The sequence below is a fragment of the Haemorhous mexicanus genome, chromosome 29, assembly GCF_027477595.1.
Source record: "Haemorhous mexicanus isolate bHaeMex1 chromosome 29, bHaeMex1.pri, whole genome shotgun sequence".
Classification (NCBI taxonomy): domain Eukaryota; kingdom Metazoa; phylum Chordata; class Aves; order Passeriformes; family Fringillidae; genus Haemorhous; species Haemorhous mexicanus.
Genome location: NC_082369.1, coordinates 422,121 through 545,270, shown reverse-complemented (window position 1 = coordinate 545,270; position 123,150 = coordinate 422,121). Strand labels below are relative to the sequence as shown.

General features: G+C 58.4%; 13 protein-coding genes across 27 annotated transcripts in view; 8 read left to right on the top strand and 5 right to left on the bottom strand.

Moving 5' to 3' along the window:
* Positions 1-1,780: 1,780 nt before the first annotated feature.
* UBXN6 (UBX domain protein 6) lies at positions 1,781-6,210 on the top strand. The gene is made up of 11 exons (XM_059870060.1): positions 1,781-1,960; positions 2,200-2,357; positions 2,584-2,645; positions 2,777-2,899; positions 3,089-3,186; positions 3,514-3,589; positions 3,670-3,754; positions 3,977-4,196; positions 4,292-4,422; positions 5,019-5,164; positions 5,689-6,210. Exons 1-11 carry the CDS (start codon positions 1,878-1,880, stop codon positions 5,812-5,814), a joined length of 1,308 nt encoding a protein of 435 aa, XP_059726043.1. The 5' UTR covers positions 1,781-1,877; the 3' UTR covers positions 5,815-6,210.
* Positions 6,211-6,681: 471 nt separating this feature from the next.
* CHAF1A (chromatin assembly factor 1 subunit A) lies at positions 6,682-23,664 on the bottom strand. The gene is made up of 15 exons (XM_059870038.1): positions 23,591-23,664; positions 22,935-22,985; positions 21,989-22,752; positions 17,686-17,742; positions 15,631-15,872; positions 15,104-15,164; positions 14,687-14,755; positions 14,073-14,296; positions 13,773-13,941; positions 13,525-13,605; positions 13,359-13,448; positions 12,886-13,147; positions 11,320-11,777; positions 8,441-8,528; positions 6,682-7,159 (listed from the first exon to the last, which is right to left on the bottom strand). Exons 2-15 carry the CDS (start codon positions 22,981-22,983, stop codon positions 7,080-7,082), a joined length of 2,694 nt encoding a protein of 897 aa, XP_059726021.1. The 5' UTR covers positions 22,984-22,985; positions 23,591-23,664; the 3' UTR covers positions 6,682-7,079.
* Positions 23,665-24,483: 819 nt separating this feature from the next.
* SH3GL1 (SH3 domain containing GRB2 like 1, endophilin A2) lies at positions 24,484-50,157 on the top strand. Of its 3 annotated transcripts, none has more exons than XM_059870291.1 (10): positions 24,484-24,661; positions 41,610-41,678; positions 41,781-41,853; positions 42,352-42,495; positions 43,926-44,059; positions 45,000-45,158; positions 45,552-45,655; positions 46,309-46,433; positions 46,858-46,911; positions 48,290-50,157. In XM_059870291.1, the coding sequence occupies exons 1-10, from the start codon at positions 24,617-24,619 to the stop codon at positions 48,484-48,486; spliced, it is 1,104 nt and encodes a 367-aa protein (XP_059726274.1). In that variant the 5' UTR covers positions 24,484-24,616; the 3' UTR covers positions 48,487-50,157. The 3 variants fall into 3 exon arrangements, with proteins under 3 accessions (XP_059726274.1, XP_059726273.1, XP_059726275.1); XM_059870290.1 differs by having other exon boundaries at positions 46,855-46,911; XM_059870292.1 differs by lacking the exon at positions 46,858-46,911.
* A 255-nt stretch (positions 50,158-50,412) lies between these two features.
* MPND (MPN domain containing) lies at positions 50,413-54,052 on the bottom strand. Of its 2 annotated transcripts, XM_059870289.1 has the most exons (13): positions 53,909-54,016; positions 53,089-53,306; positions 52,588-52,818; positions 52,350-52,512; positions 52,195-52,279; positions 52,025-52,121; positions 51,834-51,906; positions 51,683-51,759; positions 51,439-51,607; positions 51,289-51,359; positions 51,080-51,169; positions 50,790-50,882; positions 50,504-50,708 (listed from the first exon to the last, which is right to left on the bottom strand). In XM_059870289.1, the coding sequence occupies exons 1-13, from the start codon at positions 53,913-53,915 to the stop codon at positions 50,622-50,624; spliced, it is 1,461 nt and encodes a 486-aa protein (XP_059726272.1). In that variant the 5' UTR covers positions 53,916-54,016; the 3' UTR covers positions 50,504-50,621. The 2 variants fall into 2 exon arrangements, with proteins under 2 accessions (XP_059726271.1, XP_059726272.1); XM_059870288.1 differs by having other exon boundaries at positions 50,413-50,708; positions 52,350-52,818; positions 53,909-54,052.
* A 368-nt stretch (positions 54,053-54,420) lies between these two features.
* STAP2 (signal transducing adaptor family member 2) lies at positions 54,421-55,947 on the top strand. The gene is made up of 2 exons (XM_059870300.1): positions 54,421-54,636; positions 54,968-55,947. The coding sequence occupies exons 1-2, from the start codon at positions 54,544-54,546 to the stop codon at positions 55,367-55,369; spliced, it is 495 nt and encodes a 164-aa protein (XP_059726283.1). The 5' UTR covers positions 54,421-54,543; the 3' UTR covers positions 55,370-55,947.
* FSD1 (fibronectin type III and SPRY domain containing 1) lies at positions 55,551-60,777 on the bottom strand. 6 transcript variants are annotated; one of them, XM_059870286.1, is made up of 13 exons: positions 60,719-60,777; positions 59,996-60,103; positions 59,791-59,922; positions 59,356-59,457; positions 58,650-58,672; positions 58,309-58,430; positions 57,738-57,947; positions 57,528-57,626; positions 57,275-57,434; positions 57,120-57,199; positions 56,418-56,669; positions 55,914-56,002; positions 55,551-55,834 (listed from the first exon to the last, which is right to left on the bottom strand). In XM_059870286.1, the coding sequence occupies exons 1-13, from the start codon at positions 60,728-60,730 to the stop codon at positions 55,730-55,732; spliced, it is 1,494 nt and encodes a 497-aa protein (XP_059726269.1). In that variant the 5' UTR covers positions 60,731-60,777; the 3' UTR covers positions 55,551-55,729. The 6 variants fall into 6 exon arrangements, with proteins under 6 accessions (XP_059726269.1, XP_059726268.1, XP_059726267.1 ...); XM_059870285.1 differs by having other exon boundaries at positions 57,528-57,947; XM_059870284.1 differs by having other exon boundaries at positions 55,914-56,669.
* TMIGD2 (transmembrane and immunoglobulin domain containing 2) lies at positions 60,100-63,513 on the top strand. 5 transcript variants are annotated; one of them, XM_059870297.1, is made up of 6 exons: positions 60,100-60,246; positions 61,396-61,550; positions 62,079-62,447; positions 62,903-62,923; positions 63,013-63,114; positions 63,276-63,513. In XM_059870297.1, exons 2-6 carry the CDS (start codon positions 61,514-61,516, stop codon positions 63,425-63,427), a joined length of 681 nt encoding a protein of 226 aa, XP_059726280.1. In that variant the 5' UTR covers positions 60,100-60,246; positions 61,396-61,513; the 3' UTR covers positions 63,428-63,513. The 5 variants fall into 5 exon arrangements, with proteins under 5 accessions (XP_059726280.1, XP_059726278.1, XP_059726282.1 ...); XM_059870295.1 differs by having other exon boundaries at positions 62,900-62,923; XM_059870296.1 differs by having other exon boundaries at positions 60,243-60,258; positions 62,900-62,923.
* Positions 63,514-63,982: 469 nt separating this feature from the next.
* On the bottom strand, positions 63,983-67,315 carry SHD (Src homology 2 domain containing transforming protein D). Its single transcript, XM_059870293.1, has 6 exons — positions 67,034-67,315; positions 66,344-66,428; positions 66,050-66,262; positions 65,597-65,735; positions 64,780-64,899; positions 63,983-64,224 (listed from the first exon to the last, which is right to left on the bottom strand). Exons 1-6 carry the CDS (start codon positions 67,235-67,237, stop codon positions 64,038-64,040), a joined length of 948 nt encoding a protein of 315 aa, XP_059726276.1. The 5' UTR covers positions 67,238-67,315; the 3' UTR covers positions 63,983-64,037.
* Positions 67,316-68,239: 924 nt separating this feature from the next.
* On the bottom strand, positions 68,240-75,785 carry YJU2 (YJU2 splicing factor homolog). The gene is made up of 8 exons (XM_059869956.1): positions 75,453-75,785; positions 74,841-74,941; positions 74,355-74,499; positions 72,292-72,426; positions 71,932-72,113; positions 71,427-71,547; positions 70,216-70,381; positions 68,240-68,930 (listed from the first exon to the last, which is right to left on the bottom strand). The coding sequence occupies exons 1-8, from the start codon at positions 75,474-75,476 to the stop codon at positions 68,848-68,850; spliced, it is 957 nt and encodes a 318-aa protein (XP_059725939.1). The 5' UTR covers positions 75,477-75,785; the 3' UTR covers positions 68,240-68,847.
* Positions 75,786-76,377: 592 nt separating this feature from the next.
* Positions 76,378-84,457, top strand: LOC132339415 (heterogeneous nuclear ribonucleoprotein M-like). The gene is made up of 3 exons (XM_059869641.1): positions 76,378-76,536; positions 78,590-78,759; positions 83,833-84,457. Exons 1-3 carry the CDS (start codon positions 76,406-76,408, stop codon positions 83,895-83,897), a joined length of 366 nt encoding a protein of 121 aa, XP_059725624.1. The 5' UTR covers positions 76,378-76,405; the 3' UTR covers positions 83,898-84,457.
* A 54-nt stretch (positions 84,458-84,511) lies between these two features.
* LOC132339413 (heterogeneous nuclear ribonucleoprotein M-like) lies at positions 84,512-94,225 on the top strand. 2 transcript variants are annotated; one of them, XM_059869639.1, is made up of 13 exons: positions 84,512-84,648; positions 84,731-84,824; positions 85,584-85,778; positions 86,096-86,249; positions 87,178-87,227; positions 87,515-87,575; positions 89,499-89,600; positions 90,168-90,212; positions 90,645-90,719; positions 91,116-91,214; positions 91,980-92,761; positions 93,077-93,128; positions 93,706-94,225. In XM_059869639.1, the coding sequence occupies exons 2-13, from the start codon at positions 84,747-84,749 to the stop codon at positions 93,867-93,869; spliced, it is 1,857 nt and encodes a 618-aa protein (XP_059725622.1). In that variant the 5' UTR covers positions 84,512-84,648; positions 84,731-84,746; the 3' UTR covers positions 93,870-94,225. The 2 variants fall into 2 exon arrangements, with proteins under 2 accessions (XP_059725622.1, XP_059725623.1); XM_059869640.1 differs by lacking the exon at positions 89,499-89,600.
* A 513-nt stretch (positions 94,226-94,738) lies between these two features.
* TIMM44 (translocase of inner mitochondrial membrane 44) lies at positions 94,739-113,173 on the top strand. Its single transcript, XM_059869918.1, has 13 exons — positions 94,739-94,808; positions 95,605-95,712; positions 96,263-96,433; positions 96,900-96,980; positions 97,398-97,547; positions 99,187-99,326; positions 99,942-100,027; positions 101,007-101,099; positions 103,108-103,232; positions 104,410-104,460; positions 106,090-106,179; positions 109,678-109,788; positions 112,047-113,173. The coding sequence occupies exons 1-13, from the start codon at positions 94,785-94,787 to the stop codon at positions 112,164-112,166; spliced, it is 1,350 nt and encodes a 449-aa protein (XP_059725901.1). The 5' UTR covers positions 94,739-94,784; the 3' UTR covers positions 112,167-113,173.
* Positions 113,174-118,381: 5,208 nt separating this feature from the next.
* Positions 118,382-123,150, top strand: part of CTXN1 (cortexin 1) — an 18,608-nt gene continuing 13,839 nt past the window's right edge. Inside the window, exon 1 of one of the 2 annotated variants that reach the window (XM_059870084.1) lies at positions 118,382-118,461. The gene's annotated coding sequence lies outside the window, so the exon portion shown is untranslated. Of the gene's footprint in view, positions 118,462-119,150; positions 119,312-123,150 lie in introns of those variants that run through there. The other variant, XM_059870083.1, reaches the window with a different exon arrangement.

The following is a 123,150-nucleotide window of genomic DNA, read 5'->3' as shown; positions in this document are numbered from 1 at the left end:
ACGGGGATGGGGACAAGGCCTGAAGGGCTGGGGACTGAGGGGGACAGGGATGGGGACAAGGACTGGGAATTGGGACCTGAGGGGGGACAGGGATGGGGACAAGGATTGCGAATTGAGAGCTGAGGGGGCACGGGGCTGTGGCGGGGTTGGGACTGTGGGGGGTGTCAGGGCTGGGGGACACAAGGGTGTGGGGACGGGGTCAGGACTTTGGTGGGACAAACGCCAATCCTGCCCCATCCACTGCCCCCAGCTCAGCCCCCCAGCCTGGGGATGTGCCTCCCGGCCCTGGGGCCATCCTGGGGCTCCAAATTCCTTCTGAGCTGGGAGGCTGGTGGGTGGCCATGTCTCTGGGCCAGGACGGGGCCACCAGGAGTCACTAGGGCCACATGGGGGTTCCAAACTTGGGCTGAGCTTGGCTAAGCTGGAGCAAACGCCGTGCAGCTGGCCAGGGAGCTGCGTGTGGGTTTAACCCGCTTTTCACCCAAACTGGCTTCTCTGCAAGGTCACGGAAAGGAAAACAGTCCCTGCCCACACCGGGCTGCTCCCAGCGCCCGGCGGGAGCAAAACCCAAACCACAACCCTGATTCTGGGGAGAAACTCCTCATTCCCGGGGGTTTGGGGGAAGGTGTGTGAGGAGGGGGAATCCTGCTGCAGGGAATTCGTGAAGGTGATGTCGGGGTGTTGGGAGTGCCCCCTGTCACACTGTGAGTGAGGCCTCGCTCCTGCTGGGCTGTGCCACGTCCCTGTTGTGCCGTGTCCCTGTCGTGCCGCATCCCTGCTGTGCCACATCCCTGGTGTGCCATGTCCTGGCCTTGCCATATCCCATCCATGCTGCATCCTGACCGTGCCATACCCAGGCTGTGCCATATTCTGGCCTGGCAGTGTCCCAGGCTGTGCCGTGTCCCAGCTGTGCCGTGTCCCAGGCTGTGCCATGTCCCAGCTGTGCCATATTTCGGGCTGTGCCACATCCTGCCCGTGCTGTATCCTAGCTCTGCCACATCCCAGCAGCGTCAGGGCTCTGCACATTGCCCTCAGCCTGTCCTGTGCCATGGCGGTGTCACTGGAGGGCAGATCCGTGTCTCAATCCGTGACTCCCACTGGCGATGCCGGTGCGTGCCCAGCCTTCATCCAGGTGTTCCTGGCTCTCGGTGCCACCGGAGGGGCAGCGCCAGGTGCCGACAGCCCCGTTCGGGGTGGGGTCCGCCCGATGCCGAGAGTCGCAGCCCCTTCCTCGGCTGCGAGTGTCCCGTGTCCCACGAGGAGCGGGAGCAGGAGCTGAGCCGTGGAAATAACCCCGTGAAACCGCAGCACACGCGGGGATGTTCACTGTGTGCATCCTCAGGTTTGGAGCCCTGGGCCGATCTGCCAGGGACGGGAGACAGGAGGCTCCTTGTCCGTGAGCTTTAGACGCCCCAGCCCCGCCTGTGCCCCAGCTCCGGAGCTGCCCAGGGCTCCGTTCAGCCTGCTTTGCTCGCACCGGGGCTGCTCCCGGGGCACGGGGAGCCGAGGCTGTTCCGTGGGGCTGCGGGTGCAGGTTTGGGGGGGGTCAGGGGCGCTCTGGGCTCCGTGGGTGCCGCCGGGGGTCCATGGATGCAACCGGGGCTCTGTGGAGGTCCGTGGGTCCCGCTCTGGGGTCCGTAGGTGCCGCTCACGGGTCCGCGGGTGCCGCAGCCCCCGGTGATCCCAGTGATGCCGGTGCCGGTACCCCTCGCCCCCCGCCGCCCCATCCCCGCCGCCCGAGCGGGGCCGGTCCCGCCCCGTTCCGGTGACGGCGCGGGCGGGCCGGAAGCGCGGGGGGGGGTGTGGCGGCCCCGCTCCCGTCCCGGTGCTCCCGTCCCGGTGCTCCCGTTCCGGCCCGGTCCCAGCCCGGCACCGCCATGCGCAAGTTCTTCCAGGAGATCAAGGCCGACCTGAAGTTCAAGACGGCGGGGCCCGGGCAGAAGCTCTCGGAGCCGTCCCGGTACGGGCTGGGGGGACCCTCCGGTAACATCACCACCGGTAACGCCACCCCCGGGCACCCTCCGCGGCCGGTACCCCCCGCCCTGGGTCCGGTACCTGCCCGGGGCACGAGGGGCACACGGGGCCGGGAGCGGCGGCAGCGCCGGGCCCGAGCGCCCCTTCCCGCGGGGCCGCGTCCCCGCCGTGTCACCGGCGGGTGGGCGCGCACGGGCGGTCCCCGAGCCGTGTCCTCCGTGCCAGGGCCCCCAGGGAGAAGCCGAAAGCCGAGGTGGCCCCGAAGCCCCGCCAGGCCCCGACGGATGAGGCGCAGAGGGCGGCGGCCGCGGCGCTGGCCCGGCTGGAGCTGAAGCCCAAGGGAAAAGCTCCGTCCGCCTCGCAGGAGGCCATCAGGAACCAGGGTAGGAGCTGCCGGCGGAATCGCGGCCCCGGTACCGGCTGGAAAAGCGCCCGGGGACGGCTCTCAAGGGTGTTTTGGGGCAGCTGTCCTGGAAATGGGGTCATGTGCTGCCCTGGGCTGGGACGCCACACCTGGGCAGGTGTTTGCTTCCCAGGGCAGCGCTGAGCTGTCCAAAAGCCTCTGGAATGTGCTGAGCCTCTGCTCCAGCTGGGGTTTGTGTGTTGTAGTGAGGAAAGAGCTGATGGCCGAGGCAGCTGCCGGCGAGAAGGGGCTCTCCATGGAGGAAAAGGTGAGGGAGATGCTGCCATTCCCTGCTCAGCACCCTTTGGAGCTGCTCTCCCTGTCCTGAGGGTATTTATAAACAGAGCCCATCCAAAACCTCCTTGTGCTCAGTTTGGTGCCTGCTTTTATCTCCTTCAGGAGCAGGAGGAGGAAGGGGCAGCTGCTCCCTCTGTCTCAGGGGTTTATTTCATCTGCCCCTTGACCGGTACCGTTGTGAGGAAAGACCAGAAGGAAAAGCAGCTCCGAGAAGCCATCCAGGCAGTGAGTGCTTCCCTTCAAACTCCTTTGTACCAGCAGTGACCTCACCAACCCTCCCCCTCCTTCGTGTAAAATCTCCCCTAGGACAATTTCACTTTACCTTTTAAACCATCTCCAGCCCAGCAAATGGGGAACAATTGAGCTGAGCTGGGGTCAGCTCCTCCCTGAGCAGCTTCTCTCCCTCTCCCTCAGTATTTCTCCGTGGACCCAGTGGCTGCTTCCATCATGGAGATCCACACCTTCAACAAGGACCGGGAGAAGGTCCGGGTGTGCGTGGAGACCATGGCCAAGTGAGTGTCACTGAGGGCACGGGCAGCTCATCCCTTCCCTGCTGGGTTTTCTTGCTCTGCTTCTAGCAAAGTCTTTTTTTGGAAGAAAACTGAACTCTTGAACCACCCAATTTGTCAGTTGACCTGATGTCAGCATCCTGGAGGAGTTGAGTTGGTCCCACTAATCCAAGAGGTTTGGGAGCTGCTGGTTGTTTAGTTTGGCCCCAAAACATTGATGTATTTTATTTTCCTGGGTTTCTCAGCCTTTTTCCTCTGTGAGATCTCTGTTTTCTCTGTGACCTTGGAGTGTCCTGCTCTGACCCAGGCAGTGCATTCCTCTTCCTGCAGGTACCTGGATAACATCTATCTCCATCCAGAGGAGGAGAAATACCGAAAAATAAAACTGCAGAACAAGGTGTTTCAGGTGAGCTCAGACTCCACAGCTGTTCAGCCTTGGAAAGCCCTTGGAACAAACTCCATCTAAATTCTGTCCTTTTCTTCCAGGAAAGGATAAGCTGCTTGGAAGGGACGCACAAATTTTTCCAGGCTGTTGGGTTTGAGACAAAAGCACTGCCTGTTCCAGGACAAGGCAAGAACTCGTGGTGTCAATGGGGAGTCAGGGCTTTGGGGGGTGCTGGGCGCAGCTCTGGTTGCTGACAGCTCCACAGAGGTCATTCCTCCAAGGCTGGAACAAAAACACCCTCTGAGCCTGCACATTCCTCGTCCCAGTGTGACATTTCCCCAGAGATCCTTGTCCCCGTGTCACTGCCCTAAAGACCGAGAGCCTCACGCCCCATCCTTGCGTTTGCAGAGACCACGGAGGAGTTCTTGGTGCTGAAGGAGGAGGTGCTGAGCCGGCTGGAAGATCTGAAGGACCACAAGGAGCAGCTGCTGAGCTCAGAGCCCGTGCGGGCGCAGCTGCACCGGCAGCTCGCCGTGTTCCAGCCGTCGCCCGCGGCCGCGCGCTTCGAGCTGCCCCCCGACTTCTTCAGCCTCACTGCAGAGGAGCTGCGCAGGGAGCAGCGGCTCCGGTGAGGGGCTGCAGCAGCAGCAGCAGGGCCAGGGCACAGCAGCCAGCAGCTGGTGGCTCTCCTCGGGGCCTACAAGGGTCTGTCCCCTTGCGCAGGACAGAGGCGGTGGAGAAGGCGTCGATGCTGAGGACCAGAGCCATGCGCGAGAAGGACGAGCAGAGGGAGGCCAGGAAGTACAGCTACACGCTGCTGCGGGTGCGCTTCCCCGATGGATACATCCTCCAGGGTAAGGGGGGGCTCCTCACCCTTCCTCCGGCCACTCCAGAAGCTTCTGGGGGTACTTAGAGTGTAAGGAGGAGGTGCTGAGTTCAGCTGGAGGAGTAAACCACCCCAGAACCACAGCGGGGTAACGTTTCTCCATGAACTCTTCCCATCTCCAAACCTTCCCCCTGCTCAGGGTTGGGATTTTAAGCCAGGGTTGGACAGAGAGGGAGGAATCTCCAGGCCAATCATTAATTAAAGTCTGCTCTTCCCAGGCCAAGCTGGACTCATTAGATCAGTGTGTGACAGCAGCAGCGTGAGGCTGCCTCTGTGATGTCAGACTGTACAACAGCAAAAATCCTCTTCAAAATTTCCAGTAGAACTCTGGAAATCATTTCAGGCTTCCCCAGCTCTTTGTTACAGGCTGGCAGGGGCTCCCAACAATTGACTATTTTTCTTTGGGGATTTCTGCTTTTATAGTTTTCAGTTAAATCAGGCTGGCAGTGTGGCAGGGAAGTCGTTGATCAAGTCAGCATCAGTAGGTGAAGCCCCACGGAACCGACCACAAAAGGTTAGATTTTGGTAAATGCCAGACTCTCTCACCTTGTTTTCTCATGGCAGGGACTTTTTATGCCCGAGAATCAGTATCTGTGCTCTACAACTTTGTGAGAGAAGCACTCAGAGATGACTGGCTGCCCTTTGAGCTCCTGGGACCTGGAGGTCTCAAACTGACTGATGAGAACTTGGCCTTCAATGAATGTGGGTTGGTGAGTGAAAAAAATTATTGTTGGTACCTTCCAGAGCATCTTGAGGCTGTCAGTCTGCTGCTGCTCAGAGCTGGGGGAGAAGTTTGTGTTCTTTCAGAGCCCCAAGCTGTGCTCTGTCCCCCCATTTTAAGCACAAAGCAGTAACTGCCTGGGGGCTTCCAGGTGTGGAGGGAAGTGCAGGGTCCTCCTCCTGGAGCACAGAGCTGTCAGGGGCTGGGAAAGAGGGAAGGCAGCATGTGTGAGGGAGGGTATGAACAGAAAGCCCAAAGCAGCATCCCCAAAAAGGAGCTGCTAGCAGAATCCAGCCTTGTCCTTCTCAGTTGGAGCAGTCCCAGGTCTGTGAATGCTCACGGGGTGTTCCACACTCACGGGGAACAGAGCAGCCGTGGGAGTGCCCAAGGCCAGGGTGCAGCAAGCTGGGGCAGTGGGAGGTGTCCCTGCCCCAGGCTGGGGTGGGACTGGATGGGTGGCAGGATTCCTGGCACCTTTCCCTGGCTGTGCTCAGAGCTGCCTGTCGTGCCCAGGTGCCCTCGGCCCTGCTGAGCCTGGCCTGGGACGCCGCGGTCATGGCGGACGTGGAGGCGGCGGCGGAGGAGCAGCGCAGCCCCCTCAGGCCCGAGCTGCTGGCCAGGGCCCAGCCCCTGTCCTGAAATAAAGGGCAGTGCCTCCAGTGCTGCTGGCTTTGGACTCGTCCCTCCTTTTGCCAGACTGCTGGAGCTGTGTGAGCTCAGAGGTGGCTTTGGTTCGGCTCTGCACGGGGGCTGGGCCCTGCCGTCCCCTCCCAGCCCCAGACTCACAGGTGGCTCCTCCCTGGGGCTTCCAACACCAAACTGGAGCAGGGACTGCCCGAGGTGATCCCAAAGGCAGTGGTGGAGCAGGGATTAGGGGTTGGTAAGGCTGGATTACCAGCCTGAGCCTGGGGAGGGGGCTGGGTTTAGAGCTCAGCTTCCCGTTCTGCTTCTGTGTGCACTGTAACTCCTACTGGAGAGAAGCTATTTGGATAAAGTTACACTTAGTCTGATTAAATGGAATTATTTAAAGACTCAGTTCTGATCCCAGTTGCTTGAGTTGCACTGTTGTAGGTTTGAGATGCCAAACCAGTCTGTGCTGGGGCTGGCACTGGTGTTACTGGGGCAGCATCACCCCCCTTGTCCCTTCAGAGACCAGAGAGTGACAGCAGGGAACAGCTACTGCTGGTGCCCAGGGGGAGATAACAAACCTGAAATTACAGACAATCTTTTAAAGAAGTAATTGATAACTCACCAGTCGTATAGAGCTGAAAGCCCCAGCAGGTTTGTCCTGTGTGTCACCAAGTTTGATGCCAGCTCAGTCCTTTAATACCTCAAGCAGAGTTTTTCTGTGGGACACAGCCCAGCTCTGATGTAGACAAGAGACTGAGAATCTAGCCCTGACCTGTCCAGCCTGTCCCAAAATAAGAGAAACAATGCATTTTTCCTTTTCCAAAGGCAAAGCCCTGCTGCTGTTCTCTGGAGCAAGTAAGACCACAAACAGGATGGTACAAGAGCATAAATTCATATATAATTGTACATCATTTATACCCAAGGCCACGCTGTACAACATTATGAACAGTCATTCCCCAGTGGCATCACAATAAGCTTATTCCAAAATCCCTCAGCTACTTCTAGAGATAACTTAGATACCTTCCATTACAAAGAAGTATCAAAATTTCAATAATGCTTTATTAAGGACAGATTAATATGCAGTATTTAAAAAAAAAGCTAAAAAGCTAAAGCTAAAAATTTAAGCTTCCATCTGGTCTGAAGCAGAACAAAGTGCTGTCTTCTCTTTACAAGAAATGTGGAATACTTTCAAGTATCTTGGTCAAAGATACACAAGGTTTAAAACTTTCTAGCTCATTCTACATACATACAGAGGAGTTAGTAGCATTTAAGTCTCAAACTGTATTAGATGGGCTGACCATGCTGCTGTCCTGGTGAGCAGCTCTTGTGCCACTGGATTCTGAAGCTGTGGAACCTGCAAAGGAGAGAATGGGTTTGTTTTTAGAAATATCCTCATTAATCCAGTAAAATTTGACTACTTTATGTTTTATCTGTCTTAGCTTCCTGCATCTGTTGTGAGTCTCCTTTTCAACACTATTTAAAAACTGGTTTTAATACTGGCTTCGTATTTAATATCACCAATCCAGAATAAAAAAATCACTTCAACCATAAAAAGGATTTTCATAATCTTTTCAGTGCTTTAGAGTCAGGCAGAGCCAAACAAATAGAGCTGCATGTGTGTCAGCAGAGCCTGAGGGAGGGAAGCTGCTCAGTGGCATCCTCAGAACAAGAGGGGACAAACCTGAGGCGAGGTTTTCATCTCAGAGCCTGGTAATAAGCAAAAGCAGCTTAAGATTAAAGCCAGGCTCCTTGTCAAACAGTCCCAGTGTCTGTTTTGGGAGGTGAGAGGAGCTCAGAGAGGAAGGAGAGCCCAGATAATGCCTGGGATGGGTCAAACACTCCAGAATTTCTGTGCACGAGTCCTTATCTACCAGAGGAGCTGCCCAACACAAACCACTTTGCTTAGAGCAGCCTGGGAGAGCTCCATTGTGAGCAGCAAGAAAGAGCCCAGAGCTTTGGAAACCACAGCACGTGCTTGGAGTCAGCTCACTGATCTGTGTGATCACGTCCAAAAGCTCCTGGAGATGAAAGGAGCTGCTGCACATCCTCATCCCAGCGTGGCCTGAAAGGAGAGGCTGCAGCAGAGGGGCTTTGAAGCCATTTTCCAAGGGATAACTGGGACACAAACACAAGCAAGTGCTCAGATTGTGGAGCAGAGCAGCAGCCAGGCTGCCCCCTGAGGTGACTTCCTTCAGACAACTGGCACCTTTGAGGAGGCACCAGAGGGTGACAACCCAGCCCCTGCCAGGCCTGGAGGGGCTCTGCATGCCCCAGAGGGCAGCAATATTTGCCATAATTTACCAGAGGATGTGCTGGCACTGCCCCAGCGCTCACCTGTGGCCCAGGAACACAGGTAACCCTGGCAGCCAAGTGCTGCTCACAGGGGCTTTGTGCCACTGGGGCAAAAGGGGAGGAGGAGGGCAGAAAAGACAAGAGCAGCTGGGAGAAGGCCATAAATAGCTAAGAAGCATCTTTAAAAAAGGGTAAAAAGCAGCAGTATCTGGAATAAGATCTCTAGAGAGAGAGAAGCTCAAGGAATGGTGAAAAGGGCAGAAAAACCCAAGTTTAGCTCACACAGGTGCTGCTCCCTTGGGGGAGTGTCTGCCAAGAGCCTGGTGCCCATCTCCCTTCCCACCTTTTCCTGGCTGTACATCCACAATCATGCAGTCATCATCTTCCTCATCTTCCTCAGTGTCTGCCTGAAATCCATCCATCTCTGCAGCCTGGAGGGAAAGAGCAGGAACCAGGTGTGAGCCAGGAGGTGCCACGGGCCAGAGCTGGCACAGGCAGTGCTGGGCACCCTCTGGGCAGGTGGGCACATCTGGAGGGAAGGAGATCTGCAATTCCCAGCTCCACGAGCTGAGACCTGTGACAAAAGGCCTCCTCTGCAGTGGCACACACAGTGGGAAGGAGGCCAAGCTCCTGCTCCAGGATCCTTCCCTCTTACACAACGTGCTGAGCAGCCCCCGCAGCACAGGCAGCTCAGGCTCCCTGGAAATCTGACTCTTGCTGCAGTTTTGGAAGGGAAACCTCTCCCCCCTCTGTTTATTATTTTCATAGAATCACAGACTCATAAAGGTCAGCGAGTCCAACTGTTCCCCAGCACTGCCAAGGCCACCCCTGGCCCTGTCCCCAAGTGCCACATCCCCTTGGCTTGTAAATCCCTGCAGGGCTGGGGGCTCCAGCTGTGCCCAGGGCAGCTGTGCCAGGGCTTTACAACCCTTTCCATGGAGGAATTTTCTCAATATCCAACCTAAACCCCCCCTGGCCCAGCCTGACCCCCCAGCTGTCCCCTCCTGGCAGGAGCTGTGCAGAGCCACAGGGTCCCCCCGAGCCTCCTCTGCTCCAGGCTGAGCCCCTTTGGATGTCCCTCTCCCTTCTGAAGATGGAGAATTACTGTTGCTTGTCAAGTCTGGACCTTGTTCTCTCCTGACTCCTCCTCCTCTTTCCCAATCAGTTTTATTCAGGGAGTGGTGCCAGTTCTTCCCTTGCTGCCCAGCTTTCCTGCCACGGGAAAAGCCCAAATTCCCCATTTTGAAAGGAGAACACAGAACCCAGGCAGTGACACAAACCAAAGTCACCCAGCTATGAGGGTCTGTTGAGTTGGTTTTTTTTCTTTCAGCAGGAATTGGAATGAAAATCCTGGTCCCCATCCCCTAAAAACTCTTCCAAGCCAAGAAATTTTCAATTTACATCTTTCAATAAAGTCCCACTTCTCAAATTAAATCCCTCCCACACGTGGGCAGGTACTGCCCACTTCAGCACCAAATTTTTCTCTCCACAGCTTATGTAAGAGCACCTTGACTCACACAGGCCCTGGTGTGAGCTTCCCAGCAGAGAAACACGTGCCAGAGTGGGAATCTGGCAGCTCCCAGCCATTGCCAGGCTCTCCCCACGGCCCAGCCTGGCTCCACAGGTGGGGTGGGATCTCAACACCTGAGCAGGGCTGATTGAGACATCAGGAATGAGAGGCTCCTGGGGCTGTGACACCTCTGCTGGGAGCTGCTCCTCCCCAGCACAGCTCCGAGAAGCTTTGAAGCATTCAGGCTGGTGATGTAATTCTCCTAAAAGCCTTTGTTTTGCTATTTCTGCTCCCTTATAAGCTGAATTTCCAGTGGGTGCCAAGCAGAGACTTTTATCTCTGCCTTTATTTAGTGTACAAGAAAAAACCCAAGCAGATGGAGTTTGGGGGCTGAACAGCTCCTCACAAGTCTCTGATCTCTATCAATACCTGAATGCTGAGCTTTTTCAGTAGAAAAGCCAAAAAAGCCAAGAATAAATTGGGAAGGCAAAGCATAAAAAGCATCAAAAGCCTCATCTGTGGTCCATGGGAGGGGGGTGGAATGAGATCAGCTTTAAGGTCCCTCCCAACCCAAACCATTCTGGGGCTCTTTCCTAAGCTGGTGCACAGGGAGGGAGGAATAAATCCACTGGCAGGGATTTCAAACCCTGCCCTGCCTGGGGGATTGGAAGCCAAAGGTTGGTAACCCCAAATTCCAGCACCTAAAGCCTCAACAGAGCATCCCAAGCTTTGTGGGGACCCAGCTGTGACCCCTCCAGGGTCTGAAGGGGCCAAGAGGAAACATGGAGAGAGACTTTGGACACGGGATGGAGGGACAGGACACAGGGAATGGCTCCCACTGCCAGGGGCAGGGCTGGGTGGGATCTTGGGAAGCAATTCCTCCCTGTGATGGTGGGGAGGGGCTGGGATGCAATTCCCAGAGCAGCTGGGGCTGCCCCTGGATCCCTGGCAGTGCCCAAGGCCAGGCTGGAACAGCCTGGGGCAGTGGGAGGTGTCCCTGCCCTGGCAGGGGTGGCACTGGCTGGGATTTAAGGTCCCTTCCAAGCCAAACCATTCTGGAATTCCATGATCCCATTAGTCAGTCATGATTAGGCTCCAGCACTACCTGTGGTTGCCCTGAAAAGCAGAAACAACAACAGGAAAACCACAACACAGCTCCCAGGCAGCAACCACTGCAATTCCATCTCATTTTGTCCCTATGAATTATTGTATTTTTAAACCAGCTCTTGAAATTCAGCTTTATGTGTGTCAGGATGAGCTGGAGCCCTTACAGACTGCTCTGGGCTGAGTTGCAGCACTTGGGAACCACATTTAATCCGTTCACATGCAACTGCTGTAAGTCATCAGCTCGGGCTGTACATCTGGCAGCCACAGGCACACATAAAACCTGCACACAAATTACACACAGCTGTAAAACCAAGGCCAAGCAGACTCTCAAACTATTCACAGCTTGGATGCAATCACTGCCAAATAGCAGAGAATGGAAGAACAGCAGGAGAGCAACGTTTCAAATGGAACAGAGAGTCCAAGCTGCAGACACACAAAAGAAATCCATCTCTTTAGTCCCATCATTTCACTTCTTCCCCCATAAAAAGGGTCTTCTGGTGTGCAGGACAGTGGCTGGAGTTAACAGGCTGAGCTGGGGGGTGCAAAAACCCCCAGCCCCATTCCCAGCACTCCTTACTGGGGCACAACACCCACCAGGAACTCACCTGCTCAGCACCCCGAGGCCTCTTCATGAACTTGGTGATGGACATGCTTCCCATGGCCTTCCTCTTGGCTGCCAGGGGGGTGGGCTGGGGGACAGCCACTCCTGGCACGCTGCCCCCCTCCTCCTTGCCCGTGCAGGGCACCTGGGTGACGTAGTTCCACTGGCAGGGCACGGGGAGCTGCTCCTGCCCGAAGCTGCGCAGCACCTCGGCGTGCACGTACCAGCACATCCTGAACTCGGGCCTCTTCTCGTACACAGAGCTCTCTGAAATGATCCTCTTCAGCCTGGCCTTGGAGGGCACCCCGCTGTCCTCCCCACCTGTGGGCTCTGGGGGGCTCCTGGAGCTGTCCTCGGGCACGTGGCTGAAGCGTCCCTGGCGGCAGCACTCCTGGAACTCCTGGATGATCACCCTGCTCCCGTGCACGTTCCCGTGCAGCAGCGGCAGGAGCTGGCCCAGGACTGCGGGGGAAAGTGGCACAGAATGGGTTAAAGGCTGGGAAACCACAGGGATAGCAATCAGCACAGGTACTCCAGAGCTGGCCCAGGACTGCGGGGGGAAAGTGGCACAGAATGGGTTAAAGGCTGGGAAACCACGGGGATAGCAATCAGCACAGGTACTCCAGAGCTGGCTCAGGACTGTGGGGGAAAGTGGCACAGAATGGGTTAAAGGCTGGGAAACCACGGGGGTAGCAATCAGCACAGGTACTCCAGAGCTGGCCCAGGATTGTGGGGGAAAGTGGCACAGAATGGGTTAAAGGCTGGGAAACCATGGGGATAGCAATCAGCACAGGTACTCCAGAGCTGGCCCAGGATTGTGGGGGAAAGTGGCACAGAATGGGTTAAAGGCTGGGAAACCACGGGGATAGCAATCAGCACAGGTACTCCAGAGCTGGCCCAGGATTGTGGGGGGGAAAGTGGCACAGAATGGGTTAAAGGCTGGGAAACCACAGGAATAGAAATCAGCAGGGGCTCTCCAGAGGGGGAAAACAGCAGGACTGGTTTTAGAGATGGGATTGCCCAGAGAGGCTCCAAGGGAAGGCTGGATGGGGCTTGGAGCAAGTGGAAGGTGTCCCTGCCCATGGCAGAAACTGGATGGCCTTTAAGGTGCCTCCCAACCCAAACCACTCTGGGAGTCCATGACTGTAACAGCAGATCTGATGTAGGAAACTCACCCCCAACAATAACAGCAGCCTGGAGTGAAACCCCCACCCCCTGCTTGGCCTTTGTGTGAGCTCTTCATGGCCCTGTGTTAATCAGGTGCAGGAAAAGCTCAGCACTGGAAGCCAACACAGAAACCAAACCATTCCCCCCAAACAATAAACAGGCTCAGGCCCATCCTAAATCCAAGCTTGCTCAAGTCTGGTTGGCTTCAGTTCCTAGATTGCCCAGAGCAAGACTTTTGGGAGAGGCACTGCCAGAAAACTCCTTTCCAAGAGCTCTCAGAGATTCCTTGGATTCCAGCCTTGTCAGAAACAGGTCATTCTGAATGCAACACTCACTAATCCCCTACTCCCTCCAAAGCAGAGCACAACACTGTGGAAGTACTGTTTAGCCCTTCAGGCCTTACTTTGCTGATCTTTTGCTCTTTTTTTGCTACATTTCTGTGTCTGCTGCTCTTCCTCTGGCACAGGTGGATCCAGGACACAGGCTGTGAACTGCTGGAGCACCTTCAGGTCCGGGTTGGTGCCTTTGTCCTCTGCTGCCCTTTCCCAGACACAGCCAATCTTCACAGGCTGTAGGACATGGAACCTCTTGCCCTTGGCTATCAGCTCATCCCACTCCTTTGCTTTCAGTTTCTGACGAACCTTCTGGTTCTCTGGGTCACACTCCTGCAGCCACAGGGGACAAAGGACTCGTTACAGCCACGCCAGGAATAAAGCAGAGCTTTTCAAAGCCAGCTTTGCCTCGTGCTCCCTGAGCCACACAGGGCTCCTGAAGCGTGCAGGCACAGGAGCACGGGCTCTCCTCCCCTGCCAGTATTGACACGGCACAGTCCACTGGAAACAGAGATGGAAACTCAGGGACACCCAGCTCCCTTACCTCTGTCACACCTTCATCTTCAGATAGGTACCCATGGGGTACAAAAAACCCATCGTCCTCATCTTCATCCTCTCCCTCCTCTTCATCATCCTGCAAATAAATGGGTTAGAAGTTACACTGCCAAGTGCAAGTGGGTCCTGATTTTTTCAGCATGCAGGATCCTCACCTCTTCACTATGGGAGAGACTTTCCCCTGGCTCCTCCTCTTCCCACTCTTCATCACTGTCTACTTCATAGTCCAGCAGTTTCTGCAAGAAATGCCAACATTTCTGTCCATCACTGGAGAGCACAGCACCAGACCCAGGCTGGGGTTTCAAAGGGAACAAAATGGCTCAGAAATGCCAGGGAAGCAGAGGACTTGGCCAAGCACATTCAGTTCTAGAGCATAAAGGATGCAGCAGGCTGAGGTGCTTACAGTGTCCTTGGACCATGGATTCCTGGCACGGATCAGGGAGGTTCTCTTGTTCCAGGTGCCCCAGTAGGCAGGGCGGTGATTCTCGCTGAACTGCAGGAGCTTCATCCTGCCAAACTTCTCCCTCTCAGGAACAGCATCTGCCTGGCAGCTATCCACCACCACCACGTCACTGGGAACACAGGGGAAGGTGGCTGAGCCCCACAGAGCAGCTCCAGCCTTCCCTCCTCTCCAATCCTCAATCCCTCTCTGCAGCTCATTTCATACACCAGAAGCAAAGCAAACCCTCGAGTGCAGACTGACCTGTTGACACTGTCACTGCTGTCACTGACCAAAGTGGGCCCAGTTTTTCGTGGTTTACGACATTTTAGATCCTTCAAGAAAGAATCTTCACCATTCTGGGCGTGCAGGAGCTTATCCAGCTGTTCCAGGTCATCTGGATCCAGGGCAACACGGCTGAGGGGGGCCAAGACCATGTTCTCCTTAATTTCAAAAGGAGCAAACTTCCCACAGGAGCCAGCAAGAGTCTGAAACATCAAGTGAGGAACGTCAGGGTTTGGACACTGAGAAGCTGCAGCACCAACACATCAAGAAACACCTGCTGTTGAGGTGTTGTCTGAGGTGAAGATTTAGGTTAAGTGAAGATTTAGGTTAAGCCCTTCCTATCCAAGACTCCAGATCTTCCAGGCAATGCAGAAGACAGAGCTGAGATTCACTAAACCAACCACAAATGTCTTCTGTAGTCTCTGCTCTGACCCTTTTCTTAAAATCCTTTGCACTTTTGAGACCAGAAAATTAAGAAAAACCAATGTTTTGACCACCTAAGAAGCTGTAAGGGGCAGCTGAGAAGGAAATCAGGGTATTTTGTTAGGAACAACTGTGAGAGACCAACACACAGAGGCACAGCAATCCCTCACCTTGGGGGCTTGTGGAGTCTTTGGTTTCTGGAAGAACCTGGTGATCTCTGCCTTCTGTGCATTGATGCGCTGAAATGAAACCCAAATGCAAACGTGAGACAGGACAAAGCTCTGGAGTGCCAGGTGAGCTCATGCATGGCTCAACTTCAAACGAGGCACAAAGCAAAGGTCAGGCAGTGTCACAGAAACACTCAGTGTCCTCCCTGCCCCAAGCAGGGCCCCAGTGCCATTGCCAGGGGAGAGTTCACCTGTGGGCACTCAGAAACACACAGAGAAAACACCTGAGAGGGGGAAAGCAAAGGGTCCAACAGGTAAAATCTGCATGGAGCAGCCCCTGCAGGTCAGGAGGGACCTGCTCCACCAACAGCATTTCACCCCAGAAAGAATTTAGAGACAAGCCAGAGAAAGCCTTTTTACCTTTTCTTCCTCCTTTAACCGTTTCTCCTCTTCTTTCTTTCTCTTCTCCTCAAGTTTTGCCCTTGAAAACAAAGATCATGTGAATTGTCACCCTCCAGGAAGGGTTTCTTTGCACTGAGGAAGAGGTGGGAAGCCCCAGACCCCACCACGAGGATCATCTGTCAACCCAGCCAAGAACCACACTTGGTTAAGTGCAGAGGAGACTTTGTTCATTCCTTCTAGAGCAAATATTGACCCATTTCAAGTTAATGGGCTGCCTCAAGTTTCTCCCAACACCAGGGAGTTCCAGGGCTTGCCAAGCCCCAGGTAACTTCCTCCACAAACAGCACGAGTGAGCCAGGTCAGGAGGGGAAGCTCAGGGCAGCAGGACAGCAGAGGCACTGCTGGCATGGGGGCACAGAGTCCTTCAAGCACTTCAGAGCCACCCCCTGACCCCAGCCCCGTGCTGCTGGAGCAGGAGGGCAGGGAAAGTGGGGATGGAAATCAGCACAGGGACCCCCAGGAGCTGCACAAGCCCAGGCACTCACTCCAAAGCCTCCTGCCTCTCCTTGCGCTTCTCCTCCTTCACTCGCAGCTTCTCAGCTTTCTCCTTCTCCTCCTTTTCTTTCTTTTCCCTCCTTTCTCTCTCTTTCAACTCCTTCTCTTCCTCTTTCCTCTTCTTTGCCTCCTCCTTGGCTCGTTCCTTCGCAGCTTTTGCCTCTTCCTTCAGCCTCCCCTTCTCCTCCCTCTCTGCCTGCAGCTTCTGGAGCTTGTCCGCACGCTCCTGGTCCTGGGGCACAAAGGGGACACTCAGAACTGCAGCTCTGTGCTCCCAAAGCCCTGGTGAAAAGCAGCATTTCACTGTCAAAGAGGAAGCTGGACCCCCCCAGGCCTGACCTGCAGCATCACAAAATATCCTGGAATGGGAGGGAGCCTCATCCTCCCCAGGAATGCAGGTGGGAGCACATCCACAGCCCCCCTGCCTCAGGCAGCAGCCAGCTGAGCTTCCTTGGGCTGCCTCCCTGAAAGCTTTAATTATTCTTTTCCCTCAGCAAAAAAAAGGTATTTTCATTTCTCTAAGCATCAAAGAAAGCTTTGTATTGAGTCATCTTCATTACTGCTGTAGCATTATGGAAAATTAGATGGGAATTAAAAAATTGTAATTATTCCCTTATTTAATAGATTTCAGATTCTTTCCAAAATATTTCCTCCTGAGCAAAGCTTTTCATGCTTTGGTGTCATCACAGGGCTACAGTGGTGTCACTTCCACAAGTGAATTTGAGCTGATTTGACATCATAAACCCACAAGGATTTTCTGATGGTTCCACAACCACAGAAATCACTTGGATGATCCTCAAACCCCCCAGCTGGGATATTCCATGGTCCCAGGGAATAAAGTGAGTCTCCAAACCCCAGATTGTGGAGCTTGTCCCTTGTTTTCTTCCATTTTAGATCATCAGACATCACCAGTGCCCTGAGACTGTTCAAGGGGCACTGTGGGAACAGTGGGGGGAAGTTTTTATTGGAAGTGTTGCCTTTTATGGTGTTTCCTCCCAAAACAACTGCAATTCCCACCATGGCCCTGCTGACACAAAGGAGGAAAATGTCAAATTAAAGAGAAAAAGCTTTTCTGTGCTGCAGGCACTGGTGATGTCACCAGTGGAAAGGAGGATCTGCCTGTGCCCAGACACTCCAACTCCTCCCTGGGTATTTTCAGTTTTCTTTTATTGATTTCACATCTCTCCTTGTCAACATCAAGGCTTCCTCGAGCAGTGTCACAACACAAATAACTGCAGAAAGCCACCAACAGCCAAATGGTGCCAATGGCAAGGAAACAACACTGTCAGCCTGAGTCATGGAATGTGCTGGGTGCTGGGAAGCTGGTGTGAAGCTGACAGCTCACTGGTGGCTCTGGTTCATTCCCAGCCTCATTTTTAGCTTCCATTCTCCTCTCTCCCTCCCATCCCTGCTATTTTTAACACAGCTATAGAAGGGAAGAAAACAACAGATTGGAATTCTATATGGGGCACTGGGAAAAGCTGAAAAGCTTTGCAGCTACAACTTACATAAAACACACAAGTTTATAAACAAGCCCCTGAGAGACACAGAATTCCTGAGCACAAACCTCCCCAGGTGCAGCTAAAACAAGCCCCCAAAGCCCATTCCTGCAGCACTGACTGCTGGGAACTGCAGTGACCCTTCAGCCTCCTCTGCACCCAGCAGAATGAGGGAGCAGAGTTTGCTGAGGAGCTGCACCCAAGCAAACAGAACCTGGAGCTTGAGCATTCCCAGTGGTGGCATCCAGTGGTGACATCCTCTGGGAAGCCACACAGTGCCCCTGCTTGCCTCGTGTATTAATAAAAACAGAACCTGAATCTTGGGGCTTCAACGTTTCCAATCTCCTCCCAAAGAGCCCCAAATGCACCCAGGGCTGCACTCAGGAGCTTTGGGAAGAGCCAAGCCCTTTAACTGCATTAAAGGTTCTTCCATGCTCCTCAGGGTGAGGAAAAATGGCCAAAGAGATGTTCCAGCTGGGCTGAGATAAAAGGCAAAGCCTTTGCTGGCTCCTCAAGGGAGGTTTGGGTGTCAGGGAAATGCCTTACTCTTTGCAATCTCAGCTTCTCCTTCTCTGCTGAACTTCTGTGGAATTTCTGAGGTACCTGGAATTACAAAATGCAAGTTTTAGAGGAGATCCTGAGTGACAGGATTTTCCAGCCTGAGTGACACCAGGTGGCTCCTGCAGATCACATCCAGTCACTCCAAATGCCCCCAGAGCAGGGGATGGGGACACACTCAGGAACATCCAATCCCCCCAAACAGGGATGAGGACACACTCAGGAACATCCAATCCCCCAAACAGGGATTGGGGACACACTCAGGAACATCCAATCCCCCAAACAGGGGATGAGGACACACTCAGGAACATCCAATCCCCCAAACAGGGATTGGGGACACACTCAGGAACATCCAATCCCCCCAGAGCAGGGGATGGGGACACACTCAGGAACATCCAATCCCCCCAGAGCAGGGATGAGGACACACTCAGGAACATCCAATCCCCCAAACAGGGAATGGGGACACACTCAGGAACATCCAATCCCCCCAGAGCAGGGGATGGGGACACACTCAGGAACATCCAATCCCCCCAAAACAGGGGATGGGGACACACTCAGGAACATCCAATCCCCCCAAACAGGGATGAGGACACACTCAGGAACATCCAATCCCCCCAAAACAGGGAGTGAGGACACACTCAGGAACATCCAATCCCCCCAAACAGGGAATGAGGACACATTCAGGAACATCCAATCCCCCCAAACAGGGAATGGGGACACACTCAGGAACATCCAATCCCCCCAGAGCAGGGGATGGGGACACACTCAGGAACATCCAATCCCCCCAAACAGGGATGGGGACACACTCAGGAACATCCAATCCCCCCAAACAGGGAATGGGGACACACTCAGGAACATCCAATCCCCCCAGAGCAGGGAGTGAGGACACACTCAGGAACATCCAATCCCCCAAACAGGGGATGGGGACACACTCAGGAACATCCAATCCCCCCAAACAGGGATGGGGACACATTCAGGAACATCCAATCGCCCCAAACAGGGAATGGGGACACACTCAGGAACATCCAATCCCCCCAGAGCAGGGGATGGGGACACACTCAGGAACATCCAATCCCCCCAGGGATGAGGACACACTCAGGAACATCCAATCCCCCAAACAGGGAATGGGGACACACTCAGGAACATCCAATCCCCCCAAACAGGGGATGGGGACACACTCAGGAACATCCAATCCCCCAAAACAGGGAATGGGGACACACTCAGGAACATCCAATCCCCCCAGAGCAGGGGATGGGGACACACTCAGGAACATCCAATCCCCCCAGAGCAGGGGATGAGGACACACTCAGGAACATCCAATCCCCCAAAACAGGGAATGGGGACACACTCAGGAACATCCAATCCCCCCAGAGCAGGGGATGGGGACACACTCAGGAACATCCAATCCCCCAAAACAGGGAATGGGGACACACTCAGGAACATCCAATCCCCCCAGAGCAGGGGATGGGGACACACTCAGGAACATCCAATCCCCCAAAACAGGGATGGGGACACATTCAGGAACATCCAATCCCCCCAAACAGGGAATGGGGACACACTCAGGAACATCCAATCCCCCCAGAGCAGGGATGGGGACACACTCAGGAACATCCAATCCCCCAAACAGGGAGTGAGGACACACTCAGGAACATCCAATCCCCCCAAACAGGGGATGGGGACACACTCAGGAACATCCAATCCCCCCAAACAGGGAATGAGGACACACTCAGGAAGATCCAATCTCCCCAGAGCAGGGAATGGGGACACACTCAGGAAGATCCAATCCCCAAACAGGGAATGGGGACACACTCAGGAACATCCAATCCCCCAAACAGGGAATGGGGACACACTCAGGAACATCCAATCCCCCAAACAGGGGATGAGGACACACTCAGGAACATCCAATCCCCCCAAACAGGGGATGGGGACACACTCAGGAACATCCAATCCCCCAAAACAGGGAATGGGGACACACTCAGGAACATCCAATCCCCCCAGAGCAGGGGATGGGGACACACTCAGGAACATCCAATCCCCCAAAACAGGGAATGGGGACACACTCAGGAACATCCAATCCCCCCAGAGCAGGGGATGGGGACACACTCAGGAACATCCAATCCCCCAAAACAGGGAATGGGGACACACTCAGGAACATCCAATCCCCCCAGAGCAGGGGATGGGGACACACTCAGGAACATCCAATCCCCCCAGAGCAGGGATGGGGACACACTCAGGAACATCCAATCCCCCAAACAGGGAGTGAGGACACACTCAGGAACATCCAATCCCCCCAAACAGGGGATGGGGACACACTCAGGAACATCCAATCCCCCCAAACAGGGAATGAGGACACACTCAGGAAGATCCAATCTCCCCAGAGCAGGGAATGGGGACACACTCAGGAAGATCCAATCCCCAAACAGGGAATGGGGACACACTCAGGAACATCCAATCCCCCCAAACAGGGGATGGGGACACACTCAGGAACATCCAATCCCCCCAAACAGGGAATGGGGACACACTCAGGAACATCCAATCCCCCCAAAACAGGGAGTGAGGACACACTCAGGAACATCCAATCCCCCAAACAGGGGATGAGGACATACTCAGAAACATCCAATCCCCCCCTCCCACCCCAGCCTGGAGCCATCCCAGGGCTCCTGTCCCCCTGAACAAACCCCTCTGGTCCCCTCAGCCCTACAGGACCCTTTGCAAGGGAGCACCACACCAGGGGAGCTGCTCTGAGCCACAGGGGACATCTCAATCGGGCAAACTCACTTCCTTCCAGCTAAACTTAGGTTTGTTTGGCTTTTTGTTTTGTTTTTTTGGCATCCACCTATCTTGCTGTGATATTTAGCTGTAACTTTATGAATACAAGGACTGTTTTCCACATTTTAACACTTTCTTCTTGTCATCACAGTCCACTTGATCTTCCACAAGAGCAACAGCTCGCTGACCCTAAATTCCAAACAGGGCAGATTTCTCATTTATCTTTTATTTATGGGGGAACAAAAAGGTGTTTTATGCATAAGACCATCATTCATAGACTGGTTAAAGGCCTAATTTGTCAATATTTCAGCACACTGTGGCTTGATTTACTGGATCCCCCCTCCTCCTCCTGCCATTCACAGCATCACATTTAAATTGTGATTAACAGGCTAACACAGCCCAACTGCTTTATTTTCTATATTTATCTGATATAAAACAGGACTTCTGCCAAGTGGGGGCTTCAGCTCCTCAGAGCTGTTTCCTCCCAGGAAAACAAAGCTGCCAGGACTCCCAGCTGCACAGCCTGGGGAGCAGACCCCCATTGTGGGGAGCAGACCCCCACTGTGGGGAGCAGACCCCCACTGTGGGGAGCAGACCCCCATTGTGGGGAGCAGACCCCCATTGTGGGGAGCAGCACAGGAGCAAATCCAGCCCCACAGGCAGTACTGGATTACACCTGGAGTGCTTTCTGCTGTTCTGCTGCACTGGAAATACTGCATGCCTGCTTGAGTGTGTCTGTTTATTTTAGAGGTGGAAGATTGGGAGTTTTCACAGAGGAGGAATTAATCACTTGACTTGATAAACACAACAAAAGGACTGGGAGAACCATGCCTGTGGTGTCTGAGCCACCTGAGCTGATGCTGCTGCCCTTGGAAGTTTCTCTGTCCAAACGGCCCCAAAAATCAGGGTGGCTGAAACTCAGGTGACCCAAAACCCCCTCAGCCAGAGCTTCTTCATGGAATCCCAGAACGATTTGGGTTGGGAGGGACCTTAGAGCCCACCCAGTGCCACCCCTGCCAGGGGGCACGTTCCACTGTGCCAGGCTGCTCCAATCCCCACCCAGCCTGGCCTTGGGCACTGCCAGGGACGAGGCAGGAGAGCTGCTCTGGGCACCCTGTGCCAGAGCTTGTCCATGGCAGCTGCAGAAATTCAGAGCTGGAAAAGCATCTGCACTGGCTGTCCTGGGGGAACATCCTCACAGGAATCCCAGCAGCTCCAAGGAGGGTAAAACAGAGCTTGGGGAAAACCACCTAAACACAGAACTGCTCTTGGATGCTGCTCCCAAAACACCAAGCCCCAAGTGGGCCTTTCACTAAAGAAAGGTAAACACAGCAGCAGCCAGAACCAGGGAGGATCAAAACCTTGAGCTGCAGGATTCAGAGACCCCAAAGGGCACCAATCCAGTCATTAATCCCCACCACCTTCCCTACACTCCTCACTGCCCCACTCACCCTCTTCCCCACAACCCAGGAACCCAAACGCTCCAGCACAGCACATCCACCCCAAAGCAGAGCAGACCCACCTTCCTGGCAGGTGTGGAGGCAGCCAGGGGGCTGCTGCTGCTGCCCTTGCTCTGTGCCAGGAGCTCGGGGGAGCTCCCGGAGCTCAGCGAGGAGTTGGTCAGTCCCGAGTCCCCCTCGTGGGACGACTCCAGGGCCTCGCTCTCCGACACGTCCAGAGAGGCCACCTGGGGGCATTTCAGGGTCATGATGTCCTCCAGCAGCACCACGGGCACCTTCCCCTCAAAGAGCACATCCTTCAGTTCTCCCTGAGTGCCCTTCCTGCCCGCCCCGTCCTGGCAGGCCCTGAGGCCCGAGCGTGGCAGGGTCCCAGCTCCTGCAGCTGCACAGGGCCCCTCAGTCCCCACGGAGTCACCTGCTGGGCTGCTCTGCGAGGGGCTCAGGCAGCCCAGCTCCTTTCCTACGGTGCCATTGCTCACAGCAGCTGTAGAATCCACGGCCCCCCGCTCTGCGCCGTCCCCGAGTCCGTGGGCAGAGCCCCTGGAGGGGTCAGGAGCACCCCCAGGGTCACTCGTGTCACCTCCTGGGGTTTTCTGGATAAAATGGTCCAAAGGACCCTTCCCGTTCACGAGTTTTGGAGTCAAATTCCCGTCGGAGCCCAGCTGGCAGTCGTTCTCCACATTGTCCAGGGAGGCACCTGAGGCATCCAGGGAGGGATCCTTGCTGGCAGCAAAAGCACTCGGGGAGCTCTTGACTTTTTTGACTTCTGAACTGACATCGAGATTCTCCTTTGGCACGGGATTGAGGCGCTTGAAGGGCAGCCGAGCTGCAACAACAACACCAGGTTAGAGACAGGAAACACCAAAGGCCTTCATTCATTCTGAAGCATAAGATTGATATGAGCTTAGAGATCATTTAATCACAACCAAGCCAATTTTATTTCATAAAATCAGGTCTGAGATGTTCTTAATGTGCTAAAACTGTGCTGGATGAGAGACACTCCCTTACCTTGGACGAGCTTCCGTGGAGGAACAGCAGCTTTGTCTCTGCACTCCATGGCTACGGGAGAAAACAACAAATCAGCACTTGTGGTAGCTCCCAGCGAGCTGCTGCTTCCCCGGGACGGCTGAGGCAGAGCCCAACAGCTCTCCCAGGGGCTCTGAGGGAGGACAAAGGGGTCCCAGTGTCACCCCCAAGCCAAAGGAACCCCCGACCCAAGGGGGCCCGGCAGCCACACTGTCCCCCTCACACTGTCCTGGGGCAGGAACGTCCCTAGGAGCCTGTGCCTGCACCCAAGGAGATGAGAGGGGGAAACTCCTGGCTGTGAGGGTGGGCAGGCCCTGGCACAGGTGCCCAGCCCAGCTCTGGCTGCCCCTGGATCCCTGGCAGTGCCCAAGGCCAGGCTGGAGCACCCGGGGACAGCGCGAGGTGTCCCTGCCCATGGCAGAGGTGGGGCGGGATGGGCTTTCAGATCCCTCCCCACCCAAACCGATCTGTGACTCCGCGAGTGCGGCTGCAGGGCGGGCCCGGGCCCAGCGGCGGGGCGCGGCGGCAGCTCCGGCACCTCCTTTGTTACCCCGGGCAGGCCCCGCGCACCCCGCGGCCCAACCGCCGCCTGAAACACCGCGCGCCCCGGCCGCGCCGCACCCCCAGCTCGGCCCTACCTGTGGCGGCGGCGGGCGCGGCTGGCGGCGGTGCCGGGCGGCGGCGGCCGACCCCGAGGCGGCCCGGCCCGCGCAGCCCCCGCCGCTCCGGGCCCGGTCCCGCCCGGCCCGTCCCGCTCGTACTTGGCGGGAGCCGGGGCGACCCCGCGTCCCGCGCCGCTGATTGGCCGACCGCGCCCCACGTGACCCGCACAGCCACACTCCCCGCTGCGTCTCGCCTTTCGATTGGCCGCCGCCGCGAGTGCCGCTGATTGGCAGAGGGGGCTGTCGGTCTGGCGCGCTGCAGGCGCTGATTGGGTGGCTTTGTAGAGGGCCGGCAGGGCGCCGCTGGGTCCCTGTGTCTGGGCCCGAGGCCTACCCGGTCACCGGGAGGGACCGATGCCGTGGCGGGCCGGAGCGGCCTGTCCACAGCAGAGGACGGAGGGGGCGGAGCCAACCCTGCCGCCCGCCGCGCCGCTACGGGCATTGAGCCAACGCGCGAAATGGCGGCGGCGGCGGCGGCCAATCAGCGCCCGCCGCTCTGAGGCGCAAGCGCAGGCGCTGTAGCGAGGGATGCTGGGAGTCGTAGTTTTTCATTTGGAGTGTTTGTCGCCCCATTTTCCCCCTGGGCCTATGGCGGGAGTCCCGGCCCGGTTGTCCCCGTGTCGCACCCGCTTTCCTCTCCCCGCGGGCGGCGCTGGGCCCCTCAGGAGAAAGACACGGCTGCGCCACAGTCATCTCCCGATATGACCGCCCGTCCCGCGCGTCGCGACAGAACGACTCTATTCGCCGCTCCGTCGCGACGCTCGGCGGTTCCGCCTGGCCGGCAGGGGGCGCGCTGGCAGCGCGCGGCGCTCCGGCCGGGCCGCTCTGTGGTGGCGGCCGGGGGCGGGGCCGGGCGGCGGCGGAAGCGGCGGCGGGGACGGGCCGGGCTGGGACGGGCGGAGCGTCCTGAGGCTCCCGAGGCTCCCGCCGCCCCCGCTCCAGGTCCCGCCGCCCGCAGACCGGCTCCCCGCCGCCACCGGGCCAGGCACCGGCACCGGCACCATGTCGGTGGCGGGGCTGAAGAAGCAGTTCTACAAAGCGACCCAGGTGAGACACCGGCACCCCGCGCCCGTTCCCGCCGCCGTTGGGCTCCGGGGAGGCCGCTCTTCCCTTAGCCGTTCGGAGAACCCGTCCCGGCCGCTGCTGTCCCGGCGGTGCCCGATCCCCGCCGTTATCCCGTCCCGTCATCCCGGTGCTGGGCCCACCGGGCATCCCCCGGTACCCCCGGTGTCCAGGCTGGCACCCCCCGCTATCTCCCGGTTCTCAGTGTGGCTCCCGGTGATCCCGGGGTCGGTGCGGGCCGTGAGCGGAGCTGGGACCCCTCGGCAGCCGGGGGGCCCGGTGTGGGGGAGCCGTTCTCCCGGTGGGACCGGGGAGGGGACCCGGGCAGGGAAACTCCTCCGGCGGGGAGCGGCGGGTGCGGGGCCGGTGACACCGCGGGGGTCCCGGGAGTGCTTCCCCCTCCCCAAAACCCGGACGGATCCAGCCCTAAACCGGCCGGGAGAGCCGGAGGAAGCCCCGGTAGCCAGGCTCGGGAAGCTCCCGCTTGGTGCGGAGCGGCTGGAGCGGGGCTTGGGGAGCCCCGGGCTGGGAACCGCTCCAGAGGTTCGGGAATTGCAGCCAGGATCGAGGAGTTCGTCCTTGGAGCTCTTCCCCCGAGATCCCCGCCCTGGAGGTGCCCAAGGCCGGGCCGGGAGCAGCCTGGCCCGGTGCAAGGGGATGTTCCAGGAGCCGTTCCACGATTCCCTGTGGGAATGGGCCTCAAAGGGGGCTCACAAACACCTTCCCCTCTCCCTCAAACGGGGCTCACAAACACCTTCCCCTCTCCCTCAGATGGGGCTCACAAACACCTTCCCCTCTCCCTCAAACGGGCTCACAAACACCTTCCCCTCTCCCTCAGATGGGGCTCACAAACACCTTCCCCTCTCCCTCAAACAGGGCTCACAAACACCTTCCCTTCTCCCTCAAACGGGGCTCACAAACACCTTCCCCTCTCCTCCAAACAGGGCTCACAAACACCTTCCCCTCTCCCTCAAACGGGGCTCACAAACACCTTCCCCTCTCCCCCAAACAAGGCTCACAAACACCTTCCCCTCTCCCCCAAATGGGGCTCACAAACACCTTCCCCTCTCCCTCAAACGGGCTCACAAACACCTTCCCCTCTCCCTCAGATGGGCTCACAAACACCTTCCCCTCTCCCTCAGATGGGCTCACAAACACCTTCCCCTCTCCCCCAAACAGGGCTCACAAACACCTTCCCCTCTCCCTCAGATGGGCTCACAAACACCTTCCCCTCTCCCTCAAACGGGCTCACAAACACCTTCCCCTCTCCCTCAAACGGGGCTCACAAACACCTTCCCCTCTCCCTCAGATGGGGCTCACAAACACCTTCCCCTCTCCCCCAAACAGGGCTCACAAACACCTTCCCCTCTCCCTCAGATGGGGCTCACAAACACCTTCCCCTCTCCCCCAAACAAGGCTCACAAACACCTTCCCCTCTCCCTCAAACAGGGCTCACAAACACCTTCCCCTCTCCCCCAAACAGGGCTCACAAACACCTTCCCCTCTCCCTCAAACGGGCTCACAAACACCTTCCCCTCTCCCTCAAACGGGGCTCACAAACACCTTCTCTTCTCCCTCAAACAGGGCTCACAAACACCTTCCCCTCTCCCCCAAACAAGGCTCACAAACACCTTCCCCTCTCCCTCAGATGGGCTCACAAACACCTTCCCCTCTCCCTCAGATGGGCTCACAAACACCTTCCCCTCTCCCTCAGATGGGGCTCACAAACACCTTCCCCTCTCCCTCAAACGGGCTCACAAACACCTTCCCCTCTCCCCCAAACAGGGCTCACAAACACCTTCCCCTCTCCCTCAAACAGGGCTCACAAACACCTTCCCCTCTCCCCCAAACAGGGCTCACAAACACCTTCCCCTCTCCCTCAAACGGGCTCACAAACACCTTCCCCTCTCCCTCAGATGGGCTCACAAACACCTTCCCCTCTCCCTCAGATGGGCTCACAAACACCTTCCCTCTCCCTCAGATGAGGGGAGGCCATTCCCAATCCCCCCGAGCGGAATTCTCCTTCCCAGCGCTTCCTGTTCACAGTCGTGAGCTTTTGTTAATGCATTTTGGGAACGGTTCAGGAATCACAAATCCCCCTCTGCTGCTGCTTTCCTGCCCCTGGTTTGAATTCCAGATAAATTTGGCACGGATGGTGTTTTCCATCCCTGAGTTTAAACCCTCTCAGCTCATCCCACCCCTGTGTGCGACGTGTGTCGCCTTCTTCCTCGGCTCTGTTTCCTCAAATCCATTTTATTTACCCTGCAAAGCAAAAGAACAAATTCCTGAAGTCATCCTCCACCCCTTCCCACTAAACCCATCGTGGGGTGGTGTTTTTGGTGCTTTTTCACAGCTTCCATGGGGAAAGGTTCTGGGGACTCGGTGTGGGAGGATTTTGCTGGCCTGGATGTGCTGTGCTGGGGTCAGGAGGTGAAAACCCCTCAGTGACTCAGGACCAACGTGTTCCTAAGCCCAAAAATATCATTTTAAACCCCAGATGAAGCTGTTTTTAGGAGGAATTGCAAGTTGCCAGCCCTTGCAGTGCTCCAGGGACAGGGACAGAGGTGTCCATGACTTGGAGATGCTCTGACTGGGAACTGGGACTCACTGGTTCCAGTCTGGCCATTTATTCTGTCTCCTCCTCCCTTCCTTCCCTTTCCCCCCTTTCTCCCCTTTCCCCCCTCTGGTCCCACTCAGCCCTTGGCTGAAGGAGAGGAGGATTAGTTAGTTTTTGGCTCCCTTCAAACCATCAGAAGCTGCCAAAGCCCAACATGTGGAAGATCTTTCCTAAAACGTTACGTTTTGTTCCACGTCTGTGCTTAATTGAGGGCAAACAGAGCCAGGAGTGGGGTCTGCAGGGACCCCAGAGGGTTTGGGATCCCTCTCCAGGATCCAGGGGGAGCAGGGCTTGGCTCCTGGGGCTCATCCATGTGATTCCTCCAAGCCCACGTCTCCCCTGGGTGAGGCAGCCGGGCGCCCACACGCAGGAGAGAGCCTGGAGTATCCTGGAAAAAAAAAAAAAAATTATAAATCTGAGTCGTGCTGGCAAATGCTGCAGATGGGGAGCAGCTCTGAGTGTGTCCAGAACAGGTTCTGCCTGTTCACAGCAAACTGTTCTCTAAAAAAATAAAGAAATCTGGAGAAAACATCCTGAGGAAGGGGGAGAAACAGCAGCAGCAGCTTGGAGCTGGGAACAGGGTGGGAAGTCCCTGCCTGCCTGGTCCAAGGTTTCATCCAGCCTGGGATTCACAGGGACCTTCTGGTGTAGAAACAGCTTCCTTTGCACAGTTTGGGTTTTGTACAAACTGCTGGGAATCCTAAAATCCTGCAAATCTCCCCAGGCAGTGGGCAGGACAGGCTGCTGTTCCTGGGGAATCCTGAGGGAATGCTGGGGGTGTCAGCAGGGATGGGAGCAGCAGCAGGGCTGGAGGGATCCCAGTCCTGCCTCTCCTGGAGCAGGAGCAGCTCTCTGGGGACAGGGAATGCAGGGCTGGCTCTGTGCTGCTCACCTGGAGCAGGAGCAGCTCCCTGGGGACAGGGAATGCAGGGCTGGCTCTGTGCTGCTCACCTGGAGCAGGAGGAGCTCTCTGGGGCTGGCTCTGTGCTGCTCACCTGGAGCAGGAAGCTCTCTGGGACAGGGAATGCAGGGCTGGCTCTGTGCTGCTCACCTGGAGCAGGAGCAGCTCTCTGGGGACAGGGAATGCAGAGCTGGCTCTGTGCTGCTCACCTGGAGCAGGAGCAGCTCTCTGGGGACAGGGAATGCAGGGCTGGCTCTGTGCTGCTCACCTGGAGCAGGAGCAGCTCTCTGGGACAGGGAATGCAGGGCTGGCTCTGTGCTGCTCACCTGGAGCAGGAGCAGCTCTCTGGGGACAGGGAATGCAGGGCTGGCTCTGTGCTGCCCTTCCCAGAGCCCAGCTGTGGGTGGGGGCTCTGGGGTTCCCAGCACAGCTGCTGGGGGTGCTGCCCCTGGAGCACAGCAGGGTTTGGGATGGAGGAGCTCATCTCCTTGCAGCCCCTGGCAGTGCCCAAGGCCAGGTGGGGCAGGGCTTGGAGCAGCCTGGGACAGTGGCAGGGCTGGGACAGGATGGGATTAAGGTCCCTTCCAAGCCCAGCCAGTCTGGGGTTCAGCCCTGGGCGCTGCTGCCACGCCAGACTGGATTAACGTGCTCCCAAGGCCTGTGTGAGCTGAGCCTGAACCCTGCCAGGCCTGCCTGGGCTCAGGAGCTCGTGCTGGCCCAAGCCACAGCCCAGCCTCCTCCTCTTCCTCATCCAGAGCCATTTTCCAGAAGGGGAAAAGGCAAGTGCTAATTAAATCTCACAGCCCTTGACACACACACGTTTCCCTGTGTTTGATGGCAGCTCCCAAAGCCTCCAGGGGTATTTTTGGCCATGAATAGCCCCTTGCTCCCTGCCTGGCTGGGATGTGCTCCAGAGCCTGGGACAGGCAGCTCAGCCCTTCCCCAGCTCCCCGGGCCAGCAGGGAAAGCTTTCCCTGCCCTGGGAGCTTCCTCCAGGTGCTGCTGTGAGCTGAGGATGTGCTCCCAGAGCGTGTGTGACACTGAGGGGACAGGGTGCAGCTGCCAGGGAGGGCATTTCCCCTTTTTTTTGGCCTTTGTGGTCGTGGCTCTTGGTGCTGCTGAACTGGGATTTCCTTCACTTCTCCCTGGGTTTCCTTTCTTCCCTCCTCAGCTGGGGTTCCCTCTGTGCTGATTTTGTGCTCTGCTTTCATGTGGGATTTTTCTTCCCTTTCCCAGGTGAACCTTTCAAAAGCTCTTTTATTTTTTTTTTTTTTTTTTTTGGTTCATTTTGGGTTTTTTGATATGAACTCAGCCCTGCTCCCATTGGCCTCTCCAGGCTTTCTCTTGCAGGTGTCTTTGGGTTGGAAGGGACCTTAAAGCTCATCCCATTCCATGGGCAGGGACACTTCCACTGCCTCAGACTGCTGCCAGCCTTGGCCACTTGCAGGGATGGGGCAGCCACAGCATCTTTGGGAAGCTGTGCCAGGGCCTCAGCACAGGGAGGGAGCAGGGAGTTCCCGGGGGAGGGAATTGGCAGCACCAGCCTCTAAGCTCCTTATCTGTACATGGGAGTTTGGACTGGGAAGTGGAGGGATTTTGCTGATTCCTGCCAGCCTGGAGCCTCCTGCCAACCTCTGTCCCACAGCACCTGATGTTTCTGTATTAACATTAACCTGGGCTGGATCCCCCTGCAGCTCCTGGGTTTATCTTTCCACATTAATCTGCTCCTGAGGCCAGGGCAAAGCTGGATTTTCTGGGGAACATCCTCCAGCTCTGCTTCCAGCCCAGAGCATCCTCCCCTGGCTCCTGCAGCCGTGCTGGCACTGGGGAGGGCTGTTCTGGTGTTGTGTTTGCAGATCCACAGGGAAAAAGAGGCCCAGGGGAGACCTCACTCCTCTGCACAGCTCCCTGGAAGGGGACAGGGCTCAGTCTGCCAGGGAACGAGTGACAGCAGGGAGGAAACGGCCTCAGTGAGCCTGAAATTTGATACTAATGCAAATTTTTTCCATGGAAAAGGTTGTCAGGCGTTGGAGCAGGCTGCCCAGGGCAGTGGTGGAGTCCCCATCCCTGAAATGTTGAAAAGCCACGTGGATGTGGCACCTGGGACACCGTGGTGAGCCTGGGGCTGGGCTGGACTCGGTGCTCTTAAAGCTCCTCTCCAACCTTACCCATTCCGTGATCCCACATGTGGCAGGTGGAAAGCAGAGGCTGAGTGTCCCCAAACCTCTTGGAGACAGGGATGAGGTGCCAGTGCATCCCTGCAGGGCTGCCTGGTGCTGCCTGGACACTCCCAGAGGTGCCTCTGCCACATCCAGGGCAAAGCCTGCAGCCAGGACGTTTTCCTGTGGATTCTCTCTCCTTTTCCTGGGTGATTTGCATCAAAACCCTGTCCCTGCATTGGCTGCTCAATCATTGTTGGAGCTGGGCAGGCCCAGAACCAAGCAGGTTTCATTATTCCAGGATTGTTTCTCTCCAGAGTTTCCTATAAATTGTCCTTCCCCCCCCTTTTAAGGTTGTTTTTGCAGCCGTTGGGCTCTGACAGTAACGGGAGCTCCGATTCCTGGAAGGCAGAGGCAGAAACCAGAGCTGGGAAAGTCCAGCTCTCCATATCCTGCTCTGTTTGCTCCCCTTCCCGTGGCTGATGTCAGCCAGGGAAAGTGTTATCCTGTGCTTGCAGCTGGGGGAGCCTGGGATCGGGGCAGGATCTGTGACTCAGGGGGGTCATGTGGTGCTGGGATGCTGAATCCACGTCATGAAATCATGGATTTATCCAGCTGGTTGCACAGGGGATGGTTCCTGCGTGAGCAAAAGGAAATCCTTCCTCCCCCTTTTCCCTGCCACTGCTTTCCTCCTGGGAAAGAGCAAAATGGGGATGAGCTCAGGCAGCCTGCCTTGTAAAAGCTGATTCATTTTTTTAGCACTTTTTTTTTCCTCCTTCTTCCTCGTCTCCCCCATCCCTGCACATGCCAGTGCCTTTTGCCAGGGCTCCCAGCCCCATCCCTGTGGGAACACCGGGGATGGGGAGGGAGCAGGGCAGCTCCTCCTGCCTGACACTGCAGAAATCCCAGTGCCAAAATCCAGCTGGTGTCTGCTGGGAGGTGAGGGGCTGATCCTGCTGGGTCCCTGCTGCTGTCCCTCCCAGGCAGGATGGAGGACTCCTGAAAAGCCCAGAAATGAAAGAAATCCCTAATCCAGATGGTTTTGGCTGTGTAATTCCAGCTGAACTCATTCACATGGAAGCTCAGGCTGCACCCCAGCCCTGGGTGTTTCATAATACTCTGAGACTGCTGTCCCTGCTCCTTCCCATCCTTAACTGCACGGATTCACCCAGCCTGGGGTGTGATGCCTGCAGTGGGAGCAGGCAGGAGGCTGATCCTGACTTTCCCTGTGGATCTGCTCCCTCTGAGCTGTGCCATGGCCGTGTCCCAGCCTTCCTCCCTGGGTCAGATGGGAAAGATCCAGCTCATGGCCCTGGGAGAGCCCCACAGCATCCCAGAGCTTCCCTTTTCCCAAGCTGCTCCATGACAGGACCTGGTGCAGGATCCAGCCCATCTTGGCCTCTCCCTGGGATCGTAAAAGTGATAATTAATATTTTTTTACAGATTTCAATTTCCTGTTCCCCTCAGCCCCATCCCTGCAGTCAGTGACCCCGTGGCTTTCAGAAAGGCTCCTCTGGCAGGAAAGGGCCTGGCCCAGACTCAGAGCTGGGGCTTCCTCTCCTGCTTTTGGAGTGCCTGGAGGTGCCCAAGGTCCTGGAGAATCCATCAGGAGAGCCTGGATTGCTCCTGCCTCCAAGAAAAGCCTTGTAAGGCCCCCCTCCCAACATTGCCACCAGTAGCTAATTAATAGAACCAGTCCTTTTAAAGCCATTGGGAATTTTAGGATCTCCTAATGCCTGGCTATTAATAAAGTTCATGGTACTGTCACTAATTAAATTGCTTTTCTGCTCCAAAGGAAAAAAAAAAGATGACTTAAACATCCCCATAATGAAATTCTGTCTTTGAGACAGAAGGTTAAATTTGCATGATTAAAGCTTTAAAGGGCTTTTCCTAATTGAGAAAATGCTTCATAATTCATCCTAGAGCCTGAAAACCCGGCTGTACCCCCTGGCTGGGCCAGACTTTATTCTCCAGTGATAATTTATTAACCACTCTCCTGACCAAATCTGGTTTGACATCCCAGGATTAGCTGCATTTAAACTTGATTTTCCCACTTTCATGATGAAAAAGGCAGAAGAAGGATAAACAGTTATCCACACCCGAAGCAAACACAAAGTGCAGGAGAAGGTGCTGGGCTGTTTTGGGCTTTTTTCCTGGTTTTCTTCCCTGGATTAGGAACCATCTATTTGCTGCTGACGTGTGTCTGAGGGAGCAGGGGCAGCACAAATCCAGAGTGCCAGATGTTGGAGGAGCTCCTGTCCCAGGAAAGCTCCTCCTGATTGTACTGGGGGAGTTATAAAGGGCAAAGGCTCTGGCCTTTTGTGCCTGCCTGGGATAAAACATCATCCAAATGTCATCTCCCAGGATTTCTGGGCCACCTCTGGCTCTGCCTGCAGGGCAGGAAGGCCACAGTGATGCCAGGTGCTGGGGGGCATTTTATCCCAATTAAACCATCCCAAAATGAGTCTCAGTGTGCAATCAGGGAGAAAACAGATTCAGCAGCATCTTGGAAGGGCTGGAAGCTGACAGAAGCCCTGGGATGTGGGGGAGGCCCTGGTGCAGCTCTGGAGGAGCTGATGCAGGAGTTTAATCCAGCCCTGGCAGCCTTAGGGATGCTGGGGTCGCTCCTTCCCACTCTCCCTTTCCTTAGGATGCTGTGCTCTGCTCTGATAGCCACAGAGCTTTTCCTAGAATTCAAAGGAGCAAGGAAAACGAGTGTTTACAGTGTCCTCAGCCACTTCTGTCCCCTTTGATGTGTGAGCCCTGCTCCCCGTGTGAAACGTGCTCTGCGCGGGGCTCTCCCACCCAGCCCACAACAGGAGCAGCACTTTGCCTTCCTCTGGGGGGGCTTGGATCCTTTTTCATCTCCCTGGTGGCTGTAGAGCTGTGTCACCAGCTCTCTGTGTCCCAGCAGCCTGGCTTGCTCCCAGCATCTGCCAATCCAGAGGTTTTCTGGCTCTTTCCCAGCTCCTGACAGTCCCTTGCCTCCTGCTGTATCCTCACTTTGGGTCATCCCAGCACCTCAGGGAGGTTTTTATTCCTGGTTTTCACAGGGAGCAGAAATCCCTTCTGCTGCTTGGTGTTCTTTCCAGGGATTTACAGGTGTCTCACACCCTCCTCTCCCTCCTTTTCCCCTTGTTTTTTGTGAAATCCCTCAGAGCACCGTGTGGGTGACCCTCCAGCTGCTGACTCAGCAGGACAAGGCTGCTGCGTGCTCTTCCTGAAGCTTTGCAGCTGGGAAAACCAAGGACTGCAATTCCTAGGAGGCACTTGTAGTGCTCTGCACTTTTCTAGCCCATCTCAGGAGCAGCTCCAAGGCTCCAGGGCAAGGAGCCTGTGCTGCCCCAGCTCCTGGGGCCGGGTGGAGCTGCCCAGGAGTGATGGCTCAGCAGCTTTGGAAAAGCCAGGCTGTGATTCACTGGGGTAGGACACGGGGAGGCTGTGCAGGAAGTCTGGAGGCAAGGCCAGTGTTCCATGTTTCCCCTCAGTTTGGTGAACTTCCTCTCAATTGCTGAAGTCCCTGGAAGCCTGTGAGGGGAGATGATTGCTGGGAGAGAGGAGCTGCTGCTGCTCCTTATGTGTTTGTGTTTTCCATGGAACTTGACCCAACTACATGGGTTTTTTCCCAGCTGAGTAGAAATTGTGTCTGGTTTGGTTCAGAGCATGTGAGAAGTAATAACAGGAGAAAGCAGGATGCAAATGGCAGCTGGGAGGTGCCCCCATCCCTCCAGCACGGGCATTCCAAGACTCCTATGGAAGCCTTCACCCATCCTTTGGGATGGGCCTGCTCTGGGGGCAGGATTGTGCCCTTCTCTGTCTCCTGCTGGAAAAAGGAGCTGGGAGATCACCCCGGAGAGCAGGGAGCCTGGTAAGCAGGGTTTGAGCTCTGCCCTGCAGCCCAGGAGAGCAGGAATTCCCAAGGCCAGGAAGGAGCAGCTGCATTGCAGAGCATCCTCCCGGTGCCCTTGGCTGGCCCCGTGGCTGCTGCTGCAATCCCGGGTTTGCCTTTAATTCCCGCTGTCCTCGTTCCTGCAGCCCATCTGCTGGATGGAGATGAGTCACCCGAGCCCGAGGAGGAGGAGGAGGGCTGGCAGGTGGCTCCTGGAAAGCCGCCTGTGCAGCTCTTCCCTGCCCTTCCCATAGGATAAGATTACGACCCGAGGTCACTGGGAAGCCTTTCCTCCTCGGCAGAGGGAAGGGAAGGAGCTGTTCATTGTTCCAGCCTGACCTTCCTGCTCCAGATCAAGGAATTCCTGTGGCGCTGCGGGGAGGGGAGAGATCCCAGCCTCAGCTGCTGAGGGGGTGGGAAGCTCGGGGTGTTCCGAGACACGTTTTCCCTGGGCACGTGTCTGGAGGCAGCCGAGCACCTCAGGTGCCTTGGCACGAGTCTGTTCCCAGGCAGAGACTCCGTGGTTCCATCCTGGGGCTCGTCCCCAGCACTTGGGTGCAAGGCTCAGCCAGGACTGGCCTCTTGTGGATGATGGGAATGGGAAAAACGCAGGGAAGGAACTGCAGCAGAGGGCTGAGAGTTGGGTAACGGAGGGGAGACGTCCCTGGGAGCTGTCTGTCTGGAAGATCAGACAGTGGAGGGGCTGCTGGAGGGTCCAGGTGCCCCAGGCAGGTCAGATCCAGAGGGATGACATTTGGAGCCAGCAGCAGGGTGTGCTCAGAGGGGCTGGGGCCTGCGAGCAGCTGCTGTTCCTCCTCCTCCTCTGCTTTGCCAGGAGGGGATGTGAGAGATCCCAGGGCCACAGAGTGGTTTGGGTTGGAAGGGATCCTGAAGGTCACAGAGTTCCATCCTGCCATGGGCAGGGACATCTTGGACTGTCCCAGGCTGCTCCAAGCTCCGGCCAACCTGGCCTTGGGCAGTGCCAGGGATGGGGCAGCCACTGGGAGCTCGGGAACGTGCCTCCTCTTCCAAGGCTGGAGGTAATTGTTCCTCCTCTGCTCTGCACAATAAACACTGGGATCTGTTTTCTTTGCTCAAAGTAGGTCAGGAGTTGCTCAGATCAGTATGAGCTGTGCTGTGGGTGTGCCCAGCTCGCCCCAACCCTGGGCTGCCTGCTGCTCTGGGGCAGGCACAGGGCTGGGATCCTGGGATGGGCTGAGCCCCCCAGGGCTGGGATCCCAGGATGGGCTGGAATCCTGGGATAGGCTGAGCCCCCCAGGGCTGGGATCCCAGGATGGGCTGGAATCCTGGGATAGGCTGAGCCCCCCAGGGCTGGGATCCCAGGATGGGCTGGTATCCTGGGATAGGCTGAGCCCAGCAAGACTGGGATCCCGAGATGGGCTGGAATCCTGGAATAGGCTGGGATCCCAGGATAGGCTGAGCCCACCAGGGCTGGGATCCCAGGATGGGCTGGTATCCTGGGATGGGCTGAGCCCACCAGGGCTTTGATCCTGGACTGGGCTGAGCCCAGCAGGGCTGGGGTCTCAGGATGGCCCAGGACACCTCCCAGGACCAGCTGGTTCTGCAGGGAGCCTCCATGGCAGCAGAGCCGTGTGGGGCACTCCAGGAGAACCCCCAGGCTTTTCCAGGTGCTGCAGCTGGGCTGGTGTGTTTTTCCAGGAGGTTTTGGGAGCTTTCCAGCCCTGCATTGCCAGGTCCCACTGGCTGAGTGGCTGAAGGCCTTTGCTGTGTTCCCAAGCTCACACACACACGGAGCTGGGCAGGGTCCCCTTGGCTCTGCAGGGTGATGGGGATGACCCAAAGTGAAGCTGAATGCCAGGGAGTCACACCCTGCTGAGCTGGGGAGGTGCTGGTGCCTCTGTTTAGGTTTTATGGAGCATCCCACAAATCTGTGCCATTGGGCACAATTAAACTGGGCACCAGCAATGCCAGTTAACCCTGGCTTTCCTTCTCTCCTTCTCCTGTGCTGAGATTTGGGGGTTCAAAACATTCCCACCCCTTTTCCCCTGGGTTTGTGGGCTGGCTTTTTGCCCTGGGCTGGGATGAAGGGAGCCAGGGTAGAGCTGCTTCTGTGTTTGCTCTTCTGTGGGTTTGTTTTTGTATTTCTTGAGGGGAACTTGCTGCTGGGAGGATGGAGGGGAGGAAGAGGAAGGCTTTGATACCCCAGAGTCTGCAGGAATAAGGTTTTCAGTCAGCTGTAGGGAACTGTTTTGATTGCAAGGATGGCAAATGTTTGATGTGTTATAAATAGGGCTGACTGCGATGGAAAAAAAGAAAGCGAGTTTAAAAAAACCTGATTTTTGGGTTTCTCTTGGTGTGTTTTGCTTGTTTGAGGCTGAGGGAATTAGGGATAATTTTCTGTTTTAAAATATTTAAAGGCTGGAGAGCAAAATATCAAAATGAGGTCTGTGAAATCCCGTGGGGGAGCTGGTGATTAGCAGAGAATAACGTGGACTTGTGCTCCCTCATCCATGAGCTGGGCAGATGAGACCTTCAGGGTGGATGTGCTGGAATCTGCCCTTCTCCAGCTTTCGAGGAGCTCCTCAGCTGGGGAACTTTGGCTGCTGGCACCTTCCCAGGTTTATCAGGGATTTTCCTGATGGTGCAGCCCAAAAATCACCTTTTATTCTCCACGTCTGTCCCACCTCTCCACCCGGAATGATGCAGGAATTCCTCAGCTGGGACTGCCCAGCTCTGCTCCCAAAATCTCTCCTAATCCTCCCTGCTCCTGAATTTACCCAGGCACATCCCAGCCAGACTGGGGGCTGGGAGCAGCAGTCCCGTGTTCCTTCCCCAGCCCAGCTGCCAGGAGAATCCCTGTGCATCCCTCCTTGCCCCTCTCCATGCACACACACCATTCCTGCCTCTCCCTGGCCACCCTGGCTCTTTCCAACAATGGTTCTTTCATTCCTGAGATCTTCCCCCACACAGGGAGGTCGGGATTGTTCCCATTCCCACGCCCTTGCCAAGGAATCTGCAGGAATCCCCCGTGAGCTCCAAACCAAAGCTGTGGAGTGTGGCTGGAGCAGCCTTGGCTGGAGAGGGGCTGTGTCCAATCCCTGGGGATGAGCCCAGCCAAGGAATCTGCCAAGGGATCTGCAGGAATCCCCCGTGGGCTCCAAACCAGAGCTGTGGAGCGAGGCTGGAGCAGCCTTGGCTGGAGAGGGGCTGTGTCCAATCCCTGGGGATGAGCTCTCCTGAGGATGAGCCTGGCTGGGTGCTGAGCTCCCAGGAATGCTCCCTGCACCCTGAGGCACCTCCCTGTGCTCCCATCTCAGGCTGGAGCTCTCTGGGCACTCTGGAGCTGTGACCTTTTACTGAAGCATGGCTGGAAGAGAGGGGTGAGAGCTCCTGGCTCTCAGCTGCCCTCCACGGGCTGCCTCAGCCCTCACCTCCCTCGCAGGACCTGTGGGTGGAATTCCAGGTGAAATACCTGCCAGGAGCAGCCAAGTGGGAGCAGATTGTATCTGCCCAGTGCCAGCTGCAGCGCCCTGGGCCAATATTTGCTCTGGGAGGTGTTTGGCCAAAGGCTCCAGCTCTCGCTGCTCCCAGGGTGAGCCCCTTGGATGTTTCCCATCCACAAACCAGGGAGGCCAGACTTGTTCTGCTCCTCCACTCCCAGGGAATGCTTGGTTTGGTTTTTAACCATTTCCATGTCTGCTCGTGCCATCCTTTCCCAGCCTGGCTTCAGGAGAGGTGAGATCCCAGCTGGGGAGCAGGGATGTATCCCAAGCCTTCTCCTGGCTGCTCAGGAAATAAAAAAGCAGAAAAATTGTCAGCACATCCTCCAGAAAGTGCCATAGCTGCTTCCTGGGGGAAGGGCCGCTGCAATCTGCAGCACCAGCACTCCTCCAACTGCCTTCCAGCTCCCTTGGCCAAGCAATGGATGGATAAACCCTTCCTTCCTTCCTTCCTTCCTTCCTTCCTTCCTTCCTTCCTTCCTTCCTTCCTTCCTTCCTTCCTTCCTTCCTTCCTTCCTTCCTTCCTTCCTTCCTTCCTTCCTTCCTTCCTGCCTTCCTTCCTTCCTTCCTTCCTTCCTTCCTTCCTTCCTTCCTTCCTTCCTTCCATGGGTCCTGGAGAGGTCAGTGCTGCCCAGGGGAAGGCAGGCACCCCTTCCCTCCTTCCCTTTGGGGCAGCACCGTGGCATGCACCATGGGCACTTTGGAAATTCTGCTCCCTGAGCGTGCTGAGGCTCCAGGGTAAACAAGGAGCTGGTGACAGCTCCTCTAGGCTCGTGTCTGAGGGATCTGTGCTGGTTTGTCTCCCTTCCTGACGGGTTTGGGGGTGTGGGGTGGGGTCCCTCCTCCTTTCCTCCCGTGCTGACGCCTCCCAGTTTAATTAGAGCCAGCAGGGAGAGAACCTCAATCTTATTATTCCCTCCCAGCAGGGCAGCAGCAGCATTTCTTGGACGTCAAAAGGAGGATTAAATTAGTCTGGAAATGAGGGGGTTTTGCTTCCTTCACTTCTCTGGGCTCTCCAGAGGGTGTGGAGCCTCCGGAATCGCTGTGGGGATGGGTTCTGCCAACCTGGCACGCGGGCCCCTCGGAGCAGAGTCCTGCCAGGGGTCATTTACAGCTTCCCAGGCCACAAATCCAGGGAGGAAAGTGGGATTGGAACTGCTTGGGATGGCTGCACCCCTCCCAGGTGTGTTAGGGAGCAGTGCAGGCTGCCAGGGGTGCCACCTCCATTCAAGGGATCCCATTCTGGCTGTGGGATTCTTGGCAGGGGACAGGGGTGGCAGCTGGGGCAGAGCTGTGCCCTGCTGAGCTTGTCCTGGCAGGCCTGGCAGCTGCTCCTGGCACGTTTCCAGGCTCGAGAGAAAAGCGTGCCTGCCCAGCTCGGGGCTGGGGTGTGGAGCAGGCATCCAAGGAAAGCAGGAAATCACACTCAGATGGGTTCTGGGGCAGCTGGGGGTGATGGGATCCCCTGGAGCTGCTTCTGAGGGCTGGCTGGGCTGGGCATGGCAGGGAGCAGGGACTGGGGAGCAGGGATTGAGAGCAGGGAATAGGGAACAGGGAATGGGGAGCGGGGAATGGGGAGCAGGGATTGAGAGCAGGGAATGGGGAGCAGGGATTGAGAGCAGGGACTGGGGAGCAGGGAATGGGGAGCAGGGATTGGGGAGCAGGGATTGGGGAGCAGGGATTGGGGAGCAGGGATTGGGGAGCAGGGATTGAGAGCAGGGAATGGGGAGCAGGGATTGAGAGCAGGGACTGGGGAGCAGGGATTGAGAGCAGGGATTGAGAGCAGGGAATGGGGAACAGGGAATGGGGAGCAGGGAATGGGGAACAGGGAATGGGGAGCAGGGATTGAGAGCAGGGAATGGGGAACAGGGATTGAGAGCAGGGATTGGGGAACAGGGAATGGGGAGCAGGGATTGAGAGCAGGGAATGGGGAGCAGGGATTGGGGAGCAGGGATTGAGAGCGGGGATTGGGGAGCAGGGAATGGGGAGCAGGGAATGGGGAACAGGGAATGGGGAGCACGGATTGAGAGCAGGGAATGGGGAGCACGGATTGAGAGCAGGGAATGGGGAGCAGGGAGCAGGGATTGGGGAGCAGGGATTGAGAGCAGGGAATGGGGAGCAGGGATTGAGAGCAGGGAATGGGGAGCAGGGATTGAGAGCAGGGATTGGGGAGCAGGGAGCAGGGATTGGGGAGCAGGGATTGAGAGCGGGGATTGGGGAGCAGGGAATGGGGAACAGGGATTGAGAGCAGGGAATGGGGAGCACGGATTGAGAGCAGGGATTGGGGAGCAGGGATTGAGAGCAGGGAATGGGGAGCAGGGAGCAGGGATTGGGGAGCAGGGATTGAGAGCAGGGAATGGGGAGCAGGGAGCAGAGATTGCCCAGCCTGGTCCACTCTGGCTGTGTCCTGTGTCCCTTATCAGAGGGTTAAAGTAGAGAGTGAAATCCAGAGCTGGGTGAACCAAGAGAGCTTTCCTTCCTTTCTCTTTTTCCTTTCTTGTCTCTTTCTTCCCTTCCCTGTGGCCGGTTTGGTGTCTCCAGGTGCTTCTGAACCTGGATAATTCCCTAAAGGGATCCCTCCCCCTCTTCCTCAGAAAACATCCAGCCCCATTTTGTATCCTCACGGGAGCAGGAGTGTTCCAGAGGAAGAAAGCCTCGATAAAAATCAAATATTTGATGTTGGAGTAAACAAACCCGATTGTTCCTTCAGATCTGGAGTTTTCAGCACAAACAGGAGGAATCCTGGCAATGCCCCGGGGCAGGCCTGGCACCCTGGGAGCCAGTGCCAGGTTTCCCAGACCACTTTGGATGTCTGGGTGGGGAATTTGCTGTTGTTTGGAGCAAAATAATCGCTAATTGCTCCCCACAGCTCCCTGACAGGAGAGTGGAGCCAGGTGGGGGTCAGGCTCTGCTCCCAGGGAACAACAGGACAAGAGGAAACAGCCTCACATTGCACCAGGGAAGGTTTAGATTGGAAATCAGGGAAAACTTGTTCATGGAAAGGGTGGCCAGGCATTGGCAGAGCTGCCCAGAGCAGTGCTGGAGTCCCCATCCCTGGAGGTGCCCAAAAATCACACAGATGTGGCACTTGGGGACACGGGTTAGACTCTGATCCTGGAGGTCTTTCCAGCCTCACCCATTCCATGGTTCCAGTTTTGGCCAGTTCCCATGTCCTGCATCCCCAGGCAGTGCAGGGGCTGGGAAGGGAACATTTTCCTGCCTGGGCTGAAGGGAAGGACACTTTGGGGGGGTCACTGGTGGCATTGGTCACCCCTTGGCAGGGAATGCTGCAGGTCAGGGACTGGGGCGGTTCTTGGACTGAGGGATCCCCTCAAGAGGCTGCTGATCCTTCCCAAGAAATGAGCCCTGACTTCCCAGCTTGTCAAACATCTCTGACAAAGAATTCCAGCCCCTTGTCCCAGCTGCTGAGCTGCCCCAGCAGTTGCAGAGTGGTGGCTGTGCTCTCCCCCTGCGCTCCCCAGGCCCTTCTGTGCTGCCTGCTGCGAGCTGAGTGTGTTCATTCCCTGTTTTCTTGGATTTTGCTGTGTGTGAAACTGAGTCCTTGGCTCCAAATGGAGCTGAGAGACGTTTGTGCTGCTTGTTTTTTCCAGCAGGCGTTGGAGTTGGAGCCGTGGGCTGGGATTTAGGGAGCTGTGGAGCTCCTGGTGGGTGAGGAACATCCTGACTGCGCCAAGTTTTGGGTGCTCGGGGATGTTTGGGGGTTTGGTGGGGTCTTTTTGAGGGGCTTGGGGTGTTCCTGCTGCCTCCTTTCTCTTGCAGGTGCTGTGTGGACCCTCCCTGTTCCCATTCTGTCCCAGGGAATTCCTCCTTGAGCTGGGAAGGTTCAGGCAGTGCCTGATCCTCCTCCCTTTCCTGTCTCCACAGCTGGTCAGTGAGAAGGTCGGAGGGGCCGAAGGGACCAAGTTAGATGATGACTTCAAGGAGATGGAAAAGGTGAGTGGGGAACCAGAGGAATCCCCAGAATGCCCCCATGGCTCCTGTGGGATTGGCTGAATCTCTGAGCTGATCCTCACTGGGCTCTTGTCCCTCCTGCAGAAAGTGGACGTGACCAGCAAGGCTGTCACAGAAGTACTGACCAGAACCATAGAGTACCTCCAGCCCAACCCAGGTGAGGGCCTGCACCTCCCCTGGCCCCTTCCCAGGGAAACTGGGAGATCAGGGAGATCCTTTTGCTCCAGGTTTGGGTCAGGGGGAGATCTGGGTGCCCCTCTTGCCCTGGATCCAGGCTGCTGAGCAGGGACAGAACAGATGCAGCTTTTGCCTCAGAGAGGCCCTAAGGGGACCCGATTTTCTCAGAATGTCCAGGAAAAGTGGTGTTTCTGGGCTGGGAAGGGGTGGCTGGCTCTGTCAGCCCTGCATCCTTCCAGCCAGCTGCTCCAGAGAGCACTCCAGGGACCTTGGCAGGGCTGGGGAAACTCCTTTGGCCTTCCCTGGCCAAGCAGTGGGGAGCTATTTTTGCTCTGTGTCTTGGAAAAGAACCGAGGGATATTCCTGGGGGATGGAGACAACGGAGCCTCTTGGCTTTGGGTGTAGCAGGGGGGGAAAAAACCTGCTGGGGGGTGCAGGGAACGCAGAGGTGGCAGAGGCTGAGGTGTTTGTGTGGCAGCTTCCAGAGCCAAGCTCAGCATGCTGAACACGATGTCCAAGATCCGCGGGCAGGTGAAGAACCCCGGCTACCCCCAGTCCGAGGGGCTGCTGGGGGAGTGCATGATCCGCTATGGGAAGGAGCTGGGAGAGGATTCCAACTTTGGTGAGTGCTCCTGGGCCTGGGGGGGAGTGGGGCAGGCTCCTGCTCCATTTCTGAGGCGGCACTCTGAATTCTGGAAGGGTTTGGGTGAACTTTGTGGCACTGAACAGTGCGTGGGGCTTAAAAGGGGTTCAGAAACTTCCAGAGTGAGCAGATTTCAAAGGAAAGACAGCAGGTTTAGATGGGGTATTGGAAAAAATTCCTGCCTGTGAGGAGGGTGAGGCCCTGGCACAGGGTGCCCAGAGCAGCGGGAGCTGCCCCTGGATCCCTGGAGGTGTCCAAGGCCAGGCTGGAGCAGCCTGGGATAGTGGAAGGTGGGACTGGATGGGCTTTAAGCTCCTTCCATCCCAAACCATTCTGTTATTCTGTGATCCCAGGTATCTTGGATCTCAGTCCACTTTCTTTATTAAACACTGAGATAAATTTGCACATAAAATAAAAACTTCCCTCTGAACTGAGCAGCAAAGCAGGAACGGGACGGAGCAAAACTGGGAGTTTCACAGAGCTCTGGAGGATCCCTTCCAACCCAAACCTTGCTGTGATTCCAGAGGGAGGTGAAGCCAAGAAATCTTCTGGCTGTTCCTTGGGTCCACGTGTGACTGGCAGGGAGGAGGGGGTGAAGCCTTTTGGTGACATCAGTTTTAATCCCCTGGAACCTCAGCCAGCGCACGTGATGGCCCCCTGGCAGCACAGCTGGCTCTGCCAGGGCAGGGAGGAGCTGCCTTGCCTCAGGAAAATTAAAAACCTCTGGCTGCTCTTGGAACTGACAGAGGATTTTGGAGATCCTCCCTGGCCAGCTCAGAGCTCTGCATCAATCCTGGCTCACAGGGACTGGGGAGAGCAAGGGAAGGAAGCTTTTAGGAGAGCACACCGAACTCTATTTCCTTAATGACCTCCTTAAAGCAGCATTGAGGACTCCATCCCTCCCTTCCAGGTGATTCAGAGTTATTACAATTGAAATAACACTTCTGGTCTATTGATTTTTCCAGCTGGACAGTGGAGAGATGTTTTCCCTTGATCCTCTCTCTCACTCATGTATTTTCCTGTGTTCATGCTCTGCTGAAATTGTTGTTTTGCCAAAGCTGCACAGGAATAATTTCATCTCTAAATGTTTCCTCTGCCCTAAAAAGCCAGCACTGAATATTCTTTGCTGCAAGTCTGCCTGGCTTAAGTGTCAGAGTGGCCAGAGCCTTAGGAAAGGATGGAGCTGAACAGGTTCCAGTGAGTGACTTTGAGCTCTGGGACAGTCCAAGGCCAGCTTGGAGCAGCCTGGGACGGTGGAAGGCACTGGATGGGCTTTAGGGTCCTTCCAACCCAAACCTCTCCAGGACTGTGGGACACACAAGGGCTGCCTGCTGAGAAGGAAGGGATCTGAGGCAGGTCCCTGGGCCTCAGGCTCTGTTTGAGTCCTGTCCCTGCTGCCCTCCCTGCAGGGGACGCGCTCCTGGACGCCGGCGAGTCCATGAAGCGCCTGGCGGAGGTGAAGGACTCGCTGGACATTGAGGTCAAACAAAACTTCATTGATCCCCTGCAGAACCTGTGTGACAAGGACCTGAAGGAGATCCAGGTAACCCCCTGTGCTTTGCTCTCCTCCCATCTCCCTGCTCTCTGGGCTCTTTGGCTGTTGGGGCACGGAGCTGCCTGCTCTGCAGGGCTGGGAACCAGGGGCTGGCAGGAATTGCCTGCACTCTGTGTGTTTTCTCCCTCCAGACTCTCTGGTATTTCCTCCCTGCTCAGTGCTGCTCCTGCTGCTCCTGAGCAGCCCAAAAGGCTGCATGCAGGTTGGAATGGTTCTCCATTTGCCGTGTTTGATGGAGGGTGCCATGGGAATACATCCCAACTCCCCTCCTGGGCTTGCTGAATTGGGTTCTTAGTGCTGGGAGCTCCCAGATGGGATCAATTTGGGCTCCAAGCTCTGAGCAAGCTCCCCTCAGGTCTCTACTCAGCATCACAAGGAGCCCTCTGGCGTCTCCCTGGGAGAACAGGGAGCTCAGCAGCTCCCAGTGCTGCACACAGACAAGTGCAGGCCTTGTAACAGGATCCATCCCAGCCTCCAGTTCCCCAGGCCAGTCTCCTGAGGGAGTTTTCACTGTCACTGCTGTCCTGGGTGAAATAACCACCAAGTTTCCTCAGTGCCTGTCTGTCCCCAGTTCCATGGGGCTACTTTGAACATCCCTGCCCTAAGATCCAGGAGTGCAGTGCCCAGAACCCACACTCCTGCTGTCCAGAGATCCCTGCAGCTCCTGGGGAGCTGAGAGGAGCAGCACAGCTCTTCACCTTCTCAAAAAACTGCTGTGGGGAGCAGACCTGCTCTGCAGCCTTTTCCTCAGTGGAAAGGGTCTGGAATCATTCCCCCATCACACCCCGGGGCCTCTCTCCCACCTGGAGCAAAGGTGGGAGCCACAGGAGATTGGGTTTCTGACACCAGTGAGCTCAGCCTGTAACTGGAGCTGCCCTCCCAAGCCTCTGGCTTCTCCCTCTTCCCTGTTGTCTCCATCCTCCCCCAGCACCACCTGAAGAAGCTGGAAGGGAGGCGCCTGGACTTCGACTACAAGAAGAAGAGACAGGGCAAGATCCCCGACGAGGAGCTGCGGCAGGCCATGGAGAAGTTTGAGGAGTCCAAGGAAGTGGCAGAGACCAGCATGCACAACCTCCTGGAGACAGATGTGAGTGTGGGAGAGCAGAGCTGGGGGCTTCTGTGTCCCTGGGCTGGGACATGCTGAGGGAGGCACTGGTTACACACCATTGCCACTCCTCCTGAGTGTGGCTCTGATGGGACTGGCCTTTGCTCAGCCCCTGACCCAGCTCTTGGCCAGAGAGAGCCCGTGCCTGGCACCAAACAGGCTCCTCTCGGGGTGGTGGGGGATCAGTTTGGGAGGTAACCCAGCTGGGAAGGGTTTGGGAGGGATTTCCCAGCTGGCACACCCTGAGTGGCAGGAATGGGCTCTGTCCTGTGCAGTCTCAGCCCGAGCTCCTCCTGGGCTCCCCACGGCTGCCCCAGGGCAGTGCAGGAGTGTCCAGCCAGGAGCAGGTGCTGATGCCAGCCTGGTGTTGCCCAGATTGAGCAGGTGAGCCAGCTGTCAGCCCTGGTGGATGCCCAGCTGGATTACCACAGGCAGGCTGTGCAGATCCTGGACGAGCTGGCCGAGAAGCTCAAGCGCAGGTGAGTCCCTGTGGTTCCTCTGGAAACACCTGAGCCCCCCTTGGGGTCCCACAAGGGATGGGGTTGGAAGGGACCTTGGGGCTCACAGAGCAGGGACACCTCCCACTACCCCGGGTTGCTCTGAGCCCTGTCCAACCTGGCCTTGGGAAAGCCAATGCCTTTGGCTGCTCCAGGTGGGACTTGAGTTTAGTTGGGTGTCTGATCCAGCCCAAATCCTGGCTGAGGAAGGCTCGTCCCACCTCTCCTTCCTCAGCCTCCCCACTCTGGGGGGGATCTGGCAGTGCTGCCCTGCTGCTCTTCCCTCCTGGGAGAATCTGCAGAGTGGATCCCGTGCCTGCTCTGAATTGGGAGGAGCTGGGAGGACCCTGCCAAGTCTGAGCTTTCAGACTACAGCACGAGTGTCCTCTGCTGGCCTGAATTCCTGAGCATTCCATAGCAAAACCTGGGATGTGTGGGCTCTCTCGAAGGGCAGCTCCCAAACCCTGGGCAAGTGCCACCTTCCAAAGGCTCCAGCACAGGCACTTGTGCAAATAAATCCCTGTCTCCAAACCCCTTCCTGCCCTGTGCAGCCCCCCAGGAGGATAAGCACTGTCTTGATCCCCTCCTGTCCCACTCCTCATTGCACTGAGCCACGTTTCTTTTCCCTGTCCCAGGATGAGGGAGGCCTCCTCGCGTCCCAAGCGGGAATACAAACCCAAGCCCAGGGAGACGTACGACTTCAGGGAGCCTGACCAGTCCAACGGGGGCTTCTCCTGCAACCCCACCCCCAAAGTCTCAGGTAAGCTTGTCCCAGGTGTTCACTGGTGCCTCTGGAGCAGCCTCCCGGGGAAGGAGGGCAGCTGCTCTGCCTGCACAGGATGTTCCTGCTGTGCTGGATGCTCCTGGCTCTGGAAAACGTCAGGAATGCCTCTAGATCGGGCTCCTTTCTCCTGGGACCCAGGAGCCTTTGCTGTGTTGGCTTTGGGGATGTGCCAGAGGGGTCTCCAGCCTGGGCCTCTCGCTGTCAGTGCCAGACAGGAAAACTGAAGCCTCTCTCCCTCCCTCCCTCCTTGTCTTCCATCCCGCTGCATCCCCCCCTCCCTCCCTGATGCTGGCGGGTTCCTAACAGCATGGGGGCCCTGCTGTTCCTCCTGACAGACCCCTCTGGGCCCTGCCTGTCCCTGTCTCCCGTTTAAGCATGTCTCTCTTTTGTTTGGAAGCAGCTTCAGCCTCTTTCCGGTCGGACAAGCCGTCCCGGGCCTCCGTCAGGAGTATCCGTGAGTTTCCTCCCTCTGCACTGCTCCCTGTGTGGCCTCCTCTCCCCGCCCCTCCTGCCTGCTCCTCCCTGCTGCTGCTGCTCCTTGGAGCTGCTCATCCCTCCGTGCTGAGCCTGAGCTGAGCCCTGAATTAACCCAGCCACGCTCCAGTGGGATTTTTTGGGGATTTTCCTCCCCCAGAGGTGGGGCCTGGCTCGCCCGGAGGAGCTGCAGCAGCTCCCAGCACCCAGGCATGTCCTGATCCCCAGGGAGCAGGTGCTGTCCCACGAGACATCAGACACCTCAAGGATTTCCTGTTCTTACAAGCACCCAGCCTGCATCTCTCCCACTCCTGCTCCCCTGTCCCTGTGGGAGGCTGGAGGGAGGAGGCAGAGCCTCAGCTCATGGAGTGTGTGGGGTGATGTGGGGTGATGTGGGGTCCGTGGTTCCTCCTGCAGGACCTCGGGATCCTGGGGCTGGGGCTTGGAGCTGTTGTGCTGGGAAGGAGCCTGGAGCAGGGCAGTGGTGGTGGGGCCAGCCTGGTGGTTTGGGGAGTTCTCTCGAGCCCATCAATGTCTGGCTGCTGCTTGTGGTGATTTCTGAGTGCTCTTCCCATGCTGGGCCCTCCCTTGTGTGGGTCCTGGAGTCGTGGAATGGTTTGGGTTGGGAGGGACCTTCAAGACCATCTCATTCCACCCTCTGCCATGGGCAGGGACACCCTCCACTGTCCCAGGCTGCCCCAAGCCTTGTCCATCCTGGCCTTGGACACTTCCAGGGATGTGCCCTTGCTGCCATTCCCTTGCCCTGGCTGGGAGAGCCCCAGCACAGTGGGGAGGGCTGGGGGGTCCTGCAGGCCCTGGAGGTCTCTCTTAGCTCTGTCCCTTCCCACTGGGATTCTCCCAGCTCCAAAGCTGAGTCCCAAAATGTCAGTGCACAGAGTGAGCAGCAGGAAATGCCACAGAAAATCCCTTTGCAGCCAAAAGGTGATGCTTAAATCCTGGAGCTGAGCTGGGGGAATGAGATTTCGGGCTCCTCCTGAGTTTTGAGGGGCTGCTCATGGATGTGAAGCCCCGTGGCCAGGGAGGCAGCTGCTGTCCTGTCCCTCCTGTCACCCTCAGGTGTGGGGTGACCCCTCCAGAGTCCCCCTCCATGTCCAGCCCCACCCCGAGCTCCAGGGCAGGTTCTGAGCTCTCCGGAGGGATAACGTGGCTTGTCTGCCATCCCGCCGGGGAGGGTGCAGGAGGTGCAGGCAGGAGCAGCACTCGGCTCTGGGCGGCAGTGCTGGGACCTGCAGGGAGCAGCGAAGGGCCGGGGGAGCCGCCCTGCCGGTCCGGCCGGGATGAGAGCCCGGTGCCAGGGCCCCGCGGCTCCTGCTGACGTGTCCCCGCTGTCCCCGCAGCCCCCCTGGACCAGCCCTGCTGCAAAGCCCTCTACGACTTCGAGCCCGAGAACGACGGCGAGCTGGGCTTCAAGGAGGGCGACATCATCACCCTGACGAACCAGATCGACGAGAACTGGTACGAGGGGATGATCCACGGCCAGTCCGGCTTCTTCCCGCTCAACTACGTGGAAGTGCTGGTCCCGCTACCTCAGTGAAACGGCGCCGCTCCGCCCCGAGTGCCCCGAGCTCCATTCCAGCTCCAGCCCCGCCCTCCCCGCCTCCCCTCGGGGCCAGGCGCTACCAGGGAACAAACCAGAAGGGTCCCACGGCCCCTTCCCCCCGTGAATTTGGTTCTTTTCTTTTTATTTTATTTTTTTCTTTTTTTTTGTCCTTCTGGTGCTTGAACTTCGGTACTTTGTGCGCCCCCAGCCCCGGCCGTGCCACTGGCACTGCCCTGTCCCTGTCCTTGTCCTTGTCCCTGTCCCTGTCCCTGTCCCTGTCCCTCCCCACTTCCCGTCTTTCCTTTGGGTCCAGCGCCTGGATGAGGCAGGTGGGAGAGCCAGGATGTGTCCTGGGCACAGGGGTGACCCCGGTGGCACAGCCAGGATGTGTCCTGGGCACAGGTGGCACAGCCAGGATGTGTCCTGGCACACAGAGGGCCCCGGGGCAGGGCGGCCCCAGCCCCACCCTCCCACCCCTGCCAACCCTGCCCCTGTCCCCGCTGTCCCCATGGATCCCAGAGGGATCAGGGGAGGGGAGCTGGGGCACAGCAACACTAAAACACCCAGAGAACACTAAGGCAGCCCTGCAGGGCAGGAGCTGAGCCGTGCCTGGGGCTCAGAGCCATCCCTGCCCATCCTGGAGGGACAGCAGGGATGTCCCCTGCCCGCCTGGCCCCCTCCCCACAGAGCTCAGCCCCGCGAGGGGGGCTGCTCCTTCTGCCCGTGGTTTTTTCCTGGGCCTCAGGCTTTTCCTGCTACAAACTCTCCCAAGTCGGTCACACCTGGAGGATCATCTGGAAGGGGAGGAACTGGGCCACAGCCCAGGCTGTCTCTGTGGTGGGGCAGAGGTCGTGGCTCCTCTGCCCAGGGCTCTGCCCGTTCCCCCTTCCCAGGATTCCTCCCGTGGCTGGAGCTCACCTGGCCCTCAGGTGCCTTCCCTGCACCCCACCCTGCCACAGCCACCCTCCCTGGGGGCCAGGCACCCCTGTGCCCCTGCACTGCTGGGAGAAGGGCTGGTTCATCTCGGTGGCACCTCTGCCAGCCCTTCTCCCTCAGCTGTGCTTTTCCTGGCCGGGAGGTGGGCAGGGGGTTGGCATGGGGCTGCAGGGCAGCACAAGTGGGTCCTTCCCCTCGTGGGGCTGGGGTGGGCCCTGCTGTGTGAGCACAGCTGTGCAGGGCTGTGCTGCAGCTCCCTGTCCCTGCAGCTCCCTGTCCCTGCAGCTCCCTGTCCCTGCAGGGTCCCTGTCCCTGCAGCTCCCTGTCCCTGCAGGGTCCCTGCAGCTCCTGCTCCCGTTCTCTGTAAGGATTTGGTCCGTGCATGTCCACGTGTGTCTGACCCCCAGGCAGGGACCCCAGCCCCGGGGGGGCACAGAGCAGCCCCCCCTGCTCCCAGCAGGGCAGGGAGCCCAGGGGACCGGAGTCCTGGGGGCCCTTCCCGCTGTCCCCTCCCCGGTGGGGGACACTGGTTCCCGCTCAGGTGGATTGAAATGCGTTCTGTCAGCTGGGACACCTCGCTAGATCTTTTTTTTGGTTTTTGTTTGGTTTTTTGTTTTGTTGTTTTTTTTTTTTAATGGTTTCTCCTGGTTTTTAGGGGAAAAAAATGATGACCCACAATTCTTGACTTGTATCTCTGAATGAAAGTATTAAATGTTTTCTTCTTTCTAATGGCTGCCTTGTGGAATCAGGGAATGGCTGAGATTGGATGGGACCTGGAAAGTCATGGGCAGGGACACCTCCCACTGCCCCAGGCTGCTCCAAGCCCCATCCAACCTGGCCTTGGGCACTGCCAGGGACCCAGGGGCAGCCACAGCTGCTCTGGGCACCTGTGCCAGGGCCTCCCACCCTCCTAGGGAGGAATTCCCTCACACATCCCCTTAGTCCAGGCCATGGCAGGATGTCCCCAGCCAGCAGAGCCACCTCTCAGGAACTGCTCTTTAATCAAACTACCACTTCCACAAACCACTGACCCACAGAGTCCCCACCGGCACGGCCGCCCCGGGGCAGGGCGGCTCCGGCGGGGTCGGGGAGCTCCGGGAGCTGCCCCGCGCCGGGCCCGGGAGAGCCCCGGGGCTGCGAGCCCCGCCCGGGCTGCGGGAGGCGCCTGGTCCGAGTCGAGGGGCCCCGGGCCCTCACCCGCTGAGCTTGAGCAGGCTGAAGATCTGCTCCAGGACGTGGGTGAAGCTCTGGTCTTTGGGGGTGCGGGAGGCCAGGGAGCCCTGAGTGGGGGAACCCCACTTCATTCCAGCACGGGGAATGGCTGCCCCACCAAAGCCCCCTCCCCTGCCAGCCCTTCCCACCTTCAGCTTGTCCAGGTAGGTCTGATCCTGACTCCACAGCTCCTGGAACTTCACCAGGTCGGGGGCTCCCTTATAGAACTCCACCAGCAGCGTCTGGGGGGGGACAGAGGGGCTGCAGCCCTGGGGGTGCCCCAAAGCCAGGCAGGGGGACCCCAAACCTGCGGCACCAGGGGCTGGAGAAGGGGCTGTCACCATCACCAGGGCTAAGGGCAGGATGGGGACAAGTGGTGGGGCCCCAGCCTGCCCCCAGTGGGCTCGGGGGATTTTGGGGGCCCCCACCCCTCTCTCACCATCTCCTGCACGACGTCGTTGGTGAGGAATCCGTCCTGGATGTAGGTGACCTCCACATCCATGGGGATCCCGTAGTCGTTGGGCCGTTGCTGGGGGATGGGGGAGCCAGGCAGGGGTCACTCCACAGCTCTGGGACCTGACACCACCCTGGGGGGCACCCGAGGGCCCCGGGGACAGGGACCCCACCCCAAATTCTCCCCCACTCTACCTCTGGCGGCGGCATCACCCAGAAGGGCGCGATTTTGGACTCCACGCCGGGGTTGCCGTGGTAGAAGGGCCCTGTGGGGACAGAGGGGGCTGGCACAGGGGGGTGGCAGCAGCCCCAGCCCCCTGGCAGCCCCGGGCCATGGGCACGTACCGCAGATGAGCCCCAGGCAGGGCTGGAAGCCGTTGCCGCTGCCCTGCAGCTTGAGCTGGTAATCCATCTGCGCGTCGATGTCGTGCAGGGAGGGCAGCGCGGGCCCGAAGGGGTGGCTGTGGTACCACCCCACCAGCGACAGCCCCCGCAGGAACAGGCTCTGGCAGATCTGGGGGAGCACAAACCGTGGCTCCAGAGCCTCCAGAGCCCCCTGCCCACTCCCCAGGCTGTTTCAGCCCCTCACCTCCTCCTCCACAGCGCCCGCGGCTTCGGCGTCACCCAGGCGGGTCCGGCACGGGAAGGCTCGAAGCACCGTCAGCACTGCGGGGACACGGGGCTGGGTGACACCCCCGGCCCACGGCCGAGCCACCCCCACCCCCCCAAACCCCACCTACGCTGGGTGTTGGTGTCCCACCGCCCCCCCAGGTACCCCACCACTTCGCTCCGTGTCAGGTGGCTGTGGAAATCCTAAAGGAAAAGGTTAAAATCAACGGTTTAGCACTAAAACGATGACACGAGGGACACCCCGCTGCTGCAGGTGTCCCCAGTGCCATCAGCGATGTCCCGGCCTGGGGAGGGGACGCACCAGGAGCAGGAGGACGTTGCTGGAGATGGCCACGTTGAAGGGCTGGAATTTGTTGATGGCGGCAAAGGACGTCACCTCCACCAGGGTCTGGGGGTTCCTGGAAGAGCCGCGGCCGCGCTGTCACCGCCGTCCCCGCCCCTGCTGCACCCCGGGGTCCCGGTGTCCCCTACCTGGCCGAGTCGCGGGTGCCCAGGGTGCAGTAGCGGACGGGCACCCGGGGTTTCACCTCCAGCCTTTTCCCTGCGCTGCCGCCATCTGCCAAGGACACGGTCCCGTCACCGCGGCCGGGCTGCCCGGGACCCCCGGCACCCCCACGGCAGCTCACCCGTCCCCGCCGGCTCCGCCAGGCCCTTGCCCTGCTGCTTCTTGCTCCTCTCCTCCGGCTTTCTGGGAGCCGCCGGCTCCGGCACCGCCACCCGACCCTCCCTCGCCGCCTCCTCCTCCTCCTCCTCGGGCAGCTCCTCCTCCTCGCCCTCGCTGGCCAAGCTCTGCGGGCACACGGGGCTGGCACCCAGCTCGCCCCCCGCCCTGGGGGTGCCAGGGGGAGGCGACCCCGGTCCCACCTCCTCGGGGGGTGGCACGTTGGGCTGGTGCTTGCGCAGCCAGGCCGCCTTGTACTGGTCCAGCTTCTGGCCCTTGTAGCGCACGGACGCCCAGCCGCAGCCCGACTTCTTGGCGGGGTTCACCAGGCGCTTGCAGTGCGTGGCCCAGGCGCTCGGCGAGTTGAACACCTGCCCCGTCTCCTGCCACGTGATCGTCCCGTCCGAGCCCAGGTCCCCCACGAACTTCTTGCCCTGGGGACAATGGCGGGAGTCACGTCCCCTCGTCCCCATCACTTCTCCCTCAGCCCCATCACTGTCCCACGTCTGCCATCTGTGTCCCTTGTCCTCCTCCCACATCTCCTGTCTTCATCCTGTGTCCCATTTCCCATCCTTTCCCCTGTGCCATGTCTCCTGCCCCATCTCTGTCTCCTGTCCCATCTCTGTTTCTTGTCCCCCTCCTTATTCCCCATCCCTGTCCCCTGTCCCCATCCCTGTCCCCTGTCCCCTTGTCCCCAGGCTCACCAGGTAGTAGATGGACAGGACGCCTCTGCCCGGCTCCAGGAGCCCGTCTCGGAGCAGGACCCTCAGGGTGATGCCCCTGCGGGTCAGGACCGCCCCCCGGGCCGCCCCCGCCGCCTTCGCCACCTCCGGCTCGGGCTCGGCCTCGTCCAGCCCCGGCTCCAGCTCATCCTCATCCTCCTCCAGACACTCGTCCCCGCCGGGGGAGGCGGCCGCCAGTGCTGCGGGGGGGACACCGTGTGACAGCACCCCGGGTGTCCCCCCAGAGCACCCTCGGGTCCCCCCCTTGGCTTCTGCCTGCGGATGGGGACAAGGGGACAGGGACGCACAGGGACGTGGGGACGGGGAGAGGTGGACATGGGGACACAAGCACGGAGGGGGCAGGGGGACATGGAGGGGCTGGACACGGGGACAGGAGGACAGGATGGGGACACTGACGTGGGGACATGGGGGGTGAGGACACAGAAGCGTGACAATAAAGGACTGCGGGCACGGGGACACGGCTGGTGGGGACAGGAACGGGCTGAGGGACACGGGGGCGGAATGTCCCCACCGAGGTCCCGCGGGCGCGCGCTCGGGCAGGTGCACGCGCGTGCCCCGGGTGTGCGCGAGGTGGGGGGGGCGAGTGACCGGTGCGTGTCCCCGGCCGGGGCGCGTGTCCGGTTCCCGGTGCGCTCCCGGTGCGTGTCCGGTACCGGGTGCCCGGTGCGTGCCCGGTGTGCGCGTGCTCGGTAGGTGTTCGGTGCCTGGCGCGTGTCCGATTCCCAGTTCCCGGTTCCGGGTTCCCGGAGCCGGTGCCCCGTGCGCCCCCGCCCCCCGGTACCTGCCATGCTCCGCTCCCGCCGCTCCCGCCGCTCCCGCCTCCCCCCGGTGCGCGCGGCGGCGGCGGCGGCGACACGTGATGGGGCGGCCCCGGGCGCCCCGCCCCGCCCGGGGGGGTGAGGGGACACCGGCACCGGGGGGGGGGGGACAGCCCCGCACCTGCAGCACCGGCGGGGGGGACGCGGGAACTCAGCCCCGCACTGAGACACGGACGCCCCCCTCCCGGCGGGACCCCCGCCCGCCGCCCCTCGCCCCGGCCCCGGGGAGGCGGGGACACCGGCACCGGAACCGGGCGAGGGGACGGGCAGGAACCTGCTGGGTTCGCCCCCGCACCTGCCGCACCGGGCGGGGGACAGGGGGGGCTCAGCCCCGCGCCGGTCTCGGACCCCCAGCCCGGCGGGGACCCCCGCCCGCCGCCGTTCGTCCCGGGAGGGGCACGGGGGACACCGGGAGTGGGAACGGGAGCCTGTTGGGGGGCGCAGCCCCGCACCTGCTGCGTCCGAAGGGAGGGACACGGGGGCTCAGCCCCTCACCGGGGATGCCCCGGCCCGGCCGGGACACCCTCCCGCCGCCCTTCGCCCGGGCCCGGGCGGGGCCGGTACCGGGAACTGCGGCGGCTCCTGCGCGGTGGCGGAGATGGCGCTGCCGGTGCCGCTGCCCCGGGGGACCCGGCCCCGGGCCCGGCACTACTACCAGGGTTTCGTGGACAAGCGGGGGCCAGGTGATCAGGTGGGCGACACCTTCGGAACCGACCCCGACACCCCGGACCGGTCACCGGCACGTCCCAGCACCGACACCCGGGACTCCCCGGGACCGAGCGCCAAGAGCGACCCTCGGGTACCCAGGGACCCTGGGACTGCTCCCGGCACTCCCGGGCACTGTCCCCCCCGGGACCGACTCCCCAGGTCCCCTCAGCCGCCCGGGGCCACCGCTGAGTTCCCTGCCGAGCCCGGTGCCGGTTCCCTGTTCCTGGTGCCCATGCCAGTGCCGGCTCCCGGTGCCGGTTCTCAGTTCCCGGTTCCCGGTGCCAGAGCGGAGCTGAGCCCGTCCCTCCCCGCAGGGCTACCGGAGGGTCTGGGCGGGGCTGCGGGGGCTCAAACTCGCCTTCCACAGGGGGCCCCAGGACCACGAGGTACCGGGGCTCCTCCGGGCGGGATCCCCGGGACTGGGAGCCCCGCACGGGCTGTCCCGGCCGGACCCGCGGGGTTTCTCCGGGCCGGGACCCCCACGGGACCCCCCGAGGCTGGAGACATCCCCGGGCTGGGACCCCTCAGGGTGGGACCCCCAGGACAAGAACCTTTGGGTGGGTCTGGGGGGGCTCACCCAGGCCAGGACCTCTGGGATCTGCTGGGGCTGGGACTCCCAAGATTGGGACCCCCCCCATCCTGTCCGGGCCCCAGAGGTGCCCCTCCCCCAGGGTGGGACCCCTGTGCCCCCTCCCCAAGCTGGGACTGTTTGGTGAAACCCCCCAGGATGGCGGACCCCATCCCCATAAACCCCCGTGGGCAGGGCCCTCCAAGGATGGCACCTTCAGGTGACACTGGGGGGACCCTGGCTGAGGGTGGGGGTGTCCCTGGGCCGGGGGTCCCACCCTTGGGTGCCCCCAGCCCCTGAGTCCCCCCTGTGCCCCATCCACGGCCACGTCACACCTACATCCCAATTTATTCTCCAGGCCAGAAGCAGCTCTCGGTGCTGGGGGGGCAACGAGCCCCGGCGACACGGGGGGCACGGAGTGGGGGGCCGTGGGCAGCCCCGGGGGTGGCAGAGCCCTGCGGGCAGCGCTGGGGGTGGCAGGGGGGGTACATTCAGTGCTGTGCCCAGCTCAGGGCAGGCTGGAGCTGCTGGCCGTGCTGTTGCGCTTCTGCAGGCACCGCACGGCGCTGGGCACCTGCAAGCCTGATGTCACCTGGAAGCTGCCACACCACACCTGGGGACACAGCGGGGGCTCAGGGGGCTGAGGGCAGCGCTGGCAGCCCCCTGGGACCCCCAGACCTGCCCCCCCTTACCATGAAGGCCGGCAGCACCGGCTGTGAGAACTTGGCCTTGAAGGTGTGGAGCAGCTGCTTGGTGCGGGCGTTGTAGAAGGACAGGAAACCTGTGGGGATGGGGGCACAGGTGGGCACGGGGCGGGCACAGCCCTGGCACAGCTCCCGGGGTGGTGGCAATGGCCACGTTGTGACAATGGCCACGTTGTGACAATGGTGGTGGCGATGCCCATGGTGGACACTGGGATCTATGCTGGAGTATGGACATGATGGTGCCCATGGAGGTGACAATGCCCATGGTGGTGCCAATGCTTATGGTGGTGGCCATGGCGGTGGCAATGCCCATGTTGGTGGCAATGTCCACACTGGTGCCCATGGTAGTGACAGTTGCCTTGGTGATGCCAATCCCCAGGGAGGTGCCAGCCCAGCCCCAGGGAGGTGCCAATCCCCAGGGAGGTGCCAGCCAATCCCCAGGGAGGTGCCAATCCCCAGGGAGGTGCCAGCCCAGCCCCAGCCCAGCCCCACCTTCGTGGAAGTTGCAGTAGACGCCGATGCAGTCGGGCACGGGCACGTCGAGCGCCTTGGCCTTGTTGTTGTGCTTGGCGCTGAAGCTGACCTGCAGCCAGTTGTTGAGGTGCAGGCACCAGGACGCCGGGGTCTTGCCCAGCTGGTCGAACTTGCCCAGGCTGCGATAGGCCACGCCCACGCCGAAGGCTTTGCTGTCGCGGTCGTAGCGCACCTCCCAGTAGTGCTCGTCACCGTCGATCAGGGTGTCCCCTGGGGCACGGCCACCGCTCTGCCCGGGCCACCCGCGGCCTGCCCCGCCCGTGCCCGCCCCGCCAGGGGTGTCCCCTGCCCCCCTGGGTGCCCTGTTCCCTCCATGCCCCCTCCTCACCCACACCCCTGGGTGCTCCAGTGCCCCACACCCCTGGGTGCCCAAACCCCCACACCCCTGGGTGCCTAAACCCCCCCACCCCTGGGTGCCCAAACCCCCCACCACAGGTACCCAAACCCCCCACCACGGGTGCCCAAACCCCCACCACGGGTGCCCAAACCCCCACCACGGGTACCCAAACCCCCCACCATGGATACCCAAACCCCCACCACAGGCACCCAAACCCCCACCACGGGTGCCCAAACCACCACCACGGGTACCCAAACCCCCACCACGGGTGCCCAAACCCCCACCACGGGTGCCCAAACCCCCACCACGGGTGCCCCTCTCACCCAGCACCGTGTAGGACTCTGCGGTGAAGCGGTCGCGGCCCCCGCGGCCCAGGGACATCCTCTTGGGGGACTGCACCGCCCTGGCACACAGGGACAGGGCAGGGTTGGCACTGCCAGGCCCAGGGGCCGTGCCAGGGGCTGGGGGGTGGTGTTACCTGGCAGGGGAGTTGGCAGGGGAGGCCGTCCTGCCCTTGCCATCCTTCTCGCGGGCCTTGACGTCCTGCAGCTTCCCTCCCGTGGCGTCCCACTCCACGCTCAGCTCCTCCACCCGCAGGTTCTGGTGGCATGTGCTGGCATCCAGCCGGAACATGAACGCTGGGGACAGCCCCTGTCAGCAGCGCCTCGGGTCCCCACCACCCCGCAGGGCTGGCACAGGGGGACACGGGCACCTGGCACCCCCTGACCCACCTCTGGTCTCCAAAGTGACCGGCTCGGAGAACTCGCCCGCCACCGCCTTGTTACACGCCCGCACCCGAAAATTCATGTACTTCATGTCAAACTTCAGCCCTGTGGGCACGGCGGGGTCACACCGGGAGGGCACTGCCACCCCCGTGTCCCCTGCAGAGCCTGGGACAGCCCCAGCGCCCGCCTGGGGCCGGCTGCACCCCGTGCCCTCACCAGTGAGGGTGTACTCAGTGCCCTTGATGCCCTCGATGACCATCCAGGGCTGGTCCTCCTTGGCACGGGGCGGCCCCTCGAAGTTGGTCCTGCGGTACTCCAGCACGTAGTGGTCGATCTTGCTGTCCTCGTCGGGCATCCTCCAGGCCAGGGTCACACAGTTATCGGCCACCAGCGACTCGGCCAGGTCGATCTCGGGGGCGCTGGGCACTGCCCGCAGGAGCAGCCGTGCCAGTGTCCCCCCTCCCTGCCACACAGGGGTTCCCCAGCACTCCCGGGCACCCCCAGGGCTCCCCCAGACCCCGGTGAGCTCGGCAAGTCACAGACCTCAGGCACGGGACCCGTGGGACCCCACCCCTGGCACCCAGAGCCCCCCAGCACAGCCCCCACCGCCCCCCTGGGCACAGCACCCAAACCCCTCATCTCTCCCCCCATCCCTGGCACCTTCCTGCCCCTCTGGGAAAGCACCCCAGGCCTGGCACTGCCCCATGCCGTGCCAGCCTCCCCCAGGCTGGTGCCGGGCTGGCCGTGCCCTGCCCTGTCCCCCCATGTCCCCCTGCCCTGGCAGTACCTGGCAGGAAGGCCAGGGCCTGCAGCAGGCGCCGCTCCTGGGCGAAATCCACCATCAGGTGGCTCATGTTGTCACTGACCTTGGCCTTGAGCGACAGGCGGAAGGCCGGAGCCATCGTCACACTGTGCCAGGACAGGGACAGGGCTCAGCGGGGCCGGCCACCCCCTGCCCTGTGTGGCCCCAGGGAGGGTGGGCACAGCCCCCCCAGCAGCCACAGGGCCACCCCAGCAGCCACAGGGCCACCTCAGCACCTCGGGACCACCCCCTGTGGGGCCCTGGCTGGCAAGAGGAGGAGGAGGAGGAGGAGGGGGTTAGTGGGTGGGGGGCTCGGGGGGCCGTACCTATCCTTGATCTGTTTGGCCGCCTTGTGAGCGCAGAGGGAAAGAGGAGGAGAAAAGCAGCAGTGAGGCAGCAGAGCCGGGCACAGGGGGCACATGCGGGACCTGTACCAGCTGTGGCACCCAGCGGGACAGCATCCCTGCATCCCACAGCATCCCTGCATCCCTGCATCCCTGCATCCCTGCATCCCTGCATCCCACAGCATCCCTGCATCCCACAGCATCCCTGCATCCCTGCATCCCACAGCATCCCTGCATCCCTGCATCCCACAGCATCCCTGCATCCCACAGCATCCCTGCATCCCTGCATCCCACAGCATCCCTGCATCCCAGAGCATCCCACAGCATCCCTGCATCCCACAGCATCCCTGCATCCCACAGCATCCCTGCATCCCACAGCATCCCTGCATCCCACAGTGGCTCCCCTGGCACAGCACCCCTGCACCCCCCTGGCACAGCATCCCGTGTGCCCCCAGTGCCCCTGCCATGGTCCCCTCTGTGTCAGGGGAAAGGGAGGCCCTGGGGTCACCCCGGGTGTCCCCTCTCCCACCCAGTCCCCCCAGGCACAGCCAGCCCAGCGTGGCCCCAGCTCAGAGAGAAAAGGCATGCCCGGCCCAGGGTGGCATCAAGCAGGTGGCAAAGGGGGGTGAGGACACCCCCAGCGTGGGGACAGCAGGGCAGGGCCGCCCCTGGCACCGCGGGGACCCACCTGGGAGAAGTCTTGGTGGTTGGCCGTGCCCAGGGCCTGGTTGGCCGCCTCCAGCAGCTCCTCGGAGCTCTCCAGGGCCTTGGAGCACGCCACGAGCTGGGCCTGCCAGGGAGGGAGGGCAGAGGGCCCAGCTGGGGGGGCTGCAGGCCAGGGGGCTCCAGGCTGGGGGGCTCCGGGCTAGGGGGGACTCTGGGCCAGGCAGGTCCAGGGCCAGGGGGGACTCTGGGCTGGGGGGGCTCCAGGCCGGGGCTGGCTCTGGGCTGGGGGGGCTCCGGGCCGGGGCTGGCTCTGGGCTGGGGGGACTCTGGGCTGGGGGGGCTCCAGGCCGGGGCTGGCTCTGGGCTGGGGGGGCTCCAGGCCGGGGCTGGCTCTGGGCTGGGGGGGCTCCAGGCCGGGGCTGGCTCTGGGCTGGGGGGACTCTGGCCCGGGGCTCACCTGCAGCTCGTAGGTGCGGCTGGCTCGCTCCTGCTTGATCTTCATCACCATGTCCTCCTTGAGCTCGTCCAGCAGCGCGTAGAGCGACTGGAACTCGGCCTCCAGGTCCTGCTGCGCCCGCGCCGAGTTGGCCTGGGCACAACGGCGGGGCCTGAGCGGGGGCCGCCCCCGCGGGGCCCCGGGGAGGGCGGGGGGCCGGGGCTACCTCCACGTTCTGGAGCATCTGCTTGAGGGAGTAGATGAAGTTCTGGATCTCCTCATTCTTCACGGCGAGGGTGGTGATGATCTTGCGCAGAGACTCCTGCCCGGCGCCCTGCAGCGGCCGTCAGTGCCCGCGGGCCGCCCGCTGCCCCCGGGGCCCGCCGTGCCGGGCCGTGCCGGGCCGTGCCGGGCCGTGCCAGGCGCCGCGGGGACCCGGCCGGGCTGGCCGGCATGGCGGGGCCATGACTTGGCAGTGTGAGTGTGAGTGTGAGTGTGCCAGCCCCCAGCCCCCAGCCCCCTGCTCCCCTCCGTGCCCCCCCAGCCCTCCCGCACCCCTCCCTCCCTCCGGTGCCACCCTGAACCCCTCAGCCCTCCATCCTCCACACCTGCGCTCCTCATCCCTCCTTCTCCATCCCCTCTTCCTCCATCCCTCCTTCCTCCCTTCCCTCCTTCCTCTTCCTCCATCCCTCCCTCCTTCCCATCCCTCCATCCCCACTTCCTCCATCCCTCCGGCCCGTCTTCCTTCATCTCTCCTTCTCCATCCCTCCCTCCTCCCTCCCTCCACCCGTCCATCCCCTCTCCCTCCCTCTCCATCCCTCCACCCTCCTCACTCCATCCTCCATCCCTCCCGCCCGCCCCCACCGCTCCATCCCCTCCTCCCCCGCGCTCCCGGTTCCTGCTCGGTGCCCCGGTGCCTCCTGCCGGTCCCGGGGGGTGCGGGCCGTACCTGGTCGCCCATTCCGGGCCGGCCCCGCCACGCTCGGCCCCGCCGACACCAACAAAGGGGGAGCGGCGCCCCCGCCCCGCCCCGCCCCGCGCCCGGCCCCGCCCCGCCCCGCGGCATGCTGGGAGTTGTAGTCCGGGAGGGGAGGCTGCGACCCCCGCGGTTGGGGAGCGCTGGGCCAGGGCTGGGGGCGAGGAGGGGACCGGGACATTGTCACCCCTCGGGGAGGGCGGTGGGGACACTGTCACAGTGCGTGGGAGGGTCCTAGTTCAGGAATCCTGCCCCCTCCCACCCCCCCCCAGCCTGCTCGGGGGGCAGGAGGGGTCACCCTGCTCCAGGGGGATCTGAGGAAATCCCCTCGGGGCTGCTCCCCAGGCTGGAGCGGAGCCAGGATCAAGGTGGAGCCTGAGGAGGTGCTGTCACCTGTCCTCACTCTGGATGGTGTCCCATAGCCCTGTCCCCATCCCTGTCCCCATAACTGTCCCTATTCCTGTCCCCATCCCTGTCCAAATCCCTGTCCCCAATATCATTCCTGTCCCCATCACTGTCCCTTTCCCCCTCCCTGCCCCCATCCCCACATCTGCCTCCTCCCTGCCCAAATCCCCAGCCCCCCACCCATGTCCCCATCTCTGCCCCCCCTTTAGTGCCACTCTCTGTCCCTGTCACCTCCCCGTTCACAGGGACCGGAAGCCACAGTGTCACAGTGAGCTGGCCAAGTGACGCAGGGCCAGGAGGCTTTGGGGACAGCGGTGCTTTGGGGACTGGGACCCCTTAGGGACGCAGCCCCTTGGAGGGGGGATGTGGCAGCTCGGGGTCCTCATCCCCCTCCTTGGAGGTGAGTGAGGGACAAGGCTGGCTGGGGGGACAGTGGGGACAGCGGGGACAGCGCCTGTGGCAGTGCTGTGGGGTTGGGGACAGGCCACCCAGGGGACATTGAGGGGACACGGGACTCAGGCTGGCCCCTGTGTGACAGAAGGGGTGAGGGGGGACATCTGTCCTGAGGGGGAGACCAGAGAGGGGCTGAGGACACAGAGGGAGGGACAGACATGGGGACAGAGGTGGGTGACATGGCTGTGGCCAGGGTGGACAGGAAGGTGACAGTGGGGATGGATGGGGGACATGGGGAGAGGACAGGGTGGGGGGCACACAGCATCAGTGGGGACAGGAAGGTGGCAGTGGTGGGGGACAGGATGGGGTCTGTGGTCAGAGGTGACAGGGGACACGTGAGCAGCGAGCCTGGAGTGTCCCCATCCCCCACCCCCCGTGCGTCCTGGGGAGCCCCCGGGTCTGGGGGTGCCATCCGTCCCCCTGTGACCCCCGGGGTGCCATCCCTCCTCCCGTGACCCCGGGGCTGTCCCCACAGCGGGTGCCCTGCGGGTGACCCAGGAGCCGGGCGAGCTGCAGGTGACCGCGGGTGACACGGTGGCCCTGGAGTGCCGGGTGGCCCTGGAGGTGGCCGAGGGCGCGGCCCTGCTGCGGATGGAGTGGCTGAGGGACAGGGGGCTCGGGGTGCTCTGTGCCACCCGCCTGAACTTCAGCATCCCCCTGTCCCTGTCCCCGTGTCCCCGCCGGGCCCCGGGGGCACAGCTGGCCTGGCACCCCCCCCGGGCCACCCTCAGCCTCCCGCAGGTGCAGAGGAACGACAGCGGGCGCTACCTGTGCCGGGTGACCCTCGAGATCCCGCGGCACGACACCGCCACCGGCAACGGCACCGAGCTCCGCGTCACCCCCGGTACCGCCCGGGACCGCCCGGGACCGCCCGGGACCGCCCGGGACTGCCGGGGGAAGGGGGGACCGGGGAGGGGCCACCGCCGAGGGACTTGGGGGTCACTGAGGGTCCCCAGCAGGGGGGGTGGGATCCCTTGAGGGAGATTCCGGGGGGGTTTTGGGTGGCCACAATGAGGAGGGACAGGGACAGGGACGGGGACAGGGATGGGGACAGGGACAGGGACAGGGACAGGGACAGGGACAGGGACGGGGACGGGGACAGGGACAGGGACGGGGACAGGGATGGGGACGGGGACAGGGATGGGGACGGGGACGGGGACGGGGACAGGGACGGGGATGGGGACGGGGACGGGGACGGGGACGGGGACAGGGACGGGGATGGGGACGGGGACGGGGATGGGGACGGGGACAGGGGCAGGGACGGGGACATTTCTGACTGCTTTCCCCTCACCGCAGCAGCACTCGGAGGACATCGGACAGGTAACTGTGTCCCCCTGTCCCTGCTGTGCCCTCCACCCCGGCACCCCCGTGCCCGGTGTCCCCAGGGTGACCCTGGGCTGTGCTTGCAGCGCTGCTCTGGGCACTCCTGGGGGGCCTGGGGAGCCTGGGGGGCACCGCCCTTCTCCTGGGGATGGCCCTGCTCGTCCCCCGCTGCTGTCACAGGAGCCCAGGTAACCCTGTCCCCAGTACCCCTCACCCGCCCCCGTGCCCACCTGCCCCACGTCCCCCTGACCCCAAACCTCCCCTGCTCGCCCTCCCCCCGCCATCCCCCACTCCAGGGCACCCCGTGTGTCCCCCGGGGGTCCTGGCAGACAGCAGTGTCCCCCAACAGGCGCTGTGCACCCCGACTCGGCCATCTACCTGAACGTGGGCTCCACCTGGGCTCGGGGCCCCGCGAAGCCGCCGCCCCCCGCGCCGGAGATCAGCCCGTACCAGCGGGAGCCGCGGCGGGCACGGGGCCCATCCCCGCCCCCCCGGCCCTGAGGGTGCCCGCTGCTCCTCACACCCTCCCCCGGCTCTGCTCTTCCTCAGGAAACCCCCCAAAAACGGTGTTTGGCAGCATCCTGTCACCCGGCTCAGCGTCCTCTGTGTCCCCCCGCCCCCGTGCCATCCGGTGCCCCGCCGGCCACCGCGCGTGGGCAGCTCGTGGTCACTGTGCCAGCGGGGGGACAGCGGCCCCTGGGACCCCTCGTTCAGGGGAAGCCACTCTGCTGTCCCCTGGCTTCTTGCATGGTGTCACCCGGCACCCGAGGGCTGTGCTGGGGGTGGGAAACAAGGACCTCGGCGGGGTGGCAGGGCCACCACCTTGTCCTGCCTTCCCCAGGGACACCACAGAGTTGGGCACCGAGACGCACCAGAGGCACCCATTCCTGTCCCTGTTCCTGTCCCCATTCCAGCCCCTGTCCCCATCCCCATCCCATCCCCATCCCTTTCTCCTCCCTGTCCCCACCCCTGTCCCCACACCCCCATCTCTGCCCAAAATCTCCTCCCCAAATCCCCGTCCCCAAATCCCGCTCGGAGGCACCACAGCGTCCCCAGCCCGGTGTGACACGGCGGTTTAATGGGGCGGGGGGCGCGGGCGGGGGTCGCGGGCTCACAGGGGCTGCACGGCCACGGGGTAGAGCAGGGACAGGTGGCGGGCACCGCGCACGGGCAGCGCCCGCGCCGTGTAGTGCCCCACGGCCGCCGGTACCGAGGGGAAGGCGGCCCCGGCCCGGCCCAGCGTGAAGTGCTGCTCCCGGGTCCGCGTCAGCTTCACGTGCACGAAACCCTGGCTGCTCCTGCGGGACGGACGGGAATGAGGCACGGGAACGGGATAACAACGGGATAACAACGGGATAACAACGGGATAACAACGGGATAACAACGGGATAATGGGATGGGATGGGATGGGATGGGATGGGATGGGATGGGATGGGATGGGATGGGATGGGATGGGATGGGATGGGATGGGATGGGGATAAGGTGGCCATCTGGACAGGGATGAGGATGGGAACAGGGATGAGGAGCAGGTGGAGGTTGGGACAGGGAGGGGGACAAGGGTAGGGATGGGGATGGGGTGGGAATGGGAATAGGGGTGAGGTCTGGGATGGAGATTGGGGCACAGATGTGGACAGCAGGTGGGGATGAGGACAGGGATGGGGACCCCATCCAGAGCAGGGGCAGGAGGTGGCACTACCCCAGGTGAAGGATCCCGGGTCACCTCCAGCCTGTGCCACGCATGGGGACACACCAGCACGTCCCCACAGGGGCTGGGACAGCCAAACACGGATCCAACCCACACTCCCAGCCGGGCACGGCCCCCTGGCAGGGCTGTGCCCGTGTCCCCACCTCACCTGAGGGACAGCGAGTAGTCCTCGGGGCTGGTCTCGCAGTCCCGCACCAGGAAGCTGCCCTCGCGGCACAGCGCCAGCAGCGTCTCGGCGCCCGCCCGCCCGATGGGGCCGTGGTACCAGCTGGGCACAGCGGGGTCACACGGGCACCCCCTGGGCCACGGGGCACCCAGCCATGCCATGGGGCATCCCCTGGGCCACGGGGCACCCAGCCACACCGTGGGGCACCCAACTATGCCGTGGGGCACACAACCATGCCACCCAGCCATGCCATGGGGCACCCAACTATGCTGTGGGGCACACAAACATGCCACCCAGCCATGCCATGGGGCATCCCCTGGGCCACGGGGCACCCAGCCACGCCATGGGGCACCCAACTATGCCATTGATCACCCAAACACACCATGGGCCACCCAGCCACACCGTGGGGCACCCAACTATGCCGTGGGGCACCCAACCACACCATGGGGCACCCAACTATGCCATGGGGCACCCAACCATGCCATTGATCACCCAAACACACCATGGGCCACCCAATCATGCCATGGGGCACCCAACCACACCATGGGGCACCCAACTATGCCATGGGCCACCCAACTGCACCATGGGCCACCCAACCCCATGGGGACTCACCCAGGACATTGGGCCCTCCCCACCCCCTGGGGACCCAGCCATGTCAAAGGGCCCAACCACACCAAGGGACACCCTTGACCCCACGAGGAGCCACCCGTGGGGACCTTCTCCCTCCAGGTTTGCCCCGTGCCACGCTGTGTGACCGGGAGGCTGCAGGTGCCACCCCACGGGACGCCCCCAGACTCACGCCTGCTTCTCCAGGGGCAGCGAGGTGTCCACGTGCCTGGGGCTGGGGGGGCAGGCGGGCCGGGGGCCGCCGGGGGCGCGGGGGGAGCGCGGCAGCGGCCGGGACAGGCTGGGGGAGCGCTCGGGGCTCTCAAACTGCACTGCGGGGACAAAGGGGCGTCACCCACCCCGCCCGCGCTGCCGGCTCCTCTCAGGGCCACAAAGGAACGCCCCAGAGGTGGCTCTGCCCTGCCGTGGTGTCCCATTGCAGGGGCCAGGAGTGCTCCGGGGGGTACCCATGGGGGGCACAGGGTGTTGGGGTGGGCACGGGGGGCACCCCAGGATGCTGAGGTCTAGGTCTGATACCCATGGAAGCTGCGGGAGGTAGGGTTGGGGGACCCTGGGGGTGTCCCCACAAGGAGGAGGGAGCCAGGAGCGGCACCCACGCCGAGGTGGCACCCGGGGACGCTGTCACCTGCGAACGCCCGTGAGATGTGATCCTTCTTCCACTCCCAGGGCTGGTCGTACTCGTCGGCCGGGCGCTCGTCGTCGCGGGGGAGGCGGCTCTCGCGGGCCGGGGGCCCCCCCGGGCTGTCCCCGGCCGTGTCCCACTCCTCGGAGGGGGTGTCGTAGAGTTGGGGACCCCGGCGCGGCCGCACCCGCCGGCCCTCGCCCTGCCGCTGGCACCCTGGCGACGGGGAACGGGGCGGTGGGAGGCGCCCGGGACCCCCGTGGGGGTGCTGGGGGTGCCCGGGGTGTCACCACCCACCTGTGGCCTCCTCGTCGCAGCCGCCCTCGGGCGCCGGGTCCTGCTCCCCCTCGAAGGGCTCCGAGTACTCGCTCTCACCTGGGCCCTGAGGGGGGGGCTCCGGGTGGGACGGGACCCCCACTGCCCCCCCCCTCAGCCCCCCGGTCCCCGGGTGCCCTCACGGGACCCTTCGGGCTCCCACACCCCCACACGGGTGTCCCCAGCCCCGTCCCCACTCCCGCCCACCCGGTCCCTTTGTCCCCCAGCCCCTCTCCCCTTCCCCCTCTCCCAGCGACTCCACCGTCCCCAGCCGCCCCCCAGGTCCCTCTCCAGTGACCCCAGCTCCCCCCCGGGTGCCCCACTGCCCCCCGACCCCTTGGCTCTCCCCGGTTCCCCGTCCCCGCTCTCCCGGCCCTTATTCCCGGCCGCTCTCGGTCCCCACCCCCGTTCCCCATCTCCCCCCATCCCCTCCGGTCCCCAGTCCCCCCGTCGGCCGCTCCCCGCTCTCTCCGCTGCCCCGCTCACACCTGTCCGACCCCCCCGCTCCTCCCGCTCCCGGTGCCCCCCGCGTCCCTTCCCCAGCCCCCCACCCGCTGCCCCGCTGCACCCCCCGGTTCCTCCGCCGCCCTCCCCGCTCTTGGAGCTCGGCTGCGGCTCCCGCCCGGTGCCCCCGGTACCCCCCGGTGCCCTCCCGGTGCCCCCCGCCCGTACCTGCTGCAGGCGGCGGGGGCCGCCCCCCGGCCCCGCGCCCCCCACCCGCACGAGGCGGTGGCGCGGGGAGGCGGCGGGGCCGCGGAGCGCGGCTCCGGGGGCGGCGGCGGCGGGGCCCCCGGGACCGCTGTAGTCGGGCTGGGGCGGGCGCGGGGGGGAGCGCCGGGCCCCCCGGCCCAGGTACTCCCGGAGCCACTTGGCCATGGCGGGGAGCGGCACCGGCACCGCCGGGACGGCCGGGACCCAGCGGCACCGGGACCCGCCGGGACCCCCCCGCCGCCGCCGCCGCCGCCGCCGCCGCCGCCGCCGCCGGAGCCGCTTTGTGTCGCCGCCGCGCGCGGCGCGGACCGGAGCCCCCGATCCCCCCCCCGCGCCCGCCTCGCCGGGGGCACCGGCACGGGGGGGGCGAGACCACCGAGGGGACACCGGCAGGGACAGCGAGGGCGACACGGCGGGACCCCCGAGTGGCGGGGGCACCGGGACCCCCAAGTGACACCGAGCGGTCCCCCCCGGGTGACAGCGGGATATGGGGGGGGGGGGGTCACCGTGACCCCAGACCCCGACAATGGGATCCCCCCCACGGTGCTTTGGGGGGAAGCAAGGACACCCCCAGCTCTGTCACCCACCCCGGGGAGCTCGTCCTGGGGGGCTCTGCTCCCCCCCTGCCGCGGGGTTTGGGGGGGCTCAGGCACCAGGCGGGGGGCAGGAGGTTGGGACCCCCCGAGTCCCCTCCTGGCATTGTCTGTCCCCAGAACAAAGGTCCCTCTCCTTGGGGTCCCTCTTGGGGTCCCACCTGGTGCTGGGGGATGGTGACAGCTGGGGACTAGGGGGGACACATCGGGGAGGACACGGCCTGAGACCCCCCCTCATGCCCCCCCAGCCCCGGGCTGAGCCCAGTGGCCAGCATTAATATTTGAAGAGGCTAATTAAGGCATGTGCACAGAATGCTAATTGGGATGGGGGGGCTGGGTTTCTGTCCAGCTCCCCCTGACGCCCCCCCCCCCCCAGCCCCTCTGTGAGGGTGTTAATTAGCCAGAGGCTGCTCAGCAATTAGAGTGGGTGCCTTGATGAGGGGGAACTTCATGGCCATGGGTGAGGAGAGCCCCACTTGGGGTGGGTGGGCACTGGGGGGGTCCCTGTCAGGGTGGGGGTCCCTGGGGCAGGGTCCCACAGTGCCCACGTACAAATCACTCTGGAAGATGAAGCTCTGGAGTGAAGCTCTGATCTGGCTCTGCCTGATCCCATTTATTCCGGAGTTGTGGCTGATGGAACGGTGGGGAGGGCTTTGTCCCCGAGCTCCTGGGGACACCTGGGGGGGCTGGTGCTGGCAGGACAGCCCTGTCCCCGCACTGAGGGGCTGCAGGAGCCCCCCGGGTGCGTGCAAAGGTGGCATCTGACCCACCCCGGGACAGAACCAGCTGGTGAAGTGAAGGAGGGTGAGCTGAGCGCCCACCTTGCCCTGCACCCCGGTGGGAAGGACAACTCCAAGGTCCCCCTCCTGCTGGGGGGGGTCAGGGCACCCCAAACCCAACCTGGGCATGGTCACTGGGTGGGGGTGAGGGCAGTGGCACCCCCAGAATGGACACACCAGAGTCCTGTCACTTCCAAACACATCCTGGGAGCAGGGCTGGGACCCAGCACACTGCTGCAGGGAAAACACCTTCCCCGCGCTGCTGCTGCTGCTGCGGCACGGCCGGAGGTGGCCACAGCGGTGGCCGGGAACCCCCGGGCCCCTGGCGGCGCTTCCAGAGCAGCAGGGAGCCGGGACAGCCCCGTCCCTGCTCGGTCCCTGCTGTCCCCGCCCCGCCGGCTGCTCAGTCGCTGGCGCTGTCCTCGCTGTCCGAGTAGGCTCCCAACAAACCCAGCGAGGACGTGGCTGCTGCTGCTGGAAGGGAGCCTGGAAGGGGAGGGAAGGAGGGGATCCGGTCAGGTCCAGCCTCCCCAGGGCAGTTCCTGGTGTGGGAACAGCAGCCCGGAGAGATCCCCAGCGGAGCCTCATCCCTGGATGGACCCTGAGGTCAGGGAGGATAAATCAGGGGGATAAAAAGCTCCTGCAGCCCTCGGCTGGAGCCTCCCTCCTCCACCCTGCGGGAAGGGCCAAGGTCTGGGACCCCCTCCTCCCTCCACAGCCCCCTGGAGACTCCAGACCCTGGAAAGGGAGAGAGGAGCCAGCTCTGGGCTCCCACCACCCCAATCCCTGGGACAGCAGCCAGGCAGGAGGCTGGGGGAGCACAGGGAAAAGGGGACACACCCAAGAGCTGTCCCTTCCCAGGAGCAGGAGGCTGGGGGAGCACAGGGAAAAGGGGACACCCCCAAGAGCTGTCCCTTCCCAGGAGCAGGAGGCTGGGGGAGCACAGGGAAAAGGGGACACCCCCAAGAGCTGTCCCTTCCCAGGAGCAGGAGGCTGGGGGAGCACAGGGAAAAGGGGACATCCCCAAGAGCTGTCCCTTCCCAGGAGCAGGAGGCTGGGGGAGCACAGGGAAAAGGGGACACCCCCAAGAGCTGTCCCTTCCCAGGAGCAGGAGGCTGGGGGAGCACAGGGAAAAGGGGACACCCCCAAGAGCTGTCCCTTCCCAGGAGCAGGAGACTGGGGGAGCACAGGGAAAAGGGGACACCCCCAAGAGCTGTCCCTTCCCAGGAGCAGGAGACTGGGGGAGCACAGGGAAAAGGGGACACCCCCAAGAGCTGTCCCTTCCCAGGGATGCCCTGAGGGCAGGGGGACTCACTAAGCCAAAGGCTCAGGATCAACCAGCCCAGAACAAATCTATCCCCCAAACCCATGGCTCCCCTGGCTTGCTGGGCAGCTCACTGAGGAGCTGGAAAGGCTTCCAGCTTGTTTTGTGGTCCTTAAAGCTTCCCAGCTCCAGCAGTGAGGCCGGATTTATCACCAGGCCCCAAACCAAAGCAGTTCTCCTGCTGTTCCAACCCTATCTCGCTGTTGTGACATCCCCAGGGCTGTATCTGCTGTTTTGAAGCTCCTGGCCCTGCCAATCTGTCCCCAAGGCTGTGGCTGAGAGCCAAGAGCCAGGAGGGAGAATCATCTTCACCAGGAAGCTCCTGGAAACGGGGACAACCCCCTGTCCTCACACCACCCCCCAGGGACCCCAGCCCAGGCTCTGAGCACGGAGCCAACCCCACCAAGGAGGTGTCAGAGCCCCCAGGGCCCAGCCAGGGGCAGGTACCAGTGCTGGCCGTGGTGCCTCTGGTTTCCATCCCGTTTTCCAGGGCAGGATCTGGCTTCTCCTTCCTGCGGGCCACCAGCCCGGCCAGCTGGGCCTTGGTGCTGAGCTTGCCCACGCTGCGCTCCCAGCTCTCCATCCTCGGCCTCTTGCTCTGGGGCTGGGGGTCCTGTGGGCACAGCTGGGGTCAGGGGGCTCAGCTTGGAGGGGCTGGGGATAAAACCAGCAGGGACAGGAGGAGAGGGGCCTGAGGGGGAGTTCTGCCCCTCAGGGATGGCACGGGCCAGACAAACGGGGATGTGGATCTGCAAAGCTGCCCCTGGAGATCCATGTCCCACTGCCAGAGACCCAAACCCAGCCTCGGGATGGCCCTGGGATGCTGAGGAGGCAGAGAAAAGAATCCCAGCATGGTTTGCCTTGGAAGGACCTTAAAGCTAACCCAATCCCACCTTTCACTATCCCGGATTGCTCCAAGCCCTGCCCAGCCTGACCTTGGACACTTCCAGCCACAGCTTCTCTGGGCAATCTGCTCCAAAGTCTCCTTAAATCCCATCCAACCCTCCCCTGCCTCAGTTCCAGACCATTCCCCCGTGTCCTATCCCTCCCTGCCTGGGGAAAAGTTGTTTTCTCTGTTTTATCAGCTCCTTTCAAGGCCACTGAGCAGCCCTGGGTGCCTGCAGGTGGTCCAGCCATGGACCCCGGTGAGTCTGAGTGCCCTGGGCACAGGGATTAGTGCCAGGCCAGGGACCACGGCTGGGATTAACCCCAGGCACGGCAGCTTTGATCCAGCCCAGCGGGCCCTGGGGCAGGGATGACAGTGGGGGAGGGCAGGGCTGTTTGTTGGGATAATCCCTCCCTCCAGGCCGGGGCTGGCAGCTCTTTTGTTCCGCCTGAATCCACAGCCCAGCCCAGGGAGAGGCCGGCCCAGAACGCTGAAATCCTGCCTGGAGCAGCAGCAGGGCCCAGCAGAGCTGTTCTTCCCGAGGAAGGGAGGGTGGGGACAGGATGGGAACAGCTCCATCGCTGCCTTTGTCACCAGCCCAGCCTGGAATCCCCAAGTGATCCCTGGCTCCTCTCAGCCCACACGGCCTTTGGGAGCCGCTCAGGCGTGACACCAGCCCGGTGTCACCCAGAGAGGGACACAATGGGCACTCACAGCCCCAGGACAGAGCAGTGGGGCTGGGGAAGGGCGGGGCAGGCTGTGCCCCTCTCACCTCCTGCAGGATGTCCGTGGGTTTGGTCTGGGCCGTGGGATTGGGGCGGGCTTTGGCCGGTTCCTCGTCAGAGTCAGAATCCACCAGGAGCCGCCGGTTCTGGGCCTGCTCCAGCATGGCCCTGCTGGGACAGAGGAGGGCTGGAGCTGGATCCATCCCACTGCCAGGCCCTGCTTGCTCCAGGGGAGCTGGGGCCAGCAGAGGAGCCTCGGGATCCCCCTTCCCAGGGGCTCCTATGGGATCAGGTCCAAGCCGGAGGGGTGGGAGCACTGGGATCTGGAGCTGCAGCCCAGAGCAGGAACTGTGTCCATGGGAGGGCCCTTCCCAGGGGATTGAAACCCCCCCAGCAGCCCAGATCCCACAGAATCCCAGCCTGGCTGGCTTGGAAGGACCTCCCAGTCCTCCTCCCTGAACACTTTGCCAGGACAAGCTGGGATCTCCTCCCACCCTCCAGTCGTGGTAACTCAGCCCCCCTCTCCCAGCCCAGCCCTCCCAGCCCCCTCACTTCATCTCCTGCTCATCCTCCTCCTGCTCCTTGCGCCTCTGCTCCTCCTCCAGCTCCTTGTACTGCTTCAGCATGGCCTCAAAATCCACGTTGGCCTGGCGCTGGTTGAGCTCCTTCAGCTCCTGCAGGTTCTCCAGGACCTCCATCTCCAGCTTGGAGTCCTTGGTCCGGTTCTCCAGGACCTGGGTGGGATAAGTTGGGATATTTGAGGCAGCAGAGCCTGACAAGAGCCTCCAACACCTCCCCACACGGGGTGAAGCACAAGAGGACCCTCCTCATCCTCATTTTTGGGTCGGACAGGAAAGCCTGAATGGCCACAAGTCAGGCAGAGTGGCAGAGGTTCTCCTGCAGTCCTTGTACCTTCATGGGATTGTTGAGCTCCTCCTCTTCCCTCTCCTTCTGCATCCTCTTCTCCTCCTCCTCCAGGAGCTTCTCTGCCTGGAAGTTCCTGGTGGCTCCGTGCTCCATGGTGTAATCTGTGTTCTCAGGGTCTGTCTGAGGGGGAACAGCAGCAGGAAAACCACTGAGGGTGGGGATCCTGCTCCAGCCAGCCCACAGCCACCCCCAGAGCCACACATCCCCCAGCTCCATGAGCTGGGGAAGGGCTGATCCAGCCCAAAACCCACCCTGAGACTCAGATGTTGTGTTTGTGTGGTTTCCCAAACCCACCACACTCTTTAATACATTAACAAGAAAATCCCAAATCAGTGAAACAAAAAAACCACTCCATCAGCCTTTGCTGGGCAGGAGAGTCAAGGGATCATGGAACACCCTGAGCTGGAAGGGAGAGCAGCTCCTGCCTCTGAATGGGACCACCCCACCAACCCCATTGTCCAAAGGCTCCTGGAGCTCTGGCAGCCCCCATTCCCTGGGGGAATTCAGCAACCCCCGCCCTGGGGGGAAAAACCTTTCCCTGATCTCCATCCCATGGTCCTGGGGGGAGAAACCTTTCCCTGATCTCCATCCCATTACCTTGGGGGGTAAAACCTTTCCCTGATTTCCATCCCATGGTCCTGGGGGTAAAACCTTTCCCTGATCTCCATCCCACCACCCTGGGGGTAAAACCTCTCCCTGATCTCCATCCCACCACCCTGGGGGTAAAACCTTTCCCTGATCTCCATCCCATGGTCCTGAGGGAAAAACCTTTCCCTGATCTCCATCCCATTACCTTGGGGGGTAAAACCTCTCCCTGATCTCCATGCCATGGTCCTGGGGGAAAAACCTTTCCCTGATTTCCATCCCATGGTCCTGGGGGAAAAACCTTTCCCTGATCTCCATCCCACCACCTTGGGGGGAAAAACCTTTCCCTGATCTCCATCCCATGGTCCTGGGGGTAAAACCTTTCCCTGATCTCTATCCCACCATCCTGGGGGTTAAAACCTCTCACTGATCTCCATCCCACCACCCTGGGGGTAAAACCTTTCCCTGATCTCCATCCCACCACCCTGGGGGTAAAACCTCTCCCTGATCTCCATCCCACCACCCTGGGGGGTAAAACCTCTCCCTGATCTCCATCCCATGGTCCTGGGGGAAAAACCTTTCCCTGATCTCCATCCCACCACCCTGGGGGTAAAACCTCTCCCTGATCTCCATGCCATGGTCCTGGGGGTAAACCCTCTCCCTGATCTCCATCCCACCACCCTGGGGTTAAAACCTTTCCCTGATCTCCATCCCACCACCCTGGGGGTAAAACCTCTCCCTGATCTCCATCCCACCACCCTGGGGGTAAAACCTCTCCCTGATCTCCATGCCACCACCCTGGGGTAAAACCTTTCCCTGATCTCCATCCCACCACCCTGGGGTTAAAACCTCTCCCTGATCTCCATGCCATGGTCCTGGGGGGAAAACTTCTCCCTGATCTCCATCCCACCACCCTGGGGTTAAAACCTTTCCCTGATCTTCATCCCACCACCCTGGGGGTAAAACCTCTCCCTGATCTCCATCCCACCACCCTGGGGTTAAAACCTTTCCCTGATCTCCATCCCACCACCCTGGGGGTAAAACCTCTCCCTGATCTCCATCCCACCACCCTGGGGGTAAAACCTCTCCCTGATCTCCATCCCATGGTCCTGGGGGTAAAAGCTCTCCCTGATCTCCATCCCACCACCCTGGGGGGTAAAACCTCTCCCTGATCTCCATCCCACCACCCTGGGGGTAAAAGCTCTCCCTGATCTCCATCCCACCACCCTGGGGGTTAAAACCTTTCCCTAATCTCCATCCCACCACCCTGGGGGTAAAACCTTTCCCTGATCTCCATGCCACCACCCTGGGGGTAAACCCTCTCCCTGATCTCCATCCCACCACCCTGGGGGTAAAAGCTCTCCCTGATCTCCATGCCACGGTCCCGGCACAGCTCCAGCTGCTCCCTGGGATCCACCCCGGGTTCCCCAGGCAGGGAGAGGCTGGAGCTGAGGGGGGCTGACCTTGAAGGTGATCTCAGCCAGGCAGCGTGTGCACTTGATGTAGAAGCGGAAGATGGGCAGCCCCAGGTAGGCCTCGTTCTGCACCGTCTCCTTGCGGGCGTTGAACTTCTTGCCCTTGTAGATGTACTCCCCACACGTCTTGCACCTGGGCAGGGGCAGGGAAATGTCCCCAGAGGGCAATGGGGCTGGGAAACAAACCCTGGGAGGAGCTGGGGGTGCTCAGCCTGGAGAAAAGGAGACTCAGGGGGGCCCTGCACAGCTCCTGAAAGGTGCCTGTGCCCAGCTGGGGCTGGGCTCTGTCTCCAGGACAGAACCAGAGCACACAGCCTGGAGCTGTGCCAAGGGAAATACAGGTTGGATACTGGGAAAAATGTTTTTATGGAAAGAGTGAGAAAGTTCTGGGACAGAGGAGTGTCCCTGCTCGTGGCACTGGGTGGGCTGGGAGGCATTCCAGGAGTGACCCCACGGCTCCAGGGCTGCTCTCACCTCATGTTGAAGGGGGCCATGAGCCTCACCACATACTGCCGGTCCTTTGGCAGCTTCAGCTTCGGGATCTTGGCCGGATCGAAGTCCGGGGGGTAATATTTCTGTGGAGAGAGGAGATCTGGGAATTCTGGGAATGTTTCTGTGGACACAGAGCAGATTTGGGAATGCTGGAGCACCGGGAATCGTCTCACTCCCCACAGCTGGGACAGGAGGCTGCAGCCAGGTGGGGCTCGGGCTCTGCTGCCAGGGAACAGCGACAGGATGAGAGGAAGCGGCCGCAGCGGGGGTTTAAATCGGATACCGGGGAATTCCTTCGTGGGAAGGGTGGATAAACTCTGAACGAGCTGCCCGGGGAGGTCTGGAGTCTCCATCCCTGGAGCTGTCCAGGGACGGCCTGGACGGGCACACAGTGCTCTGGGCAGGGGACAAGGCGGGCACCGGGCACAGCTGGGACTAGATCCCGGGTCTTTTCCAGCCTCGATGATCCCGGGATTCCAAGCGACTCCCGAACCAACCGGGACCCCGTCAGAGCCCTCGGGGAACCCTCCCCTGGCCCAGCCCGGCTCGGGACGCCCCCCCGGCCCCCTTGGCGGGGATTCCTCCCCAACTCACGTTCAGCACTTTCCGTTCCGACATCGCTGCGGCTTCTCCCGATCCCCGGTGCTGCCGGTGATGCCCCCGCGCCCCTCACCGCTTCCGGGTGTGGCTCCGCCCCCTCAGCCGCTCATTGGCGCAGCGAGCCTCGGCCTCCCCGGTCTTCGTCTATTATTGGCTGAACCAGCTGCCTGTCAAGGGATCCGCCCACAGCTGTTGTACAATTCCACCAAGAGTCCGCCGGAAAGCTGGGGCCTCACAAGAAGTTCCGCACATTCTTGGGTCCTGGCGGGCGGCTGTCCTCCAGCTGGGGCTGGGGAACGCCGAGGCTGCGATCTGGGGCAGGGGGATCCCGAGACTGCCATCTGGGGCAGGAGAAACTCGGCTTCCTCACAGCAACATGGGATGTGGGCCCCGGTCTCCCCTGATCTCCCCTGACGCGTACTCATCATGTAGCTAACAGTCCCCAAACAGTCTGGTTTGTGTTTAAAATGTCACTTTCTTTATAAAAACCGAGGACTCTGAGACCTGTTGAGTTTGCAGCTGCTTTTTGTTCACTCCACTTAGCATGCGCAGCCATGGCAGCCATGCTGTACGGCACAGCCGCGCTGCGCATGCGGCGTTGCCATTGCCGCCATTCCGTACAGCGCGGGCAGTGCCGCTGTACGCCAGCCCCGCCCGCACCGCGTGGCTGCAGCCCTGCGCATTCTCAGATCCTCACTCCCCGGTGCTGCCCGCCCCTCCTGCTCGGCGCCGCCACCCCCCGCCCGCGCAGACCCGCCATTACCGCCGGCGCGGGCGGCCGCGCCGCCTCAGCGCGCACGCGCAGCGCCTCACGCGCCGTTTCCCGCCGCCCCGCCCACCGCTCGCGCCCCCTCGCGCGCATGAGCGGCGCGGCGCCCCCTGGCGGCCCGGCCTGCGGCGCCGTCCCGTCGTGCCCCGCGCTCCCCACACAAAGGACGCGCTGGGAAATGGCGGCGGCCGCGGCCTCGCAAAGCGCCCCCGGGAAAATGGAGCCGCCCCCGGCGGCGGCCGCGGCGGCAACGGCGGCTCCGCCAGCGCCCAACGGGGCGGCCGGCGCGGGGGGGCCGCCCCCCAAGAGGTAGGGGGGCCGTGAGGGGCCGCGCTGGCGGCGGGGCCGAGGGGCCGCGTGCGGCCTCCCCGCTCCTCGGCCTGAGGGCGGCGGGACGGACCGGGGCCGGCGAGGGGTCCCGGAGAGGTCGATACCGGTGCGGGGCCGCTCCTGGCGCTGCGGCTGCTGCTCCCTCCGGGCACGCCTTGGGATCCCGGGCGGGGCCGTCCCGAAGGCGCCTCCGGGGCTCCCGCGGCGCTCTGGGCCCGGTCCCGGCGGGCAGGGAGCCCTGGGATCGCCCCCATCCCCTCAGGAAAAGCTGCTGCTGAGTTGTGGTGGAGTTTGGGCCTCCCTGTGCCAGCGTGAGGATGTTAAAGTTCATTGCTTTTTGTGCTGTCAGTAAGTTGTAGGAACTCCGTTTCTCTCAGCACCCCCCTCATCCTGCTGCCCCCTTTGGAGCCGGGTGCGCTCCTTTTTGCTCCTTTTTGGGGGTGATCTACGCATGAGGGGGCTTAGGAGCGCAGACACCTCGAGGGTGAGAGTTTAAGGTGGTACCGGGGAGGAGTTGCACAATCTCTCGGTAAAACGTTAGAGAAATTCAAACCAGAATCAGCAGCGCTGCAGTTCTGGCTCTGTAAACGTGGGGATGAGGGGCACAAAAAGCTTTTGCTGCTTTTCGCTTCCTCCTGTTGATTCTCGATGAAAATTCTGCAGTTGGCAAAGCCGGTTTTGGTACAAATCCACTGAATAGAAAGGACTTCTCTCCCTCAGGGCGTTTTTGGCCTCGGTTTTATGGCGGGCTGATAAGAATCAGGTTGAACCTGGTGTGCTGTGATTCCTGCTGCAGACTTGAGCTTGGAGTTGTGTTTCCCGAGACCAGGAACAGCTTTCCAAGTGTCGCTTTAGGGGAAAAAGATCCATATTATTTTTTTTTTCCATTGGAGAACAGTCAGACTGTGCTTTGGGCAATAAAATACTGACAGATTCCGTTGACTCTGCAGCTTGAGCCAGGCAGGGGCAGAGACATCCCAGGGACAGAGAAGGGTGTTCCCACCCTGGATTCTGTTCCCACCACTCCTGGGAACATGGAATCAGCAGTTTGTCTGCATGAGGAGCCTGGAAGTATAAATAAAGATAAATAAATTCCTGGAGGTATAAATAAAGATACCTCTCTGCTGTGATTTTGGTTTTCCTGACCCTGTTACATTTGGGATGGCTCCAGGGAATTGGTTTGTGTCTGCAGGTGCAGTTCTGTTTGGAACATCCAGCTCCACGTGGCAGAGCTCTCATTTCCACAGGGATAACACCAACGTTCCTGTGGGCACGTTCTCATTGGCCTTGGGGAAATCCAGTTTAAGAAATAACAACTAAAATCTGAGTGCAGCTTTTAACACAGCTTCGTTTTGTGTTACTTCATCAACCAAACAGAAATGAAGGTGGAAAAAGGATTGTCCTGTTTCAAGTCTAATTTTGGAGTTTTAATTGTTTCATTAATTAAGAGCCTTTAAAAAAGTTCAGTGAGAGAAAGACTGGAAAATTCCCATCCCTGTGTCTGGAGAAGCTTTGGCCGCTGGGTGATAGAAGCAGGGAGAATAGAAATACTATCAAAAGGAACCTTCAGAGGCCTCTACATTCTTCATTTCCTTTTTGCCTGCAGGCTGTTGTGTGTGTTCAGGGATTGAAGTGGTCCTGAAGGGATTTCCTGGGATTTCTGACCCAGAATTTGCAGGGCTGCACAGGTGCTAGGTTGGGAAAAGCTCAGGACAGAGAGATTGTAGAAACTTCAGCTTTTTTTTATCTGACGTGTTCTGAATTCCTCCTCAAGATGTGTTGATGCATCTTCTCCAGCAGCACTGAGTGAGCAAGGAGATTAATTGGATTAGTGAAGGGAATTATGTAAGACTGAGGCTGAAGCTTTTTGTTCCCTTGGTTTGGTTTTTTTCCTTTCCAGACGGGCTGGGCTTTACGGTCCCTTCGCAGGCAGAGTGCTGTGGGGCTCGTTGCTGCAGCTCTGGGTTTGTTCCCTCTGGGGCTGGTGGCCCTGCTCCAGCCCCAGCAGCTCACAGGGCTTCTCTCCTTGCAGCGAAGGCGAGCGCCCGACGCCCAATGAGAAGAAGAAGGAGAAGGGGATGAAGAGGGGAGGGAACCGCTTCGAGCCCTACGCCAACCCCGCCAAGAGGTACCGAGCCTTCATCACCAACATCCCCTTCGACGTCAAGTGGCAGTCCCTGAAGGACCTGGTCAAAGAGAAAGGTAAAGTGCAGCTCAGGTGGAGAGGCTGTCTGTGCTCCAGCCCGTGCCTGGCTCTGTCTGTAGCTCAGCACTTGCCCCTCTGGGTGTGCTTGGCCACACCAGTTTGGGAAAGCTCTTCCCGAAGCCTCCTGGGTGTTGCACAGCCTCGTCCTGGCAGCCTTCCAGGGGATGGTTCCTGTGGAGGCCTGTGGCGTGCAGCTGATAGAGCCTCATCCCAGGATTAGCGGTGCTTTCCTTAGGGATCCAACCCCAGGCTTTCAGCAGATTTTAGCCTTGAAGTGCAGCAGAACTTTCTGAAGCATTTTAATGTTTTTTGGGCATTCAGGTGGTTACGTCCTGCTCTGGTGTGTGGATATCCAGCTGTGTCCCCAGATTCACAGGGGTTTGGGCTGGCTTCAAGAGCCATTCTGCCATTGGTTGCAGTTCAACGTGTTTAAGGGTGACCTGCAAAATCAGGTTGGTGCTTTGGCATGTGCTGCAGCGGAATCAGGGCTTTGGAAATCAGGTTTGTGGTGTTCCCCCTTCCACAATTCCCTGTAATTCCCATGTGGATGGGAGCTGCCTTTGCTGACCTGAACGCCTTCATCTCTTGAGGAAGATGAAGAGATTGAGCTGAGTACTCAGGTAGTGACAAGTCTAAAGTAGTGTCATTTCTTCAGGCTGGTGCCCAGCTTTCTAGTGTTCAAGTCACCTTGGAAGTGCAGTGGAGTGGCAAGAAAATCCTTGGCTTCTCCAGCCTTAAAATATCGAAACCAAGTTCAGAGTAGCAGCACAACATTTCCTGTGGGCACTTCTGGATACAGAGCCTCAGCCAAGGTAGTGGGCAGTGGTCATTGTGCTGGAGCTGGGTAAGGACTGACAGCTCAGGTGTTTGAGGTGCGCCCTAAAGAAGGGGAAAACCAAGCTCCAGAGGGTTTCAATTGTTTGTCTTCAGTGGCAGAAGGGAACAAAGTCTGGAACAGCCGTCGGGACTGGGGGCTTCCCTAATGAGGGGCTGTTTGAGAGGCAGCAGTGGCTTTGTGCCATGGCAGCAGGGTCAGCCTCAAGGGCTGCTTGAGCAGGCCCTGATTATGGATGGAGCCCTCAGTGCCCCGTGGCTGCCCCAGAGCCGTTGGTGTTCCGGGTGTGCAGTGTCCAGCTCTCTGTGCTGCGTTGGATCCCGTTCCCAGTGTCTGGTGGTTTCTCTCCAGTTCCCGTGGATGGCAGAGGCTGGGCTGAGATTGTTTCCTGCCAGGCTGTTCAGCTCCTCATTCTAGCAGATGCTCCTAGGGGAACATTGGAGCCTTTTCCTTCTGGCTGCAGGGCTTGTCCTGCTAAAACTGGGATCATTCCTGGGGTTTGGCACTGCTGGTAAATCCAAGCGTTTGGATTTGCCGTGGAGTTGTTCTGGACTTCTCCCAAAGTGCTGCTCTGGAGCTGTGCTCAGTCCTTGTCCCGAGGCAGAGCAGTTCCAAGCCCCAGGAACTCCGACCCCTCAGAATTCTTGCTTCGGAGGCGTAAGAACGCCAGGCCAAACGTCCCAGGCTCTGGGAGCAGGTGGAATTCTGTGCCCAAGGGGAAACCCTGGGTGTGTGAGGGCTCTGCAGGGCTGCTGTAGCAGCAGGAGCTCAGCTCGGGGAGGTGCCGTGTGTGCAGCAGCTGCCGCTGTTCCTGCAGCCTGGGAGTGGCCAGGCTGCTCCAGGTGCCACCTCTCTCTCCCCACGTCCCAGTGGATTGGTTGGAGAAGCTCAATTACAGGTATGCAGTGGGAATGTTGGTAATGCAATGAAGAGATGTTCTTGTTTGGAACTCCCTCGTTTTGCTGGCAGACACACAAGGTGTTACCTTAGTGCAGAGTCCCCAGGGTTTGGTCACAGTGCGGGGTTCTGGGGAGTCAGGGAGGGAGGGATGGGGAAGGAATGTGCTGTTCTGCCCTTGGCCTGTTTCCCCTCCCATCTGCTGAAGTCTCTGATGAGTTGATCTGTTTCCCTTGGGCTTTCACAATCTTTCCAAGGAATCTCAGCCCTTCCCTGGCTGCAGGGAGCTTTTCACTCTCTCTGCTGCCTGAGCTCTCCAAGAGCCTAAATCACCACTTTGGGTGTTCTCTTGTAGAAGGGAAGTTTCCCTTCCCCATCTGTGACAGAATTGCTGACTGCTGTCTCTGCTTTGGGAAGGTTTTCCTTTTCCCTTTTCAGCCAAAGCTTTGCATGTGTAAAACTTGCTCCTCTTCTCTCCCCTGTAACTTTTCAGGGGTTGCCTGCCCCAAGCCTTTACCTGTAAATGAGGGAGGAGCTGTGGCCAGCTCTGCTTTGCCTCACATTGCAAATGTGAAGCTTTTTGATCCTCTTGGATCACTTGTTTTGAGAAGATCAGGGGACATCCAGCCAGTCTGGGGTTTTCCTTCCCTATTTAGTATTTACTTTTGGCCCTGGAGGCCAAGGAATAACTGCTACACAGCATTTCCCCTGTCCCAGTTCTCTGCTTGCTCCCACTTCCCTCTCTGCACCTTTCACACCTCTCAGAGCTCTTTGGTTTGTCACAAACTGTTAAAATCAAATTGGCCAAGCTAAAATTGTTATTTCTGTCTGAGCTTGTTCTGGGGAGTTCCCAGACTGTCTTCAGGGCCTCAGGTCACCCTGTGAATCCTGATCTGAGCTTCCTGGGCAGGCCCTGCAGAGTATTGGGATTCTGCTGGAGCAGCCCAGCTTGAACATTGGCGTTTTCTGTGCTGATAAAAGTGATGCAAAGTTTTAAAGAGCATTAAAAATAGTGCCTGTGATAAATAGCACTGAAGCTTCCTTCAGTTTGGATTTCTGGTTATTGCAGTAAATTCTGCTCCAGTCTCTTGGTTTGGGAAAAGCTGCATTTCCAAACTTTTAAGTGTGAGGGTCAGATAAATCCATAAATCATCTCCCCTGCATTAAGTCTTAAAGACACCACGGGGAACATGTTCCTTAATTGAACCTGCAGTGACTTGGAGCCAGTGTCTGTTGGAAGTTTCCTCCTCTGGGAAGCTCCTGAAGTAACAGTTTTTGTGCTTGGATGAAATTTCTCCTCTTGTGGCTATGGGATGTTCCCTGTCAGAATCCAGCTGTTCTCTGGCACCAGGGAATCCTGCCAGGGTCACTGGGCTTTTTTCTGGGTCTAGCACATGGATATCTGCTCCTGGTACTTTTCCATGCTATCCTGTGGTTTGGGATCTAGAAAAGCACCCCAAAACTCCAAATAAAATGTGACCCAGCCTAGCTTCTTAAAAAAAGGTTCCTTTTGCCAGCTGCAGACAGCGTTCTCCTGGCAGAGGGGTTGGGTTGGCTGCTCTCACACGTTTTAGGGTGAAATCAGTGCATTTTCATGGCAGTGGTTGTGGGCTCTGTCTTGGCTCAGAGCTGCTGCAGTGGGTGTGTCATTCCCCCTCCTGCTGTTCTGGAATTGGGCTCCTCAGGAAGTTCACATGTCCTTTAGAGCAAAGCAGCTACTTCAGGCTGGATATTTGGATTTTCATGTAAGGCTCCAGCAGGAAGCTCTGAGCAAAATTGGCACAGACTCAACTTTCCAAGAGATTCCTGGAGATCTTGTGCTTCAGAGTCAGGGATTGGTTACTAGAGCAGATGTTCAATTGTATTGGATATCCTCAAGCTTGGCAAACTCCTTGGGGAGCTGTTTGTGAGGAGCTGTAGGTGGAGTGGCTGGGAGAGGAGAGCCCTCTCTCCGGGGAGTGCCAGACCTGGAAGCTGTGGCTCAGAGAGGATTTGGAGTGGAGCTCACCTGGGCAGCGTTGGTGAATCCTGCCCCAGCTGTGCTTGGACTCTGGCTGCTGCCCTTGAGCTGGATGGCGACAGAACCTCGTGGCAGTGCTGAGCCCCCAGGGCTCCTTGGGACCAGTCCCACTGTGCTGTGGGAGCTCAGAGGGATTACAGCTGGAATTCCAGCTGCTGGAGCTGTGGCTGGTAATGGACACCCCAGTGAAATCCCTTTCAGAGGGACTTCCCAGCCTTTTCCAGCCTCCAACATTGTCCTCCCAAAAGCAGGAGTGGATCAGAGCTGCTCATCCTGTTCTCTGGCTGGAATGCTCTTACTGGTAAATTATTGTTTAAAATAAGAAGGGGAGATTACAAATCAGTGGTTTCATTAAGCATTCCTGGTTTTTTCCCAGCTTCAAGAGAGCCCTTCCAGGCTGTCAGTTCTCCACAGTGTCCTGTGAATTGCTGGGCCTGGGGAGGTCAGGCTGAGCCCCTCCCTCTGTGCCTGGCAGAGTCTTGTGAACCCCCAGTTCCTTGCTCCAGTTAAACTATTCATACCCACCTGGCTCGTGGTTTCCCACAAATAAAACATTCCACTGTCCAGATAATGCAGCTTGGAGTCCTCCTGGTTTAAATTTAAACCCTAGGACTTCTAAAACCAGAAACAATAAGTATTTTTTTTAAAGTGTTTATTCCATTCTTCTGTGTGCCAGTCCCTTCAAAGGCAGCAGCCATTTGGGTAGTTGTATTCTGGAGGTCCCTGACAGGGTTATTTGGTCCTAGAGAGGCAATCCCAATCCTGTGAGGAAAGGTGGAGTTTTCCATGAACTGCCTTTTGCTGTTGACAGTTTTGTCTTGAGAGCAAATATGGCAGATTTTAATGCTAAAATATAATTTTAAAAAACCTGTTAAAATAAATAGCAGGCAGGCAGTGATCTCTTGATCTGTCGATTCAGTGTGACTCCTTTTTTGTCTTTAATCTTGACAAAAACAAGTCACTTGAAATTCTGCATTATGGATCCAGGACTGCATCCTGTGGGAAGTGAAGGAAACTTGATCCTGCAGCCTTTCCCATGGGTTTGGATTGCCTCAGGTAATGAGTGGGCACTAAAGATCCAGGGAACTCTGGAAATTTGTCTTTTGAGGTGGAGGAAAACCAAGAACATATTGAAGTGCTTGAAGCCTTTACTGCATACCTGTAATTGTCCAGTTTTGTGGTCTAGAGAACATGGAGTGTTTCTGGGCTTTCTTATAAGGCAGAGGCTCCATACACGGTTGTTGATTGTTCTAAATTCCCATTGTTTTCTTGGCTTTTCTCCCTTGGTATCTGTGTCGTCTGGAATCTGATTTGTAGTTGGTGAGGTAACATACGTGGAGCTCTTAATGGACGCTGAAGGAAAGTCAAGGGTAAGTGTTTGAGAGTTTCTTTGTGGATTTTCTACCTGAAATGTTTCTGTGTGCTGGACAGGAGGCCAGGGAGGCTCAGAGTGTGGATGTGCAGTGGCTCTAGGTCAGGAGTGCTGTGGGATGGGAGGAGGTGGGGTGGGCTCTGCAGTCAGGAGCTGTTCCCTGCGTGCCGTTGGCGTTGGCCGTGTGACCCTGGAGCCCAGCAGGCAGGACAGGGTTCTGGAATATTCCTGTGCTTTGGAAAAGTCACTCGAGCGGTTGGCTGAGTTCGGAAGGGCCAGGGTGCAACAGCAGGTGCTGCAAGCTCCACTTCCTGGGCCTGTAGGGAGAGGGAAATTCCTAAATGTAAACGTTCAGTGCCTTCATGGGCCTTGAGCCCAGGATCAGGGCAGACAGTAGGAGCACTCCTAAGTGTCCTGAAGGATATGGACTTAGGGTGAGAGTGTGGAGGGTTTTGCTGTATGCCAGGGAAAAGCAGGTCGCAGGAAGCGTGTGGTATTTCTCGGAGAGTCGGGATTTAGTGTTTGTTACAAGCTCAGAGACCCCAGGTTAATCCTGTTAAGGCAAAAGAAGTTATGGAATTCCACTATTGGAGGCTTGCCTGTGTAAGGTTACATTTATTTTCGCTGGTAGGGCTTAACTGATGTGATTTGGCTTTAATAATAAAATAGTTGTGTGTGATTTGGGCTTTCACTGACTTTATTTCTTCTCTCTTCCCTCCTCCCTGTGACTGCCCTGGGAAATCACCTCGCCAGGGATGCGCGTAAGTTCTCTCTGAATTTTTACCAGAAATCCAAAGAGGCTTCTTCAGACAAAACATTCTGAGCTGTGTTGTGTCCCCACAGGGTGGTTGAGTTCAAGATGGAGGAGAGCATGAAAAAGGCTGCTGAAGTTCTGAACAAGCACAGTCTTGGTGGAAGACCCCTGAAAGTGAAAGAAGTAAGGAGGGGGTCTCTTCTGGCCGAGGGGGAAGGGGGAGTTCTTGTTAAGGGTTTGGGGCTGACTCAGAGGATAATGGACAGAAAGCAGGACTTAAATAGGATAAAAAACCCCAGTCAGCCTTTTCCTAATCGTTTTAACCACTGCTGAACTTGTGGTTATCAAGACTAAATTTGATGTGGGGACAAAGCAGGAGTTTGGCTTTAATTGCAGTTCCTTTGTTAATGATTTGACACAGAAACCTCCGTGTTTGTTCTTTACAAACTTCCCTTTGAGTTCTGCATCAGAATGAATGGATTCCACCAACAATTCCATAGAATCAGCTTTTTCCTGGAATACCTCAAAGATGTGTTTCCATTTTAGTGGCTTTGCTATTGACAGCCAGTCAATAAACTCCTGGGAGTTCATTCCAAACCCTCTCCAGTGGCACTGGGGGTTAATCAGGGTTTGGAGCAGGTGTAGCAGAGGTTTGCTCTTGGTATTAATGATGGATAAACACCTTGGGAACCAGGGAAATGCCTGGGGAGGAATAACTCCAATAATAAAGTATGCCAGTAATAAAAGTATCATTTAAATGATCAAAGGGTGCTGGCTAAAATAAAGTAAATTGACTGACAATGAAAGGGAGGCAGTTGGCTGGGAATGCTTAGGGAGCAGATATCCTGGGGTGAAGGAAAACTCCTGTCTGTGCCTGTTGGAGCCCTGGCACTGCCCTTGGTGGCCGGGGATCTGATCTGAGTGTGTGTGTGTGTCCCCCAGGACCCTGACGGGGAGCACGCCAGGAGGGCCATGCAGAAGGTGATGGCAGCAGGAGGGATGGGCATCGGGCCCGGCCCTGGTGGCCCTGGCATGATCAACATCCCCCCCAGCATCCTGAACAACCCCAACATCCCCAACGAGATCATCCACGCCCTGCAGGCCGGCCGCCTCGGCAGCACCGTCTTCGTGGCCAACGTGAGTGCTGGGCACCCCTGCTGCCAGTCCAGCACGGGAGCCTCTCAGCTGGGGCAGGTCTGAGGGAGGAAGAGCCTTGGCAATTCCAGGAAAAGTTCCTCTGTGTCCTGTTGATTGTCTGTGCAAAGGAGGTTCTCAGTTAAGGTGTGCCACAGTGTCTGTTAATTGGGATTTCTGAACCAACCTCTGTGCTTCGATTGAATTTCTCTCAGCTCTCTGACAGCTCCAGTGCCAATACCAGGGAAGGACAGGAGCCCACTAAAGCTGTTTCCTCATGGAAATCTCTCTTGCCTTTCCAACGATGCCCTGTTTTGCAGCTGGACTACAAGGTGGGCTGGAAGAAGCTGAAGGAGGTGTTCAGCATGGCTGGGGTGGTGGTGCGGGCCGACATCCTGGAGGACAAGGACGGCAAGAGCCGCGGCATCGGCACTGTCACCTTCGAGCAGGCCATCGAGGCCGTGCAGGCCATCTGTATCCTTGGCAGCAAACTGGGCCTGGGGCAGGGAACCCAGGAAACACAGCAGGGGAGAGGGGGGACTGTACTCCAAAGGAGGATGTTGCCATGGCACGGAAGGTCAAGTCACAGTGGATGGGAAATGGAATTTTGTCTCTCTTTTGCTTTTCCTTCTTGAAGGAATTGTTGCAGTTTGCTCAGGATCTTTAGCAAAGGAAATTCTCTTTCCTCCATGGTTGTGTACTTCTATCCCAGATGAGTTTCTGTCTCTAGGTTGTAATTAGTATTAAAATGCAAGTCTGTGAAAAGATTTGTCTGGAAAGGGAAAAGGTCCCTGTGCCAAGGCACATGGAGCTGGTGTTTTCCTGTTCCTGTTCCCTTTCACTGGCCAAGCAGTGATTTGCCACCTAGAAACCAAACAGCAATAAAATTCCAGGTATTACTCTCAGCTCCTAGTTATGGTATGGATAGGAAGAAAATACTCCCTTTTTCCTTTCCCAGAGTTCCTGTTTGAGTGTTAATTCCCTTCTGCACTGCACCCACTAAACCTTGTGTGAGCCAGACTCGGGCAGAGGATTTGCTGGCATGGCACACTTCAGAATATGATGTTGCTGTGGAACTTTTCCCTGTTTTCTCCTGTTTTCAATGGATAAACTGACTGAGAAAACATTTAAACACTTGGGCTGACTTAGAGTTACGTTTTGTATCTCTTTGTGAACTTAATCTTACCCAGAAATGTGTTTTCATAATTTTTTTTTAATTTCAAAAAGCCTTTTTTTGGAATGTTCAGTATATTTGGATTTCGAGGCTTTTTGGTTTTGGAGAAGGCAGAAGGATTTGGGATAATCTGTGAGTGATAACTGAGGAGATGAGATTTTCTGAGGGGTTTTTGTGCTCCCTGTCAGAGCCCTCAGTGCTTGAACAACAATCCTTAACGACCCCCAGCCATGTTCAATGGGCAGCTGCTCTTTGACAGACCCATGCACGTCAAAATGGTGAGGACACCCCCATTCCCACTGACCTGGCAGTGCCCTCCTGGTCTGGGGGGAATTTGTGGTTCCAAGGGTAGATCAAAATCCAGAGGGGGAAGTGTGTGAGTTGCCTGTTGCCTGCTGAATTGATGCAGTCAGGGAAGGTTAATTCAGATTATTTTGCTAAAAGACAAAACTACAGCCAATACTGCTTTAACTTGAAATTTCTTTATTTTAATTCAAAGTTTTTAAGAATCAGGAAATAATTTCCTGCTTTCCTTGCCAGCTTTAACGTGTTGAATTCCTTTTAGGATGAACGAGCCTTCCCCAAGGGAGATTTCTTCCCTCCAGAGCGACCCCAACAACTCCCTCGTAAGTGTCCCCTGCATGATTCAACATCTTCTGCTTTTTATTTGGCTGTTCAGCACCTGGGAACCAGTCCCAGCCCCAGTAAAACTCTGGTTCAGACTGGAAAACTGGGATCCAAATTCCTGAATAATTTCAGAAAGGGGAATAGTGAAGAAGAGCTGCTCAGTGATTTTTTGGATACTTCTTTCAGCTCATGGCCAGAAGCTTGTCTTAAAACATTCACCTTCTCAAGGCTTCCAGAGCTCTCCACTGCAATTCCAAGATCCCAGTGCCTTCCATTAATAGTGGGATTTAATGGAAATAGAGTGAATCAGTCAGCACCTCCTTCTGTGGGATGGTGCTCTGGGAATGGAATGTTCTCCCTTAAATTGGAAGGGCTGAATTCGGGACCTGGGAGCCTTCCAGGCCTTCACATTTCCACAGGAGATCTTGTCAATGTATTAAATATGGAAAGAAGAGGGAACCAGGCTCTTCTTGGAGGTGCAGGATGCAGAAAGCACCGACCAAAACCCAGGAGATGAAAATTCAGAATAATTGGCTGCCCCAAGCTGCTCCTTCCAACTTGGAATTTGAATGAACTAAAAGATCAAGTCTAAATCAGCAGTGGAAATCCACAGGCTCCACGTGGATGTAAGGAAACATTCCTGGGAGGGTGACTGGGTTGCTCAGAGCTCCTGAGGAGTCTCCATCCCTGGGAATACCCCAAAGCTGTGGATGTGACCTGGGCTCAGCAGCCTGGGCTGAGCTGAGCCCCTCCAGAGACCCTTCCCAACCTCGGCCATGCTGGGATGAGATACTGGAATACTGAAGAGAAGAGGTGGGACTGGAAGAGCTGGAGGCTGAGCTTGTTCAAATTGGGGCTGTTGGTGGAATTTGAATTGTCCTGAGCAGCCTGGGCTGTGGAAGGGCAGGGGCTGGGAGTGGATGAGCTTTAAGGTCCCTTCCAACCCAAACCAGTCTGGGATTCTGGGATTCTCTGAATTCAGACAGGTGCTGTTTTCTTCCTGGGAACCAGACCTGTTGTGTGCTGCTAAATTGCCCATTATTAATGATCATTAATTAGTCCCTCCCTAGTTCAGCTCTCAGTGCCTGTCAAGGCCTTCCTCAGCAGCAGTGTCACTGTAAGGATGTTCTCTCTTCAGGACAAAGTCATTGGGTTCCAGTCCATTTCCTTGGTGTAAAACTCCCTAAATCCCTCTGGAAGCCTGGATTTTGGCCTTTACTGGGGTGGGGAAGGGGGACCTCGTGCTGTTTTAAAACAAGATTCAACACTCCTGTGTTCAGTGCCGAGCTGGAAACGAGGGAATCCTGCAGGCAGAGAATGCCATGAGCTGGTGTTTGTGCCAAGCAGAGAACTTTCTTCCTGCTTCAGGAAAAAAAAAAAAAAAAAAGGGCTTTTTCTTCTTTCTTTGGGTTGGGGAATCCCTAAGGCAGCTTCAGCTCCCTGCCTGGGAATGCCTGTTGTGTTTGCTCAGAGAGAGGCTGGCTGTGTGCTCCAGTTCCATCGGTGGCTGTCATTGATCCATGGGTGCTTCAGTTCTCCCCTGCAAGGGGTGAGAACTGTGCACAGCTTTAGGGGATCTTCTCCCAAATTGCCCACTCCACCCTCCTCAGCTGAGGACTTTGCCCAAATGAAGCAGTGTTCTAGCCAGTTATTTTTCAGGAGTCAGCTCCAAACCAAGTTTTCTCAGCAGTAAGATGGAAATTTAAATATAAAACCAAAGAATTGGAGATAGTTTTTAGCTTATTTCAAGACACATCTACTCTTGATTTATTCCACACTTCCCTGCTTTCAGTACACACCCCACAGGGGGGACACAGCAAGCTTTTTTTGGAGAATGAAAGTCAATTACTTAAGAAATAAAACTTGCTGTTTTGTCAAACTATGGAAAGAAGGCTTTTTTGATATCTGAATATTTTCTTCAGATGGTCTTGGTGGTATTGGCATGGGATTAGGACCTGGAGGTCAACCTATTGATGCAAATCATTTAAACAAAGGCATGGGAATGGGCAACATGGGACCTGGAGGTAAGAAGATTACTCCTATGCTTTTGTTTCATGAGAGCTTTAAGCTGTGTAGAAGGTAGATAGCTTTGTTTGCCTCCCCAAAAAGTTGGTAGTTTCTTAGGAATGTTAAAGCCAAATGAGTTTTTTTGTTCAGCTTATAATGGAAACTTGAATTTAACCAACTGCTCCATTTTTTTTTTCACTGTGGTCAAGACACAGCTCTCATTTTCTGACTCTTGAGCATGAGCAGCAGACACTGCAAAGATCCATGAAACTCCAAACCATCTCTCACTTTTAACACCTCTAGTGGGCTTGCAAGTCTTTGGTGAGGATCTCTTGAAATAGCACAAGTTTCAAAGAGCCACCTAAAAAGTAGCACACACTCAGCTTTCCATGTTGAAATGCCAGTGGGTTTTTCCCCTTTGCTGCTTGATTTTCTGAGCAGGAATGTTGAAATCTCCTCAGACTTATCCCATGTAAGCTCTTCAGCCCAAGCCACGGATGTGTTGTGTGGTTTGAGTTCTGCAGCCTTTGGCTGGAATTTCTTGGGTGACACCTGCTATATAAAGCTTTCTCTTTTATTTTGAGGAATGGGAATGGAAGGCATGGGCTTTGGAATGAATAAAATGGGAGGTAAGCTGTGGTTCTTGATCTGTTCATAGCTTGGCCTTTGTGCAAGTCCTGCAGACTGAGCTGTGTGCGTGTGGCAGGAATTGGTGTGCTGGGGAACCATCACCAATTTAGCAGGAACTTGGTCCTTTTTGGGTATCCAAACTGCTGCAGGTGTGTGGGGAGGGTGGGTACATCCCATAAAACATGGCCTGTGCTTCCTTACCTCAGGAGATCTGGGAGTGCCATCCCTGGGGGTTGGGACTGGATCCTCAATATCCCAACCCAAACCACTCTGTGATTCCAGTTTTTATCACGCCGTGCCCAAATCCTGACCCCTTTTTGGGAACTGGTGCTGGGGAGTTGTGTGAGACTGCTGTGTGGCAGCAGCTGCTGGCTGTGCAGTGTGGAGCTGGAATGCCCTGCTGAGGAATCCCTGGCAAATGTGTTTTTCAGGAATGGAAGGTCCCTTTGGTGGCATGGAGAACATCGGCCGCTTCCCCGCCGGGATGAACATGGGCAGGATGAGTGGTAGGCACTGGCTGCTCCTGTCTCCTGCTGCCTTCCCTGGGAGGGATCCCTCGTGCCAGAAGCCTCTTCTGGCTTTTATGGGAATAACTTGGGGTTTTTCCAGTTGTGTCCTGAAGTCCCTCGTGGTTTCTGAGCTGCACAAGCCCAGGGATTTACTGATGGTACCTTGCAGGGTTTATTCAGAAATATTCTGGCTCTGTCCAGAGCCTCCCGTGTGGTTGGGGTAAATCCTGCTTTTCCTTGGGGCTTTGGGCTCCTGAAGCCATGACAAAATGATCAGGAGAAAATCACAAAAACCTTCCTGTGCTGTGAATCTTCAAGATGATTCCTGTGGTAAAGTGTTCTCTCAGGGGCCACAAAAACCCCCCTGCAAACTTCTCCACTTCCTCTTTGCAGAGATGGATCGGGCCATGGGAGGGGGATTTGAGAGGGAGTTTGGAAGAAATGAGATGGGAATGTCCCGGAGTTTTGGAGAGACCTTGGAGAGGGGAATAGGTGAGTGCAGTATATGAAATCCATTTCCTGCCTGCTTTCCATCCCTGAATGGCTCACAAAAATTATGGGGGTGTTCGAGATAAAAAAAAGCAGATTTTAGATTTGCTGTAGGAATTTGCTGTCTGGCTTCTAAATGCTGCTGAGAAGTTGTTAATTTTTGTCAGGGAAAACAAATTCCTCCTTCTCCTGCTGCCTGTGTCACATTTAACTTCCAAGCACGTTCCCTGGAAATATTGGACAATCTCAGTAATGGAACTGCAGAGTTCCTGGAGCAAAGCTGAACCCAAACATCTCTGAGCAGGCAGAGCTCCTCCATCAACTTCCAGATTTAATTTGGTTTAAATGGCCAAATCACAACATTTCAGAATCAAGGGAGCCCTTCCCTGTGTCCTGTCTCTCCATCCCTTGTCCCCAGTCCCTCTCCAGCTCTCCTGGAGCCTCTTCAGGCTCTGAGCTCTCCCTGGAGTCTTTTTCTCTCCAGGTGAGCACCCCCAGCTCTCCCAGAGCTCCAGAGGGGCTCCAGCCCTGGGAGCAGCTCCTGTGTCTCCTCTGGACTCTCCAGCAGCTCCACATCCTAATTTTGGGGTCCCAGGGCTGGGGCAGCTCTGCAGGGGGGTCTGACCTGAGCCTCTGCGTTTGCCTCATCCTGCAGGCACAGAGCCCAGGCCGGGGGAGCTCGGGGCGATGGGAATTCATCCCGGCAGAGCGAGCAGCCCTCAGGTCTCTGCGTGCCCGCCTGCTGACGCTGTCTGTGCTGTGTTGCAGGTGGTGGCAACGCCAGCATCCCCGGCATCGAGAGGATGGCCCCCGGCATCGAGCGCATGGGCTCGGGCATCGAGCGGCTCCCGGCCGGGATGGGGCACGGCATGGAGCGGGTGGGCTCGGAGATAGACAGGATGGGGCTGGTGCTGGACCGCATGGGCTCCAACGTGGAGCGCATGGGCTCGGGCATGGAGCGCATGGCCCCGCTGGGCATCGACCACCTGGCGCCCAACCTGGAGCGCATGGGGCCGGGCATGGAGCGCATGGGGCCGGGCATGGAGCGCATGGGCTCCGGCATCGGCTTCGGCATCGAGCGCATGGGCGCCGCCATCGACCGCGTGGGCGGCGCCATGGACAGGATGGGCTCGGGCGTGGAGCGCATGGGGGCGGGCATGGATAGGATGGGCATCGGCCTGGAGCGCATGGTGCCCGCCGGCATGGGCGCGGGCATGGGGCAGGTGATAGAGAGGATGCCCGCGGGGCTGGAGCGCATCGGGGGCCCGCCCATGGACAGGATCGGGATAGAGAGGATGGGAGCCGCCCCCATGGACAGGATGGGCCTGGAGCGCATCGGGGCCACCAACATGGAGAGGATGGGGCCGCCCATGGGGCAGGGCATGGGGGCAGGCATGGAGCGCATGGGGCTGGCCATGGGCAGCAACTTCGAGCGGCCCATGGACATGGAGCGGGGCAACTTCGCAGGGAATTTTGCAGGGTCCCTGGGAGGAGCCGGAGGCCCTGCGGCCGGCGTGGCCCGGAAAGCCTGTCAGATATTTGTGAGAAATGTGAGTGGCCCTTCTTCCTTCTCCTTTTTGTGCTGCCCCTGCTCCCACCCCTCCCTTCCCACCCATGGCATTCATTGTCACTGATGTGTTGATCCCATCCGTGCTCGGTTTCCAGTCACAATGTCTGATACTGGATGCTGCCACTTTGGGGACAGTTGGAGCCATTTTTCTTACCAGGAGAAGGGGTCCTGGCAGACTGTGATCCATGGTTTTGTGGCAGTGGCTGTCCTGGGATAGATTCTGTTCTTGGGGAGCTGGGGGTGCCTGCAGGTTGTTCAGCAGAGCCTCAGTAATGGTTTCTTTCTCTTCCCACAGCTGCCTTTTGATTTTACATGGAAAATGCTGAAAGATAAATTCAATGAATGTGGTGAGTTGTTTTCCTCGCTCTGAGGAATTAACATGAATAAACTCCCAGAGCTCTGAGTGCCAAAGCCAGGCTGGGAGAGCAGTCCTTGGGGTGGAGAATTGGGATTGGATGGAGGGTGCCAAGGCTGGGAGAGCAGTCCTTGGGGTGGGGAATGGGGATTGGATGGAGGGTGCCAAAGCCAGGATGGGGAGCAGTCCTTGGGATGGGGAATGGGGATTGGATGGAGGGTGCCAAGGCTGGAGAGCAGTCCTTGGGGTGAGGAATGGGGATTGGATGGAGGGTGCCAAGGCTGGAGAGCAGTCCTTGGGGTGGGGAATGGGGATTGGATGGAGGTGCCAAGGCTGGGAGAGCAGTCCTTGGGGTGGAGAATTGGGATTGGATGGAGGTGCCAAGGCTGGGAGAGCAGTCCTTGGGGTGGGGAATGGGGATTGGATGGAGGGTGCCAAGGCTGGGAGAGCAGTCCTTGGGGTGGGGAATGGGGATTGGATGGAGGGTGCCACGGCTGGGCCAGCAGTCCTTGGGGTGGGGAGCGGGGCCTGGATGCAGAGTGGCTGACCCTGCCCCGCTGTGCCCGCAGGCCACGTGCTCTACGCCGACATCAAGATGGAGAACGGCAAGTCCAAGGGCTGCGGCGTGGTGCGCTTCGAGTCGCCGGAGGTGGCGGAGCGCGCGTGCCGCATGATGAACGGGCTGCAGCTGCGCGGCCGCGAGATCGACGTGCGGATCGACCGCAACGCCTAGGCACACTGCAGGGCTGCGGGGCTGCGCTGCACCACTGCAGGGCCGCTCCACACCTCTACAGGGCTGCCCCGCACCTCTGCCCTGCAGGGCTGCACCGCACCACTGCAGGGCTGCACCGCTGCCCTGCACCGCTGCCCCGCGCCTCCTCCTCTGACTGGATGTAAAGCTGTTCAGCCCGACCCGGTTGCTTTCTGGAGTAATTTTAAGTCCTTTTTTTAACCGAGGGAGCCCCGTTTTACTGGTTTTTTGCATTGGAACTGCCATGTGCACAATCTTTTTTTGTAGTTGTGGCATTTCGTTGACCTGACAGATGTAAACAGTCTGACTTTGATAATAAATGCCAGTTCAGTATTTCAGTCGCAGCATCCTTTACTCTGCTTAAAATCCCTGCCTGCTCAGCTCAGCAAACTCCAGTTTGTCAAAAAAATCCAGTGTTGCTCTTGATTTCTGGCAGAATCTCTTTAAGATGTGTCCGAGAGTGAAGGATCTTCCCTCTCCTGTATCCCACCTACTCCAGGACCAGTCGCAGCTCAAGGTTTTTCTCTAGTGGCAATGTTGGTTTAAAAAAAATCTCCCCTGGGTGGTGCTGGTACCAGTGGAAAGGTTTAAACTGAAAATGGACTTAAAAAACCCTCTTTATTCTCTCCTGTGGGGGTGTCTGGCCCAGGCAGGTAAGGGGCAAACACCTGCAGCAGGTGCGAGGGGGGGAGAATTCCCCTCTTTCTGCCGGAAACGCTTTGAACACAAAGGGATCGGCTGTGGGGCGGGGACAGCCCCGGTGGGCCGGGCCGGGGCCGGTGCAGCCCCGGGGGTCCCACCCGGTCCCGCCGTTCGCGGCCACGTGGCGCGGGCGGCGCGCGGCAGTGACGTCACGGCGCGGCGGCGGCGCGCGGAGGTCACGGGGCGCGCGGGGCGATGGCGGCGGCCGGAGGGTGCCGGGTGAGCGCGGGGACACCGGACGGGACCGGGCGGGACGGGACCCCGGGGCCTGCTCGGGACGGCGAGCGGCGCGGCGGGGCCCGGCCCGGAGCCGCCGTTCCCTCGCAGCCCGCGGGGCCCCGGCGCTCGCAGCTCCCGGTGGGGACACCCGGGCCAGGGCGGCCCCGGTTCCTCGCTCGCCGCTGCCGCCCGGCCCGGCGGGATGGAGCCTCCAGCGGGGCCGCGTCCCCGGGATTTGGAGGGGTCGAGGCTCCTCCAGCCCAACCATTCCGGGCTCCCGGGGCTCTCCCGGTGCTGCCGTGCCCCGAGCTGCTCCCGGGGCCTCTCCCGGGGCTCCACGGGGCGGTTTTGCCGTGAGCTGCGCCCGGAGCTCGCTGAGCAGGAGGGCCGGGACGAGCCCCGTGTGCCCGCGGTGAAACGAGAGCCTCGGGATCTCTGCTCCGTCCGTGCCTTTGCTCGGGAGCTCCCCGCTCCGTGGCTCCTGCCCCCGGTGCTGCCCGTGAGCCAGCTCCGGTTTCTGTGTGGGATTTCCCCGGTTCTGCCCCGAGCTCAGCACCGACCCCTTCAGAGCAGGCTCTGCGGGTTTGACCTCGGCAAGGGCAGCAGAACCATCCCGGGTGGTTCTGGGACCCTCCAGAGCTGGGGAAAAGTGTTTGGGGGAGTTTTCCCAGAAAAACCCCTCGTGCTTCTCCCGCTCCCGCTCCAGAGGGATTCATGCGGGGCTGCTGTCCCAGACCGGGGGGCTGGCAGCTCCTGGGTGCTTCCCTGAGCTCCTGCTGTGCTCTTTTCCCTGCAGAAATGTCTCCTCAGTGGGCTGTGGCTGCTCTCCAGGCGTTATCCCATCCCTGCCTTCCCCAGGAGTGCCCTGCACCGGATCTGCAGCCCTGCCCTGGGCACCCCTCAGGTTGGTCCCACCTGAATTTGTTCCATTTCCACCCCACGGTGTGCTCCCAGCAGAGTCCTCAGCTGGATGTGGCTCTGGGAAGTGCCAGTTTCAGGCTGGGAATCTCCTCTTTTCAAATGGAACTCCAGGAATTTTTGGGGCCAGTTCCAGGCTGGGAATCTCCTCTTTTTAAATGGAACTCCAGGAATTTTTGGGGCCAGTTCCAGGCCGGGAATCTCCTCTTTTTAAATGGAGCTCCAGGAATTTTCGGGGCAGCTGAGGTTGGACAGGGCTTGGAGCACCCCGGGGTGGTGGGAGGTGTCCCTGCCCGTGGCAGGGGGTGCAGCTGGGTGGGATTTAAGGATTTCAACCCAAACCATCCTGAGATTCCATGACATCCATTGGCCACGTGGCTCTTTGAAGGATCAGCTGCTGCTTTTCCAGGTAGCTCCTTGCTTCCCACCCGTTCTAAAAGTGATCCAGGGCTTGCCTCAAGTCCAAAACTTGTGGGTTTGGGGTCCTGTCTGCTGGAATTCCTTGGGATTCTCCAACATGGAATGGTTTTCTCCAGTCCAGATGCTACTCCTCGGGAGGAAGGAAGGGATTCATCTCAGGTTTCGTGGAGAACATCAAACAGGAGTTAGCCAAAAACAAAGAGATGAAGGAAAGCATCAAAAAATTCCGAGATGAAGCGAAGAAGCTGGAGGAGTCGGATGCTCTGCGGGAAGCCAGGAGGAAATATGTGAGTGTTTGGGATTCCCCTGCTTTGTTCCCTGGGTTATTCCCTGCTTTGTGGAGCCTTTCCTGCTCTGAGGGAACGTTTCCATCCACAGCTGGACTGTCCAGGAGGAGTTCTGCTTGCCTGGAAGCACTCAGTGCTAAACGGATGCCTCGGAATGTTTATTCCTTGGAATGTTTGGTTTTTTTTTTTTTTTATTTTTTTATTTTAGTGGAAAGTCTTTCCAGCAGACACTTGGCTGCATTTCTGAGCAGATCAAATAATGAGGCATTAAATTGAGCATCAGATGTTTCTTTTGAGTTGTTCACAGAGCTCTGCACATCATCATTTGCAAAGCTGCTGCTGACTCAGGCCATGAACTCCTGAAATGTTGCTTTTTCTGCCCTCAATTCCAGCCTTAATGGGTTGTGCTCCATCCAAGCTGGGTTTGAGTAGTTTCTGTCTCCTGATTAATGTTCTTTTCCCCCAGAAAACCATTGAATCTGAAACAGTGAAGACCTCAGAAGTGATTAAAAAGAAACTTGAAGAAATAACAGGGACGGTCAAGGAGGTAAAAGGGTTTTTCCTCAGGGCAGCTCTGCTGAAGTTGGGGTTTTGGGGGGCTGGGATTGTCATTGTTGGTGCCAGGTGCTGCTGCTCCTGGAGCTTTTAAAACCAGAGGCATTTATGGAATAATGGATTGGGCGTGGTCAGAGGAGACCCAGCCAGGGATTCCTCTGGGATCTGGGGGGGTGCAGAAGAGGGAGACCCCACCTGCAGCCTTGGGAGCCCAAAATAAGGGTGGAGAGAGTCAGGGGGAGCCCCTGGAGCTGCTCCCAGGGCTGGAGCCCTCTGGGAGAGCTGGGGGTGCTCACCTGGAGAGGAGAAGGCTCCAGGGAGAGCTCAGAGCCCCTCCAGGGCCTGGAGGAGCTCCAGGAGGGCTGGAGGGGGACTGGGGCTGCAATGACCTTTCCCTTTTCCCTTGCAGAGTTTGGACGAGGTCAGCAAGAGTGACCTGGGCAGGAAGATCAAGGAGGGGGTGGAGGAAGCTGCCAAAACAGCCAAGCAGTCTGCAGAGTCTGTGACCAGGGGAGGGGAGAAGCTGGGCAGGACTGCAGCCTTCAAAGCCATCTCCCAGGTCCTGCTCCCTGAGCTCCCAGGGCACCCAGAACCTCGGGAGGGAGGTTTGGGCTGAAATCACTCCTCCCCTGGCAGGGCTGAGCTCCCTGGGGGCAGGGTTGGGAAATGTCCCTCTCCAGAGGGATTCTAGCTTCCTCAAACCCCTCTTTTTGCAGGAAACATGGAAAATATCCAGTGTTTTATTGCCAGGCTGGGGCTGGCCCACCCCTGCAGCACTGCTCCTCCTGCAGCACCTTGTGCTTGAACTCCGTGTTCACCAGGCCCAGCTCCACCAGAGACATGCTGGGGGATTTGGGGGATTTTTTTAAAGGTTTTTGGGGGGATTTTGGGGATTTTTTTTGGAGGCTTTTTTGGATTTTTTTGGGGTTTTTATGGCGATTTTTGGGTGAGTTATGGGGATTTTTTTAAGGGTTTTTGGAGGGATTTTGGGGATTTTTTGGAGGCTTTTTTTGGATTTTTTGGGGTTTTTATGGTGATTTTTGGGCGAGTTATGGGGATTTTTTTAAGGGTTTTTGGAGGGATTTTGGGGATTTTTTTGAGGTTTTTTTGGGGTTTTTATGCGATTTTTGGGTGAGTTATGGGGATTTTAGGGGATTTTTTTAAAGGTTTTTGGGGGGATTTTGGGGATTTTTTGGAGGCTTTCTTAGGTTTTTTTGGGGTTTTTATGGTGATTTTTGGGTGAGTTATGGGGATTTTAGGGGATTTTTTTAAAGGTTTTTGGGGGGATTTTGGGGATTTTTTGGAGGCTTTTTTTGGATTTTTTTGGGGTTTTTATGGTGATTTTTGGGTGAGTTATGGGGATTTTTTTAAGGGTTTTTGGGGGGATTTTGGGGATTTTTTGGAGGCTTTTTTGAATTTTTTGGGGTTTTTATGGTGATTTTTGGGTGAGTTATGGGGATTTTTAGGGGATTTTTTTAAGGGTTTTTGGGGGGATTTTGGGGATTTTTTGGAGGCTTTTTTTGGATTTTTTTGGGGTTTTTATGGCGATTTTTGGGTGAGTTATGGGGATTTTTTAAAGGGTTTTTGGGGGGATTTTGGGGATTTTTTGGAGGCTTTTTTTGATTTTTTGGGGTTTTTATGGCGATTTTTGGGTGAGTTATGGGGATTTTTTAAAGGGTTTTTGGAGGGATTTTGGGGATTTTTTGGAGGCTTTTTTTGGATTTTTTGGGGTTTTTATGGCGATTTTTGGGTGAGTTATGGGGGTTTTTTTAAGGGTTTTTGGGGGGATTTTGGGGATTTTTTGGAGGCCTTTTTTGATTTTTTTGGGGTTTTTATGGTGATTTTTGGGTGAGTTATGGGGATTTGTAGGGGATTTTTTTAAGGGTTTTTGGGGGGATTTTTTGGATTTTTTGGAGGCTTTTTTTGGGGTTTTTATGGCGATTTTTGGGTGACTTATGGGGATTTTTAGGGGATTTTTTAAAGGGTTTTTGGAGGGATTTTGGGGATTTTTTGGAGGCTTTTTTTGATTTTTTTGGGGTTTTTATGGCGATTTTTGGGTGAGTTATGGGGATTTTTAGGGTTTTTTTTTTGGGATTTATGGAGATTTTGAGGTTTTTTGGTTTTTTTTTTTTTAATTTTTTTTTTCCAGCTTCTGGGAGAGCCCCAAACCCATCCTCACGGGGCTGCTTTCCTTGCAGGGAGTGGAAAGTGTGAAGAAGGAGATCGATGAGAGCGTTTTGGGGCAGACTGGTCCCTACAGGCGCCCGGAGCGGCTCCGGAAGCGGACGGAATATTCTGGAGAGAGGATCAAGGAGCAGCGAGTGTTTGAAGCCAACGAGTACGTGGGGGTGCTCTGGGGGTGTTTCTCTGTGTAATTTGGTGGAAAAGGTGAAAACCAGGTCAGGGGTTGAGACCCAGGAGCTGTGGGGTGGGAGCAGCTGGGTCTCCAGCACGTTCCCAGCTGGAATGGTGATCCCCGACCTTCCTGTGGCAAAACTGGAAATTTCAGATTCTGAAGGTGAAATTTGATGTTCAGAGGTGAAATCCTGAGCTGAGCATTGTTTTCTGTTCAGTTTTATCTTCTTGCTGCTGGGTGAGGCTGAGCTCCTTTTCCCTGGGCTGCTTTGCTCCTCTGCTTTGAGTTTTATTTGTCTGGTGCTTTATTTATCTGGAGTTTTGTTTATCTAATGTTTTATTTATCTGGGCTTCTATTTGTCTGGTGTTTCGTTTATCTGGTGGAACATTTATGGGGCCATCATTTATGGGGCTGCAATTTATTTTATAATTGATAGGGCCATCATTTGTTTTGTGATTGAGCTCATCATTTCTGTGCTGCCTCAGCCTCAGCGATGCCAAGTGCTGCAGGGATATTCCTCAGGGTGTTGTTTGTATTGGTTACGAGTTAATTTTTCCCAAATATCCACATTTTATCCCTGTTTTCTGCCCTCTCTAGGGAAGCCATGGGCATGGTGCTGCATAAAGACTCCAAGTGGTACCAGCAGTGGAAAGATTTCAAGGACAACAACGTGGTTTTCAACAGTGAGTTGAGCACATTCCCTCCTGGATCTGCTCCCATCTGGGCCTCCAGCCCCAGCAAATCCCAAATTCCCACTTTTCTCTGTGGGCTTGGAGCCAGTTCTGGGAGTGCTGAGAAGGGAGAGAGGCAGAGCTGGGAGCTCTCAGCTGCTCCAGCTGCTCCAGCTGTGCTGCAGCCCCTGCTCCAGGGCACCAGACCCTGCTCAGGGGAGCTGAACTTTGCTGTTCTCCCCTCCTCAGCTTCGTTCTGGCTCCAGGGACAGGGAGGGCAGCTCTGCTCCTCCCCAGCTGGAGCCCAAAACAAGGAAAATCCTGAAAAATCCAGGGAGTTTCACACAACTTCCAAATTGGTGAAAGGCTTTTTTAAAAAAACCAGAAACTCCTGTGATCTCTCTGTGGTGTAAAGCTGACCTTTGATATCATCCGAGGCTGTTTCTAGTGCAAATGCCCTGAAAACAATCCCAGAATTCAGGTTGGAAAAGCTCTCCAGGACCTTTTTGAGTCCAACCTGTCCCTGATCCCCACCTTGTCACCCCCAGGGCCACCTCCAGGGATGGAGACTCCTCCCGTGGGAGCAGCCCTGCTCAAAGTCAGCCTGATCCTGAATTTGCTCATTCCTTTGGATGAACTCCATTCCCAGAGGTGTTAAATCTGAGTGTTGGCAGAGGAGGAGTTGCTGAGAGATCAGAGCATGGCAGGGAAATGGGGAATGAAATGGGGAAAAAACAGAAAATGGGAAAAAAACCAGAAAAATGGGGAAAAAACCAGAAAAATGGGGAAAAAAACAGAAAAATGGGGAAAAACCAGAAAAATGGGGAAAAACCAGAAAAATGGGGAAAAACCAGAAAAATGGGGAAAAACCAGAAAAATGGGGAATAAGATGGGGAGCAGACGAACTGCCAGGTGGTGCCTGGTGCTGAACAAGGGGATGCAGGAGAGGCTGGGCCCTGCTGGGAGGCTCCGAGCTCTCTGTCCCCTGCAGGGTTCTTTGAGATGAAGATGAAGTACGACGAGAGCGACAACGCCTTCATCCGAGCGTCGCGCGCCGTCACCGACCGCGTCACCGACCTGATCGGTACGGGGACAGGGACAGGGATGGGGACAGGGACAGGGACTGGGGCTGGGACAGGGGCTGGGACTGGGACAGGGACAGGGACAGGGACAGGGGCTGGGACAGGGACTGGGGCTGGGACTGGGACTGGGACTGGGGCTGGGACAGGGACTGGGACTGCTCCTGGGGACAGGGACAGGGACTGGGACAGGGGCTGGGACAGGGACTGGGGCTGGGACTGGGACTGGGACTGGGGCTGGGACAGGGACAGGGGCTGCTCCTGGGGACAGGGACAGGGACTGGGGCTGGGACAGGGACAGGGACAGGGACTGGGACAGGGACAGGGACAGGGACAGGGACTGGGACAGGGACTGGGGCTGCTCCTGGGGACAGGGACTGGGACAGGGACAGGGACAGCCCCTGGGACAGGGACGGGGACAGGGACGGGGACTGGGACAGGGACTGGGACAGGGACAGGGACAGGGACTGGGACAAGGACAGGGACTGGGACAGGGACTGGGACAGGGACTGCTCCTGGGGACAGGGACAGGGACAGGTACTGGGATAGGGACTGGGACAGGGACTGGGACAGGGACTGGGACAGGGACAGGGACTGGGACTGGGACTGGGATGGGGACAGGGACTGGGACAGGGACTGGGACAGGGACAGGGACTGGGACTGGGACAGGGACAGGGACTGGGACAGGGACAGGGACTGGGACTGGGGCAGGGACAGGCCCTGGGACAGGGACTGGGATAGGGACAGCGACTGGGACAGGGAGAGGGACGGGGACGGGGACAGGGACAGGGACTGGGACAGGGACAGCCCCTGGGACAGGGACAGGGACAGCCCCTGGGACAGGGACAGGGACAGGGACAGCCCCTGGGACAGGGACAGGGACAGGGACAGGGACAGCCCCTGGGACAGGGACAGGGACTGGGACAGGGACTGGGACTGGGACAGGGACGGGGACAGGGATAGGGACAGGGACAGGGACAGCTGCCCTGAGCTGCTCTGGGCTGGGGCTGCCAGCCCTGGGCCCGTCCCAGAGCTCTGCAGCCCTTCCGTGGGTCACTGTCCGGGGGAGGGACAGCAGGACAGTCCTTGGGGTCAACCTCAGCTTCAGCTTCAAGGCTGGGGTCGTTCCCGGGGTGGCTTTTCCTCCCTGTCTGTCCCTGTCCCCTGGTGCTTGCCCTCCCTCTGTCCCCAGAGCTCTGTTCCTCTGTCCCCAGAGCTCTGTCCCCCTGTCCCCAGAGCTCTGTCCCTCTGTCCCCAGAGGTGTGTCCCTGTCCCCAGAGGTGTGTCCCTCTGTCCCCAGAGCTCTGTCCCTGTCCCCAGAGGTGTGTCCCTCTGTCCCCAGAGCTCTGTCCCTCTGTCCCCAGAGGTGTGTCCCTCTGTCCCCAGAGCTCTGTCCCTCTGTCCCCAGAGGTGTGTCCCCCTGTCCCCAGAGGTGTGTCCCTCTGTCCCCAGAGCTCTGTCCCTGTCCCCAGAGGTGTGTCCCTCTGTCCCCAGAGGTGTGTCCCTGTCCCCAGAGCTCTGTCCCTCTGTCCTCAGAGCTCTGTCCCTGTTCCCTGGTGCTTGCCTTCCCTCTGTCCCTGTCCCCAGAGGTGTGTCTCTCTGTCCCCAGAGCTCTGTCCCTGTCCCCAGAGGTGTGTCCCTCTGTCCCCAGAGGTGTGTCCCTCTGTCCCCAGAGCTCTGTCCCTGTCCCCAGAGGCGTGTCCCTGTCCCCAGAGCTCTGTCCCTCTGTCCCCAGAGGTGTGTCCCTGTCCCCAGAGGTGTGTCCCTCTGTCCCCAGAGGTGTGTCCCTCTGTCCCCAGAGCTCTGTCCCTGTCCCCAGAGCTCTGTCCCTGTCCCCAGAGGTGTGTCCCTCTGTCCCCAGAGCTCTGTCCCTGTCCCCAGAGGCGTGTCCCTGTCCCCAGAGCTCTGTCCCTGTTCCCTGGTGCTTGCCCTCCCTCTGTCCCTGTCCCCAGAGGCGTGTCCCCGTGTCCAGCTGCTGGTGGCAGTGCCAGCAGCCCCGCGCTGTTTCTGCAGGGGGGTTGTTCTCCAAGACGGAGCTGTCCCAGGTGCTGACCGAGATCCTGCGGGTGGATCCCTCCTTCGACAAGGATCGCTTCCTGAGGCAGTGTGAGCGGGACATCATCCCCAACGTCCTGGAGGTGCTGCCCTGCCTTCTCCCCTTCCTCACCCCCTGGAAAAGGGCTTTGCCTTTGCTTTTCCATCGCTCAAGGCAAAAGTGGGGTCAGGATTTGTTTCTCCAGCTTTGCACGGGAAAGGTTTTAGCACAGACCTTGGGAAAGGAGGCAGATCCCACAGTCAGGCTGAGACCAGGGCATAATAAATATATAAACAAATATTATACATACATACATACATACATACATACATACATACATATATATATATATATAAAAATATATATTTCATGAATATATAAAATAAATATATTATTAAAATTATACGATGTATTATAAAATATTAAAATATAGTATTATAAATATAATAAATTATAAATATTATATTATAAATTACAAATTATAAATTATTATAATAGTATAAGTTATAAATATTATATAATAATATTATTATAAAATATAATATAATATATATTGTATATTATTATATATACTAATATATATTATATAATATATATTGTATATAATAATATATATTATATATTTTTATATAATACATATACATATATATACATATATACATACATATATCTATATATCTATATATCTATATCTATATATATAAAATTTAGATATATTTTTAATATAGATATATAAATAAAGAAATATATATAAATAATGATTTTTCAGGCCTGGAAAACAGAAATGAGGTGGGATCAGAAGCAAAGGGTGATAGCAGAGGGGTAAGGGAAGGAATTTGGAATGTGCTCCAGGGTTTTGATCTGGGATTTGGGAAGAGCAGCAGGATGTGACCAAGGGTCCTGTGGTCATGGAAGTGTCTGGAATTTGAGGTTTTTAGGGACTCAGAGTGATGGGAGGTGGGATTGTAAAGGGATGTGGGTCCCTGTCACTGCAGCAGCAAAGACAGAGGGAATTTGGGATTAGAAATGGAGCAGGAATTGTTCTGGGTTTGGGATTAGAATTCAGCAGGAATTGTTCTGAGTTTGGGATTTGAAATGGAGCAGGAATTGTTCTGAGTTTGGGATTAGAAATGGAGCAGGAATTGTTCTGGATTTGGGATTTGAATGGAGCAGGAATTGTTCTGGGTTTGGGATTTGAATGGAGCAGGAGTTGTTCTGGGTTTGGGAGGAGCTTTAAATTGTTTCTTTCTCTGAAATGTTCTGTCTGATTTCCTCCTCAGGCTCTGATCTCCGGGGAGCTCGACATCCTCAAGGACTGGTGCTATGAGGCCGTGAGTGAGGCTCCCAAAATCCTCCCTAAATCCTGGGATTCTCCCTTTAAATGGGCTCATTTTGAGGCTCTGGAGTTCAGGGAGTTCCTGGAAGCAGAGCCTTTGTTGCTGGGTTTTATTTGGGTCTTCATTCCTCCAAAATTATTGTGCTGTAAAATCCAAAATAGTTCTGCTCTTCCAAATCCAAATCAATCCAAGAGCTGAATTTCTCCAAGTGAATTCCCCGTGCTGTTCCCCACCACCAGAGGGCTGGGAGAGCCAATTTTTTTTTCAATTTAATAAATCCTGATCAGCCTTTTTTTTTTAAATTTTTTTTTTTTTAACAATAATCCAGTCTGAAAGCAAAGAATCTTCCAGCAGCCTTGGGAATGACACCTTGGATTGCTCTGGAGGGAAAGCAGCAGCTTCCCTGCACTTTGTGAGGCCAAAATCAAACATTCCCAAGGCAGCTGGGATTGGAGATGAAGCTCCAAAGTCCAGAGTGGTCAGCCAGATAAGCCAGGGGAGGAAATGGGAATCCTGTCCCTGAGAACCCGGGGGATAAAACTCTTCCTGGATCCCAGGGGTGCTGAGATGGTGATTCTGGGCACTGAGCTCCCTCATTTCCCTGCTTTTCCCTGGTTTTTCCCTGTTTTTTTCCCAGTTTTTCCCTTTTTTTTCCCAGTTTTCCCCTTGCTTTTCCCCCTGTTTTTTCCCAGTTTTCACCTGCTTTCCCCCCTGTTTTTTTCCCTGTTTTCCCCCTGCTTTTCCCCCTGCTTTTCCCCTTGCTTTTCCCAGTTTTCCCCTGCTTTTCCCCCTGTTTTTTCCCAGTTTTCACCTGCTTTTCCCCATTTTTTTCCCAATTTTCACCTGCTTTTCCCCGTTTTTTTCTCAGTTTTCCCCCTGCTTTCCCCCCTGTTTTTTCCCAGTTTTCCCTAGTTTTCCCCTGTTTTTTTTCCCCCTGCTTTTCCCCCTGTTTTTTCCCAGTTTTCCCCTGGTTTTTTCCCCCTGCTTTTCCTCCTGTTTTTTCCCAGTTTTCCCCAGTTTTCCCCTGTTTTTTTCCCCCTGTTTCCCCCCCTGTTTTTTCCCAGTTTTCCCCTGCTTTTCCCCGTTTTTTTCCCAGTTTTCACCTGCTTTTCCCCGTTTTTTTCCCAGTTTTCCCCCTGCTTTTGCCCCTGTTTTTTCCCAGTTTTCCCCTGTTTTTTTCCCCCTGTTTCCCCCCCTGTTTTTTCCCAGTTTTCCCCTGTTTTTTTCCCCCTGTTTTTCCCCAGTTTTCCCCTGTTTTTTTCCCCCTGTTTCCCCCCTGTTTTTCCCAGTTTTCCCCTGCTTTCTTCCTGCTTCTCCCTGTTCCTGCTGCTCACTCCAGTTGTGAGTCCCCCAGCTCTCAGCTGCTCTCAGGTCCTCTCATTCTTCCCAGTAAAAGTGGGATTTCCAGCAGGATTTTTGTGAATCCCAAAGCATTTCCTGCAGTTCTTTATTCCCTTCCTTCAGCACATTTACCAAAAAAAAAAAAAAAAAAAAGTGACTTTTTCTGGCGGGGTTTTTTTTTTTTTTTCTCTCCAAGCAAAAATTCCCTTTTTTTTTTGTTTTCCTTTGATGGTGACAGAGCAATCCCAAACAATTCCCAACCCAAGTTTGTTCCTCCCTCAGACCTACAGCCAGCTGGCCCATCCCATCCAGCAGGCCAAGGCCTTGGGGCTCCAGTTCCACTCCAGGATCCTGGACATCGACAACATCGACGTGAGTTCCCTGCCCAGCTCTGCCTCAGGGGCTCAGGAGGGGCTCTTTGGGGTCAGGGGGGTTGGGAAAAAATCCTCCAGGATCATCCAGTCCAGCCTTCTTTGCTCTGAATGCTGGGCTTGAACTCTGGGGTTTGGGATTTCTGCTCCCAGAGGGGAAATCCCAGAGCTGGAGGGGAAAATCCCAGAGTTGGAAGGGAAATCCCAGAGCTGGAAGGGAAATCCCAGTGGTGGAAGGGAAATCCCAGAGTTTGAAGGGAAAATCCCAGTGTTGGAAGGGAAAATCCCAGTGCTGGAAGGGAAATCCCAGAGCTGGAGGGGAAAATCCCAGTGGTGGAAGGGAAATCCCAGAGCTGGAAGGGAAATTCCAGTGCTGGAAGGGAAATCCCAGAGCTGGAGGGGAAATCCCAGAGCTGGAAAGGGAAATCCCAGAGCTGGAAGGGAAATCCCAGAGCTGGAAGGGAAATCCCAGAGCTGGAAGGGAAATCCCAGAGCTGGAAGGGAAATCCCAGAGCTGGAAGGGAAATCCCAGAGTTTGAAGGGAAATCCCAGAGCTGGAGAGGAAATCCCAGAGCTGGAAGGGAAATCCCAGAGCTGGAAGGGAAATCCCAGAGCTGGAAGGGAAATCCCAGAGCTGGAGGGGAAAATCCCAGAGCTGGAAGGGAAATCCCAGTGCTGGAAGGGAAATCCCAGAGCTGGAAGGGAAATCCCAGTGCTGGAAGGGAAATCCCAGAGCTGGAAGGGAAATCCCAGAGTTTGAAGGGAAATCCCAGAGCTGGAGAGGAAATCCCAGAGCTGGAAGGGAAATCCCAGAGCTGGAAGGGAAATCCCAGAGTTTGAAGGGAAATCCCAGAGCTGGAAAGGAAATCCCAGAGCTGGAAGGGAAAATCCCAGAGCTGGAAGGGAAATCCCAGAGTTTGAAGGGAAATCCCAGAGCTGGAGAGGAAATCCCAGAGCTGGAAGGGAAATCCCAGAGCTGGAAGGGAAATCTCAGAGCTGGAGGGGAAAATCCCAGAGCTGGAAGGGAAATCCCAGTGGTGGAAGGGAAATCCCAGAGCTGGAGGGGAAAATCCCAGAGTTTGAAGGGAAATCCCAGAGCTGGAAAGGAAATCCCAGAGCTGGAAGGGAAAATCCCAGAGCTGGAAGGGAAATCCCAGAGCTGGAAGGGAAATCTCAGAGCTGGAGGGGAAAATCCCAGAGCTGGAAGGGAAATCCCAGAGCTGGAAGGGAAATCCCAGAGCTGGAAGGGAAATCCCAGAGCTGGAGGGGAAATCCCAGAGCTGGAAGGGAAATCCCAGAGTTTGAGGGAAAATCCCAGTGGTGGAAGGGAAATCCCAGAGCTGGAAGGGAAATCCCAGAGCTGGAAGGGAAATCCCAGAGCTGGAGGGGAAATCCCAGAGCTGGAAGGGAAATCCCAGAGTTTGAGGGAAAATCCCAGTGTTGGAAGGGAAATCCCAGTGCTGGAGGGGAAATCCCAGAGCTGGAAGGGAAATCCCAGAGTTTGAAGGGAAATCCCAGAGCTGGAAAGGGAAATCTCAGAGCTGGAAGGGAAATCCCAGAGTTTGAAGGGAAATCCCAGAGCTGGAAGGGAAATCCCAGAGTTTGAAGGGAAAATCCCAGAGTTTGAAGGGAAAATCCCAGAGTTTGAAGGGAAATCCCAGAGCTGGAGGGGAAATCCCAGAGCTGGAAGGGAAATCCCAGAGCTGGAAGGGAAATCCCAGAGCTGGAAGGGAAAATCCCAGAGTTTGAAGGGAAAATCCCAGTGGTGGAGGGGAAAATCCCAGAGTTTGAAGGGAAAATCCCAGAGCTGGAGGGGAAATCCCAGAGTTGGAAGGGAAATCCCAGAGTTTGAAGGGAAATCCCAGAGTTGGAAGGGAAATCCCAGAGCTGGAAGGGAAATCCCAGAGCTGGAAGGGAAATCCCAGAGCTGGAGGGGAAATCCGAGAGCTGGAAGGGAAAATCCCAGAGCTGGAAGGGAAATCCCAGATATCCAAGTTATCTAAAATATCTTGGGAATTAAGTTAGGCTTGGGTTTGGTGAAAAATTGGTTTTTATTTGGAGGGGTTGAGCTCCAGTGTGGATTGGGATGGAGCTCATTCCCTGGGATCAGGCAGGGGAACGTGGCAGAGCTGTTGAGATTCCCTCAGGGAAGAGGAAAATCATCCTAAAAATAAATGTATTCCTTTGTGACACAGCCCAGCCCTGTCCTGGTGCTGCTTCCTTTGTTAGGGATAAAACAGAACGTTTGGGAACATTTCAAAAGGGGAAAATCCTGCTGTCCTCAGGGCCTGTGGCTCCTTTTGGGGCAGCACAGGCAGGAATTCCTGAGCTGAGGAGCAGCAGAGCATTCCGTGGCATCCTGCATTCCCACAGAAAAAAGGGTGCAAAGAGATTTCCCACAATGGGCAGAAAGAGAATTCTGGGTTTTTGAAAGGAAAAAAAGCTGAATTTCCTCTTCTCCTGCATCCCAGGGAATAAAGTCTTTAAATATTTAACGGGACAGGCTGGGAATAGAGGGAAAAATCCTGGCAAACCAAAGGTTCCCACCTTGAAGTCGTGCTGGTTCAGTTTCTGTCTGGTTCAGAACAAATTCCTGGCCAGAAGGGGTTCAGAAGCAGGAGGAAAGGCTCTGTTTGATCCTGAGGGTCCCGTCCAGCCCAGGATGTTCTGGCTCCCAGCATTGCCTTCAGAAAATTCCGTTTTTTGGAGGGCAGGGTGCCTTTGGTTCTGCTTTCTAATTGGAACTGACGGGCAGGGCTCGTTCCCATCCCCGGATTTATGGACTTGGGGAGACAAGGAACAAATCCACAGCGGGCTGGGAGGGCTTTGGGGCTCCCAAGGTTTTATTTGGGATTTTTTTGGGAGAGCTTTTCCATCAGAGCAGGAGGGTGGAATTGATGTGGGGTGATGGTTGTGGGGTTGTGGGGTGATGTCCAGGGGTTATAGGATGATGTCCCTGGGGTTTGTGGGGTGATGTCTGTGGGGTTATGGGGTGATGTCCCTGGGGTTATGGGGTGATGTTTGTGGGGTTGTGTGGTGATGTTTGTGGGGTTTGTGGGGTGATGTTTGTGGGGTGATGTCCCTGGGGTTATGGGGTGATGTCTGTGGGGGGATGTCTGTGGGGTGATGTCCCTGGGGTTATAGGATGATGTCTGTGGGGTGATGTCCCTGGGTTTGTGGGGTGATGTCCCTGGGGCTGTGGGGTGATGTCTGTGGGGGTTATGGGGTGATGTCCCTGGGTTTGTGGGGTGATGTCCCTGGGGCTGTGGGGTGATGTCCCTGGGGCTGTGGGGTGATGTCCCTGGGTTTGTGGGGTGATGTCCAGGGGTTTGTGGGATGATGTCCCTGGGGTTGTGGGGTGATGGGGTGATGTCCCTGGGGCTGTGGGGTGATGTTTGTGGGGTGATGTCCCTGGGTTTGTGGGGTGATGTCCCTGGGGCTGTGGGGTGATGTCCCTGGGGCTGTGGGGTGACGTCCCTGGGGTTCTGTGTCCCTGCAGCTGGCCATGGGGAAGATGATGGAGCAGGGGCCCGTGCTGATCATCACCTTCCAGGCCCAGGTGGTGATGGTGATCAAGAACCACCTGGGGGAGGTGGTGGAAGGGGACCCGGTGAGTGGGGACACCTCTGGGGCCTGGGACAGGGACAGGGACAGGGACAGGGACAGGGACAGGGACAGGGACAGGGACAGGTTTGGGGCCTGGGACAGGGACAGGGACAGGTTTGGGGCCTGAGACAAGTTTGGGGTCTGGCTGTGTTTGGGGTCTGGGTCATGTTTGGGATCAGGGCCATGTTTGGGGTCTGGCCGTGTTTGGGGTCTGGGACATTTTGGGATCAGGGACATTTTGGGATCAGGGCCATGTTTGGGGTCTGGCCATGTTTGGGATCAGGGCCATGTTTGGGGTCTGGCTGTGTTTGGGGTCTCCCACTACAGCCCCAGCTCCATCCCACTCTCCCTGGCCCTGCTGGGTTTCCCTCCCCATTTCCTTTCCCTGGCAGGGCAGAGCTGGGAGCAGGGTTGAGTCACTGCATCAAAAAAACCCCAAATCCACATTTTTAGCTCGGCACCCTCCCACCAAGAATGCAGGAAATGAATTCCATGGAAATCCCCCAGGGAGCTCCCACCCCTGCCCGGAGCTGGGGGGGGTCTGGGAGACAAATCCATGATTTGGGAGACAAATCCATGATCTTTGAGACAAATCCCTGATTTGGGAGACAAATCCCTGGCACCCCTGAGTGCCTGGAGCTGGCCCTGGGGCTCCTCCCTCCTGGGGGCTTCCAGGCTGAGCCTGGCCATGGAATTCCCAGAATAAATATTGCTCTCTCCAGGCACAATAATAATAGCAATAATAGTAAATGTAATAATTGTAATTGTAATAATAGTAATTTTAATAGTAATAATAATAATAGTAGTATTAATAGTAATAATAATAATAATAAGTAATAATAATAATAATATGTGATTATAATGTATATGTTGTAAATATAATATAATGTAATGTAATATATATTATATATATAATATAATAACAGTAATATAATAGTAATTAATATAATAACAGTAATATAACAGTAACATAATAGTAATTAATATAATAGAATATAATATATATTCTATTTTATTATATTATGTTCTGTTATAATTTATTATAATATATTACTATTATATTACTATTATATTGCTATTATATTACATTATTACATTATTATTATTATTACATTATTTTTTTTTAATTTTTATTTTTTATTATTTTTTTTTTTTAATTTTTATTATTTTTATTATTTTTATTATTTTTATTACTATTTGTGTCTCCAGGCAGCTCCAGCCTATGCTGGGCTTCAGTGGCTCAGTGCCCCCTCTCAGTGTCAGTGCTGGAGCTGCCCCTTCCCAGCTCATTTTCCTTTAATTAACACAGGCTTTTAACAAGTATTGGCTCTTGCAAGCCTGGCCTTTGGTCCAGGCTGGAAAAATGGGATTCCTTGGGATGCTGGGGATCTGGGCTGGTTCACAGCCAGGGCAGAGCCAGCTGATCCAGGGATTCCCTGTGTGGAACTCCTGGGAGATAAATATTGGTGGGATCATTGTGGAGCAGGGTATCAGAGTCTGTTTGCTGTCAGATCCCTCCAGGGCTGCAGTAAACCAGGGAGGGGAATTCCAGTTCTCCAGTGGAGCCCAAAGCTCAGCTTTAATCAGCAGCCTGGGCTTGGCTGGAGCTGCTGGAATATTGAGCACAGGGAGGTGTGGGGAGAGGGGAGCCTCAGATCCCCAGAGTTTGGGGGTGGAAGGGCCTGGAAGGGTTTGAGTTTGGGGGTGGAAGGAGCTGGAAGGGTTTGAGTTTTGGGGCTGGAAGGGGCTGGAATGGTTTGAGTTTGAGTTTTGGGGTGGAAGGAGCTGGAAGGGTTTGAGTTTGGGGGGTGGAAGGGTTTGAGTTTGAGTTTTGGGGTGGAAGGAGCTGGAAGGGTTTGAGTTTGGGGGTGGAAGGGCCTGGAAGGGTTTGAGTTTGGGGGGTGGAAGGATTGGAGTTTGAGTTTGGGGGGTGGAAGGGGCTGGAAGGATTGGGGTTTGAGTTTGGGGGCTGGAAGGATTTGAGTTTTGGGGTGGAAGGGTTTGAGATGAGTTTTGGGGTGGAAAAAGCTGGAAGAGTTGGAGTTTTGGGGCTGGAAGGGGCTGGAAGGGTTTGAGTTGGAGTTTTGGGGCTGGAAGGGTTGGAGTTGGAGTTTTGGGGCTGGAAGGAGCTGGAAGGATTGGGGTTTGAGTTTGGGGCTGGAAGGATTTGAGTTTTGGGGTGGAAGGGTTTGAGTTGAGTTTTGGGGTGGAAGGGGCCCTGCTGGCAGCCTGGCCCTGCCCCTGAGAGCATTTCCCTGGCAGGACAAGGTGCTGAGGATGCTCTACGTGTGGGCCCTGTGCCGGGACCAGGACGAGCTGAACCCCTACATGGCCTGGAGGCTGCTGGACATTTCCTCCTCCAGCACGGAGCAGGTGCTCTGAGCAGGGCTGGGCTGGGCCCTTCCCACCCTCTGGAAGCAGCTCCAGCCTGGAAACCCCCGGGAGCAGCCCAGGCTGGGGGTCTGGGAGAGCTCCTGATCCCTGAGGAATGGGAATCCCTGCTTGGGGACATCTGGGACGAGAGCTGCTGCTCCATGCTGGTGCCTCAGAGGCTCCTGGGCAGCTGGAACCCCCCAGAGCTGTCCTTCCTACCTGCTGGCACCCTTGGAGATCCCTGGAGATCCTTGGAGGGGCTCCTGGCTGCCCATCTCCTGCCCAGGCTCCAGCCTCGTGTCCCTGCCGTGTCTTGCACTTTCCCAAACCAAATACAACCAGGACTTTGCACATGGAGCTGTTGGATCCTCAGGTTGGTGGTGGGCTGGGGCTGACACCTGAACATCCAGGGCGAGGTGGGTTTGTTTTGGGAGGGGGAATGTTGGTTCTGGTCACAGGGAGCCACGGCTGCATCCCTCGGGGTGCTGGGGAGGGGTGGGACAGGAGGGGGAGGGCAGGGGGAGTGGGACAGCTTTGGGAACGCTGAGTTTTCCTGTCCCACTGCCAGGAGGAAAGCTGTGCTCCTTGCTCAGCTCTCTGGCCTTGTCTGCTCCTCGTCCCTGCACAGATCCCAGTCCAGGAGCAGAAACTTCCCCAGTTTGCTGCTGGAGCGTGGGGTGGATCCCAGTCTAAAAAATGGGGTTTGGAAATCCCAAATCAAGGAAAAAAATCCCCAAGGTCAGGTTCCAGTGGCAGCACTCAGTGGGGTTTGGGGCCCTCTCCTTCTTGAGCTTCTTTCTGCTGGGAGGAAGAGCAGGGGGTGGCTGAGGGGGAGCAGAAATTGTGGGATTGGGCTTCTGGAGGGGTTTGGGAGCTGAGCCAGGGCCCAGGCACCCCCTGCCCATGGAAAGGGAGCTTGGGAAAAGGTTTGGAGGGGAAATCCAAGGATTGCTGTGCTGCTGAGGGTGAGGCAGGAGAGCTCTGCCCTGCCAGAGTGATTAAAGAGAATAATTCCAGTTCCTCTCTTGGAGTGTCTGCAGCTTTGGACGTCCCTGGGAGCTTCCCGAGCCCTTGGAGCAGCCCTGGGGTGTGGGGGTGGCACATTCCCTGTCTGGGTCACCCCCAGGACAGGCTGGGGGTGGCATTTGGGGCACAGCCAGCCCAGGGAATGCTCCAGCCTGGAATGCTGCCATGGAGCAGGTCCAGGGCAGGGTTTGGAGCCCCAGGAGGGGCTGAGGGAGCTGGGCAGGGGCTCAGCCTGGAGCAGAGGAGGCTCAGGGGGGACCCTGTGGCTCTGCACAGCTCCTGCCAGGAGGGGACAGCTGGGGGGTCGGGCTGTGCTCCCAGGGGACACCAGGACAAGAGGGAACAGCCTCAGGCTGGGCCAGGGGGGGTTTAGGTTGGATATTGAGAAAATTCCTCCATGGAAAGGGTTGTAAAGCCCTGGCACAGCTGCCCTGGGCACAGCTGGAGCCCCCAGCCCTGCAGGGATTTACAAGCCAAGGGGATGTGGCACTTGGGGACAGGGCCAGGGGTGGCCTTGGGGGCTTTTCCAGCCCTGTGCCAAGGGCTGGGGGGTTCTGGGGGGTTCTGGGGGTTCCGTGGATCCGGGCACTGCCAGCCCTGCCCTGGCTCCATCCCCGGGATGCTGCAGGTTGCCATGGGGATGGGGATGCTGGGATGGTGACTCAGAGCTGCTCCTGCTGGCTCTGACATCCCGTGGGCCGTTCCCATCCCACCCCGGGGGGCTCTGAGCCCCCACATCCCCTCACCTTCCCAGGCTGCTCCCGACCTCCAGCCCGGCCTTGGGCACTGCCAGGCAGCCAGGGCTGCTCTGGGAGCCCCACTCCAGGGCCTCCCCACCCTCGGGGACTGGAGTGAGATGATTCCAGCCCATTCCAGGGGTCTGTGATCTCCCAGCTGCCCCTAGGCCATCCCTCACTCTTACCCCGAGGCATTTGGGGCTTTTCCCAGTTCAGTGCTGGGTTTGATGGAATGTGGTGATCAGGGGGTCCCCAGGGGTCCCTCAGTGCCCTTTGCTCCTCTCTTCCTCCCTCCAAAGCATTTTTTAGGGCTGCAGCCCCTGCTGCCAGGTGAAATTGTCCTCCCTGGGCCTTTCTGGCACCGGGGCTCTTCTTTCCAGCCTTTAGCACACAAACCATCCCTGCCAAACGACAGCTCTGAGCCAAGCCCCGAGCACCAAGCTCGTTTAGGAACAATTCATTAGAGGGGGGAGGTTTTTTTGAATGAGGTGTTTTTCATCTGGGAAGGGAGCTGGGACAGATCCATGGAGCAGCAGCCTCCTGTGCTGCCTCTCCAGAGCTCAGCTCCTCTGCCAAAGCCTCAGAGATGGTTTTGGCTTTTGGTTTTTGGGGTTTTTTTTTTGTGGTGAACGATTCCAAAGTGATTCTTCTCCTGTCTCAGATCAGCTCCAAGAGCTGTGAGTTCTCCCTGGAGCTGCTGGGAGGAGCGGGGGCTTTGTCAGGCTGGGAGGAGGGATGAGTTACCGAGGGATGTGGGGATCCTTCTGCCTCTGACTATTCCTGCCAATTAAAAGGAAATAAATAAACCTTAACTAAGGCAAAGGCTTAGAGAACTCTTCTCCCTGCAGAGCACGGGGAGGAAATTCCTCTTGGAAAGGTTCTGCCCGTGGCTGCCCCACCCCTGGAGGTGTCCGAGAGCTGGGACTGGGCAGAGATTTCTTTTCCAGAGGGAAAGAGCTCCCAAACACGCCCTGGGAGTGGCTGGATGCCCGAGGGGAGCAGGATCCTGACACAGAGGGGCTGGAGCAGCTGGGACAGTGCCACCAGCCCTGGCTGTCACCGAGGGGGCCCGCAGAGCTTTGGGGGATGTCCCTGCAGGGCTGGAAAACCCCGGGAATGCCCCAGGGAGATGGGATCCAACTCCTCTGTGCCATCCCTTCAGAGCCATCCCGGTTCCAGGGCGGGTGGGAAGGGCTGGGTGTCAAAGCAGCCCTGGGAGGGCAGTGACCACGGCTTAAGGGATGGATCCATGGATTTTATTCTGTCCTTGATCTCCATCTCGCCTTTCCCTGGGATGTTTTCAGCTGAGGTGCTTTTTAAAACAGCTTTAATTCGTTTTCCCTTGGCTGCTGCAGTGCTGCTAATTGGGAACTGGGACTATCTGACAGGATTTACATAGATTTTGAAACGGGAAAGGAAAAACTTCCAAAAATACCTCTCTTTTTGAACGCAAATGCAGCAGAAACTTCATGGAACCATTTTCTTAAAATACCCTGAAAATCCACCGTGATTTTGATGGATCCTGTCTGTCAGCGAGGTTTGCTCTGGGGAAGGAGGGATCTGAACAGCCCGGCAGGCTCGGATTGCAGCGGGGTCTGGGAGCGCTGCCCGGAGCTTCCCTGGGGCCGGGAGAGGCTCAGCATTCCCTGGGGTTGGGAGAGGCTCAGCATTCCCTGGGATTGGGAGAGGCTCAGCATTCCCTGGGATTGGGAGAGGCTCAGCATTCCCTGGGATTGGGAGAGGCTCAGCATTCCCTGGGATTGGGAGAGGCTCAGCATTCCCTGGGGCCGGGAGAGGCTCAGCATTCCCTGGGAGCTGAGAGAGGCTCAGCATTCCCTGGGACTGAGAGAGGCTCAGCATTCCCTGGGATTGGGAGAGGCTCAGCATTCCCTGGGACTGGGAGAGGCTCAGCATTCCCTGGGGCCGGGAGAGGCTCAGCATTCCCTGGGATTGGGAGAGGCTCAGCATTCCCTGGGACTGGGAGAGGCTCAGCATTCCCTGGGACTGGGAGAGGCTCAGCATTCCCTGGGAGCTGAGAGAGGCTCAGCATTCCCTGGGGTTGGGAGAGGCTCAGCATTCCCTGGGGCCGGGAGAGGCTCAGCATTCCCTGGGACTGAGAGAGGCTCAGCATTCCCTGGGATTGAGAGAGGCTCAGCATTCCCTGGGATTGGGAGAGGCTCAGCATTCCCTGGGATTGGGAGAGGCTCAGCATTCCCTGGGATTGGGAGAGGCTCAGCATTCCCTGGGACAGAGAGGTTCAGAATTCCCTGAGAGCTGGGAGAGATTCAGCATTCCCTGGGAACTTAGGCTCATTTTCCCCGGGATCACAGGCTCAGATTTCCCGGGATCACAGGTTCATTTTTCCGGGATCACAGGCTCAGCTTTCCTTGGGAGCACAGGCTCAGCTTTCCTTTGGGAACGTGCCGGGCGCTGGACCCGCGGCTCCCTCCATCCCACCCGGCCGTGGGACGGGATCTCTCCGGGCGTTTGTTTGGATCCTCGGGGTGCGGGTGGGACCTGCCCTGGCGGGGATGAGCCCCGCGGTCTCCATTGGCACCGGCACGTCTGAGTTCCCCGGGAACGTCTGCCACGAGCTCCCGTAGCCATGGAGACACCGAAGCCGTGCACAGCAACACTTTTCCAGGCGTTTTTTCCCTTTTTTTTTTTCTTCCCCCCTGCCAGCCTCCTCGGGTCTGTGCGACTCTGCTGTGCCCACAGCAAGGGCTGATAATTTTAAGGGAATAGTGGAATTTTCTGTGGAATGCCAGGTGGGAGCCCTGGCAGAGCTCAGCCTTGCTCCCAGCACCCTGCTGCTTCCAAGGTCTGTGCCACCACGGCGGGCACCTCTTCCATCTCCAGCCTGGAGGATTCCGTGTGGGATGGGGCATCTCTGCTCTGGAGCCGGGCTGGGAGAGCTGGGGGCCTTGGGCTGGGGAAAGGGAGGATCCAGGGAGAGCTCCGAGCCCCTTCCAGGGCCTGAAGGGGCTCCAGGAGAGGGACTGGGGACAAGGGATGGAGGGAAAATAGAGTCAGCCCCGCTCTGCCCCGGGGGTGTGGAAGGCAGCACTCCGGAGGGACGGATCCAGGCAGGAATGGTGCAGCAGCAGGGATGTGCTTGGCTGCAGGGATGCTCTGAGGGTGTGCTGGAAGCTCCTGGCTGGAGAGGAGCAGCAGCTCCATCACCACGGTCCTGTCCCTGCTGTCAGCCCGTGCTGGCCAGGGGAGCATCCCAGGGATCCTCGGCAGGATGGGGTGAACACGAGCAGCAGCAATCCTGGAATTCCAAGCTGGCATTTGGAAGGGATCTTGGCCAAAAGCCCCCGTGGGGCCTGGATCCCTCCTGCCTGTCCCAGCGTGGGGCTGCTCCAGGGCTTCCTGCCACCCCACGGCCCTCCTGTTCCCCACATCCCCAGGGCCACTCCCGCGGATGCCCCTGCAGCCACCTTGACCCCCAATCCCGTATTTTCACAGCATTCCCATGGCTCTGCTCCTCCCTGCATCCCCAGGGTCCTCCTGCAGGACCACACCCACTGCAGCCCCCTGTCCCTGCTCCCAGGGCCCGGTGCTGTCACCTCCCCGGGCGGGTCCACCACGTTCCTCACATCGCCCCCCACGACAGCACAACCCCTGCACGCCCGGGGACCACATCCCTAAAATCCCCCCAAGGACCACATCCCTAAAATCCCCCCAAGGGATCACATCCCTAAAATCCCCCCAGGTACCACATCCCTAAAATCCCCCCAAGGGATCACATCCCTAAAATCCCCCCAAGGGATCACATCCCTAAAATCCCCCCAAGGACCACATCCCTAAAATCCCCCCAAGGACCACATCCCTGCATCCCTGAAATCCCCAAGGGACCACATCCCTAAAATCCCCCCAAGGGACCACATCCCTAAAATCCCCCCAAGGACCACATCCCTAAAATCCCCCCAAGGGACCACATCCCTAAAATCCCCCCAAGGGATCACATCCCTAAAATCCCCCCAAGGACCACATCCCTGCATCCCCCCACTCCACCTGTATCCCCAGCTCACCACGTCCCTAAACCCCCCCAGGGCAGCACCTCCCCCCGCATCCCCCCGGCGCCACATCCCGCACACCTTTCTGCATCCCCACCTTATCCCATCCCCCCGCAGCCCCGCACGCTTCCCACCCCCTCCCGCCTCCTCGCAGCCGCTGCATCCCCCCCACGCCGGGTACCACACCCCCGCATCCTCCATCTCCCGCATCCTCCATCCCTCACATCCCCCGCATCCCTCCACACCCTCCGCATCCCCGCACCCCACGCATCCCTCCCTCCCCACCCCGTATCCTCACTCCGCCCCCCCGATCGCAGCTCCCCCCCGGTTCCGCAGCCCAATCAGGGCCGCTCGGAGGAATTCAAACCCCGGCCCCGCAAGCGCCGGCGGCGGCTCCGCTCCGCTCCCCGGCCGGGAAGGCTGCGCCGTGGAGCGGCCGGGAGCGGCGGCGGGGCCGGTCCGGATGGGCTCGGGGAGCGGCGGGGCGGGCGCGGCCCCCGCCCGCCGCCCGGAGCGCAGGTGAGCGGGGAGGAACCGGGGGGAACCGGGGGGAACCGGGAAAGTTTGGTGGCGGAGCCCCGGAGCTGCACCGGGCACCGCCCGGCCGCGGCTCCGCAGGGGCGGTGCGGGCTGCGGGGGATCCGCTCCCGGTGCCGCTCCCGGTGCCGCTCCCGGTGCCGCTCCCGGTGCCCGGGTGGGCTCCCTGCGGGGCTGGGGGGTCCGGAGAGGTGCGGTATCCCCGGGGTCGGGGTGCGCCCCGGGGTCTGTGGTGGGGGGGAGAGAGAAAAAAGGGGAATATTGGAAGGAATATCGCTGTTAGATAAAATCTGGGATGGGCATTTTGGGGAAGGAGAAGTGGAAAACAAGGAATTCCCGCAGCTGCTGCTAGGCTGCCGATTTTGGGGTTCTGCTGTCGGGGAGCAAAGGGGCGGCTGCGGAAGCCCCCGAGTGCTGAGGGGATTTGGGGGTGCCCACCCCGGGTCTGGGAGACGAGGGAGGGCGGCTTCGGGAAACTTTGGGATGGAACGGAGCCGCTGGGTCCCTGCTGGAGCCGGGGGGATCCCGCAGAACCCCGGGACAAAGGGCTGAGCCACGGAGCTGCCCCTTGGAGGAGCCGGGGGCGTTTCACTCTCAGCCCCCTCGGGAAGAGCTGGAGCTGCGGGAGCTCTCCGGGAGTGCCGGGGAGCGGCCGAGGCAATTCGGGAAGTCTGGAGGCAGCTTTTGGTGCAGAGCCTCGTGTTGAACACGAGATGAAGCTCCAGCAGGGCCAGCTGTGGGGCTGACGGCGCTCTGGGGCTCCCAGGACCCGGCTGCCATCCCCTCCTTCTGCCATTCCCGGCGTTCCGCCTCTCCCAGCTGCTGCCACTCGGTAGGAAGGTGTCCCAGAGCCCGGGAGGGGACAGGGTGCTGCTCGCGGTGGCTCTGGTGGCGCCCGGGCAGGGCTGTGCGTGGGACAGGAGCCGGGGATGGTTTTCCTGGCCAAGGGAGGCGGTGGGAGCAGGATCTGCCCGGTTGCTGTGGCAGCGCGGCCCCAGCGCTGCTGGCAGTGCCCGGGTCCTTGGGTGAGGCTCTGGTTTCCCCTGAGCAGCCCTGGGAGGCTGCCTGGGGTCTGTTCGGGGTCTCTCCCCACGGTTCCTGTGCCAGGAGGGGAAGGGAGGGAGGTGGGATCGTCCCTGGAAACTGCGCGGGTGGAACCCCCGGGCTGCAAACCCCCCGGAAAGGACGAGGACAGGGCCTCAGGCTGTGCCGGGCAGGGTTTAGGGCGGATATTGGGGGAATTGCTCCACAGAAAAGCTGCTCAAGCCCTGGCACGGTGGCACTGGGGGCGTCCCCATCCCTGCGGACATTTCAAGCCGTGGATGTGGCACTTGGGGACGGGGCTCAGTGGCGGCCTGGGCAACGCCGCCAATGGGCTCGATGATCTCGGGGGACTTTTCCAGCGTAAACAACTCCCTGATTCCATCCTCTGGGACGGCTCCAGGGCCACCCAGCAGCGCCTGATGTCCCCGAGGCTCCATCCACCTGTTGCCGGTGGCCCGGCCGGGCCGGTCCCGCTGCCCCCGCGGCTCTCCCGCTGCCGGCGGCATCTGCTCTCCGCTCCCGGGGCCGGGGCAGCGTTCCCGGGGCTCAGCGGGACGGAGCGGGCCGCGGGCAGCCCCCGGCAGGCCGGCCCGGGGCTGGAGCAGCAGCAGGGCCGTGGGCGGCTGCCGGAAAAGCCGGAGCTCGGAGCAGCAGCCGCGGTTCGTGAGCTCCGCGCCTCCCCCGGCGCCTGACACGGTGACAGCAGCGGGTGACAGCAGCGGGTGACAGCAGCGGGTGACAGCAGCGGGTGACACCTCGGGCTGGCGGCGCCGAGCTCCCTGCAAGTGCCGAGCGCCGGTAAATCCCGAGCCGGGCTGGGAGCAGCTGCTCCCGGCCAGGAAGCGCTGCCCGGCCGGGGCTGCCTCCGAGCGCTCCCCTCAAAGTCAGATTGATGGCTCGGAGCTCCCTGAAGGCACCTAAAGGCCGTGAGGCTGAGCTGCAGCCCGGGGCCGGGCGGTAACCCGGGCTTAAAGGAGTAACCAGGGCTGGGGAGGGAATTGCGGGATGGGAGTGCTCCAGGGCGTGGGGCCAGGGATGCAAAACTGGGATTTAGGGGGGAGCTGGAGGCTGTTTCTGGAAGAAGGGGCTGGAACCTGCAGGGAAGAGCGGTGGGCACCCAAAAGAGGGATCTGGAGTGGGTCTGGAATTGCTGATCCCAGTCGTGCCCGGCTGGTGGGACAGAGCTGCCCGTTCCCATTCCCATTCCAGCCGTGCCTGGCTTTGGGTCTGTGTGGAGACCAGCCGGGATCCCGAGGGAGGGACCCACCAGAGCCTTCCACAGCCCCCTGCCGAAGGAGCCTGTGCTGTGGGAAGGGCAGGATGCTGCTGGGAAGCTGGGGCGTGCCTGAGGTGCAGGGCTGCAGCCTGGGCAGCTCCCAGGGTCGGGCAGCACAGGCGTATCCATGGATTTCAACATCCTCCCACGGCCTTGTGTGGCTTTCCCTTCCTGGCCTGGCAGGGCTTGGTGCCCACCAGGTCCATACAGAACCTCCTTCAGGAGGATTTTTGGAATCCAAGCCTTTCTTTGGAAGCACTTTTGGCTTCTGCTGGGATTCCCCAGTACGTGGGAATGGTTTGGAGCAGGGAGGGTTGGAGCAGAGACCCTTGAGCCCACAGGGGAGCCGCAGCTTTTGGGTCCTGGAGAGGAGCAGACTCCTGGGAGCTCCCAGAGAGGCAGGGCAGGAGCTGCTGGATGCTCTTCCAGGCTGGAATGGCTCTGGAGGCCGGGCTGGCCAGGGCTTGGAGCAGTCTGGGGCAGTGGGAGGTGTCCCTGACCCCATTCCATGATCCCACAGCTCCCTTGGTGGTGTCCCCGTGGGAGCAGAGGTGGCTGTGCCACCCCAGCCTCGCTGTCCCCACACTGCCCTGGGGCTCCCAGCTGGCCCAGCCCGGGGCATGAGGGATCCTCTGGCCTGGGAGAGCTCTTGGTTGGGGGAATTCAGCTGGAAAATCCCTGGATCAGCCCCATGGAGCTGCCCGGGGTGGGAAGGGCTCCTCAGGCCGGAGACTCCGGTACCTGAATTCCCTGAATTCCGGGGATCTCCCGCAGCCCCTCTGCATTGCAGGGCTGGGAGTTTGTCTTTAATTGTGCCGGGCTGTGCTAACGAAGGGATTAAGGCCTGGGAGGGCGAGCGGTGCCGGCCAAATTCCCCTCCCTGCTCCAAGGGCTGGTTTTGTAACGCTCTCCTTTCATTCCTTCCTCCCTGCCTGGAGCATCCCGCGCTGGGATCCAGATCTGAGCCACTGCTGGGGCTGGGCCACGAGTGCCCAGCAGCTGCTGAGCCTTGCCAAGGACTGAGGGATGAGGGAACTCCTGGATGGAGCCGGGCACTCCGGGATGGGCAGCTGGGAGGTTCCAGAGGGATGGGGAAGGGCGCCAGGGCGGGGCAGAGCTGGGGGATGCTCTGTCTCCTGTGGAAGGAGCAGAATCCCATGGAGCTGCTCCATGCATGGGATCCAGGTCAGGGATGTGCCCAAAGCTCCTCTAGGGGAAAGGAGGGGGCTGGAAGCAGAGCTGCTGCCAGGGGCAGGAGTAAACCCAGGGATTCTGCAGAGCTGTGCAGGACAGGGGCAACAGGAACGTTCCCTGGGAGCAGCAGGGACAGAGCCTTGTCCCCAGGGGACCTGCTGTCCCGCCAGGCTGGGGCAGACACTGCCCTGCTGGATCCTGCTGGATCCTGCTGGAGCAGGATCCCAGCCTGGCTGCCAAGGTGCTTCCAGGAATGCCTCTGAGCACCAGGGCACGGCAGGGACACAAAGCAGGCAGTGATGGAGAGAGCTTGGCACTGGCGTGGCACAGAGTGTCCTGGCAGGGGCAGGGACGGGCGGGAGCAGCCGGGGAGGCTGGCACGGAGTCTGGAGCTGTGGGAGCTGCAGCCCAGAGTGGGGTGGGGGCACACGGGTCCCCAGGCAGGACTGGGGTCCCAGCTGCAGAAGGACAGTGCTGTCCCCCCGTCTGTCCCTGCCTGGCACAGGGGGAGAGGGAAGGGGAAGGGTTCCAGCAGTGGGATGAGAGGATTTGGGGCCTGGTGCCGGGGTTGCTCCTTCCCTCCTGCTCCGTCCCGTGGGTGTCACTCCCCCCAACCCAGGCCAGACATCCCTGGCCCTGGGGAAGCCGTGGAGGAGGTGAGAGATGGGCCAGAGGGACCTGCTGGGATCCAGGACCCTGCTGGGATCCAGGACCCTGCTGGGATTTGGACCCTGCTGGGATCCAGGACCCTGCTGGGATTTGGACCCTGCTGGGATCCAGGACCCTGCTGGGATCCAGGACCCTGCTGGGATTTGGACCCTGCTGGGATCCAGGACCCTGCTGGGATCCAGGACCCTGCTGGGATCCAGGACCCTGCTGGGATTTGGACCCTGCTGGGATCCAGGACCCTGCTGGATCCCCCTGGTTTTGATGGAGATTTCTGGTGATTTTGGGACTATTTAAGGAATTTTGAGGGGATTTGAGGGATTTTTGGGGTCCGTGGCCATCCCTGGCTTCCCTAATCCTGTCCATCCCACAGCCCATCCCTGGAGCAGAGTCTGGAACGGGGGAGCCTCAAGGAGCTCAGGGCAGCCCCTTTGATCCACCAGCTCCCTTCCCTGCCCCAGATGCTGGGAGCCCTGGCCAGGTTTGATCAG

What these genes read in the sequence shown, in the direction of transcription:
- UBXN6 (XM_059870060.1), top strand. Translation starts at nt 1,878, where the DNA reads ATGCGCAAGTTCTTCCAGGAGATCAAGGCCGACCTGAAGTTCAAGACG. An exon ending in AAGCTCTCGGAGCCGTCCCG is followed by an intron (nt 1,961 to 2,199) that starts GTACGGGCTGGG and finishes CCTCCGTGCCAG; the next exon opens with GGCCCCCAGGGAGAAGCCGA. An exon ending in TGCAGAACAAGGTGTTTCAG is followed by an intron (nt 3,590 to 3,669) that starts GTGAGCTCAGAC and finishes CTTTTCTTCCAG; the next exon opens with GAAAGGATAAGCTGCTTGGA.
- CHAF1A (XM_059870038.1), bottom strand. Translation starts at nt 22,983, where the DNA reads ATGGAGTGCAGAGACAAAGCTGCTGTTCCTCCACGGAAGCTCGTCCAA. An exon ending in TCCACGGAAGCTCGTCCAAG is followed by an intron (nt 22,753 to 22,934) that starts GTAAGGGAGTGT and finishes TTGTTGTTGCAG; the next exon opens with CTCGGCTGCCCTTCAAGCGC. An exon ending in CCTCCACACCTGCCAGGAAG is followed by an intron (nt 17,743 to 21,988) that starts GTGGGTCTGCTC and finishes TTGTAATTCCAG; the next exon opens with GTACCTCAGAAATTCCACAG.
- SH3GL1 (XM_059870290.1), top strand. Translation starts at nt 24,617, where the DNA reads ATGTCGGTGGCGGGGCTGAAGAAGCAGTTCTACAAAGCGACCCAG. An exon ending in AGGACCTGAAGGAGATCCAG is followed by an intron (nt 44,060 to 44,999) that starts GTAACCCCCTGT and finishes ATCCTCCCCCAG; the next exon opens with CACCACCTGAAGAAGCTGGA. An exon ending in ACAACCTCCTGGAGACAGAT is followed by an intron (nt 45,159 to 45,551) that starts GTGAGTGTGGGA and finishes GGTGTTGCCCAG; the next exon opens with ATTGAGCAGGTGAGCCAGCT.
- MPND (XM_059870288.1), bottom strand. An exon ending in GCAACGTCCTCCTGCTCCTG is followed by an intron (nt 51,907 to 52,024) that starts GTGCGTCCCCTC and finishes CTTTTCCTTTAG; the next exon opens with GATTTCCACAGCCACCTGAC. An exon ending in CGGGCGCTGTGGAGGAGGAG is followed by an intron (nt 51,608 to 51,682) that starts GTGAGGGGCTGA and finishes GTGCTCCCCCAG; the next exon opens with ATCTGCCAGAGCCTGTTCCT.
- STAP2 (XM_059870300.1), top strand. Translation starts at nt 54,544, where the DNA reads ATGGCGCTGCCGGTGCCGCTGCCCCGGGGGACCCGGCCCCGGGCCCGG. An exon ending in AGCGGGGGCCAGGTGATCAG is followed by an intron (nt 54,637 to 54,967) that starts GTGGGCGACACC and finishes CCCTCCCCGCAG; the next exon opens with GGCTACCGGAGGGTCTGGGC.
- FSD1 (XM_059870282.1), bottom strand. An exon ending in AGATGCTCCAGAACGTGGAG is followed by an intron (nt 59,923 to 59,995) that starts GTAGCCCCGGCC and finishes CGTTGTGCCCAG; the next exon opens with GCCAACTCGGCGCGGGCGCA. An exon ending in GCCGCACCTACGAGCTGCAG is followed by an intron (nt 59,458 to 59,790) that starts GTGAGCCCCGGG and finishes CCTCCCTGGCAG; the next exon opens with GCCCAGCTCGTGGCGTGCTC.
- TMIGD2 (XM_059870295.1), top strand. Translation starts at nt 61,514, where the DNA reads ATGTGGCAGCTCGGGGTCCTCATCCCCCTCCTTGGAG. An exon ending in CCTCATCCCCCTCCTTGGAG is followed by an intron (nt 61,551 to 62,078) that starts GTGAGTGAGGGA and finishes CTGTCCCCACAG; the next exon opens with CGGGTGCCCTGCGGGTGACC. An exon ending in CTGCTGTCACAGGAGCCCAG is followed by an intron (nt 63,115 to 63,275) that starts GTAACCCTGTCC and finishes GTCCCCCAACAG; the next exon opens with GCGCTGTGCACCCCGACTCG.
- SHD (XM_059870293.1), bottom strand. Translation starts at nt 67,237, where the DNA reads ATGGCCAAGTGGCTCCGGGAGTACCTGGGCCGGGGGGCCCGGCGCTCC. An exon ending in CTGCGACGAGGAGGCCACAG is followed by an intron (nt 66,263 to 66,343) that starts GTGGGTGGTGAC and finishes CCCCGTCGCCAG; the next exon opens with GGTGCCAGCGGCAGGGCGAG. An exon ending in CTGCCCCTGGAGAAGCAGGC is followed by an intron (nt 64,900 to 65,596) that starts GTGAGTCTGGGG and finishes CGCTGTGCCCAG; the next exon opens with CTGGTACCACGGCCCCATCG.
- YJU2 (XM_059869956.1), bottom strand. Translation starts at nt 75,476, where the DNA reads ATGTCGGAACGGAAAGTGCTGAAC. An exon ending in CCACGGACATCCTGCAGGAG is followed by an intron (nt 70,382 to 71,426) that starts GTGAGAGGGGCA and finishes CTGTGCCCACAG; the next exon opens with GACCCCCAGCCCCAGAGCAA. An exon ending in AGGCACCACGGCCAGCACTG is followed by an intron (nt 68,931 to 70,215) that starts GTACCTGCCCCT and finishes CTCCCCTTCCAG; the next exon opens with GCTCCCTTCCAGCAGCAGCA.
- LOC132339415 (XM_059869641.1), top strand. Translation starts at nt 76,406, where the DNA reads ATGGCGGCGGCCGCGGCCTCGCAAAGCGCCCCCGGGAAAATGGAGCCG. An exon ending in GGGGGGCCGCCCCCCAAGAG is followed by an intron (nt 76,537 to 78,589) that starts GTAGGGGGGCCG and finishes CTCTCCTTGCAG; the next exon opens with CGAAGGCGAGCGCCCGACGC. An exon ending in GGACCTGGTCAAAGAGAAAG is followed by an intron (nt 78,760 to 83,832) that starts GTAAAGTGCAGC and finishes TCTGATTTGTAG; the next exon opens with TTGGTGAGGTAACATACGTG.
- LOC132339413 (XM_059869639.1), top strand. Translation starts at nt 84,747, where the DNA reads ATGGAGGAGAGCATGAAAAAGGCTGCTGAAGTTCTGAACAAGCACAGT. An exon ending in TGGAATGAATAAAATGGGAG is followed by an intron (nt 90,213 to 90,644) that starts GTAAGCTGTGGT and finishes TGTGTTTTTCAG; the next exon opens with GAATGGAAGGTCCCTTTGGT. An exon ending in GTCAGATATTTGTGAGAAAT is followed by an intron (nt 92,762 to 93,076) that starts GTGAGTGGCCCT and finishes CTCTTCCCACAG; the next exon opens with CTGCCTTTTGATTTTACATG.
- TIMM44 (XM_059869918.1), top strand. Translation starts at nt 94,785, where the DNA reads ATGGCGGCGGCCGGAGGGTGCCGG. An exon ending in GGGAAGCCAGGAGGAAATAT is followed by an intron (nt 96,434 to 96,899) that starts GTGAGTGTTTGG and finishes CTTTTCCCCCAG; the next exon opens with AAAACCATTGAATCTGAAAC. An exon ending in TGGACATCGACAACATCGAC is followed by an intron (nt 106,180 to 109,677) that starts GTGAGTTCCCTG and finishes GTGTCCCTGCAG; the next exon opens with CTGGCCATGGGGAAGATGAT.